The following is a 144,179-nucleotide window of genomic DNA, read 5'->3' on the forward strand; positions in this document are numbered from 1 at the left end:
TCTTCCAGATTGCTCATGAAGATATCCTTTTTTGGTCTTTTATGTCTGTTTTTCTCCTTAAATATGTTTCTGGGACTGTTAGAGTTAGAGACTGCGATTTTGATTGGAGATTGTTTCAGTGATCCAGTACCTTGCTGACTCTGAGAAGATTCTGAGCATGTACTCAGATCACCTCGATGCAATGAAACTTCAAGACAGGGTGCGAGCCGACGATTGACTCCATTTCGCCATTTAAAGCATTCATTAAGCGAGTGAACGTTTTGGCGCCGATGCCTGTCTTTTGATCACTGCTGGAGATGGATTCTGTGAGCGGCCTTTTGCTTTGTGTCTTGCTGTGACAGGCGGGTCGGCCTCTCTGCCTCGTGTGGTGTCCCTCTCCTGTCTTTCAATGAATGTCGGTGATATCGGAGATGGTATTGTGGTTCTGTATTTGTGGATTCGACTGTTGTGTTTATGGACTGTGGACATTTTCAGACTTATATTCTGTGTTTTTTATCGCCCGTTCCTTTTCTGTTTTGTAGTGTGACAGGAGGGTGTTTGGGGGTCGGTGTTCTGTTAGCTTTTTGTGTGGGGGAGGGGTTGTTTTGTGGGGTCGGTGTTACTGTTCTGTTTTGTGAAGGGGGGTATCGGGGGGGGATTGATGATTGGGATGCCATTTTTGTCAGTGGGGGGATGGGGTGAGTTTCATGTTTCTCTCTGAACGACTTTCATGTTCTTTCTTGTTTTCGTGGCTATCTGGAGAACACAAATTTTAAGTTGTATGTGGATACAGGCTTTGATAATAATGAACCTTTGTACAATTCCAATTGAACTTAGTGAAGGAATCAGATACCCTTCAGCTCTGGCAGACTTTTCAGGCCATTACTTCCTACAAGGTGAAACCTAACAACATGAATGGCAGTGATGCTTCATTCCCAGATGAGCTGAACACCATTTAAGCACACTTTGAAAGGGAGAATGAAACTACATGTGGGTGAATCCCTGCAGTGTCTGGTGACCCTGTCATCTCTGTCTCGGATGCCAACGTCAGAGCAGCTTTCAAGAGGGTGAATCCTCACACTGAATCAGGCCCTGATGCTGTGCCTGGTACGGAATTGAAAACCTGTGCAACCAACTGGTGGGAGTGTTCAGGAACATCTTCAATATCTCACTGCTGCAGTCAGAGGTTCCCATCTGTTTCAAAAGAGTGAGAATCATACCAGCGCCCAAGAAGAGCAGGGTGAGCTGTCTCAATGACTATCGCTCAGTTGCACCCACATCTACTGTGAGGAAATGCTTTGAGAGGTTGGTCACGGCCAGAATCAACTCCTGCTTAAGCAAGGACCTGGACCCCTGCAATTTACCTGTTGCCACAATAGGTCTACAGCAGATGGAATCTGACTGGCTCTCCACTCGGCCTTGGATCACCTGGACAATAACAATACCTGCTGAACATCAGGATGTTGTTTACTGATTACAGCTCAGTGTTCAACACAATCATAACCTCAGTTCAAATCAACAAACTCCAAAACCTGGGCCTCCAGACCTCTCTCCACAACTGGATCCTTGACATCCTCACTGGGAGACCACAGTCAGTGTGGATCTGAATGAGCATCTCCTCCTCACTGACAATCAACACTGGAGCACCTCAAGGATGTGTGCTTAGCCCACTGCTCTACTCTCTCTGCACCCACAACTGTGCGACTAGGTAGAACTCAAGTGGCGTTTATAAACTTGCTGATGAACTATTGTGGGCAGAATTTCAGGGTGATGAGGAGGCATACAAGAGCAGGATAGAGCAGCTGGGTAAATGGTATCACAATAGTATCCTTGCATTCAATGTCAGTGAGATGAAGCAATTGATTGCAGACTTCAGGAAGGGTAGGTTGTGGGAACACACGTCAGTCTTCATTGTGGGATCAGCAGTGGAAAGGGTGAGCAGTTTCAAGTTCCTGGGTGTCAATATTTCCGAACATCTATCCTGGGTCCAACTTATTGATGCAATAACAAAGAAGGCATGGCAGTGGCTATATTTTAATTGGAATTTGAGTAGTCTGGGTATGTTGCTAAAGACTATCGCAGATTTCTATAGATGTACCATGGAGAGTATTCTGATTGCATTACCATCAGGAAAAGCTGCAGGAAGTTGTAAACTCAGCCAGCTCCATCATGGACACCAACTTCCCCAGTATCAATGACACCTTCAACAGGCGATGGCTTGAGAAGGCAGCATTCGTCATTAAGGTCTCCCACCACCAAGGACCTGCCCCCTTCTCATTGCCACTTTCAAGCAGGAGGCACAAGAGCCTGAAGACACACTCAACATTTGAGGAACAGCTTTCTCCCCTCCTAAATGGACAATGAAGCCATGAACATTACCTCACCATTTTTTCTTCGTTTTGCACTACTTATTTAATTTATTTTTTATATTTACTTCATATAGGAATTTATTGCTTTTTATTATTAAGTATTTCAATGTACTGCTGCAGCAAAACACCAAATTTAATGACAAATGACAGTGATATTAAAGCTAATTCTGATTCTGGTCGAAGAGGTTGGTCACCATGGACTCAAAATCACCAACCACACCTCACGTCTGTACTTATGAAATACTGTCTCTCTAAACATACCAGCATTGTGGAATACTCACAATGATACCTTTTTGTATTTCCTCTATTCATCTTTGATTGGTAACACTGACACTTACACACACTAATCCTCTCATTGGGATGACCTGGGAGGAACATGTGTTCTCAGTCACCATCGGGAAATAACGTCTAATCTCTGACCCAACAATAAAGCTGCTGTGTTTGACTCAAGTGAGAAATACAAAACACTTTACACTGAATCAGAACTGGTGTCAGGGTTCCAGTCGCTTGAGCACAAACTGTGTGTGAGGAGTACAAGAATACAAGAGCAAGAATGTGATGCTGAGGCTTTATAAGGCACTAGTGAGGCCTCACCTTGAGTATTGTGAACAGTTTTGGGCCCCTCATCTTAGCAAAGATGTGCTGGAATTGGAGAGGGTCTAGTGGAGGTTCACAAGGATGATTCCAAGAATGAAAGGGTTATCATACTAGGAACGTTTGATGGCTCTGGGTCTGTTCTCACTGCATTTCAGAAGGATGAGGGGGGATCTCATTGAAACCTTTCGAATGTTGAAAGGCCTAGACAGAGTAGATGTGGAAAGGATGTTTCCCCATGGTGGGAAAGTCTAGGACAAGAGGGCACCCCAGCCTCAGGATAGAGGGGCGCCCTTTCAAAACAGAGATGTGGAAAAACTTCTTTAGTCGAAGTGTGGTGAATTTGTTGACTTTGTTGCCACATGCAGCTGTGGAGGCCAAATTGTTAGGTGTATTTAAGGCCGAGATTGGAAAGTTCTTAATTGGACATGGCGTCAAAGGTTACGGGGAGAAGGACAAGAGCTAGGGTTGAAGAGGAGAAAAAAAATGATCAGCCATGATTGAATGATGGAGCAGACTTAATGAGCCAGATGGCCTAATTCTGCTGCTATGTCTTATGGTCTTAAGGTCTTTTGGAGTTCCGCAAAATGTTAGGCATGTCGTGGATCACGTAACGTGTTCTGTGTCCTGCATAGAGTAAGGGTGATTTTGTTGAGACACACTGAGGTTGAGGTCCTGTTCAAAGGGCACCGACACCAATGATTCCTTTGAAGACCTCCCTATGTCTCTTTCTAGGTCTGTCTGTCTCTGCTTTAGCCACTCAGATTGTCCTCTGCCTTCTCTCTTCAAACATTCACACAGTTTTTTTATTTGCATAGTTCTGATCTCATCCTTTGTCTCTTCTTGCAATTCTCTCTGTCTGTCTCCACTGAACTCACAAGAAGAAAAGAAAACAGGAGAAAGAGTAGACCACCAGATTCCATGCTCTGGGCTGAGATTTCTGGGGATTCGTTCCCTCTGAGAGAAGAAATTTCTCTGCACCTCAGTTTCAAATGTCTGGCTCCTTATTTCGTAACTATGTCCCCTTGCTTGTGACTCTCTGATGGGTGACAATCTCTCAACATCAACCCTCTTGTGCCCCTTTTGTATCTGAAATGTTTGAGTCCAGAAATCCTGGATTCTTCTCAACTGCAAGCAATGCAGACACTGACAGTCTGGCCTCGGTCACTGTCTGACAGTCACTTCAGTTACAGAGACAGGCCCTTTGGCCCATCTAGTATTTAAACTGCCTAGTCCCATTGAATTTCACCTAGACCATAGTCATTCATACCCCTCCCATTCATGTACCTACACTCCAAATTTAGCCTCAGGAATGTCTTATACAACTTCAACATTACATCCAATCTCCTGTACACAATACCTAGATTTGTGAAGGCCAATTGCAACACATCTCACTTAAATTCCATCTGACATTTTTCTGCCCATTGAGTCATAAAGAAGTACAGCCCAGAGACAGGCCTTTCAGCCCATCTAGTCATTGCTGAGCCATTTAAACTGCCAAGTCCCATTGACTTGCACCCAGACCATCGCCCTCCATACCCCTCCCATCCATGTAACCATCCAAACTTCTCTGAAACATTGAAATCGAGCTTGCAAGCACCACTTGCTCTGGGAGCTCATTCCACACTCTCATAAATCTCTGAGTGAAGAAGTTTACCTCATGTTCCTCTTCAACATTTCACCTTTCACCCTTAACCCATGATCTCTAGTTGGCGTTCCTCCCAACCTCAGTGGAAAAAGCCTGCTTGCATTTACCCTATCTATATCCTTGATAATTTTGTATACCTCCATCAAATCTCCCCTCAATCTTCTACGTTCCAGGAAATAAAGTCCTAACCTATGTAATCTTTCCTTTTGACACAGTTTCTCCAGTCCTGGTAGAATCCTTTTAAACTTTCTCTGTACTCTTTCAATCTTATTTACATCTTTCCTGTAGGTTAGTGACTGCACACTGTACTCCCAAATTAGGCCTCACGAATGTCTGATACAACTTAAAGATAACTTCCCATCTCCTGTACTCAGAACTTTGATTTATGAAGACCAATGTGCCAAAAGTTTTCTTTATGATGCTATCTACCTGTGCCCCCATTTTCAATGAGTTATGAACCTTTGTTGTACTGCAATCCTCAGTGTCCTATCGTTCACTGTGTAAGACCTACCCTGGTTGGTCCTACCAAAGTGCAAAACCTCACGCTTGCCTGCATTAAATTCCATCTGCCATTTTACCATCTGGTCAAGATCCCACTGCAAGCTGTGATAGTCTTCCTTGCTGTCTACTCCACCTCCCAGTCTTGGAGTTAATTACAAATTTGCTGATCCAGTTAACTATATTTTCATCTAGATCATTGATTCAGATGACAAACAACAATGGACCCAGCACCAAGCCCTGCGAAACTCCATTAGTCACAGGCCTCCAGTCAGATAAGCAACTATCTACTACCATCTGTGGCTTCTCCCACAAAGCCAATATCCATTCGAAATTACTACCTTATCTTGACATATCTGTAGAATCCTAAAGGATTCTCCTTCACTTTGCCTGCTAGGGCAACCTCATCCATTCTTTTATCCCTTCTTATTTCTTTCTTAGGTGTTTTCTTGCATTTCCTATACCCCATAAGTACTTCATTTGTTCCTACCTGCCTGACCCTGCTGAGACTTCCTTTTCCTTCTTAATCAGGGCCTCAAGATCTCTTGAAGACCAAGGCTCCCTGAATCTGTCATTGTTGCCTTTTAATCTGACAGGCACATACAGCAATGTGCTCTCAAAATTTCATATTTGAAGGTTTCCCACTTACCAAGTACGCCTTTGCCAGAAAACAGCCTGTCCCAGCTCACACTTGCCAGATCCTTTCTGATACCATCAAAATTGGCCTTTCTCCACTTTAGCATCTGAACCTGTGAACCAGATTCATCTTTTTCCATATTTATTTTGAAACTAATTGCATTTTGATCAGTAGATGCAAAGTGTTCCCTTACACTATCTTCTGTCAGCTGCTCTGTCTCATTCCTTAAAAAGGCATGAAGTATTCCACACCGTCTTGTTGGGACCTCTCCGTAATGATTAAGGAAACTTTCCTGTGTACATTTCACGAGATCCATCCCTTTTATAGAATGGGAGTTCAAGTCAATATGTGGAAAGTTGAAATAACACACAATCACAACCTTATGTTTTTTGCAGCAGTCTGTGATCTCCCTACAAATTTGTAGCTCTAAATCCTGCAGACTGCTGGGTCGTCTACAATATGGCCCCATGAACAAGGTCATACCTTTCTTATTCCTCATTTCCACCCATAAAGCCTAACTAGAGAAGTTCTCCAGTCTCTCCTGACTGATCACTGCTGTGACAATTTCCCTGACTAGTAACGCTATCCCTCCTGCACTGATGTGTCTAAAACAATGGAACCCTGGAATACTGAACTGCCATTCCTGCCTCTCCTGCAGCCAAGTCTCACTAATGTCTACAGTATCAAATTCCATATGTTGATCTATGACATGAGCTCATTTGCCTTTCCTACAATAATACTTGCTTTGAAATATACGCAACTCAGAACATTACTCACACCATGCTCAACTGTTTAATTCCTGACATCTGTCTCCACAACCTCTCCACTATCTGTCCTGACTCTCTGGTTCTCATACCCTGCAACTCAAGTTGCATCCCCCACCCCCGCCATGCAGCACAAGCAAACCTTTCCGTAAGGATATTAGTCCCACTTCACTGCAGATGCAAACCATCTGCCCTGACAGACAGACGTTTAACTGCGAAGTTGCAACAGAACAGTTCCCAACAATGACCAGGTGAGGAGCAGCGAGGTTAGTGGGAACAAGGAACCCTCATACAGTGATCCGACATCTTCAACACTGATATGACATTTGGTCAGTGGTTTCAACTCTGAACTCTTCGTCAGATGGCCGTAGGTTCTAATTTCTCTGACCATTAGTTGACAGCTGATCACTGGGACTCATGATGCAGGAAGGGTTTAGACACCATAGATACAAAGACACCTATTTCTCCCCGAATGTGCGCCACCTACCACACCACATGTTGAAGGTTCCTTGTTTCCCGTCTCCAAAAATCACAGCTAGAACATTTTCAAATCATATTTATTGAACTTGGATCGGTACATTGACACAAACAAAGATTTATTACATTGTGCAGTCCCACACAGGGTTGAAATCCATTCAATCATGGCAGAAGAAGGTCTTAGGATGTACGTACAAACTCAGGGATTTGAGGTGAATCATGTTTGTTCCTTAATTTGGTTCTTGATCATAATTTCATTCTTAATTATTTTAAAAGGTCTAGATTTTAAACATGTTTTAATCAGCTAAATAATCCTCTGTTATAATTAATAATCATAAAACTAACAAAACTGGGGTTTCATGGATTGAATCACACAGTATTACACACAAGATTTAAAACTATCAGTCAGAATGAGTGAGACATTGACCAGGGTGGGTTTGCTGTGAGATTTATTGATGCTTCGGAACAGGTTGGTTGGGAGCGACTCATGACCCACCACACAGGAGAAAGTGGTGCCACTATTCCACTCCTCAGGAGAAACCTTCAGCTGACTGGTCATTGTGTTCCAGCCATTTCTGGGGTCCTTGGTCACTGGCTGATTCACAAACCCTGTCTTCAGAAGGGTGTCATTGACCATCCAGGCCACATAGATCTCAGTGGGAGAGAACTTGGTGACCAGGCACATCAAGGTCACAGTCTGATCGGTGACTACCTCATCCGATGAAGGGGGAAGGAGGTAGACATGAGGACGAGTCACAACACCACCTGGAACAGAGAGAATCTCAGTTAGAATGAATCTTACAATAATTCCCTACGTATCCAACACATTCTGGTCTTGCATCAACATGAACAATTTCTAAATCTGAGAGGTTTCACTTTATCTGAAACTAAAGGCTTTTCCCTTTCAGCTCGTCGTTGGGATTTGTGGAGTGGAAATCTTGAACCTGCTGCATTTTACAGCTTCCAGCGAGGTTAGTTTATTCAATTTAATCAACGGGAGTCACTGAACACAGCAACTCGACAGAAAGTGGAACTCAGCCCCTGGACTTGCATTATCCTGTGCTGTTTGTTCCATCTCCCCTGGAGCAGGGGTGGCAGTCTAAGCTGTGTACCTGTGAGAGGGAGTGAGAACCTGTGGAACTCTTTCCCACAGAAAGCACTTGAAGACATCATCTAATATATTCAAGAATGGGTTGAATATACTTCTTCGGGTGAATGGGTCAAAGGATACCTGGAGAAAACAGGGAAAGGGATTGAATTTGGATGATCAGCTGAGACCAGATTGAATGGTTGAGCAGATTGAGAGACCCAGTTACCTGCTCCTGTTCTCATTTTCTATAGTCTATCACAGTGCTGGATGTTGATAAATCTGTCCAGTTGCTAAGATCAGACTCACACTGAATTCTGTCTGCACGTACCTGAGTTCTTCCTGATGGATTTCTTCACTGGTGTTGGCAAACTCTTGTCCTCTATCACACATGAGTACTCAGCCCCACTGTTCCACTCTGCAGCAGGGACTGTCAGTCTGCTGGTGATCATGTCTTCACCTCCGTTGCTGTCTGGACCCAGAATCCTCACCCCATCTTCCCTCTTCCTTCCGTCCACCTGCCAGATTACACTGAATCCCTGTAAATCACTGTGAACCACCTCACACAGAATAGTCGCTGTCCTCTTTGTCCAGACCTCTTCGAAGGAAGGTTTGCTTAAAGTGACAGAGGGGCGGGTGTCTGGACAGTCATCTGGGAGAAATGTCACAATTATTATTTTACCATTCCCCAATGGACGAATTTCTCACTGACAAGACCAGCATTTCTGTTCATCTCTGGTCAACGATTTGCCAGTCCCATCAAGACGAGATGAGACCAATCTACATTGGTGAAGAAAGGAATCTCCCCTTTTGAGCAGACAGGGTAAACACCATGAGGGAACGTAAATGAACAAGATTGGCCCTTACATTGTTTTTGCAGTTTCATAGTCACTTAAACTGTTCCCAGATACTTATTAAAACAAATACAGAAAATCCCCAGTATTTCAGAGTGTGTCGGTGGCACAGGAAACAGAGCAAAGTTTCACATGAAAATCTTCCAGAAAATACACTTCATATTTCAAAATTTATGAGAAATATTTAGTTTCTGTCACAAATATTAAAATACACTCTTTTTCTCTATAAGGTGTAACGAAAATTTGCTGCTGCTTTGTCAGAACATTGTGTGTTCAAGCTGCCCTCCAGAGGCTTCTACACATTGTCCAGGCTGACTATTCCCACACAGGAGCAGAGGGAGAGCTGCTCTGCTGGAAATTCAGTCACAACTGAGACACTGATTGGAGGCATGGGATAATGTTCAAAGGCAGATGGAGAGAACATTTTGAAGCCGCGTATCAGCGATTTCCAGAGTGCCTGTCCAGTGAAATGGTCGGGATTCTCCTCCAGTTATGAAAGTATTTTCTGGGATACTCTTATTTCTGTGGTGGAAGTGTGGATTATGTTGGTTGAGAGTGGAAAACAAACCCATGATTGGCCGTTTTAAGTGCTAAGAGTGATTAAAAAGATGAAGGCATTGAGGCTGAGTCAATGGACAAACCGGTATTCGGCTCACTTCTCGACGAGGCTTCACTCGCCTCAGCACTGACCTGACTCTGCAGCTGCGGCCTGCAGCCATCGGCACTCACCTCAGCACTGAGCCTGGCTCCACGGCCGTGGCCTGCAGCCATCGGTCTCCTGGACCGGCTGCAGTGCTGAACTGGCAACGTGGCTGTGGATTTACTTCAGGGGGCTCTGCGGTTCAGGTTCTGTAGATTGTTTGTTTGGATTTTTTTTATTGTTTGCACAATTTGTTCTTTCTCTTTCACGCATTGGATGTTTGACCCTGAATTCTATTGTATTTCTTTGTTTTGTGACTGTCTGCAAGAAGAGAATCTCAAAGTTGTATATGGTGCACATACTTTGATAATAAATGTGCTTTGTACTTTCAACTTTATCAGTTCACTCACAAAACTAAACCAGGACTGCACCGTGATTCAGTGCTGACCTTGAATTCATTGCACAATGTAAACAATTTCAATAATGGGTTGAGTCCCAGGACCCTACCTTGGACGTTCTTCACTTGCTTCTTGATACTGCTGTTGGAGGGAGGATGAGTCACTGTACAGCTGAAGACTGATTCTGTCTTCCACTCCTGTAAACTCACGGTCAGGAAGTGTCCGGCACTGAAAGTCCACCCCTGCTCCAGAGCGGTCGGTGTCGCGCTGGTGTTGGAGGTGATCACGGTGCTGCCTTTCTCCCAGGTGACATTTATTTGATCCGGGTAGAATCCAGAGACCACACACTCCAGTGTGGCTGTTTTCCAATTCTTTATCTCTTCCTGAGCTGGAGGCAGCAGTCTGACCTTGGGACTTCTTATCTCAACTGGAATAGAAAAGAAAACAAAGGAAATGTCAAACATTTTGACTCAGGTAACTAATGCTGGCCATTTAATCACTGGTCTCTTGCCCACCTTTGGTGCTATTGGTCCGTGCTGACACTGGGGAAGCTGAAGGAGATTCCTGAGCAGAGCACTCATACTCCACCCCACTGAACCACTCCTCCACACTGATCTGGAGTTCGCTGAGCACTCTGTATCGGGACCCGTCCCTCTCCGCTTGATGGGTGTGAATTCCTTTAGTTTTCTCCTTCCCGCCCACGTGCCAAGAGACGTGGATGTCTTCGGGATCTGTACAGATAACTGTGCACCTCACGGAAGCAGACTTGTCGATCCACATCTCTTCAATGTCGGGATTTTGAATAAATACAGACAATTCTGTGGGTTAGAAATGGAAATGCTCAGAATCTTACTGGAGATATTTCCATTGGTTGTGTTAGGTCCAGGGCTAAATCATGTGTCTCATAATCCTGTTAGCTTTGATTAAGAAGAGAAAATCAGAACAAAAGATGTGCTAACTAAATTTCGAATCCCTTTCTAATAACTGTACCAATCGGTTCACTGTGAGACGGAGCTCTGTGAGACAGAGAAGCATGCAGATTTCTCAGCAGAGACACAGCTCAGTATATTCTTTGCTTGGAGACTCAGTGCCATTGATTAGTAACAATGAACACTGTGAATCAATGAGAATTCCTTTCTCCATCTGAGCTGAGCCTGGGATTCACTCAGTTTAATAACTTCACATCCCGACATTCCAGTCTCACTGTGGCTGTGCCTCTCCTCATCTCTGCAACCTTCACCACCCACACAAGCTTCAGACAACATCGTATTCTTTCAACTCTGCTCACTCATACACCTGCACTACTTCTGCTGGTGCCTGTGGTTTTAGCATTCTTGCTGACAAACACTGAAGTCTCTGTCTCACTTGAAATGAGCAGCTGTGGTCAGAGTGTATCCATAAATTAGGGACTGATGAACTGGCAACAGGGGTTCAAATCCCAACCCGGTGGATGGAAGTTTATATTCATTTCATCAATGCTTCTTGGAATAAAAGAAGACTACAGAGGTATTTGTAGTGTTATTCTCTGTGGTAACTTCCGGAGAGAAGCCTCGTCTGGTCTGGCTGGTTTGTGATTCCAGCAACACGGCTGGAGCTGAATCACCATCAGGAAGGAGGCAGCAAGTCCCTCAGTTCCAGAGAGATCAGTGATCGATGGGAAATGATAAATGAATAAAACAGCTCTTTGATCAAGTGTTGGGTCACCTGTACTCTGGTTAGAGTCAGTTTTGTGTGATTGCACTCAAGTGAAGTTGTTGAGGTCGTCTCCCAATGCACGATCGTCAGTTCACTTACATTGCAGCTCTCTGCACTTTGTGTTCACCATTTACACACTCGGTCACCTTCAGGCCCGTGGGGTGTTTTTGCTCTTTGACATTTAGTGTGGAGGCGGATTGTGTTTGTGTCATGGCTGAGACCTTCAATGAGACTATGAGTCACTGTCTTTGTCTGAAGAAAGAGCAGACGCAACACACACGGTTCCAGTCTGACTGGGTCGGATCATCCGACAAGGTATGATGTGTATTTCTTAACCTTTCTCATTTCAGTAAGATTATGAGCAATTTTCTTTTAAAACAGAAAGTCCGTTGGTGTGGTCCAGATGATCATTGTTGTCGTGTAATATCATAAATATGCAAACCTAGGTGTACACTGAAGAGTCACTGAATTGTGAATCGCAGTTTAATCAGCACTGTGATGTTGTTAAACATGTTTTTTGCAGGTTTCTCAGTTATGTCCCATATCAGCACTGTCTTGATGTTCAGCAGTCACTTGGAAATGTTCCCTTTATTGCTGAATGCTGGTGTTATTCCACAAGAAGTATAGAATTCTGTCAATGCTTGAGTAATTCTAACAAAACATTCTCCTTTCTGATATTCCTTGGGATCACTGAGTTGCCCTCTTGGACTGAATTCAGTGTCCGGCACGTGGACCAATGTAACTTTAGCAATTTGTCTGATCCAGGATTTAAACACAAAGCATAACAGATTGGACAGGAGACTGGTTAGACCCCTGTGTCTTGTCTCACCGATTTGTCTTGTGCCCAACATTATCAAAGGGTCATCCGTCCTTTGACAGAGTCAATTTAGAATTTCAGCCCCGTTCACCTTCATCACCTCATGCCTCACAGCCATTGGGTGAAAAACAGGTTCCAGTTCTTGCTGACTGGAGTTAGACAACAGGGAATCTGGCCAAAGAAACTGGAATTGGGATCTGAGTCACACTGAAGCAACAATGTACACAAATGAATGAGTGTATGGACAACCAGAAACACAGGAGATTCTACAGATGCTGGAAATCTTGAACAACACACACAAAGTGCTGGAGGAACTCGGCAAGTCAGGCAGCATCTATGGATGGAAATAAACAGTCGATATTTTGGGCTGAGAGATTTCACTGGTACAGGAAAGGAAGTGGGCAGAAGCCAGAATAAGAAGGTGGGAGGAGTAGAGAGGAATACATTCTGTCAGATGAGAGGTGAGACCAGGTGAGGGGGAAAGTGTGTGGATGGGGGAGGCAGTATGAAGTAAGAAGCTGGTAGGGCATAAGTGGAAGAGATAAATGGCTGAAACAGAAGGAATCTGAGAGGACAGTGGACCATGGAGGGAAGTGCAGGAGAAGGGGAACCAAATGGAAATGATGGGAAGGTGAGGAGAAACGAAGGGATGAGGGTGTATCTAGTATGAGGAATAGAATAAAAGGGAGAATAAAGGAGTGGGGGATCATTACTGGAAGTTAAAAAATAAGTATTCATGGAATCAGTTTGGCAGGTACCTGGATGGAATATGAGGTGTTGCTACTCCAACCTGACTTTGGCCTCACCATGGCAGTAGAGGAGCCCATGGACAGACATGACAGAATGGGAATGGAAAGTCAAATTGAAATAGGTGGCCACGAGGATAATAGAAATGTGATTGGAGAGGTAGTCAGTTTCAATCGTGTTTTATTCTCTCTCTGTTAAACTTCAATCCCAATGGATACCAGAGGCAGGTCTAGAATCCAGTAAGTGGATAGCAATAAAATTCATTGATGAATTGTATACACAGCCAATCACTTTATTTCACACTTTCCTGCTGAACAATGATACTGTTGGGTAGAACCATCGGAGAATGTTGCATTGAGATTACTCTGGTAAAAGAACTTTGGCACAGGCTCCGAAAAACAGCTGGGACATTTTCCACCTGGAAATGGAAGATTCATAGATTTAAGTGTTAGATATTTTTACCTTTTTTCCCATGCTTGGAAAAAAGGGAGCCCCACATATTCCCACTCTGTATCCTTTGTATGTCACATCCTATCAGGATGAGGTTTTGTCAGCCATGATAAATGAATGTGCTCTCTGAACCTGGTCAAGGATCTGAGGACACAAGGTCACAACATTCACTTGAGGATTGGGCATCAATTCAAAATTAATCCCGCCACCTACATTTCAGTGAGTGGACAATCGACAGAAGAGTCTCTCAGGAAACACTGGAAATAGACTCTGGAGACTGAAACAAATGCAAAATTGCAGAGATATTTTTTTGAGGAACTAACACTGAGAAGACAGTGAAAAGGGAACAGGGAGATTTTCTCTAGAAGGTAAAACATGGGACGTGAGCTTTGCTCACTAAATTATTTTCATTATAACTACAAACATAGACAACTAAAATTATTGAGACGGAATGGACAGGTGACCTGATCTTACACCTTTCCTGCCCAGTAGATGGGGTTAAAGCTGCTGGTGATATGAGTTGATTCAAAGTGCAAGACTCATCTGTACATCACTCAACAAGATCGACAGTAGGGACAGGAATTGGGTGGGAGTATCAGTTAAGTAGTTTAGTATTGTAAGATAATTAATTTTTCTTCAGACATCACTCACCCTCTTGATACGTCATGTTGACCTGACCACTGAAACTGGAAGGTGCGTGATTCACTTCACAAATATATTTCTGTTTCTTGGTCCATTCCTGCACAGGCACTGTCAGGTAAGCGATTGTTTCAAATCCACCATCAGATCTCGGAGTGGAAGGGAGAATGATGCCTTTTTGGGCAGATCCAGCTTTTTTCCAGGATACTTTAACGTTGTCAGGAGCGAATCCAGATATCACACAGCCCAGGACAACATTTGCTTGCCCGTGGATTGCCTCCCGGGATGGAACAAGGGAGCTGAGCTTCGGAGCTGTAACAGGGGAGTTGCGCTTCGGAGTTGTAACAGGGGGGCTGAGCGTCGGAGCTGTAACACATTTAATATCTGTCAGTACATGATTGCTTTGCCCATGTTTTTGACTTCATTCTCCCTCATCCCAGGCAAGTTCCCCAATTCCAGCCCTCTCAAGAATGTTGTTAATTTACAGCTGATCTGATGATCTGATGGCTCACACCAGTGAGTGGGAGGGCTGGGTGTATAACTTGGGCCTCCCAGCAGTGTGTCCCACTGTGCTATGATAATGCGGAGAGGTGGGTCATGGGGTTGAGGTGCAGACCTGCCATATCTAATTGTTTACTGGACAATGACTGATACCAGCTCCTGTGAGCAGGAGTACATGGTGTGGGACTGTTTCCACTGGCAAGTTTGGGAAACACAATTTTACTTTCAATGAGAAAGAAGAACAGATGGACAGGAGGAAATTTTTTTTTTTGTTACTGCAAAGGCTTGTTCAGATCTGTGAGAAGATGGTTTAAGAAGGGCAGTGGAGTGGATTCCTTCATCACATTCACAAGAGATTGCTTTTACCAGAAGAAGGGCAGCTGCAGGGTGGAGGGGGAAAGTGCGGAGGAGTGGGGTAAAGTTTAAATTGTTGTTCTGTGTGCAGGGGCATGATGGGCCAGCGGTCTCTGTATGTGTACAGGAGCTGATCTGTAGGGAGGGTTTAGTGGGAGTGGGTGGTGGAGAGGCTCCTGAAATTAGACAATGGAGCGGATACAATGGAGGCAGATCCTGATACTGAGTTTCACTGCCCATATTGACTGTTATACATTTTCTCACTGCTGTTGTAAGAGCAGAAGAAAGGAGTTAGTTGCCATGCTCCTGCATTATCTGACAAAGCTTCCTACTCCAGATTTATGCTCTGACATCAGTGCAGCTTTCGATATAAATTAGTTCTGATACTAACATTGAGGTTGAGGTTTCTGCCACTGCGATGTCACACTCCCTGCCTTGCAGGAGTAGACTTTATTCTTCTTCTAGTCCGCCGCAGAGACTTCAAGCAAGCTGCTCATTATGTACTTAGAATTTTGCCCCAACACCGCCGGGTATTTCTTATTTTTTTTTTAGCATGTCATACCAGACGTTCAGCCATTCTTGTCTGGCACGTGGTGTCAGGATTAACCGGGTCATGTTATGAACGTTCCTGACTTGACCCTTATATATTTCTTACGAGGCCAAGTGGCTATCTCGACACTCAACCGGGCACGGATGGACAGTGTGCTCGGGAGTGGGGAAAGCGTGCTAGGGAGTGGCCTAACCAGGATTTGAACTCGGGAACATTCGCTCCAGAATCTGGTGCTGATCTCACTGCGCCACCAGCCGGCCTGGAATTTCTTAATTCCAGTGGTGATGTCCCCACTGTTAGTGGACCATGTCTGACTGATGCTCTCAGGCTGATAGTCCTTGACCAGACAGAGGAGGCTGATGCCTTGGTCAGATTCTGTGTTGCAGGAAGGAGTGATGTAGACTGATGGTGCAGACTTGACCTCTGAAATGGAAAGAAATTCACAGGCGGTTCTCTGAATAAATGCATTACTGGCAGAGAAAGGAGACGTTTTATAAAGCAGTAATTTTCAAAATTATTCACCTCATGAAACAAAGCTGATATCACTTTAACACTCAGCTGTGAGTCTGTGTCGCTGAGGTAGGAGGGTGTGGATCAATCCCACAGTGGCAACTTGGACTCACAATCCAGGCCAACACTTCAGTGCAGGACTGAGGCAGTGACCCAATGTCCGATTGGTGGAATTTCAGCCAAAATACCAAAGTGACAATCTGTCTCTCCTCCAAATACAATTCCTGATTCTGAGAAGTCTGTTAGCACTTGATCAATGAAGTTTACAAAAAAAGTAAGATTTAGAAGTATCTTATGGAATAATTCTGATGTGTTCAGTGTTGCTGTTGATGAGAGGAGTGATTGGTGTGGATATAGTGGTACCCAGTCTCCAGCACCATGTGTGCAGTATAGTGGAGGTTGGGAAATGGACTCTGCTTCTGAAATTCAACTCAACAGACTACATGATGCAGCTGACACTGCCTCACATATTTACCGTGTGTGACTGAGCAAGAATTCCAACCCCACTGAGTCTGTGGAAACTACTGGCTAACTGGGAGGGAATGGTAACTTGCATCAGAAAGGACAGAGGAACTGTGGAAATACATTAGCCCAGACTCTGTGGAGAAGTGTCGGCCAACACAACCGACAGTGACGATGAGATTCCTGGGGAGATGGAGAATTCTCAAAGTGTTGTTAGATGTAGGTGATATTCTCACTGAACGACCAGCCCAGAGAGGAAATGCAGGTTGTAGCAATTCCCAACCACTTAAGGTGTGAAATACACTTGAAAGCACTGTTTCTTAATTCATTTCACAGGAAAAGGAGACGTGTTGACTTACTAAGGTAGGTAAAGGTGCGAAGATCAATTAGCTAATTGACCAATTGACAGCTTTGACAGGTGGATATGTGGTTTGACCAGTTGTCAGAATTACCTTGAACAGTGTTGTGGACGGGGTTTGTTCTGACCCACTGACGTGACATCATTCACCTCATGATTGACACTGTCAATGACAGATTGTTGCTGGTGGATGAGGTTAAAATCACCCAAAAAGACTGTGTGGACACAGCAGGAGCTCTGGGAGTAGGAGACTAGCGGGAGGGTATGTGTTAGACAGTGTGAATTGCAGTAGATGAGGGCTTTGTTGCCCAACAGTAAGATGGTCAACAGACACACACAGGCTTCAGATTGATTCTGCTATTGGAAGGGCAGCAAATTCAACATTTGGAGTGGAAGTGCAGTGGTGGGAAGGTCACAATTTCATTCAGGGGCAAAATAATGAAATATTCACTTCACAGTCATCACTCTGGGACAAAAGGCATAAAATATTGAAACCTGGGTTTCAAATAGAATGAATATAAATCAATAACTATCTCAAGTAGATAGGAATCGATATAATGTAACTGGTCAGTAATGACAGCTGCATTGTTTTGAACCATTTCAAGGTGACACTGGGGACTGTGAACTCAGAATATTTGCCTTCCTGAGTAAACACAGGTGATTCAGGTTGACAGGACAGGCAGAGCAGAGAAATGGTCCCTTTCTCATTCCTTTCAGACTGGGCCTGAAACAACCAGTGAAATGCTGACGTCAGACTCCCCATCGGGGACACAACTTCTGTCAAACAGTGGGACAAGCTGACCTGTGCTGTGATTGAAGTGTCACAGGAGAGAAAGCACAGGGCACGGTGCCAGCCGGACCATGTCCACACAGACCGGGCTGAATGGTGCTGGTTCAAACCTACTGGGACTCTCCCCACACTCCTAACACTGGGAAAGGTGGGACCTCACTGGGTTTCTGGATGCTGGCGGCTTGTGTTGAGGTGTATCAGGGCCTCAGCATTAAATAGCCTCAGACAACACCCTGCTGGGACTCTGGGTCCAGAACACCCTGATGGGAGGGCTTTGTCTTGTGTTAATGCTGTCATGTAATTTAACAGGTTCAAAATGACTTGGAAACATTAAAGTTAATGTAAATTCCTGTGGCAACAATTAACTTTGCATATTTTGTTTAAAATAATAAATCTGAAATGCATTAAAACATAATAATCAGACAGAAATCATTCCTGGATAAATCCCTTCCCAAGGCCCAGAATCCCCAGTCAGATGAATGGAAAATGTGATCCTTTGTCAGGTCCGGCCTGTGAGGGAAACGTGGAGGTGGATTTCCCAGTGTTACCCTGGGAATTCCAGCAGGACCTGGTGCCATGTGGTAGTGTGTGGTCACTGCTCTGGAGGCATATGTCACTCAGTAAATCCTGGGTTACAGTGGTCTGTGGAACTGTGAGATTGACTCCAGTGTAAGTGACTGAACACTAGTTGTCTCCTTCAGACTGCCAGGCACAACCAGCACCATTTCACCCACACTATCCTCAGCTTCCCAGGTAGACAGTACCTCAGGAAAGGGCTGGTCAGCTGTAGTCTGAGGAGCCTTACTGCTCTTTATCAGTGTCAACCCCTGACAGCAGGGGAATTGCTGGACCAAAGACTAGGGACCATATGGATGGCCTATAACTAACTAGTGTTTGTCTATTCATCTACTGCATAGTCAGAATTCAGCTGAGGACTTCTCAGTGGTGGGGAGCTTTAGGAATTGTAGGCTGAAAGTGACCATTCCCTTCCAACATCACCCAAACGGACGAGATTGTCATGTCGTAGTTCAGTTTGTGGGAACAAGATGCAGACAAGTTGGAGGTTTAGTCCCCCACATGAAGTGACACACTGCAGAAGTACTTGCTGGGTTGGAAAAGGCTCTGGGATGTTCTGGGGTTGTAGAAGTCAATGAAAAACAGATTGTTTTCTTGAAAATAAATTCTGTAAAATAACACTGGAAACAGCGTAGTTGCCAGAAATCAGACTGACGGAGTCTGGTGAAAGGTCACTGATGTGAAACATTCACTCTGCTTCTCACCCACAGATGGTCCCTGAGCTGCTCAGTGTCGGCAGTGCAGGAGGCACAATAATGTCAGTCGGTGAGATTTGCAGCTGAGGATCTTTTACATCCCGGGACCAGCAGGTGGTAAGTACAGTTCTGTCTGGATCAGTGTTCCTCTGGGTCTTTGTAAAAACACCCAACGAACTGACTGCAGGGTGCTGGGGTGAAGAGAGGAACTGGATCTGGGTGGGTCACAGGGTGCGGGGGTGAAGAGGGGAACTGGATCTGAGTGGGTCACAGGGTGCTGGGGTGAAGAGGGGAACTGGATCTGGGTGTGTCACAGGGTGCTGGGGTGAAGAGGGGAACTGGATCTGGGTGGATCACAGGGTACTGGGGTGAAGAGGGGAACTGGATCTGGATGGGTCACAGGGTGCTGGGGTGAAGAGGAGAACTGGATCTGGGTGGATCACAGGGTGCTGGGGTGAAGAGGGGAACTGGATCTGGGTGGATCAGCTCAGAAGAAATTTGCAATGAAATAACACTTGGGAATTTGTACGAAATGATTGCCCAGAATCAGCAGATTGGGGGAGACTCAGTCTGATTTTAGTCTGTATTGTACTAAGTGGATAGAATATCGGGTAGTATGAACGAAAGGTGGGCAGTTTTATTTATTCATCCTTTGGGATCTGGGCTTTGCCGGTAAAGTCTGAATGAATTACGCATCTGAGCTGCTATTCAGAGGGCATTTGGAGACAAACACATTGATGGATCAGGAGTCATAAATAGGCTCGAAGGGTCAGGATGACAGATCTCCTTCCCTGAGGGACATCAGTAAAACTGAAGGGTCATCATTACCAATGATTGGATTTAAAAACAATACCAATTATTAAAATCTTGGAAATCCGACCACAGATCCAAATCTGTATTATGAACTGAGTATAAATTTGTCAATTTTGTTATGGTGGTATCCGTGGACTGTTCATCCATCCCTCTGCACTACTCATTTGCTTTGATGTACTGTCCTGTTTCCAATCACTCCAAATCCAACCTTGTGCCTGTCCATTGGATCACTGTGTCCACGGTGTCCTGGACAATATTTCTCCTTCAATAACATCACCAGAACAGACTGTCTGATCGTTCTCGCCTTGCAGTTTGTGGATTCTGCTGTATGCAGAGTGGCTCCACATTCCCGACTCTACAACAGGGCTGTACTTTGAAACAACTTCATTGCCTGTGAAGACCTCGGGGGCACCATGAAAGGTGCTCTGTAAATGTCAGCACTTTATCTCACAACCACTTTTACTGAATCACCAGCAACACTGGTTAACGTAGGAAAACACTTGTTAAACAAACCCAGTCGGGGGATGGAGGAGGACAAGAAATTAGATGAGTTGCTCTGTCTGTGAACTAAGAATAAACAGTTCATTTGAACAGTAAAGTTCAACTCGTGTCCCGTGAGTGTGTGATGGGACAGGTTGGGGGAAGCTTCACTCTGTGTCTAATCTCTGCTGCCCCTGTCCTGGGAGGGATGGGACAGTGCAGAAGGATCTTTGTATCTAATCCGTGGCTGCCAGGACAGGACATGGGAGCTGTGATCTGCATTTAACTCATGCTCTGTGCACTCTGGGGTGCTTGTTGGAATCCCTTTGAGGAAGAATTTCCCAGATTTACAAGATAAATACTGATTCCATTGAATGATAGAGCAGAGAGTGAGGCCGTTCATCCTATTGTTTCTGTGCTTCATTTAGCTGAGCAAACCCAATAGACCCATTGGTCTCTCTGCTCTTCCCTGTATCCCTACAAAAGGCGGATCTCATCCTGTTCCCTCTCCACACTCACTATTGGCCATCACCATCATTCAGGCAGTGTGTCCCAGATCACAAACCTTCATCAACAAACCTTCCCTTAAATGCTCCCCTATTACACATTATTGAATTGAACGCTTCCCTCCCCACCCCACCTGCACCACTCCCCACTCCCCCACCCAACAATGCAAGGCTGCCCGGAACGTGTGAAGGAATTGAGATTTCAGTTCCCCGCCTTACCTTTCCTGCACCACTTCCCCACTGCCTTCCCAACTCCAAAAATCTTCCCCACAGTACCCCACCTCCTCGCCCATCAGGGAATAAAACTAAAACCTCAATTCCATCAATTAATCCTGGGATATCGCCGATACTTTTGCTGTATCCCAGGACGGACCTCATGCCGGACATTACATGATGGGACTGACACCCACCTGTACCCTGGGGATATTGAGACATCAACCAGATCATACATGTGTACACCGTTCCCTCAGATTATGTCTGAATCCCATTACCTTCAACATGAAAGCAGCCGACAGTAAAACCCAATCCCAGTAATTTGACACCGAACAGATCCATTGTTGTCACTGACAGGGAACAAGTTCAACTGCACTGAAACGCTCAGCCCCTGAACGTGGCTTCAGTCGGTGCTGAGGATCAGAAGCCAGACTTGAACCAAACACTGAGCTCACTCAGCACAATCGGCCGGTGTCAAGGCACAGTCTGGTGACAAGATCCGACCCCATTCCCCTGAGCCTGTTCCCGGTCTGTGGACAGTGCACTGGTGGGTGGGGTGTGTACCCTTGTACTGTTACTGTGCTCTAGAGAAACCCGCCGGTTCGGGGAGATTCATGTACTTTCTCTAAATATCAACATGATCCCTGTCCGGACCGGGAGCAGCCGCTTCCAGGATTTCCATCCCAAACTCTGTCCTTGTCTCTTGTTGGCGTGTGAGTAAAGGCATTTTCACAATTTCCCTGTCTGCGGACACCGGCTCCCGCCATCCCCCAGAATCAGAGTCAAATCCTTTTGGGCTTTTAATTGTCCAGAAATGGGCATTTGCGCCCAGCAGTCCGAGTAAGGCTTCAGGGATTTGACTCTGGGAAGCAGCAATGCGGAATCCGTGGAGACAGACTGCGCTGCAGACACTCCTTTGTCGGGACCAATTTCTGTTCAGCTCCCCATCACCGTGCTCCCACCCTCTCGCACAGTAATAGGTGGCCGTGTCGTCCAGTCTCAGGTTGTTCATTTGCAGATAGACGGTGCTGCTGTCCTTGGAAACAGTGAACCGGCTCTGGACTCCAGGCGCGTTGTACTTGTTACCACCACTCGATATGTCTGCCAGCCACTCCAGCCCTTTCCCGGAGACCTGTCTCACCCAGTCCATGCTATAGCTGCCGAGGCTGAACCCACTGACCGCACAGTCAGTCTGTGAGAATGTCCGGGCTTTACCACAAGCTGACTCGGGCTGTGTCAGCACGACGGCGGACCGCACGCCTGTCAATAAAAAAGAGCAGAAATTAATAAAATGTTCCACGGTCAGGGGTTCACAAAGCCTCTGAGAAACAGCCGGTCCCGGTTGAGCGACAAGCGGCGGGACACCCACCTGCCAGACAAGACAAGGGAAGACAGAAATAAGGCACGACCCCCATCGCCCTGAACACTGAGCCGGACTTGGACACTTTGAGATCGGCGGCTTCAGCTCAGGCCGGCTTTGTCCGGAGTCGCAGTGAGCGCTGTTTAGATAGGGACGTGGGCTGTGAGTGAGAGAGGGAGCCGCGGTTTGAACAGGCTCTCACACACTGAAACCAGAGGCGCAGCTTCCTGTCCCCACCCACAGCAGCGATTTCAATTCCCCAAAAGATGTTTGTCTCTGCAACAGGCGGCAGGTCAGCGGCAGTGACCAGATCCGGATTAAAGATCGGTCACTCTCTGTTCGATTCATCAATTTCAGCGATGAACAGTTTGTTTAAACTGAAACACACAGAATCCCAGCGAGAGAGAATGAGAGACACCAGTCAGTGGACAGATATCCCCCGGGAGACAGGGACTGAGAGACCAGTCAATGGACAGATATTCTCCTTAGAGACATAGGCTGAGACTGTCTTTGCAGGAAAATGTATGAAGCAACAAAAAGAGTTACCACACAATCTTCTCACTGCTCCCACACCACAAGAATCAATGCTAAACAGCGATTCCTGGTGGAAATGGGTGGAATTTACACTTATAAGGTATTTTCTCTTTCAGGGACTTGGCACCATGAATTTCAGTGCCAAGCCCTCAGCAGTTCTCCCCACAAAATCTTTTTAACCTGTTTCAGTGTGATACTGGTTGAGGGATCAATGTCGGAACAGATAGTGGAGAACTTTCCAAACCTTTTATGTCCACCTGACACAACAACCCCACCATGGCACCAGTCAAAATAGTGAAGCTTCTTTTTACCCCCAAGAGGACCACAATCTTGTCAAAGAGTATCGTGGCTTGTGTGCCTCAGTGAACCAGAGATCTATGTTGGCTTACATCGGGGTCTTGTGCTTTAACTCTAGGTAGGGTCACCCATGCCAAACATGTTAAAGGATAGAGACTGAACAAAGAACGGTTCACCGTTCCTCCAGGTTTGGAGTTTCAGGTCAGGGTTAGTGAACCTGACTTATTATAAAGAAAATTGTAATTGTTACGAGATGCTCCCAACTGTGCCAGCTTCCAGGATTTAGACTCTCCAACTCTCTGGAGCACAGATAGCCGGTAGCAGCCCCTTTAAGGTTCAGGATGATCCCGCTAATTGATAATCATGTTTTGGGCACCAAGAATTGAGTATGAAAGAACACCTGAACTGATGTTCAGTGCTCAATGGTAAACCCTACTAGTGATATTGTCTAGCATTCGTTTTGTGCTCAGACCTGGATCCAGTTTGATACCGTGTCTCGATCTTTGTTTCGGATACTCCAGCATTTGGGTCCAAAGCATCTTCATCAAAGACTCTTGTCGCAATTACGGAAACAGCAATGAAGAATCCTTCTACATCTGAGTGTGATAGTGTTCCCTAGTCACCACCCGGGACTTGCATGGCTGACAGGAGTGAAAACAGAGAGGAAACTATGGGTATGGTGAAGGGAGCCATGAACTTTGCCAAGACCAAGACCAAAAATGTTTTTTGGAATTGTCAAACCATGTACAACACTGTCAAGCTAGCACAAATAACTACGGTAATGTGTCATTACAGCCAACGTACACTGGCATCAGTGAAAGCAGATGGTCAGGGTCTGGCAGACTAAAGGCAGCAGCTGGTGCAGCAGTTTTATATTCAGGAAGGGAAGATGGTCAACGTCATGATGGATTAGCTGTCATTTTGAAGAAAGGCATTGAGAAGTGCCCAGTGGAATGAAAACCAATCAACAGTCGGCTGGTGAGAGTCAGGCTGAGAGTGAAGCAAGTGAACATGACTGTGATCCAGTGTTATGCTCCAAATAACAATAGTGACATTGAAGAATAGGATATCTTCTACAAATGGTGGAGTTAGAGTTAACACCACGCCGTGACATAATCATCATCATTGGAGATCTAAATGGCAAAGTGGGAAATAACAACTCACACTTCATTAGGGCCATGGATACGCAAGGATATAGGATGATCAATAACAATGGTGTTAAGTCTGGTGGAATTCTGTGCCATGAACAATCTGGTCACAGGAGAGACCCTCTTTCCACACCATGAAATAAACAAACTGACATGGAGCTTACCCAATGGATGTGACAAGATCCAGATTGACCATTTGATGATAAATGGTATGTGGAGACGATCCTTGCAGGGTGTAAAGGTGAAGAGAGGAGCAGATACAGGAAGTAATCATCACCTTGCTGTAGCAGTGATGAAACTCATGCTGAGAAGCACTGGGACCACAGCACATGTACAAAGATGTTTTGATGTTGAGAAACTTAAGAACATCAGTGTGAGATCTGCCGTCACCATTCAGCTTAAGGAGGGCTTTCAGACATTGGCGGGGATGTGTCAGTGGACAAGATCAACACGATGTAGAAACAGATTGCATCAGTGTTCAACAAGAGCAGCGAGGCTTGTCTACATTACAGCGCTGGAAAAAATAACAAAGCATGGATACAGCAGGAAACATGGACAGACTTAGAAGAAAGATGGAAAATTAGGAAGAAAATGTTCAATGCAAAGTCAACACGAATTAAGGTGAAACTTTAATTGGCATTCACTGAAGCTAGCAAGAAAGTGAAGAGCTTCTAAGAGTGGATAAGAGAGTCTACATAGAAGACCTTGCACTGGCGGCCACAAGAGCGCCAGTCGATGTGATCAGGAAAATATATACAAGATTTCAAAACTGGTATGTGGAATGTTCCAAGCCAGATCCAGTAGCCCCATGAGAGGCAAGAAGGGTCTGCTTTTGACAAGAGAATGGAGCACGATGGACAGGGTATTTCAGAAATTTACTGAGTAGACGCAGAGGACCTCTGGAAGGCCCCCTGTTCAGATTAAGTCAAGCCACATCTCCGACAGGAAGCTGAGAAGGAAATATCCCAATATCACTGTCCAGTTTCACCCACCTGTCAAGAATGAGAATATGAAATGTGTTTCTAGTAAATCAACAGCTGCACACAGAGATCCTGTTCAAATTTATCCCGTGCACTGAGTGTCAGAAGGAGGTTGTTCAGCCCTTCCGTCTATTCCCTCCAAAGCTGACCTATGTCCGATCTCCATTTACCCTCCTTGGCTCATATTTTAATAATTGAACTCAAACAAAATTCTATTAATTTTGAAATTTCAACTGACACCTCCTCCCACCGCCCCTCACCCCAGTCTTGACCAGTTCCCAGGAAGAGATCCAGATTTCCAGTGCCCTGTATATCCTGAAGTAACAGATTCTTTGTGTTATTCTTCTGCACCATTCTTGAAAGTTTTTAAACTCCCCAATTACACTGGCCTTCAATTTTCCACACTTCGGGGAACAAGAGACCAGACCTAATATTCTATCCTAGTCCCACTAGCACTTCACTGGCCCTGGTCCACACAACCCCTTCTCCAAGGGGTGATGCCAAGAATCACAGCCAGTGCTTCAGATGTGGTCTAATTAGAACATAGAATACAGCACATTACAGGCCCTTCAGCCCACAATGTTGTGCCAACCCTTAAACCCTGCCTCCTATATAGCCCCCCACCTTAAATTCCACCACGCACCTGTCTAGTAGTCTCTTAAACTTCACGAATGTGCCTGCTTCCACCACTGACTCAGGCAGTGCATTCCATGCACCAACCACTCTCTGAGTAAAAAGCCTTCCCCCTTGAACTTCTCACCCCTTACCTTAAAGCCATGTCCTCTTGTATTGAGCAGTGGTGCCCTGGGGAAGAGGCGCTGGCTATCCACTCTATCTATTCCTCTTATTATCTTGTACACCTCTATCATGTCTCCTCTCATCCTCCTTCTCTCCGAAGAGTAAAGCCCTAGCTCCCTTAATCTCTGATCATATTGCATACTCTGTAAACCAGGCAGAATCCTGGTAAATCTCCTCTGTACCCTTTCCAATGCTCCCACATCCTTCCTATAGTGAGGTGACCAGAACTCCAATTGTGGCCTAACCAGAGTTTTATAGAGCTGCATCATTACATCGCGACTCTTAAACTCTATCCCTCGACTTATGAAAGCTAACATCCTATAAGCTTTCTTAACAACCCTATCTACCTGTGAGGCGACTTTCAGGGATCTGTGGACATGTACCCCCAGATCCCTCTGCTCCTCCACACTACCAAGTATCCTGCCATTTACTTTGTACTCTGCCTTGGAGTTCGTCCTTCCAAAGTATACCACCTCACACTTCCCCGGGTTGAACTCCATCTGCCACTTCTCAGCCCACTTCTGCATCCTATCAATGTCTGTCTGCAATCTTTGACAACCCTCTACACTATCTACAACACCACCAACCTTTCTGTCATTTGCAAACTTGCCAACCCACCCCTCCACCCCCACATCCAGGTCGTTAATAAAAACCACGAAAAGTAGAGGTCCCAGAGCAGATCCTTGTCGGACACCACTAGTCACAATCCTCCAATCTGAATGTACTCCCTCCACCACAACCCTCTGCCTTCTGCAGGCAAGCCAATTCTGAATCCACCTGGCCAAACTTCCCTGGATCCCATGCCTTCTGACTTCCTGTACAAGCCTACCATGTGGAACCTTATCAAATGCCTTCCTAAAATCCATATAGATCACATCCCCTGCATTACCCTCATGTATATGCCTGGTCACCTCCCCAAAGAACTCCATCAGGACTGTTGGACATGATCTGCCCTTCACAAAGCCATGAAATCTCTACTCCACAGTAGTGTAATTTCCACCCCTCTGTATCCCTGTTTTCCCCATTAACTGCAGCACATTAAGACCTTTAGCTTAAATTCATCCTTAGGATTAATTAGAACCCAAACCTGCCAGTGGTCTCTCATCTTTCACATTCCCTCTCTGTCCGCTGGGATTGGTCATTCCCTTATGGAATCTGAGTCAGTCAGCTGACACAGCAGAAACAAGACCTGTCCAAACAACAACCTCTGTGACTGTGGGCAGTTTACCTCCTTATGTTTCTCACCACCCCTGAGTATTTTCATACGTACCTGCCTCGACCTAAAGAGAGTGGGAGAAGGACATGGTGAAGGAAAGGAAACTCAATAGATTTTGTTTCTCTCCCGTGACTCTGGTAATACACAGAGTTAAATGAAACGTACAGCACAGCAGCAGATTCAGACCAATTATTTCATGCCATTGTTTATTTTCTGCAGGAACCTCCAGTCACTCCATCTTTGTGCATCTGGGTTAACTTCCTCTTCTGTTCCCTTTCACAACATTCACTTCTGTGGGAGAGATCTATATTCTCCCATCCTCTGGATGAATAATCCAAGTTGGATGATTAGTGATTATTTACAATAGTTTTAATCCCCCTGAAGACTTTCTCCTCCAACCTATCAGGTATTTTTCTCATCTGTGAGGTGGAAATATGCTTTACCCTTCAACCTTCTCATGACCCGCCTTTCCAGGGTGTATATGAGCATCTAAACCTCTCACATATTACTAATGAGTCCAACAATGTCCCCCTTTTTTCACAGGAAAGAGCCCAAAAGTCAAATCCAGTACATTCCAGCATCAAGGAGGCAGTGTCCCTGCTGGGAGAATTCCATGGGACTGGGTAAGAGGAGAGTACAGATTGCTTTTTGTCCAAGTTGAAGCACAGGTTTTCATGCCTGCATTAATCTGGGTGAAAATTCATGAACCCTCAGTTCTGGTTGCTCCATTGTAAGGATGTGGTGGATTTGGAGAGGATGTAAAAGATGTTCACAAGCATGTTGTCTGGATTAGAGAATATTAGCTGTAAGGAGAGGTTGAACAATCTTTGACTGTTTATTCTGGAGCGTAGGCTGAGAGGCAACCTGATAGAGGCTTATAAAAGTATGAGAGTTATTGACAGGGTCGACAGTCAGAGTCATTTTTCCAGGTTAAAATGTCATTTCCAAAAGGACAGAGATTTAAGGTGAGGGGTATAACATTCAAAGGAGATTTGTGGGTTGTATTTTTACACACAGAGTGATAGGTGCCTGGAATGCACTGGCAGGAGTGGGGTGAATCAGCATGATAGGACAGTTGAGATACATTTGAAAAAGCACATGACCATTCAGGATATGGAGGGATATGGATTCTATGCAGATAGTTCGGTTTAGATTAATTTGGCGTTGTGGTTGTCACAGTCATCATGGGCTGAAGGGCCTGTTCCTGTGCTCTGCTGTTCTGTGTTGTAGGTTTACTTGAAGCTCAGTAACATTTGTGATTAATAGCTGACAGATGTCTGAAACCCTGTGATAACATTAACACTCAGTCCTTACACTTCCTCTCAGGTTTCACAGGCAGGTTTAATTTGAGCAGGGGGCCCTCCCAGTGGAGCTGTGTTACTAAAAAGAATAAACACACTGCTTTACATATGGAAATACAATTCTAACGTTGTGCTTTGCACCAGCCTACGTTTATCACACAGAATGAGACAAAATGAATCGAAACCGAAGGGCAAAATATGCAGAGACAGCAAGACCCTCTCTTCATTACAGAGCATTTGTCTCGTGTCAGAAACAGGCTCACTGTAATGATGATTGACTGTTACTGATTGATTTATTGATTATGTTATGGGAATGAGCAGTTCAAATGTAGGTATACCTGCACTTTATGTTCTGAAGCAGTTGGGAAACTCCCACCAACAACTGAAAGTGTGTTTGCTCAGACTGAGCACAGAAGCTCATCCTGATGACTGTAGTTCAGGTGATCAGATGATTGTGAATTGGCAGCAATAAAGTGGAAAATAAGGAGAAACTAAAAGATGCCACGGACTGCCTTGTCAATGTTCCATCGATGGGCAGAATCTCGGTGTGACATGCTGGAGCTCACGTTTGTTGATGAGAATGAAGGCTGCCCGGTGAATCAACTTTAGACTGAAACAGCAACACAGACAACAATCTCCGTGGGAGCTGGGGGGGTGGGGGCGATGTTATCAGTGGCCTGGAAACTCTCAGGCCCTGAAGATCAGGGATAATCAACTTGCGTATTCAGAGAGAATCGATAATCTGTCATTGCAACATTGTCAGATAATGAGGTCTGCAATTATAGGTATCTATTAAACCTTTCTTTCTGTCATCTGGACAATAAAATGTGTAGTTTTATTCCTATAAGAGCCTTGGGCCAGTAGATTGCTATTTGATTTTTGTGATTACCTTGAATAAAATAACATCACCTGAATTGGATTTGTGTCTCTTTAAACTCTGATTGATAGATCTCACAATACCTGCAAATAACTGTCCTGAGGAGGGTAGTGTGATGGTACTACCTTATTATTTGGGGAATTTTGACCTTTCAGGTGTTGGATTGGACTGTATAATTGTTATTTGGCTTGTAGTTTAACTTTCTTATGTTTGTTTGTTTTTAAATAATTACCTACATAGATGTAACAGTGGGTTGCCATTCCATGCATCTCCTGGAAACTCCCAATTTCAGTGGCAGGTATCACATTGCTTGAATAGGGACTATCTCACTGATTAATTTAAGCAGTGGGATTTGAATGGAATGTCCGCTACCAGTTTTCAACAGTTATAAGCAATGGGTTTTAATGCCCCTTCTTGACCTCTGAAGAACTCTTCATCAGGACATCAGGACCCAACACAAGTTTAAGTTTTGATCAACAAATCCATCAGACAGGCTGGGGAATCCAGCATTTGGGGTGGCATGGTAGTGGTGAAGTATGTAAAAGGTTAACACCGTCAGTTAAGCATAGCAGGCTGTTTTCTCTGAAAGAACCGTTGATGATCGACAGATGTGCCATTCAATGCTGATCAATATTTCTTCTCGAAGTTAGCCAGCTGGTGTTTCAGGGTCCTTGTCCTTGTGCAATTATGTGCAGAGATAAGACCAGCCTGTTCTGTGTATGAGACCTTATGCCTATTCTGTAATTTGTCTTTCGGGAATGTCATGTAGTAGATAAGTTTGGCTCCAGCCTGTCTTGTGTGGGGGTATCTGAATGAATATACTCATGTTGTAAGGGGAATTGTGAGTTAGTTGGTGGACTGTTCCTGTTTGGGCGACTAACTGAGTAAGCCCTGGGTGCTTTGAATAAAGAATTTGTACTTATACTGTCTCTGAGTGACTTTATGCAGATTCCACTTCCACAGTAGTGTAGTGGTTAGCAGAATGCTTTCCAGTGCAGGTGACCTGGGGTTCAATTCCTGTCACTGCCTGTAAGGAATTTGTAATTTCTCCCCGAGAATGTGTGGGTTTCCACCGGGTACTCCAGTTTCCTCTCACAGTCCAAAGACAAACCGGTTGGTACTTTAATTAGTCATTGTAAATTGTCCTGTGATTAGACTAGGATTAAATCAGGATTCCTGGGCAGTGTGGCTCGAAGGGCCAGAAGGGCCTATTCCATGCTTTATGTCAGTAAATAAATGAATTAAATAATTTACATGGACTTTACTGACCTTTTGTCAGGAATTCATTCTGAAATGATTCGTGAGTTTCCTCTCACTCTCCTCCATATGGGAGTCCACTCTACTGTCAATTACTCTATCTGAGGAGCTTCCTTAACGAAGTCCACAGATTCATTCTAATGAATTTAAACCTGCAGTACTGTCTTTCTCTTCCTCTTTAATTTAAATCTATCTTATGGATGTCATTTCCATTCCCTTCACTCCTCCATCTCTCTATGTCTGATGTCTCATTGAGCCAGGAAATTGTGGTGCAAACCATTTCAGCACATCATCCCGTTGGACTGAGGCATTGCTTCCAGATTCCTCCTCTGACCAGACATTTCCTTACCTGCCATTCCCTCTCCTTCTATGATCTGACATCTGATTTATGCCCTGATGGGTCATCCCACACAGCAGTATCCAAAGAGGTGTACTTGTTGCTGAGGAGAATGGCTACAGCGGAACCTTGCAATGACTGCTGAATCCCCTTACCTCTTCTGTTGGTCACCCATCTACTGTGTGAAGCCCATACTCTGGGTGTGACCACCTCTTCAATAGTCTCATCTATAATGTCTTCAGCCTCCTGGATGATCCTGAGTACATCCAACTCCAGCTCCAGTGGAGTATTACACTGGGGTAAAGGAAATTACAGAGTCATGAGAGAGGAGTTAGCCAACGTTGAATGGAAGGGGACACTAACAGAGATGATGGCAGAGGAGCAATGACAAGTATTCTGGAGGCAGGATGACATTCCATGGCTGACAAGGGAAGTCAAAGACAAAGTATAAACAAAAGAAAGGGCCTATAATAGAGCAACAACTAGTGGGGAGTTAGAGGATTGGGATGCTTTTCAAAACCAACAGAAGGCAACTAAAAAAGCTGTAGGGAGAGAAGAGATGAAATATGAAGGTCAGCTCGCCAATAATATCAAAGGGGATACCAAAAGGTTTTTCAGATATATGAAGTGCAAAAGTGAGGCGAGAGTAGATATCGGACTGCTGGAAAATAACACTGGAGAGGTAGTAATGGGGGAACAAGGAAATGGTGGATGAATTGAATAGATATTTTCCATCAGTCTTCACTGTGGAACACGCTCACAGTTTGCCGGAGGTTTGAGAGTGTCATGGGGCATAAGGGAGAAGGTGCTTGGGAAGCTGAAAGGTCTGAAGGTAAATCAGCCACCTGGACTAGATGGACTACACCCTAGATTTCTGAAAGAGGCAGCTGAAGAGATTGTGGAGATATTAAGAATAAGTTTTCGAGAATCACTAGATTCTGACATGGTTCTAGAGGACTGGAAAGTTGAAAATGTCATTCCACTCTTCAACAAGGGAAAGAGGCAGAAGAAAGCATATTATAGATCAGTTAGCCTGACCTGAGTGACTGGGAAGCTGTTGGAGATGATTGTTGAGAATGAAGTTTCAGGGTCCTTGGAGTCACATGAGAATTAAACGGGAGGAGCAGATGGCAGCCCAGCGCAGCGCGCGCAGCTGTCTGGTGAAATGATATCGTATTTGTAAGTAGGATGCCGTGCACAATCCTGATTTGATGGAGACAGACGTTGGAAGGCACAGAGGAACATATGGAGAAATTTCTGAAATGCTCGGTTCGCTGCCGCTGCTACTGTGCGATCGAGAATCTCTGGAGGGAAGGCCCCAAAATCCCGGCTTTGCCTGCTGCTGGCGACCGTGGCTGGGGTCGAAGCGTTCGGCAGAGGTGGTGCTCGGTACTCGGTGTTGGAGGGCTGATCGGAGCTCGAAGTTTTCGGATGACTCAGCGTTGGACTGTGGTCAGGCATGGCAGGGAGAGTTTTCTTCCTTTTCCCATCTGTGTGAGATGTGGGACTTTCGAGAGACTTTGAACTTTTTTACTGTGGCATGGCCTGTTCTTCATCAAGTTATGGTCTTGTTGCACTGTTGTAACTATATGTTAAAATTATGTGGTTTTTGTTAGTTTTTCAGTCTTGGTCTGTCCTGTGTTTCTGTGATATCACACCGGAGGAATATTGTATCATTTCTTAATGCATGCATTACTAAATGACAATAAAAGAGGATTGCGTGTCCTCATGATCTAATCTAATCTAAATGGCCAAGTCAACATGGTTTCCTTCAGGGGAAATCTTGTCTGACAAACCCATTGGAATTCTTTGAGGAAATAACAAGCAGGATAGACGAAGGAGAGCTGGTGGATATTATGTGCTTGGATTTTTAAAAAGCCTTTGACAAGATGCCACACATGAGGATGCTTAACAAGATAAGAGCCCATGTTATTACAGGAAAGATACTAGCATGGATAGAGCATTGGCTGAATGGCAGGAGGGAAAGAGCAGGAATAAAGGGAACCTTTTCTGATTGGCTGCCGGTGACTAATGGTGTTCCACAGGGGTCAGTATTGGGACCGCTTCTTTTTACATTTGGATGACAGAATTGATGGCTTTTTGGTCAAGTTTGCGGACAATATGAAGAAAGGTGAAGGGGCAGGTGTTGTTGAGGAAGCAGGTAGGCTGCAGAAGGACTTAGATTAGTGAATGGACAAACAAATGTCAGATGGAATATACTGTTGGGAAGTGTATAGTCATGCACCTTGGTAGAAGGAATAAAAGCGTAAACTATTTTTAAACGGGGAGAATACCCAAAAATCCAAGATGCAAAGGGACTTAGGAGTTCTCGTGCAGAATTCCCTGAAGTTTAAATTGTAGCTCAGTGGTGAGGAAAACAAATGCAATGTTACCATTCATTTCAGAGGACTAGAATATAAAAACAAGGATGTAATTCTGGGTTTTTATAAGGCATTGGTGTAGTCTCACTCGGAGAGTTGAGAGCAGCTTTGGGCCCCTTATCTAAGTAAGGATGTGTTGACATTGGGCAGAGTTCAAAGGAGGTTCATGAAAATGACTCTGGGATTGAAAGGCTAATCATATTTGGAGCATTTGATCGCTCTGGGCCTGTACTTGCTGGAATTTAGAAGAATGAGGGGGATCTCATTGAAACCTATCAAATGTTGAAAGGCCTAGATAAGAATGCATGTGCAGAGAATGTTCCCCACGGTGGGGGAGTCTAGGACCAAAGGGCACAACTTCAGAATAGAGGGACGCCCTTTTAAAACAGAGATGAGGAACAATTTGTTTAGCCTAAGGGTGGTGAATCTGTAGAATTAGTTTTCACATGCAGTTATGGAGGCCAGGTCACTGAGTGTATTTAAAATGGTGGTTGATAAATTCTTGATAAGTCAGGGTGTAAAAGATTATGGGGAGAAGGTAAGAGAATGGGGTTGAGAGGGAAATGGATCAGCCATGATCAAGTAGCGGAACAGACCCAATCAGCTGAATGGCCAAGTTCTGCTCCAATATCTTATGGTCTATATGGTCACTGAAAGTGGAGTCACATGTAGACAGGGTGGTGAAGAAGACTGTTGGTATTGTGTGTAAAAATTGGGAGTACATGGTGGGATTGTACAAGGTGCTGGTGAGATTGCATATGGGGTATTGTGTTCAGTTTTTATTCGTCCTGCTGGTGAAAAGATGTTATTAATCTGGAAAGAGTGCAGAAAAGATTTACAGGGATGTTGCCATGACTGAGTTAAAGGGAGAAGCTGTCTAAACTAAGACTTTCCTTGGGGTGAATATACAGATTGCAGAACATATAATTTATTTACAGTTACTGAGGGGAGTCAAAATAACAGTGAGATGGATGTCTTTCTGCTACTGTACTTGATTATTAAATCTCTAGCAACCTCCAGCTTAGATCTGGTGAAAACTCAGGCTGTCAGGAGACCGAGTGGAGATTTTGTAGAGATGCATGAAATGATGAGGGCAATGGATAGGAAAAGTTCCCACAAAATGCTGTCAATGTGACGAGCTTGGATGGGCATCTTGGTCAGCATGGACGAGTTGGGCCGAAGGGCCTGTTTCCATGCTCCTTGACTCTCTGACTCTCCAAATGCAAGTGCAATTTACCGTGGGCAATTAACCTACCAACAATCCTGTAGGATGTGGAAGAAAGACATATTTCAATGTGACATATTCATCTGAAAAGCTCCGGCAGACTCAGGAACTCCTGATGGTCTGGAATCCTCCTGTGCACTGTTTTACCCACATCCTCCACCCTCTCAGTCTGACGGATACACTGACACCCAGTGGCTGTCGGTTGGTATTACAACAGTCAGTTTGTTGTAATATTTGGAGGTGTTCCTCTGACCCCAGTGGTTACAGTTTATCACTGCAAGGTAACAAATGCTTCGTCAAATTGTCTTCAATCCAGACACAAGAGTCTGTAAATGCTGGGATCTGGAGCTGCACACAATCTACTGGAGGAACTCAGCGGGTTGAGCAGCATCGGTGGACAGAAGCTGTCAAATCCCTGAATGAGGACAGTCCGTGAGCATCTGGTTTACAACAGACAGAATGAAATTACCGGAGTAAAGAAAACCTGCTGATGTTGAAAATCAGAAGGAAAAACTCTTGGAAGCACTGGACAGACAATATAGATTGTACATCAGTGGTAGCGGGAAAGAAACGGAGTGTCGGTGAGTAGACCAGATACATCTCCAAATATGCCAACTTATCTATGTCAACGATCGTCAAAACAACTAAAATAGCAAAAGCAGAGTCCAATGAACAAGAGCTCAAATCAAGCTCTATTGAAGACATCGGATAAATGCAAATTATTGCAAGGTAATGATATATTGACAGAAAAAGCCAACGAGGGAAAGCAGGGATTGTATAAAATGTCCCATCAGTGAGAAACTACTGAATGAAAACCCTGTCCTTTCCCTGTCTGTCACTTTCAATGTGACAAATTCATCTGAAGAGCTCCTGTAGTCTCAGACCCTTCTGGCACAATGGAATCCTCCCGTGCACTGTTTCACCCACACCGTCCAGCAGTGTCTCTGTGCCTGACTGGACGCAGTATATCACCCCAGCCGACTCACAGGTGAAGTGTTGCCTTACCTGGAAGGACTGTCTGGGGCCCTGAATGGTGGTAAGGGAGGAAGTGTAAGGGCACGTGTAGCACTTGTCCCGCTTACAAGGATAAGTGCCGGAGGGAGATCGGTAGGGAGGGAGGGGGGGGTGGCAAATGGACAAGGGAGTCATGTAGGGAGCGATCCCTGTGGAAAGCAGAGCAAGGGGGGTAGGGAAAGATGTGCTTAGTGGTGGGATCCCGTTGGAGGTGGCGGAAGTTACGGAGAATAATGTGTTGGACCCGGAGGCTGGTGGGGTGGTAGGTGAGGACAAGGGGAACCCTATTCCTAGTGGGGTGGCGGGAGGATGGAGTGAGAGCAGATGTGCGTGAAATGGGGGAGATGCGTTTGAGAGAAGAGTTGATGGTGGAGGAAGGGAAGCCCTTTTCTTTAAAAAAGGAGTACATCACCCTCATCCTAGAATGAAAAGTCTCATCCTGAGAGCAGATGCGGCGGAGACAGAGAAATTGTGAGAAGAGGATGGCATTTTTGCAAGAGACAGGGTGAGAAGAGGAATAGTCCAGATAGCTGTGAGAGTCAGTAGGCTTATAGTAGACATCAGTAGATAAGCTGTCTCCAGAGATAGAGATAGAAAGATCTAGAAAGGGGAGGGAGGTGTCCAACATGGACCAGGTAAACTTGAGGGCAGGAGGAAAGTTGGAGGCAAAGTTAATGAAGTCAATGAGCTCAGCATGCCTGCAGGAAACAGTGCCAATGCAGTCGTCGATGTAGCGAAGGAAAAGTGGGAGACAGATACCAGAATAGGTTTGGAACATAGATTGTTCCAAAGCCAACAAAACGGCAGGCATAGCTAGGACCCATACGGGTGCACATAGCTACACTTTAGTTTGGAGGAAGTGGGAGGAGCAAAAGGAGAAATTATTAAGAGTAAGGACTAATTCCGCTAGACGGAGCAGAGTGGTGGTAGAGGGGAACTGGTTCGGTCTGGAATCCAAAAAGAAGCGGAGAGCTTTAAGACCTTCCTGATGGGGGATGGAAGTATATAGGGACTGGACATCCATGGTGAAAATAAAGTGGTGGGGGCCAGGGAACTTAAAGTCATTGAAAAGTTTCAGAGGGTGAGAAGTGTCACGAACATAGGTAGGAAGGGATTGAACTTCTCACCCTCTGAAACTTTTCGATGATTTTAAGTTCCCTGGCCCCCACCGCTTTATTTTCACCATGGATGGAGTTCAAACCAGAGAAGTGTGAGGTGGTACACTTTGGAAGGACAAACTCCAAGGCAGAGTACAAAGTAAATGGCAGGATACTTGGAAGTGTGGAGGAGCAGAGGGATCTGGGGGTACATGTCCAAAGATCCCTGAAAGTTGCCTCACAGGTAGATAGGGTAGTTAAGAAAGCTTATGGAGTGTTAGCTTTCATAAGTTGAGGGATAGAGTTTAAGAGTCGTAGGGTAATGATGCAGATCTATAAAACTCTGGTTAGGCCACACTTGAAGTACTGTGTCTAGTTCTGGTCGCCTCACTATAGGAAGGATGTGGAAGCATTGGAAAGGGTACAGAGGAGATTTACCAGGATTCTGCCTGGTTTACAGAGTATGCATTATGATCAGAGATTAAGGGAGCTAGGGCTTTACTCTCTGGAGAGAAGGAGGATGAGAGGAGACATGATAGAGGTATACAAGATATTAAGAGGAATAGATAGAGTGGACAGCCAGCGCCTCTTCCCCAGGGCACCACTGCTCAATACAAGGGGACATGGCTTTAAGGTAAGGGGTGGAAAGTTCAAGGGGGATATTAGAGGAAGGTTTTTTACTCAGAGTGTGGTCGGTGCGTGGAATGTACTGCCTGAGTCAGTGGTGGAGGCAGATACACTAGTGAAATTTAAGAGACTACTAGACAGGTATATGGAGGAATTTAAGGAGGGGGGTTATATGGAAGGCAGGGTTTAAGGGTCAGCATAACATTGTGGGCCGAAGGGCCTGTACTGTGCTGTGCTGTATTGTTCTATTGTTTGTCCATATATCTGTGATTCCACTTTCAAGGAATTATGGATCTGTATTCCTAGATCCCTTTGTTCTGCACATCTCAGTTCCCTATTGAATTGCATTGACTTTATTCTTTCATCCTTCACATACGTGAGGAGTAAAAATCTTTACATTACATCTCCATCTGAATGTGCAAATTATAGTAATTTGTAAAAAGTAGCATGTTCAGTATGATATACAACAGAGCAGTCAATATAGCTTAGAAATACAATTGTGTCAGTGTGAATTAATCAGTCTGGTGGCCTTGTGGAAGAAGCTGTCCTGGAGCCTGTTGTCCTGGCTTTAATGCTGCGGTACTGTTTCCCGGATGGCAGCAGCTGGAGCAGTTTGTAGTTGGGGTGACTCGGGTCCCCAATGATCCTTTGGGCCCTTTTTGTAAATGTCCTGAATAGTGGGAAGTTCACAACTGCAGATGTGCTGGGCTGTCCGCACCACCTGTGCCCTGTGATTGAGGGAAGTACAGTTCCCATACCAGGTAGTGATACAGCCAGTCAGGATGCTCTCACTTGTACCCCATGGAAAGTCCTTAGGATTTGGGGACTGATGCCAAAGTTCTTCAACCATCTAAGGTGAAAGAGGTGCTGTTGTGCTTTTTTCACCACGCAGCTGGTATGTACAGACCAAGTGAGATCCTCGGTGATGTGTATACTGAGGAACTTGAAGCTGTTCACCCTCTCAATCCTACCATTCACTGTGTTCTTGCCCTGGATTGTCCTGCCAAAGTGCAACACTGTACACCCATTGGCATTATTCCCCTCTGCCGTTATTCAGTCCATCTTCCCACTGGTTCAGACCATGCTGCAATCTTGCTGCATTGGTTTATTTTGATCGTACTGATGCTTACCAGAAGCTCCCAAATAATTCTTATCAGTGCTCTGTTATCCTTCCAGAATTCTGAGATCTATCAGGTCCCCAGTGAATTGTTTTGAGCAACCTGTCATCTTTCTTTCCAGACCAGATGAAGGGTCTCAGCCCAAAATGTTGACTGTTTACTCTTTTCCGTAGATGCTGCCTGACCTGCTGGGTTCCTCCAGCATTTTGTCTGTGTTGCTTTGGATTTCCAGCATCTGCTGTATTTCTCTTGTTTGTGATGCTGCGATCTTTGTTAGCCTCCCCTACTACTTTCCCGTACTTGATCTCTTCTTCAAATTTGCTGATGCAGTTTACCACATCATCTAAACAGATGATGATCAACAACAGATCCAACGCTGACCCCTGCTGCACACCCCTAGTCACAGCCCTCCAGTCAGAGAGACTTGTGTACTTCCACTCTGTCTTCTCCCGCTAAGACAATTTACTACTGCAACTTCAACACCAAGTGACTTAATCTTCAGGACGAGCCCCCTATGTGGTACTCTGTCAAAGGCCTTGCTAGAGTCCATGTAAACAAGGTTTTCCCTTCATCAACTTGCTCGGTTCTACAGACTTACCATGGGGAACATCCTGACAGGCTGCACCACTGTCTGATATGGGTGGCGGCAGGGGCACGACTGCACAGAAGTTACAGTAAGTTGTAAAATTAGTCAGCGCCATCTCGGGTACCACCCTCCATAGTATCCAAGACATCTTCAAGGAATGGTGCCTCAGAAAGGAGCCAACATTAAGGATATCACTCAGGACATGCCCCCTTCTCATTGTTACCGTCAGGAACGAGGTACAGAAACCTGAAGGCACACACACAGTGATTCAGGAACAATTTCTTTCCCTGTCATCTGATTTCTGAATGGACATTGAACCCATGAACATTACTTCACTACTTTTTTATATTATTTCTGTTTTGCACTTTTAAAATCTATTTAATACACATGAAACACTCCGGTTCCGTCGGCTGTGTAAGCCTAGGGAAGACAATCTCCGGCCCCGCTAAACGTGTGAGATTGAAGCGCAAACCCCTCAAATCCCTCTGTTTGTGTGGATGCTGTGTGATTCGTACCCCGTTACAAATAAGTACCAGAAAATAACAGACAGTACACCCCATACAATTAAATGATTTAGCTTTATAATTCTTAATTTGACTAAAGGGTTAGTAAAGAAAAAGCAAAAGAAAAAGAAAAGGGCCCATTTTAATGAAATAGCCCAATGTGCACAAGTTGGAGCTCATGGTTTCCCCTTCGCTGATCCTCTTTTGATCTTCCTGGGCTTTGTCAGATCAGCTCCGGGTCGAGTCCTACGACCTCTTCTCTCCGGCGTCTTCTCCCTTCATCTCCCGCTGAACAAAAGACCCAGCTCACACCGGTGTCAGGCACACAACACGAAAAACACACTCCCTTCATTGGACATCTCACATTCCAAAGCACCCGTTATCTCTAATCATAACCCAAACACTGCTTCTACAGAAAGACCATTATGAAACATTTCCCAGGGTGTTACACATATGTATACTTCAATTGATTTACTTATTTATTTTTTTCTTTCTATATCATCATGTATTGCATTGTACTGCTGCTGCTAAGTTAACAAATTTCACGACACATGCCAATAGACAATAGACAATAGGTGCAGGAGTAGGCCATTCAGCCCTTTGAGCCAGTGCCCCCATTCACTGTGATCATGGCTGATCATCCACAATCAGTACCCTTTTCCTGCCTTCTCCCCATATCCCTTGACTCCCCTATTTTTAAGAGCTCCATCTAACTCTTTCTTGAAAGAATCCAGAGAATTGGCCTCCACTGCCTTCTGAGGCAGAGCAATCCACAGAACCACAACCCTCTGTGTGAAAAAGTTTTTCCTCAAATCCATTCTAAATGGTCTACCCTTTATTCTTAAACTGTGGCCTCTGGTTCTGGACTCCCCCAACATCGGGAACATGTTTCCTGCCTCTAGCGTGTCCAATCCCTTAATATTCTTATATGTTTCAATCAGATACTAAACCAATGATAATAAACCTGATTCTAATTCTGATTCTGGTAATGTCCTCAAAAAACTCTTTTAAGATCGGTTCAACACAATGTACCACACACAATACATGTTGACTGTCTCTAACCAGGCCCTGACTATCCGGATGCTTATACATCCTGTTCAGTAGAATACCTTCCAATAATTTACCCACAATTAATATCAGACTCACTGGCCCCTAGTTGCCTGGCTTGTTCTCAGAGCCTGTCTTGAACAATGGAACAGCATTTGGTATCCTCCAGTCCTCCGGCACATTGCCCGTGGTTAAGAATGTTTTAAGTAACTCTGTCACGGCTGCTGTGGTTTCTGGACTTGTCTCCCGTGAGGACCAAAGGGACACCTTGTCAAGCTCTGGGGATTTTTCCACCCTAACTTCCCTCAAGTAAACACCCCCTCATCTGTTATCTGGATACAGTCCATGGCCCCACTATTGTTTTTCCTCAGTTCTATGGAGTTTGTGTCTGTCTGCTGAGAAAGTACAGATGCAGAGAATTCATTTGAGATCTCATCCATCTTTTCCTGTTCCACACACAGATGACCATGCTGATCTTCAAGAGAAGCAATTCTGCCCATTACTATCCTTTTGCTCTTAACATATTGATGAAATCCCCTGGGATTTTCTTTCACCTTGTCTGTCAGAGCAACATCATGTCTCGTTTTAGTTCTCCTGATTTCTGTCTTACATGTTCTTTTGCATTTCTCATACTGAAGTGCCTCATTTGATCCTAACTCCCCATGTGTAATCTTCACCTCCTCCTTCTTCACAAGTGCCCCAATACCCTGAAAAACTAAGCTTCCCTAAATCTTTTAGCTGTGCCTTTATTCCTAGCAGGAACATACAGATCCTGGACATTCAATCTTTTTCTTTTGAAGACCTTCCACTAACCAAGTATCCCTTTGCAGGAAACCAACCTATCCCAGTCCATGTCTGCCTGATCTCTTCTGATGCCATCAAAATTGGCCTTCCTCCTGTTTTCAATGTCCACCTGAGGACCAATCCTGTCCTTCTCCATAATTATCCTGAAAATGATCAGTAGAGCAAAACAGTTTTCGCCTGCACACACGTCTGTCACCTGCCCTGTCTCGTTCCCTGAGGAGATCCACTATCCTGACCTCTGCATTTTGATTAAAGAATCTTTTAAGAACACATCTGACAAACTCTATCACATGCATCGCATTTAGAGTAGGCACAGTGTCTGTATTCCTTCCACATCCGTCCCCACTCCATGGCAGCATATTACCTTCCTCCTGTACCCCCTTCAGGCCCTGCCCCTCCTCAGAATAACAACAAACCATGCAGATGGTAAAAACTATCATGGGGAATCTGATCAGGTTACACTGTGCTCTTTTGCTAGGGTTGCTTGAGCTGTTGGGGAGCATCTAAAATAACTTGCCAGGGAGATGGGAACTAGAGTGACAGGGCCGAGGATGGAGTAGTTGGTGTCCAACTAGATCCCGTGTGTGATGAGACTGTGAGGAAGGACAGGCAGATAGCAGGGCAAAATTGCATTCAGAATCAGGTTTATTATCACCAGCGGGTGTCGTGACATTGGTTAATTTAACAGCAGCAATTCAATGCAATACATGATAATACAGAAAAAAATAAGCAGATCAATCAAAGTAAATATATATATAAAATAGTGCAAAACAAAAATGCTATTAAAATAGTGAGGTATTGTTCATGGGTTCAATACCAATTTTAAAATCGGTTGTCAGAGGAGAAGAAGCTGATCCTGAATCACTGAGTGTGTGCCTTCTGACTTCTGTACCTCCTTCCCAACGGTAACAGTGAGAAGTGAGATGGGTTAAAGTGAAACAGGGCAAAATCGAAAAGGGTGATGAATACAGGAGTGAAGGTGTTATATTTGAATGCACTCACAGTTTACAGAATAAAGGCTGATGGTCTTGTAGGACAATTAGAGATTGGCAGATACACTGTTGTGGGCATCGCTGAGTCATGGCTGGAAGGTGATAATAGTTGGGAGCTTAGCATCCAAGGATACACATGGTATTGAAAGGACAGGCAGGTAGGCAGAGGGTTGGAGTGGCTCTGTCAGTAAAAAAATGAAATCAAATCCCTAGAAAGAGGTCATGTGGGACTGGAAGATAAGACCATAAGACACAGGAGCATAATTAGGCTATTTAGCCCATTGACACTTCTCTGCCATTTCATCATGGCTGATTTATTTTCCATCTCAGCCCCAATCTCCTGCCTTCTCTTCATATCCCTTCATGCCCTAATGAATCAAGAATTTATCAAACTCTTCCTTAAGTATACCCAAGGACTTACACATACACTCCAGGATATGGGCATGGGGAGCCTCCACAGGACCTGGCCCCAAGTCATCACCTGTTCCTGGATCATTTCCCCAGTATCTGATTCAGTGCCATGCCCCCTCACGACCTGCTCTGCACTCCAGGTTATGGGCACAGGGAATCTCCTCCAATACGTGATCTTGGGTACAGTCTCTAAAATCTGCTCCATATATATTTTCCCAAATGTCTGAACGTGGTGCATTTCTGAGATGTGGGGTTGGGAATCTCATTCTCTGATTCTTCTAAATAACTGATTTTAAATTGTTTCCCTAAGATCAGTCGTACATTCCCAAGCTCTGTCGTATTCCCTTATGAATGAGGTTGAGAATTAACCACAATTTCTGGTTCTGTGGAGGGGTATTTTTCCCATTGTCTGGTCTTTCATAGTTTTCCTCAATGGCTATTCCTAGGGTATATTCTTTCAATATCTGGTCCTGTGTCTACCTCCAATGTCCGTCCCTTGGACTTACTCTGCTCAAATTAGGTGCTGGCTGTTGTATTCTATTCCCTTCTTGGTTTGTATTAATCTAGTACCTGTTTATGTTTTCTACTCCCGGTGTGTTTTCCTCAGTATCTGTTGTATTTTCCTGCATTGGCATATTTTCTCAAAATGTTCTCATGAAAACTGTAATGGTCGATCTCCAGTTCTGAGTCACCTGTACTTGTACCAACAGCTCCACACTCTCTGATGGGGGATGCTGCAGGATGCACAGAGTTTCCTTCAGCTAAACACCGAGCAGGCCAAAAGCTTTGGTCCCTGCAGTGAGTTCTGTTCCAGAGCACTGATGCTGTTGTCCCTTTTCACTGACCTGAGAACAAAAATTCTGGCTGGTGTTGCTGTTCACGGTAGCAGACTCCCCATTAGCACTTATTGTGGGGTCCTTGTGTTTCAATAATGATTCGTCTCGTAGTGTCACTCAGCCAAGACATTGATGTTCTGTTGGAATTCCTATGGATAAACACTTGTTTCTGTCTCTGCATGAGATTCACTCGTTCTTCCGCTCCTGATTCAGTCGTCTGTCAGTGCATACTGTGTCAGTAGGACCCGAACATAAGTGGACCCAGCAGAGGTTCAACAGCAGCTTGGACATCGGTCGGTCAGAGACAAGGGTGCCTGCTATTCTCATTGATTGTCCAGAGGCTATGTTCCAAGTTTCTCACTGCAATGTTCTGAGTTTCTCTAGTGTATGTTCTGAGCTTCTCTGGTCTATGTTCAAGGTCTCCCATGGCCCTTCAGGTTTCCGAGGACTATTCCAGGTTTCTGAGTTTGATTCCATATTCCTGAGTTTACCAGCCCTGTCTCGGGTTCTCCACAGCTCCCTGGCTGCCTTCGGGATGGAGGTACTGTCATGTCCCCTGTGGGCCTGTGCAACATATTTGTTAATTGCGAAGTTCTTGTGCATTCTGTTTAGTCTTGTCAAGTGTATTTTGACTGGCACTGATTTTCCTCATACTGTGATTATTTAAAGCAGACTCCCAATTACTGGTTATCATGGGATCCTTGTGCTTCAAGAATGATTTATCTCACTGTGTTGCTTAGTCAAATCACTGATGTTCTGTTGGGATTCCTAGGAATAAACTCTTATTTCTGTCTTTGCATGGGGTTCAGTCAGTTATCTGCACTGGGTTCAGTCATCTGTCAGCGCACCCTCGTAACTCCTCTGTTAACTTCCTTCCACAGATATTGGGTTTACTGTGTCCATAGTTCCCAACATTTTATTTGTAGCCCTTCTCAAATAAAGGAACAGATCACAAATCTCCCAGAACGTATCTGAAATGTCGACAGAACTGAATTCTTGCTCCTAGTGCAAGGTTTCAGCAATGCATTAATCTACAACGTCCTCCAATTTTTAACCTCACCAGCACATGGCATTGGGAATAATCCAGAGATTACCACTGTTGGGGTCTTACATTTTAACCTCTTTTCTAACTCCCTATATTCACTCCACAGCAGCACATCCATTTTTCTGCCAATCGTCATTTGAGCCAATGTGTGCAACCACTTCTGTCTGCTCACCCTCCCCACTGAGAATGTTCTGCAATCGCTCTGAGACATCCTCATCTGAATAATACTCTATCTGCAATTGCTCAGCCCACCCACCCAGCTGATCAAGATCCCACTGTAATTGTTGCTAACCTTCTTCTCTCCCCACAATACCATCTGTTTTAGTGTCACTTGTCATCTAATACTCAGGAATATGGGAAAAATTCCCATCAATGAGAGGACTCCTTCATCCAGGTATCAGCAGTCATTTGGACCAGAATAACATTCAAAGGAACAATTCTCAGTCCGTCTCCAGGGAAATGCTCCCTAATTCAGTGTTGTGTGAAAACATACTTGGATCAGATTTTGGAGACACATAGTGGGGGAAATAACACAGGGTGCAGAGCAGGAAGTGAAGAGCATGGCCCGGATTTGGATATTGGTCCAGTAACCTGGCCTTAGAGGTGGCAGAGACTCCTTCCTTTCTCCTTCTCTCCCTCTTACTCTACGATCTCCATGTGATGTATTTGCATGGATAAAGAATTGGTTAATTAGTAGAAAACAGAGTCGGGATACGTGGATGTTACTCTGGTTGGCAATCAGTAGTGAGCGATGTGCCACAGGGGTCGGTGCTGGGCCTGCAACTGTTCACGATATACATTAACGATCTGGAAGAGGGGACAGAGTGTAGTGTATCTAAGTTTGCTGATGACACTAAATTGAGTGGAAAAGCAAATTGTGCAGAAGTTACAGAGTCTGCAGAGAGATATAGATAGGTTAAGTGAGTGGGCCAGAGTCTGGCAGATGGAGTACAATGTTGGTAAATGTGAGGTCATCCACTTTGGAAGGAAAAATGAAAGAGCAGATTATTACTTAAGTGGTGAAAATTGCATCATGCTGCTGTGCAGAGGGACTTGGAAGTGCTTGTTTGTGAATCACAAAAGGTTGGTTTGCAGGTGCAGCAGGCTATCAAGAAGGCAAATGGATTGTTGGCCTTCATTGCTAGAGGGATTGAATTTAAGAACAGGGAGGTTATGCTGCAACTATACAGGGCACTGGTGAGGCCGCACCTGGAGTACTGCGTGCAGTTCTTGTCTCCTTACTTGAGGAAGGATATACTGGCTTTGGAGGTGGTGCAGAGGAGGTTCACCTGGTTAATTCCACTGTTGAGGAGAGATTGAGTCGCCTGGGACTGTACTCACTGGAATTCATAAGAATGACAGGAGATGCTATAGAAACATTTAAAATTATGAAAGGGATAGGTAGAGGCAGGAAAGTTGTTTCCACTGGTGGGTGAGACTAGAACGAGGGGACGTAGCCTCTAGATTCAGGGGAGTAGATTTAGGACGGAGATGAGGAGGAACTGTTTTTCCCAGAGAGTGGTGAATCCGTGGAATTCTCTGCCCAATGAAGCAGTGGAGGCTACCTCAGTAAATATACTTAACACAAGGTTGGATAGGTGTTTGCATAGTAGGGGAATTAAGGGTTCTGGGGAAAAGGCAGGTAGGTGGTGGTGAGTCCATGGCCAGATCAGCCATGATCTTATCAAATGGTGGAGCAGGCTCGATGGGCTGGATGGCCGACTCCTGCTCCTATTTCTTGTGTTCTTATCTCTCCCTCTTTGACCTTCCTCGCTTCTCTCTTTCTCTCTATCTGTCCACCCCCCTTTCTTTCCGCCTTCTCTAAGCTCATTTCAGACCTTCAAATCTCCAATTTGCTCCCTTATTTCTCTCACCTACCCCACAGAACATGGGGTCAGAAGCTGGCTCTGACAAGCTGCCTGCACTTTGTACAATCAGACTGTTGGAGCCATTAGCTCTGTGTTTGTGTGTGTGTGTGTGTGTGTGTGTGTGAGAGAGAGAGAGAGAGAGAGAGAGAGAGAGAGAGAGAGAGAGAGAGAGAGAGAGAGAGAGAGAGAGAGAGAGAGAGAGAGAGAGAGGGGGGGAGGGGGGCAAGAGAGAGAGAGAGGGAGGGACAGGAGAGAGAGAGAGAAAATAAAAAGAATATTGTGAGCAGTGAAGAGTATAAAATATACCGGAGGACTGGCAGCAAGTGCTCACTGAGGGAAAGAAGGAGGGAGCAAGCCAGTGTCGAGAGCTGACATTCCCAGAGGGGAGCAGAGGCCAGTGGCAGGGTAAGGTCCTCAGTTGTTGCACATCCTTGATTTGTAGTTGGCTGAAATGCAAGAGTGAGAGTTAGTTTGGCTGCTGAGCAACAGGTATTGTTTATTGGCACAAAGGAAGTTGCCATGGTGGGGTGGAGGGAGGGGGAGTGGGGTGGGGGGGGCGGAGAGGAGAGGGGGAGAAGCTGCATTGACAAACTGGAAAGAAGGAATAAAGCTACTGAAGGAGGAATGGTGTTAAAATGTCAAGGGCAGAGGAATCAAATGAAAGTTGTGTGTACAAGCTGGGGAAAGAGGTTTCACGAGGGGGTAGATTGAATGAATGTTTGGAGAATGGCAGAGTGTGTGAGTGAGATGGGTACTGTGGCTGGAAATAAACACTGGACTGTCATTGTTGATCTCTCTGTAATATGAAGCAGTACGGGCACATACAGACACAGTTTATGTTACTGAGAGTTTAATTGAGAAGCTGGGTTCGTGACATAGATACGTGAGTTCAGATCACATCACGGCAGCAGGGATGTGTAACTGAAGTCCTGTGTCAGTGACCGTGACTTAGAGAAATGGATTGGTGTCTAAATGCATGACTGACGTGTTTCAGGGAAGGGAATCTGCTGACTTTACCTGGTCTGGCCTGTATATGTCTCCAGGCCCTCAGTAAAGTAACTGACCTTTAACTGCACTGTGAAATGGCCCAGTAAACCACCCATTTCAAGAGCAGTTGGGATGGTAAAGAAATGTTGTTCTACTCACATCCTGCGAATGAATAACTAAAAGTTATCCACAATTATGTTGTATCATGACCGATCTATCATTGTTTTGTTTTTAGATCTATCTACATGATTGGGATTGATTTTTAATTACTTCGCAATGTAATTAATTCATTATTAAGAATATTTGCCCTCCCCTTGGACAACATTGGTGTCGTGGAGAGGGGGGACTTGCAGCATGGGCAACTGCTGGTCTTCCATACAACCTTGCCCAGGCCTGCACCCTGGAGAATGAAGACTTTCCAGGCGCAGGTCCATGGTTTCGCAAGACTAACGGATGCCTTTACTTTAATAATATTTAGACGGGGGAGGAGAAGACGGCAGTGCGACGCAGCGCGCGCGGCCGCTACAGAATGATATCTGTATTTGTTAAGTAGGGTACCATGCACAATTCTGATTAGATGGAGACAGACGTGAGCAGCATGGAGGAACATCTGGAGAAACTTCTGAAATGCCTGCTTCGCTGCCGCTGCTACTGTGCGATTGAGAATCTCCGGAGGGGAAGGCCCCAAATCCTCGGCTTTGCCTGTTGCTTGGCGGCCGGGGCCGGGGTCGAAGCACTCGGCAGAGATGGTGCTTGGTGCTCGGTGTTGGAGGCTTGAAGTTTTCGGACGGACCCAAGAGTCGGCTATGGTCAGGTGCTTCCAGGGTGCTGCATCGGCAAGTTTGCGGCGCTGGAGGTTCATGGCAGGGAGAGTTTTTCTTCCTTCTACCGTCTGCGTGAGATGATGGGACTTTTGAGAGACTTTGAGACTTTTTTTGACCATGCCCATAGTCTGTTCTTTATCAAATTGCGGTATTGCCTTGCACTGTTGTAACTATATGTTATAATTATGTGGTTTCTGTCAGTTTTTCAGTCTTGGTCTGTCTTGTGTTTCTGTGATATCATACTGGAGGAACATTGTATCATTTCTTAATGCATGCATTACTAAATGATAATAAAAGAGGACTGCGTGTCCTCATAATCATATTTCATGCCTGATTACTCTTTATTATTTTAGATTGTTATATCATGATAATGTAGTGAATTGTTTCCATGGAAATTCCATGGATAAGTTGTTTCTTTTTATAAAACTGTGTGTGGTAGAATTCCCTCAGAGACGGCACTGGGAATGACTCTGCCAAAATTCTATTGGTCAGACTTGCCATTACATGTGACAGGTAATCTCCATAGAATCTGGTCACAGTTATCACCGGTTCCTGCAATTACATCCCCCAGTACCTGAGTCAGTGCCATGTCCCTCACAACCTGCTCTACATTCCAGATTATGGGTGCAGGAGTTTCTTCCACTACGTGATTTTGGTTCCAGTCTCCAAACACAGTTCCATATATATTTTCCAAATTGACTGAAGGTGGAGCATTCCCTGAGAATCTAATCCTCAAATCCTTACAAATAAGAGAATTTCTTGTATAAATTGTTTCTCATACATGGGAATCACTACCTTCCCGAAGATCAATTGTGCATTCCCAAGCTCTGTTGTATTCCCTCAGGAACAATGTTGAGAATTAACCACAATTTCTGGTCCTGAGAAGGGGTATTGTCTGGTCTTTCATAGTTTTCCCCAATGTCTCTTTCCATATAACCATATAACCATATAACAATTACAGCACGGAAACAGGCTATCTCGGCCCTTCTAGTCCATGCCGAACTCTTACTCTCACCTAGTCCCACTGACCTGCACTCAGTCCATAACCCTCCATTCCTTTCCTGTCCATATAGCTGTCCAATTTAACTTTAAATGACGACTTTGTACCTGCCTCAACCACTTCTGCTGGAAGTTCATTCCACACAGCTACCACTCTCTGAGTAAAGAAGTTCCCCCTCATGTTATCCCTAAACTTTTGTCCTTTAACTCTCAACTCATGTCCTCTTGTTTGAATCTTCCCCTCTCTCAATGGAAAAAGCCTATCCACGTCAACTCTATCAATCCCCCTCATAATTTTAAACACTTCTATCAAGTCCCCCCTCAACTTTCTACGCTCCAAAGAATAAACCTAACTTGTTCAACCTTTCTCTGTAACTTAGGAGATGAAACCCAGGCAACGTTTTAGTAAACCTCCTCTGTACTCTCTCAATTTTATTGACATCTTTCCTATAATTTGGTGACCAGAACTGTACACAATACTCCAAATTTGGCCTTACCAATGCCTTATACAATTTCAACATTACATCCCAACTCCTCTCCTCAATGCTCTGATTAATAAAGGCCAGCAAACCGAAAGCTTTCTTCACCACCCTATCCACATGAGATTCCATTGTAATGGAATTGCACATCAAGCATTTTTATGATTTATAATGGACATAAATAATCATCACAAACATCAGTAACAACTGCTTACAAATGGCTTAAGTTCCAATAGCCAGAACTCAGCTTTCACAGGTGCTGAACTCAATCAAATTAATATATTAAAGGACCACTTTTGATGGCTTCATTCAGTGGCCACTTTATTAGGTACACTTGCTCTTTTCTGTAAATATCAAATCAGCCAATCATGTGGCATCAACTCAATGCATAAAAGCATTCAGACATGTTTGTTGTTCAGACCAAACATCAGAATGATGAAGAAGTGTGATCCAAGTGAGTTTGACTGTAGAAAGGTTATTGAAGCCAGATGGGGTGGTTTGAATATCTCAGAAACTGCTGGCCTACTGGGATTTTCACACACAACAGTCTCTGGAGTTCATGGAGAATGGAGCAAAAAACAAAAAAAAAATCAATGGACGTCAGTTTTGTGGGTGAAAATGCCCTGTTAACGAGAGAGGTCAGAGGCTGATGGCCAATATATACCCATTTCAGGGGTATATTCCTTCAATATCTGGTCCTGTGTGCATTCTTCCAATGTCTGTCCCTTGGAGTTACTCTGCTCAAATCAGGTGCTGTTGTCCATCAATGTATTCTATTCAATTCTTGATTTGCATTAATCTAGTACCTGTTTATGTTTTCTACTCCTGGTGTGTTTTACCCCAGTATCTGGCATGTTTTCCTGCACTGGTATATTTTCTTAAAAATGCTTTCTCTTGCTGACATCACATTAAAACATGTACATGGTCGATAGCCAGTTCTGAGTCACCTGTACTTGTACCAACAGCTCCACACTCTCTGATGGGGGATGCTGCAGGATGCACAAAGTTTCCTTCAGCTAAACACCGAGCAGGCCAAAAGCTTTGGTCCCCACAGTGAGTTCTGTTCCAGGGCACTGATGCTGTTCAGTCGATTTTCAGTGACCTGAGAACAAAAATTCAGACTGACTTGGCTGTTCACTGTAGTACAGAGGGACAGAGGTGCTGCCTTTCAGCTGAGACATTGAAGGGAGGTTGTGTGTGCAATGGTGAAGCTCCTGTACCCACGGTTTTATAGGACATGGAGTGTGGAGATTAGGATAATGTGTTGAAATATGGATTGAGACACTCATTATGAAACATTCCATCAATATCTGGCTCTGGGATGTATAACAAGGTTCTGAGAAACTCCCCCAGTGAGCCTCTGTGCTTTCCTGAATATCTTTCTCGGGGTGCAGCACCCCAGTGTTCCCACTGTGAGAAATCCTTTATGAACATGAGCAGTACGTGTGGGGCTACACTCATATAGTACTGGCTGGGAATCACTCCGATATTTGTCCCGGGATGCATTACCCACTGGTATGTGGAGGCAGATGGAATCTCTGCAGTGATGAGGGAACTAAGATGGGCTGAATGGCTTCCCTCAGTTTTATCAACTCCAGTCACTTCATGTTCTCCTTTTCTTTGTTTTTAATGAATAAAATTTCAAATCATGACATGACATAAACTCCAGCAGAAAACTGGAAGAAAAGTTATAGGCAATGATTTCCACAACATCTGATTTACAAAATTTGACAGAGCAAGATCCCAAACCCACTTTCCACCACATCCCCCTCCCCACGTCACCTTCTTGCTCCATAACAATAATAACCACTTCCTCACCTCCCCACTCTCCATCACAAACTACACCTCCATCCCCTGCTCCCCATTCCCATGCCTTAATCCTGCCTTCCTCTCCCCTCCTGTATACCCCCTCCAGTGTCACATATCCTGCCATTTTCCCAATGTATCATCCACTGCTGTCCCTCTGCCCACTGAACCGGCTCTGTGCCCCCATTTCCCATCTGGCATCCCCGGTACATTTAGAGGTTTATTTCCTGAAATGAGCAGTTGCAGTGCAGTAGCCTCGGATTGCCGAGTGAGTGAGATGGAGACTCCATTTCCAAACATTGCAGCCACAGGGGGATTTCTTCATTGAACGTGGGGCGTGTGTCTGCTGGTCACTGCTGAGCCTGAAATATAGACGGGAGAGTATGATATAGTACGTGACAAGGTGCAGCACAGAGGTTAACCTGTGAGAACAGGTGAACTAAATAACAGACGGTCTGTCCTCATTTGAGGAGATGGAGCCCCATGAAGAGGTGTCTGTCAGTATTCCCCGAGGTCACCCCAAAACACGAATCTGAGTATCAGTTCAGACCTTTAGTGTGATCCATAGTTGGGCTAAAGTTTTATGTCCTGAGTAAGACCATAAGATAAGATATAGGAGCAGAACCCCCCCCATCTTTAACTATCGACTGCAACATCTTCCCAACCACCGAGGTCAGGCTAACTGGGCTAGAATTTCCTTTTGTCTGCCTCTCTCCCTTCTTGAAGAATGGCGTGACAATTACAATTTTCCAGTCCTTCAGAACTGTACCAGAATCTAGTGATTCTTGAAAGATCATTACTAACGCCTTCATAATCTCTTCAGCCACCTCTTTCAGAATCCTGGAGTGTAGACCATCTGATCCAGGTGACTTATCTACCTTCAGACCTTTCAGTTTCCAAAGCACCTTTTCCCTGGTAATAACATCTTCACTCACTTCTTCCCCCTGACACTCTTGAACTTCCGTCATACTGCCAGTGCCTTCCCCAGTGTAGTCTGATGCAAAGTGCTTATTCATTTCCTTGTCCCTTATTACTACCTCTCCAGCATCATTTTCCAGCACTCCAAAATCTCCTCTCACCTCTCTTTTACACTTTATGTATCTGAAGAAACTTTTGGTATCCTCTTTAATATTATTGGCTATCTTACCTTTGTATTCCTTCTTTTTCTTTCTGACTTTATTTAGTTGTCTTCTGTTGTTTTTTAAAAGCTTCCCAATCCTCTAACTTCCCACTAATTTTTGCTCTATTATATGCCCGTTGTTTGGATTTTATGTTGGCTTTGACTTCTCTTGTCAGCCACGGTGTCTCATCCTGCATTTTGAATACTTCTTCTTCTTTGGGATGTGCCTTCTGAATTACTCCCAGAAACTCCAGCCATTGCTGCTCTGCTGTTATCCCTGTCAGTGTCCCCTTCCAATCAATTTTGGGCAGTTCCTCTCTCATGCCTCTGCATTTCCCTTTATTCCACTGTAATACTGATACATCTGACTCTAGCTTCTCCTTCTCCATTTGCAGAGTGAGTTATATCATATTATGATCACTGGACCCTAAGGGTTCCTTTAGCTTAAGCTCCGTAATCAATTCCAGTTCATTGCACAACACCCAATCCAGAATAGCTAATCCCCTGATGTGCTCGACCATGACCTGCTTTAAAAAGCCATCTTGTAGGCATTGTACGAATTTCCACTCTTGAGATCCAGCACCAACTTGATATTCCCAATCTACCTGCATATTGAGATTCTCCCATGACTATTGTAACATTGCCCTTTTGACATGCATTTTCTATCTCCTGTTGTAATTAGTAGACCAAGTATTTGCCACTGTTCATTATAGGGTCTTTTTACCCTTGCAATTCCTTAATTCTACCCACAATGATTCTACACCTTCCGATCCTATGTCATCTCTTTCTATTGATTTGATTTCATTTTTTACCAACAGAGCTAATCCACCCCCTCTACCTACCTGCCTGTCCTTTTGATGCAATGGGCATCCTTGGACATTAAGCTCCCAGCTGTAATCTTCTTTCAGCCGTGATTCAGTGATGCCACAACATCATGCATTCCAATCTGTAGCTGTGCCACAAGTCCATCCACATTATTCCATATACTGTGTGCATTGAAATGTTACACCTTCACTTTTGTATTCATCACCCTCTCCTATTTTGTCCTCCTTTTACATTGCAACTCATCCTGTTGACTGCATTTTAGTCCAATCATCAGTCTCTGCTTGCTAGCAACCTCGCTACATACTGCCTTTGTTAGTAAACCAATGACTAGATCCTCTGCCCTATCACTCCATTTCCTATCCCCCGTCAAATTAGTTTAAATGCACTCGAACGGCTCTAGCAAACCTGCCCACTTGATATTTGTCCCCCTAAGGTTCAGGTGTTATCTGTCCCTTTTATACAGGTCACACCTTCCCCAGAGGTGATCACAGTGATTCAGAAATCTGCCCCCTGCCCCCTACACCAGTTCCTCAGCCACACATTCATCTGCCAAATCATCCTCTTCTGACCCTTACCCTGCTGTTCTCTCAATACAACTCTTGCTTGATTTCCTTGTTTAAGTTCACAATTGTTGCTCTAAATACCCTTTCACATTCTGCCACCTTCTGCTTATCAAGGCCCAGAGGCTCGGAGTAAAGAGGAAAGGTGTAAAGTCCCAGGGGTTGTGAAGGCCTCAGACTGCGTTGTCTGTTGACTGTGCTGTCGTTGGGATTGCAGTGTCAGAGAATGCAATGTGAGATAAGGAAGCTGAAAGTTTGTGTTTCATGGGAGGCCTCTGTTAGTCAATTAGTTACCTTGACAACGGTGACGAAGGTGCTGTAGAGGAAACTGATGATAAACAGAACGGCAAAGGCAGCAACTGTAAGCACATTGTCATTTCCATCCACGTGTCCCTGTTCTTCCTTCCCCTCCTCTCCTGTCAAGTCTGTGCAGGTTTCTGAAAGAATTGAGAAAGTGAGATAGTTGATGTTTCCTGAAGATCAACAACATCTTAATCACATGAAGACAACAGGAAGACAGGAAAACAGGAGGCCTGAGTCAGTTCCACCATTCAATGACATTGTAGTTGATCTTTGACCAACTGCATTGACCTGACTTTTGCCCAGATCCATTAATCCCAGTGATTATCCAAGCCACTAAATCTCATGTTTAAAATGACCTTCAGACCTGACACTGTGGAAGACTGTACTGAACTTCCATGAACCTCTTCAAGTTGAATGTCTGTTTTTCTTTGCATTTCCGGCACTGTTTTTTTCTCTTCCTTGTCTTGCATGATTTATGTAAAATTAGGATGTAGCGCGTTGTCTGAAGCTACATGCCTGTGATGCTGCAAGCAAGTTTCTGATTTTACCTGCCCCTCAAGGTACTTGTGCACATGACAATAAACTCGACTTAACTTGTTTCCTTACAGCATGTCATTTGTAACTTGGGAGCCCCTAGACAGAACTCAATGAACTAGTTTTTCCTCATCGACTATGTTCACTCCGCCGAAAATATTGACCAGATCTTCCATTAGTGTTCTTCATTACAGATGCTACACTCTCATTTAACATTATCCCAACTTGTAATTTGCACTGGGGAGTGCATGTTTGTTCATCACTCTCTTCAAGACAGTTTGTCCTTTCCTGGATGTGGTCCCAAAACCTTGAATTGGTTCTTGCCTATTCATTTCATCGATTATTATCTCTGCAGTTAAAACACTACAGATTGCTGATAGATTTGTCAGCCTTGTGTGAGTGGCAAAGTTGTCACGTGGGTATCTGCCCAATATCAGCGCCGACTGCCTGTCTTTTGATCGCTGCTGGAGATGGATTCTGTGAGCGGCCTATTGCTGTGTGTCTCGCTGTGACAGGCGGGTCGGCCTCTCTGCCTCGTGTGGTGTTCCTCTCCTCTCTTTCAATGGATGTCGGTGATATCAGAGATGGTATTGTGGATCTGTGTTTATGGATTGGGCTGTTGTGTTTATGGACTGTGGACATTTTCAGACTTATCGTTTTATATTCTGTGTTTTTTTTTTCGCCCGTTCCTTTTCGGTTTTGTTGTGTGAGGGGAGGGTGTTTGGGGGTTGGTGTTCTGTTAGTTTTTTGTGTGGACGAGGGGTTGCCTTTTGGGGTTTGCTGTTTCTGTTCCATTTTGTGTGGGGGAGGGTGTTTTTGGGGGGGGTTTGATGATCGGGTGTTGTTCTTATTTATATGGGGGGTGGGTTTGCTGTTTCTCTGTGAACGATTTTCATATACTTTCTTTGTTTTCGTGGCTACCTGGAGAATCAAATTTCAGAGTCGTATATGGATATAGTATATTGATAATAAAAGAACCTTTGAATCTTTGATCTAGTGAATAGTGTCAGCACTGAACACATTGCTGCAGGTCACAGGTCATCACTGTCTACATATTGTCCCTTCTTTCTGTAACTCTCCACTTTCTGAATGAGTTCACCAATTGTCTTCACAAAGTTGATGAAATACCTTTCCCTGTCAATTAACCTTAGAAACTGTGGACCAATCCGGAATGTTCTATCATTTCCACAGTGGAAACTATAGTACACATTGACCAAAATCTACTTGAATGTCTGTCTGTCTGTCTATACAATGAAGCACAGAACCAACCAGGCAACACTTCCAGCCCCTCAGGTTTAAGTCACACAATTGTATCCCAAAACATACCGGCACGGAACACTGGCAGCCGAATGCTTTCCATACCTTCTTTATTGAACTTTGATTACACAAACACAGGCTGACATTCAACCTGTCAAGTAGTCTACACAAGTTTCCAACACCATCAGACCTGACACAAGGAAGTTTTAACAAGAGCTGCAGGATCTCAGAAATGTTAGTAATTTATTTTGATGCATTTAATCATGAAATATATATTTCCATTTTGAGCTAATGAGAAGGACTTGCAGGTAATCTTGCTTGTTTCAGTGAGGTAAACCACACTGTTGTAGGATCAACCATCAATTGAAGGTTTGCAATTGGTGTTGTTGGCCACTCTGTCCATGGGAATCTCTGCTGCAGAGAACCCAGTGACCCAACTTCTTTCCATCTCATCTGGTGGGGAAGGGTAACTTTAGAGGGTTCCTATTGGGAATGGATTTTTTAATCATTTGTTGTTTACCTGGAGTATTCTGCTCTTACTCCATCCAAGCCAATGTTTATACCACTAACGATCTCACCGCATCTAAAATATGAAGGCTTTTTACTTTTGGAAATGAAAGATAAATTGTGGAAAGTGTTCAGTGGGTTAGAAAACACTTGTGAACAGAGAAAGGGATAACATTGAGAGAGCATCACACGTGTACTCTGTACCATTGCTTCAGCACTAGTTCTGTGCCTGGCTGAGTACTGTGCATCTCTCTGGTTTACTGGAACTCAACAACTGTCTGGTGTCCAGTTACATTCCACAATGCCTGCTCCAGTGGAACTCAGTTCCTCCAGTTCTGCTGACAGATAGACTTGCTTCATGTCTCTGAGACGTTGGTGTGTAAACATTGACCCTGCAGTCATTATTTCATCATTCCCTCACTGACAAGGTCGGCATTCCTTACTCTGCTCCAGCAGGTCCGTCACAGAGCAATGAAGAGTTTGATGTGGGACTGATGGATATGGGTAAACAGGGTAGGAAGGCCAGTGTCCTTCACCAAAGAACATCAGAGAAATAGTTTGTAATCTAAAACTAGAATCCGGCACAGTCACCTCCAGTTATGTGTTCACGCCATTGTCCTGAGGCTTGGGAACAGACTGTAGGTCAATGATCCTGGTGCTAGTACTGAGGGAGTGCTGCACTCTTGCACATCTGTCTGAGATGCGAAAGAGGGGCCCAGATGGGTATTTACTGATGGACAGACAGACCTTGTGTTGGTAGTTTAGAAGAGAGTTAAGTTTTGAAAGCATCGGATGAACTCTGCTTCTTTCCCACTCTCTGCCTCTGCATTATTAATCCACTCACACAACTACAACAATGCCAGACTTGCCGTTACCTATTGACCTGGGTTGTCCCTGGGTTGTGACTGTGGCAGAGGATGTCAACAGTGGAGTGAATCTCAGAATCATACCTTGAATGTTTTTCACATCCTGCCTGACACTGGTGTTGGAGGGGGGATGAGACACTGTGCATCTGAAAACTGAGCCTTCCTTCCACTCCTCTGTGCTCACAGTCAGGACGTAGCTGGCAATGAAAGTCCCTGCCTGTTCCAGGGCAGTTGGTCTCACACTGGTGTTGGAAGAGATCAGAGAGTCCCCTTTCTCCCAGGTGATGGTTATTTGGTCCGGGTAGAATCCAGAAGCAACACATTCGAGGGTGACCGTGTTCCCACTCTTGGTCTCTCCCTCTGGCGGTGGCAGCAGTCTGACTTTGGGACTTGTTATCTCCACTGGAACAGATAGGCAAACAATGGAAATATCACACATTTTTACTGAGGTAACCAACGTTGTCCATTTTAATCACTGACATCTTGCCCACCTTTGGTACTTTTTGTCCGTGCTGATACTGGTGAGGTTGCAGAAGGTTGTTGGGCAGAGCAAGTGTACTCCACCCCACTGGTCCACTCCTCCACACTGGTCTGGAGTTGGCTGATCACTGTGTCTTGGGTTCCTTCCTCTCTTGCTTTTTTGGTCGCATTTGCTTTGACTTTCTCCCTCTCGTTCACCTGCCAGTGGATTTGGACCTGGCTCAGATCAGCACCCACAATCATACACACCAGAGTAGCGGTCTGGTTGATCCACATCTCTTCAATGGAGGGATTTTGGATAAAGACAGACAACTCTGTAGATTAGAAATAGAAAATTTACAAACTGGACAATATCTGCTGTTAGCTGGCTTGACAACTTCAGCTCAGATTTATCCCAAAGCTCAATTTGTACATAATTGTACAACGGAATGAAATCAGGTTTGCTTACAGAGTGGGTTGCTCATCTCTGCTTCCAACCTTTGACTGAGAAAACAAAATTAAACATCAAGGAGCTTATTTCCTTGGGACCCTTTCGGGTCACAGCATGAACTGTGGGACAGTTGCCTAGCTACGTGACATTTAGCTGCTGGAATGCCAATAAAATGTGCTATCAGAGCTGTGAATTGGAATGAGAAATTCAGTTTCTGACCAAAGACAACATTTCCTGTCTCAGGAAGGAAATTTGTGGGAAGACACACCAGTCTTCATTGAGGGATCAGCAGTGGAAAGGCTGAGCAGTTTCCAGTTCCTGGGTGTTAATATCTCTGAAGATCTATCCTGAGTCAACATATTGATGCAATAACAAAGAAGGCATGACAGTGGCTGCATTTCATTTGGAGTTTGAGTACGTTGGTATGTCGGTAAAGACTCTCTCAGATCTCTACAGGTGTACCGTGGAGAATATTCTAACTGTTTCACAATCGGAAAAAGCTGCAGGAGGTTGTAAACTCAGCCAGCTCCATCATGGGCACCAACCACCCTAGGGTTGATGACACCTTCAACAGGCGATGCCCCAAGAAGGCGGTGTGGTTTATTTGCAACCTATCTTAGTATTAATTAGACAGTGCATATATCACGACTCGATGCTTTATGCTCTGAGTGTGTCTTTATTTCTCATTCTCGCTTCCATGTTCCCTCAATCATGTGATGTTCTGTCCCAGAGTGATGACATCACTGAACTTGACAAGTGTCAAAACTACATTAACTGACCTTACCATTTCAATACATGACATTGCTGCTTTCCTGAGAAATGAACTGCAGTGTTTCAGAACACATTCAACTCACAGATTTAATTATTTCAATTCAACGGTACTCTCTGAAATGCATGACTATAACCAACACATTTTCTGTTTCAACTTAATAACTCTGGAACTGAAAACTTCATTTTCAACTTACAACAGTCTACATTGTTTCAAACCCACAACTTAAGCTCTACTTCAATACAATAATGTGAAACTCCAGAGGTTGTTTCCTAACCCTTTGAGGTCTCTCTTTGAGTTTCTCTTTGCTTTCAATGTCTGGTAATGGCTTTTGCTCACAGTGAAGCTGATCTTATCCATAACTGTCCATCATATTGTTCTTCTGTCCCAGTATCTCATTGTGAAATCCTTGAATTTCCTCCTGTTTGCCAAAAGTCCTTCTTGTGTTGAACTTTTTCCATGTGTGGTGTTCCTTGCATACTGCACTCCAGTTGGAGATTCAACTATCACTTGATTTCTTGTTTTCCTTACCACCCTGTGTGTTGTGTTGAAAGGTGTGGCGAACTTGTCCATTTTTTCTTGCTGGATAAGCGCAGTGTCTCCAACTTTCACAGTAGACTTTTCAGCTCCCTGTGGCCGTCTGCAAACAGCTTGCAATTTCCTTTTCGTTCTGCATCCTGATCCCGTACTTCCAGTTCTGTTGTGTGTACCTCCTTGATGTCTGGTAACTTCCCCCTCATTTTGTGGTTGTAGAGAAGTTCAGCAGGACTTTTCCCTGTGGTAGCATGTTCCACACATCTGTACACAGTCACATACTTTCTCAGTTCACGTTTCCAATCAAGTCCTTCTGCTCAAGCAGTCCTCATCCTTTCCATCAGTGATGCATTTTGGTATTCCACTTCACCATTTGCCTGAGCCCACTTTGGGCATTGTTCTCAGTCGTTTTCCCTGTAATGTTCAGATCTGAATTGAGGTCCATTGCCTGATTTGATGGATATGGGCAGGCCATGTCAACTGAAAATATTCTCCAGACTGTCAATAACTCCAAGTAATGTAGACACAGTCTGTCTGGTCTTGGTCACTGTCAGACAGTCATTGAGTCATAGAAAGCAGGCACATCTAGTCACTGCCAAGCCATTTAAACTGCCAGGTCCCATTGACTTGCACCTGGACCATAGCCCTCCATATCCCTCCCATCCATGTACCTATCCAAACTTCTCTTAAAAGTTGAAATTGAGCTTGCATGCACCACTTGCTCTGGCAGCTCATTCCACACTCTCACAAACCTCTGTGAAGAAGTTTCCCCTCATGTTCCTTTTAAACATTTCATCTTTCATCCTTAACGCATGATCTCTAGTTGTGGACTCAGCCAACCTCAGCGGAAAAAGCCTACTTGCATTTATCCTGTCTATACCCCTGATAATTTTGTATATCGCTATCAAATCTTCCCCCCAATCTTCTATGCTCCAAGGAATAAAGTCTTTACCTATGCAATCTTTCCTTATAACTCAAGTTCTCCAGTCCTGGTAGCATACTTTTAAACTTTCTCTGTACTCTTTCAACCTTATTTACATCTTTCCAGTAGGTAAATGACCAAAACTGCACATAATACTCCAAATTATGCCTCACCAATGTCTTGTACAACTTAAACATAACATCCATCTCCCAAGTAAATGCAGATGCAAAGAAATCCATTTAAGATTTCCCCATCCCTTTTGTCTCCATGCATAGATTACCATTCTGATCTTCGAAGGAACCAATTTTGTCCTTTGCAACTGCAGCCCCCCTGGCCACCCTCAGGGTCGCTCAGCTCGCTGTCGTCTAGGGAAACAGCCTCGGCCCCGCCAAACTGGGTAATTCGTTTGTGTGGATGCTGTGTGAGGTACCCCACCCCGCCCAAATAACAGACATTACACCAGATGCAATTAAATGATTTACAGTTTATAGATATTACTGGAACTATATAATTAAAAGAGAATAAAATATAAAAGGAAAATAAAAGGCGCCACACTAATCAAAGTTCAATCTTTTCGTGCACAAAAACCGTTGGAGCTCAAGGACCTTCTTCTTCACCCTGTGACCCCTCGGACCACCTCGACCGGCCGCCTGGGACCAACAACGGTGGTGGACCAGACGCTCCACACGAGTCCGTCTCCGTCTCCTCGCCGAACGTCCCGCTCGGGGTCCGACCCCGTTAGCGGACTCACAGCACCTGGTCCATCCTCTGTCTCGCTCTCCGGCCTTCTGCCCCCAAACCTCCTCGCACACAGTATCCTCAAATACACCAAAACCATAACAACTATCCCAATTGGTTAATAGCACCCTCTTATCACCCTCTAAACCACAATAAGCTGCTAGCGCAAACCTTCTCAGCGTTAAAGCACAACAAAGCCGCATTCCCCAGATTAACATAACAAAAACGCCATTTTAATTAGCCTCCGCAGTAACATAAAAATCGAAACCCCCTTACATAACCATTATGCTCTTAACGTATCTGTAGAATCCCTTAGGATTCTCCTTCATTTTGTCTGCTCGGGCAACCTCGTCCATTCTTTTAGCCCTTCTTATTTCTTTTTAGGTATTTTCTTGCATTTTTTACACTCCATAAGTACCTCATTTGTTCATACCTGCCTATACCTGCTGTGCACTTCCTTCTTCTTCTTAATCAGGGCTTCACTATCTCTTGAAGACCAAGACTCCCTAAATCTGTCATCATTGCTTTTTATTCTGACAGGCACATACAAGCAATGTGCTCTCAAAATTTCACTTTTGAAGGCTTCTCACTTACCAAGTACACCTTTGCCAGAAAACAGCCTGTCCCAATTCATGCTTACCAGATCCTTTCTGATACCATCAAAATTGGCCTTTCTCCAATTTAGAATCTGAACCTGGGAACCAGATCTATCTTTTTCCCTATTTATTTTGGAACTAATGGCATTATGATCAGTAGATGCAAAGTGTTCCTGTATACAATTTTCTGTCACCTGCCCTGTCTCATTCCTGAATAAGAAATCAAGTATTGCACATACTCTGTTGGAATTTCTATGTACTGATTAATGAAACTTTCTTGAATACGTTTGATAGACTCCATCCCTTTTGTAGTCTGGATGTCCAAGTCAATATGTGGAAAGTTGAAATCACCTACTATCACCACCTTATGTTTCTTGCAAAAGTCTGTGATCTCCCGACAAATTTATACCTCTGAATCCTGCAGACTGTTGGGTGGTCTATAATATAGCCCCATTAATGTGGTCATACCTTTCTTATTCCTCATTTCCACCAATAAAGCCTCACTAGGGGAGTTTTCCAGTCTCTCCTGACTGAACACTGCCGTGACAATTTCTCTGACTGGTTACACCATCCCTCCCCTCTTTAATCCCTCCTGCACTGACGTGTCTAAAACAATGGAACCCTGAAACATTGAGATGCCAGTCCTGCCTCTCCTGCAACCAAGTCTCACTAATGACTACAATATCATAATTCCATGCGTTGATCCATGACATGAGCTCATTTGGCTTTCCTAAAATACTTCTTGCATTGAAATATACGCAGCTCAAAACATTACTCACACCATGCGCAACTTTTTAATTCCTACCATCTGATTCCACAACCTCTCCACTATCTGTCCTGACACTCTGGTTCTCATCCCCTGTAACTCTAGTTTAACCGGCCCCCACCCCCGCCATGCAGCATTAGCAAACCTGTCCGTGAGGATATTAGTCCCCTTCTGTACAGATGCAAACAGTCTGCCCTGACAAACAGATGTTTAACTGCGCCATTGCAACAGAACAGTTCCCAACAATGATATGTTTTGTTTAGTTAGCGACACACAGGCACCAGATGAGGAGCAGCAGTGTTAGTGGGGACAAGGAGCCCTCAAACAGTGATCCGACATCTTTGACACAAAGATATTGTCTGGTCAGTGATTTCAACTCTCAACTCCTTGTCAGATAGCCGTAGGTTCTAATTTCTCTGACTATTAGTTGACAGCTGATCATTGGAACACCCGAAGTGGGAAGGGTTCAGATACCAGAGATACAAAGATTACTATTTCTCCCTGAGTGTGCGTCATATGCCACGCTTCATGTTGAAAGTTCCTTATTTCCCGTCACCAAACGTCACAACGAAGACATATTCATGTCATATTTATTGAACTTGGATCGGTACATTGACACATACAAAGATTTAATACATTGTGCAGTCCCACACAGGGTTGAAATCCATTCAAATGTGGCACAGGAAGGTTTGAGAATGTACACACAAACTCAGAGATTTGTGCTGAATCATGTTTGTTGTTTAATTTGGTTCTTGACCTTATTTTCATTTTTAATTATTTTAAAAGGCCTAGGCTTTTATCATGTTTTAATCAGTTAAATAATCCTCTCTGATAATTAACAATCATAAGACTAACAAAACTAGGGTTTCATGGATTGAATCACACAGTATTACACACAAGATTTAAAACTATCAGTCAGAACAAGTGAGACATTGACCAGGGTGGGTTTGCTGTGAGATTTATTGATGCTTCGGAACAGGTTGGTTGGGAGCGACTCATGACCCACCACACAGGAGAAAGTGGTGCCGCTATTCCACTCCTCAGGAGAAACCTTCAGCTGACTGGTCATTGTGTTCCAGCCTTTTCTGGGGTCCTTGGCCACTGGCTGGTTCACAAACCCCGTCTTCAGAAGGGTGTCATTGGCCATCCAGGCCACATAGATCTCTGCGGGAGAGAACTTGGTGACCAGACACATCAAGGTCACAGTCTGATCGATGTCTACCTCATCCGATGAAGGAGGGAGGAGGTAGACCTGAGGACGAGTCACAACACCACCTGGAACAGAGAGAATCTCATTTAGAATGAATCTTCCAATAATTCCCTACTTACCCGGCACATTGTGGTCTTGTACCAATATGAACAATTTCTAAATCTGAGAGGCTTCACTTGATCTGAAACTAAAGGCTTTTCCCTTTCTGCTCATTGTTGGGAGTTGTGGAGTGGAAATCTTGGACCTGCTGCATTTTACAACTCCCAGTGAGGCTGGTCTATTCAGTTTAATCAGTGGGAGTCACTGAACACAGCAACTCAACAGAAAGTGGAACTCAGCCCCTGGACTTGCATCATCCTGTGCTGTTTGTTCCATCTCACCTGGAGCAGGGGTGGCAGTCTAAGCTGTGTACGTGTGAGAGGGAGTGAGAACCTGTGGAACTGTCTCCCACAGAAAACACTTGAAGAATTATCATCTAACATATTCAAGAATGGGTTGTATATACTTCTTCAGGTGAAAGTGTCAAAGGATATCTGGGGATAACAGGAACAAGGATTGAATTTCGATGATCAGCCGAGACCAGATTGAATGGTTGAGCAGATCGAGAGACCCAATGGCCTGCTCCTGTTCTCATTTTCTATAGTCTATCACAGTGCTGGATTATGATAAATCTGTCAAATTGCTATCAGACTCACACTGAAGTCTGTCCACACGTACCTGTGTCCTTCCTGATTGATTTCTTCACCGGTGTTGGCAAACCCTTGTCCTCTATCACACACGAGTACTCAGCCCCACTGTTCCACTCTGCAGCAGGGACTGTCAGTCTGCTGGTGATCACGTCTTCACCTCCGTTGCTGTCTGGACCCAGAGTCCTCACCCCATCTTCCCTCTTCCTTCCGTCCACTTGCCAGGTTACACTGAATCCCTGTAAATCACTGTGAACCACCTCACACACAATGGTCGCTGTCCTCTTCGTCCAGATCTCTTCGAAGGGAGGTTTACTTAAAGTGACTGAGGGGCGGGTATCTGAACAGTCATCTGGGAGAAACATCACAATTATTATTTCACCATTCCCCAATGGATGAGTTTGTCACCGACAAGACCAGCATTTCCTGTTCATCTCTGGTCAATGATTTGCCAGTCCCATCAAGATGAGATGAGACCAATCTACATTGGTGAAGAAAGGAATCTCCCTTATTGAGCAGACAGGGTAAACACCCTGAGGGAACGTGAATGAACAAGATCGACCCTTAGATCGTTTTTGTACTTCCATGGTCACTTAAACTGTTACCAGCAACTTATTAAAACAAATACAGAAAATACGCAGTATTTCAGAGAGTGTCTGTGGAACAGGAAACAGAGCAAAGTTTTCCATAAAAATATTGCAGAAAATACACTTCATATTTCAAAATTTAAGTATGAGAAATATTTAGTTTCAGTCACAAATATTGAAAAGCACTCTTTTTCTCTATTAGGTGTACTAAAAATTTGCTGCTGCATTGTCAGAATGTTGTGTATTTAAGCCGCCCTCCAGAGGCTTCTACACATTGTCCAGGCTAACAATTCCCACACAGGAGCAGAGGGAGAGCTGCTCTGCTGGAAATTCAGTCACAGCAAAGGCACGAGTCAGAGGCTGGGATTATGTTCAAAGGCAGAGGGAGAGAACATTTTGAAGACAAGTATCAGGGATCTCTAGAGTACCTGCGCAATGAAATGATCTGGATTCCCCTCAAGTTATTAAAACATTTTCTTAATACAATTATTTCTGTGGTGAAGTTCTGAACGATGTTGGTTGAGAGCAGAAAACAACCAATAATTGTCCGATTTAAGTGGGAAGCAAGATTAAAAAGATGAAGACGTTGAGGCTCAGGCAATGGAAGTTCCGGTATCCTGCTCACTACTCTATGTGGCTTCACTCGCCTCGGCGCTGAACTGACTCTGCAGCTGCGGCCTGCAGCCATCGGCACTCACCTCAGCACCGAGCCTGGCTCCATGGCCGTGGCCTGCAGCCATCGGTCTCCTGGACCAGTTGTAGTGCTGAACTGGCAACGTGGCTGTGGATTTGTTTGAATTTTTTTTATCGTTTACACAATTTGTTCTTTCCTTTTCACACATTGGATGTTTGACTCTGTATTCTATTGTGTTTCTTTGTTTTGTGGCTGCCTGCAAGAGGAGAATCTCAAGGTTGTATATGGTGCACAGACTTTGATAATAAATGTACTCTGTACTTTGAACTTTATCAGTTCACTGACATAACTAAACCAGGGCTGCACCACGATTCAGTGCTGACCTTGAATTAATAGCACAATGTAAACAATTTCAATAATGGGGTGGGTCCCAGGAACCTACCTTGGACACTTTTCACTTGCTTCTTGATACTGCTGTTGGAGGGGGGATGAATGACTGTACAGCTGAAGACTGATTCTGTCTTCCACTCCTGTAAACTCACGGTCAGGAAGTGTCTGGCACTGAAAGTCCACCCCTGCTCCAGAGCGGTCGGTGTCGCGCTGGTGTTGGAGGTGATCACGGTGCTGTCTTTCTCCCAAGTGACAGTTATTTCATCCGGGTAGAATCCAGAGACCACACACTCCAGTGTGGCTGTTTTCCAATTCTTTGTCTCTTCCTGAGGTGGAGGCAGCAGTCTGACTTTGGGACTTTTTATCTCAACTGGAATAGACAAGTAAACAAAGGAAATGTGAAACATTTTGACTCAGGTAACTAATGCTGGCCATTTAATCGCTGGTCTCTTGCCCACCTTTAGTACTATTGGTGCGTGCTGACACTGGGGAAGATGAAGGAGATTCCTGAGCGGAGCACTCATACTCCACCCCACTGAACCACTCCTCCACACTGATCTGGAATTCACTGAGCACTCTGTATCGGGACCCGTCCATCTCCACTGGGTGGGTGTGAATTCCTTTAGTTTTCTCCTTCCCGCCCACGTGCCAAGAGATGTGGATATCTTCGGGATCTGTACAGATAACTGTGCACTTCAGGGTAGCAGTCTCGTCGATCCACATCTCTTCAATGTCGGGATTTTGAATAAATACAGACAGTTCTGTGGGTTAGAAATGGAAATGCTCAGAATCGTACTGGAGATATTTCCATTGGTTGTGTTAGGTCCAGGCAGATCATCAGTACTTGACAGCTGCATTTAATGCAAACAGAATAACAGAAACACCCGGGGCTGAGTCACGTGTCTCATATTCCTATAAGTTTGATTGAGAAAAGAAATTCAGAACAAAGGATATGCTAACGAGGTTTCGAATCCCTTTCTAATAACTGTACCAATCGGTTCACTGTGAGATGGAGCTCTGTGAGACAGAGAAGCATGCAGATTTCTCAGCAGAGACACAGCTCAGTATATTCTTTGCTTGGAGACTCAGTGCCATTGATTAGTAACAATGAACACTGTGAATCAATGAGAATCCCTTTCTCCATCTGGGCTGAGCCTGGGATTCACTCAGTTTAATAACTTCACATCCCGACATTCCAGTCTCACTGTGACTGCACCTCTCCTCATCTCTGCAACCTTCACAGCTCATACAAACTTCAGACAGCATTGTATTCTTTCAACTCTGCTCACTCATACACCTGCACTACTCCTGCTGGTGCCTGTGGTTTTAGCATTCTTGCTGACAAACACTGAAGCCTCTGTCTCTCTTGAAATGAGCAGCCATGGTCAGAATGTATCCATAAGTTAGGGACTGATGAACTGGCAACATGGGTTCAAATCCCAACCCGGTGGATGGGAGTTTAAATTCAATTCAGAAATGCCTTCTGGAGTAAAATGAAGACTCTGGAAGAATTTGTAGTGTTATTTGCTGTGGTAACTTCTGAAAAGAAATCTCATCTGGGCTGGCTGCTATGTGATTCCAGACCTGCAGCAATACAGCTGAACCTGAATCACCATCAGGAATGAGCCAGCAAGTCCCACTGTTCAAGAGCAATCAGTGATTGATAGGAAATGGTAAATTAAATAAATAGCCCTTTGTTCAGGTTACTGTCACTCTTGTGTGATTACACTCAAGTGAAGTTGTTGAGGTCGTCTCCCAATGCACTGTTGGCCAGAAAGAACTACCATCTATAGATCAGTGAATTTGGACCAGGGATCATTTCCAAATAAGAAGACACATGCGAGATGTTCTTTGGTTGGATATAACATGCAGGTCTGTGACTGTTGGGGTCTGTCTCTGCCTTGTGTGATCAAGCTGATTGCCGATTGAGAACAAAGAGCCATAGATTACTAGATGTCATTCCTCGATCAGAGCCAATAAGAAGGTGTTAGAGGTCAATCAGGTGACTATAGCCAATATCACTGGAATGTAACATTTGAATTAGTAAGGAATGAACTTAAAAGCAGGTGCTTCAAGTGTGCTGGCAGCAGTGGCTCTGTAGGAGATTCACTTTCGTGGATATGAGGTGCCTCACGGATGTGGAGATTCAAAATGGGGCACCAAGGAACACGTGGCTAGCAGTAAAATCTCCTTTTTGACTGGTATAATCTTTTTAATATTTGACTGTTCATGGAAGGTCAGGGAAACTCAGCAGGTGTGCACACAGGTATTGGTTGTGTAAGTTCACATGTTCTTGCATTGAGACAATAAAGGTATTTGTCGGTAAATCCAATTCTCTCTGTGCCTCCCTGATCATTATTACAAGAGATGATATTTGTAACATCACTATTGTCTGTTGACTTACATTGCAGCTCTCTGCACCTTGTGTACACCATTTACACACTCGGTCACCTTCAGGCAGGTGGGGTGTTTTTGCTCTTTGACATTTAGTGTGGAGGCTGATTGTGTTTGTGTCACAGTTGAGACCTTCAATGAGACTGTGAGTCAGTGTCTTTGTCTGAAGAAAGAGCAGATGTAACACACACGGTTCCAGTCTGACTGGGACGGATCATCTGACAAAGTATGATATGTATTTCTCAACATTCCTCATTTCAGAAAGATTATGAGCGATTTTCTTTTAAAACAGAAAATCTGTGGGTGTAGTCTAGATGATCATTGTTGTCGTGTAATATCATAAATATGCAAACCTAGGTGTACACTGAAGGGTCACTGAATTATGAACCTCAGTTTAATCAGCACTGTGATGTTGTTAAGCGTGTTTTCTGCAGTTTTCTCAGTTGTGTCCGATATCAGCACAGTCTTGAGGTTCAGCAGTCCCTGGGAAATGTGATCCCCACATAAAACCTGACAGAGTCAGGATCGCTCCCCTTATTGCTGAATGCTGGCATTATTCCACAAGAAGCATATAATTCTATCAATGCTTGGGTAGTTCTAACAAAACATTCTCCTTTCTGACATTCCTTGGGATCACTGAGTTTTCCTCTTGGACTGAATTCGGTGCCTGGCACGTGGATCAATGTAACTTCAGCAATTTGTCTGGTCCAGGATTTACACACAGAGCATGCCAGATTGGACAGGAGGCTGGTTGGACCCCAGTGTCTTGTCTCACCAATTTATCTTGTGCACAACATTTTCAAAGGGTCATGGTCCTTTGACTGAGCAAATTTGGAATTTCAGCCCTGTTCACCTTCATCACCTCGTGCCTCACAGCCATCGGGTGAAAAACAGGTTCCAGTTCTTGCTGACTGGAGTCAGACAGGAGGGAATCTGGCCAAGGAAACTGGAATTGGGATCTGAGTCACACTGAAGCAACAATGTATACAAATGAATGAGTGTATGGACAACCAGAAACACAAGAGATTCTACAGATGCTGGAAATCTTGAACAACACACACAAAATGCTGGAGGAACTCGGTAAGTCAGGCAGCATCTGTGGATGGAAATAAACAGTCAATATTTTGGGCCGAGAGATTCCACTGGTACTGGAAAGGAAGTGGGCAGAAGCCAGAGTAAGAAGGTGGGTGGAGCAGAGAGGAATACATTCTGTCAGGTGAGAGGTGAGACCAGGTGAGGGGGAAAGTGTGTGGACGGGGGAGGCAGTATGAAGTAAGAAGCTGGTAGGGATAAGTGGAAGAGATAAATGACTGAAACAGAAGGAGTCTGACAGGATAGTGGACCATGGAGGAAAGTGCAGGAGGAAGGGAACCAAATGGAGATGATGGGCAGGTGAGAAGTGTAGGGATGAGGGTGTATCTAGTATGGGGAATAGAACAAAAGGGAGAATAAAAGAGTTGGGGGGGGGGGTTACTGGAAGTTGCAGAAATCTGTATTCGTGCCATCAGGTAGGCAGGTATCTGGATGGAATATGAGGTCCTGACTTTGGCCTCCCCCTGGCAGTAGAGAAGGAAATGGACAGACATGTCAGAATGGGAATGGGAAGTCAAATTGAAATAGCAGGACACAAGGATATTGAAAAGTCAAATTGAAATGTGGAGGGGAGAGGTAGTCATTTTAAATAACGTATTTTCATCACTGTCTGTGAAACTTCCATCCCAATGGATACCAGAGACAGGTCTGGAATCCAGTAAGTGGATTGTAAAAGAATTCATTGATGAATTGTACACAGCCAATCACCTTATTTCACACTTTCCTGCTGAACAATGATACTGTTGGGTAGAACCATCGGAGAATGTTGCATTGAGATTACTCTGGTAAAAGAACATTGGCACAGGCTCCGAAAAACAGCTGGGACATTTTCTCACCATGTCAGCAGAGGAGGCCATGGACAGACATGTCAGAATGGGACTGGGAAGCCAAATTGAAATAGATGGCCATGAGGATATTGGAAAGTCAAATTGAATTTTGGAGGGGAGAGACAGTTTAAATCACGCGTTTTCTTCTCTAGCAAACGTCCATTCCAAAGGATTCCAGCGGCAGGTCTGGAACCCTGTAAATGGATTGTAAGGAAATTCATTGATGAATTTTATAGAGAACCAATCACTTTATTTCACACTTTCCCGCCGAACAATGGTACTGTCGGGTAGAACCATCTGAGAATGTGGCATTGAGATTACTCTGGTAAAAGAACATTGGCGCACTCTCTGAAAAACAGCGGGGACAGTTTCCACCTGGAAATAGAAAATTCATTAATGTCAGCATTAAATATTTTCACCTCTTTTCCTGTGCTTGGAAAAAAGAGAGCCCCACATATTCCCACTCTCTATTCTCTGTATTGCATCCTATTGGGATGAGGTTATGTCAGCCATGATAAATGAATATGCTCTCTGAACCTGGCTGAGGATCTGAGGACACAAGATCACAATATTTACTTGAGGATTGGGCATCAATTCAAAAATAATCCAGGCACCTACATTACAGTGAGTGGACAATCGACAGAAGAGTCTCTCAGGAAACACTGGAAACAAGACTCTGGAGAGTGAAACAAATACAAAATTGCAATGATATGTTTTTGAGGAACTGACACTGAAGAGACAGTGAAAAGGGAAAGTGGAGATTTTCTCCAGATGGTAAAGCATGGGCGTGAGCTTTGCGCACTAACTTATTTTCATTATAACTGGAGAGACAACTAAAATTATTGAGACAGAATGGGCAGGTGACCTAATCTTACAACTTTTCTGCCCAGTAGATGGGGTTAAAACTTCTCGATGAGGCTTCACTCACCTCAGCACTGAACTGACTCTGCAGCTGCGGCCTGCAGCCATCGGCACTCACCTCAGCACTGAGCCTGGCTCCACGGCCGTGGCCTGCAGCCATCGGACTCCTGGACCGGTTGCAGTGCTGAACTGGCAACGTGGCTGTGGATTTACTTCAGGGGACTCTGCGGTTCAGGTTCTGTGGATTGTTTTTTTGAATATTTTTATTGTTTGCACAATTTGTTCTCTTTTTTCACACATTGGATGTTTGACCCTGAATTCTAGTGTATTTCGTTGTTTTGTGGCTGCCTGCAAGAAGAGAATCTCAAGGTTGTGTATAGTGCACATACTTTGATAATAAATGTACTTTGTACTTTGAACTTTATCAGTTCACTCACATAACTAAACCAGAACTGCACCGTGATTTAGTGCTGACCTTAAATTAATTGCACAATGTAAACAATTTCAATAATGGGGTGAGTCCCAGGACCCTACCTTGGACGTTCTCCACTTGCTTCTTGATACTGCTGTTGGAGGGGGGATGAGTCACTGTACAGCTGAAGACTGATTCTGACTTCCACTCCTGTAAACTCACGGTCAGGAAGTGTCTGGCACTGAAAGTCCACCCCTGCTCCAGAGCGGTTGGTGTCGCGCTGGTGTTGGAGGTGATCACGGTGCTGCCTTTCTCCCAAATGACATTTATTTGATCCGGGTAGAATCCAGAGACCACACACTCCAGTGTGGCCGTTTTCCAATTTTTCATCTCTTCCTGAGCTGGAGGCAGCAGAGTGACCTTGGGACTTCTTATCATGACTGGAATAGAAAAGAAAACAAAGGAAATGTCAAACATTTTGACTCAGGTAACTAATGCTGGCCATTTAATCGCTGGTCTTTTACCCACCTTTGGTACTATTGGTCCGTGCTGACACTCGGGAAGATGAAGGAGATTCCTGAGCAGAGCACTCGTACTCCACCCCACTGAACCACTCCTCCACACTGATCTGGAGCTCACTGAGGACTCTGTATCGAGCTCCGTCCATCTGCGGTGGTTGTTCGACAATTCCTTTAGTTTTCTCCTTCCTGCCAACATGCCAAGAGATGTGGATATATTCTGGATCTGTACAGATAACTGTGCACTTCACGGTAGCGGTCTTGTGGATCCACATCTCTTCAATGTTGGGATTTTGAATAAAGACAGACAATTCTGTGGATTAGAAATTGAAATGCTCAGAATCTTACTGGAGATATTTCCATTGGTTGTGTTAGGTCCAGGCAGATCATCAGTACGTGACAGATGCATTTAATGCAAACAGGATAACATAAAAACCCAGGGCTGAATCACTTGGCAGTCTGCTGGTGATCATGTCTTCACCTCTGTTGCTGACTGGACCCAGAGTCCTCACCCCATCTTCTCTCTTCCTCTGTCCAGCTGCCAGGTGACACTGAATCCCTGTAAATCACTGTGAACCACCTCATACAGAATGGCTGTTGTCCTCTTCGTCCAGATCTCTTCAAATGAAGGTTTACTTAAAGTGACTGAGGGGTGGGTATGTGAACAGCCATCTGGGAGAAATTATTATTTCACCATTCCCCAATGGCTGAGTTTGTCACTGACAAGACCAGTATTTCCTGTTCATCTCTGTTCAACGATATGCCAGTCCCAAGAAGATGAGATGAGAATAATGTACATTGGTGAAGAAATGAATCTCCCCTGTTGAGCAGACAGGGTAAACACCCTGAGGGAAAGTAAATGAACAAGATTGACCATCACATTGTTTTTGCAGTTTCATGGTCGCTTAACTGTTACCGGACGCTTTTTAAAACAAATACAGAAAATACCCAGAATTTCAGTGTGTGTCTGTGGAATTGGAAATGGAGTAAATTTCATGTAAAAAATTCCACAAAATTCACTTCTTATTTCAAGTTTTAAGTATGAGAAATATTTAGTTTTTGTTACAAATATTAAAATGCACTTTTTTTCTCCATTAGGTGTATCTAAAATTTGCTGCTGCTTTGTCATCGGGCCAACTCAGAGCAAGACAGCACCATTGAAAACTATAACAGGCGAGACCATCAATGACAAAGGCAAGTAGATGGAGAGATGGGTGGAGCATTACTTTGAACTCTTCTCCAGAGAAAACAGCATTTCAGACAGCACGCTAGATGCTGTGGAATGCCTGCCTGTCATGGAGGAACTTGATGCATTGCCGACTGCCGAAGAGTTGAGTAAAGCCATCGACAGCCTGCCCACTGGGAAGGCACCAGGATTGGGTGGCATTTCACCAGAGGCCATCAAATGTGCAAAGGGTGTCCTGCTAAACCACCTGCATAAACTACTGTGCCAGTGCTGGATAGAGGGAGCAGTGCCACAAGACATGGGAGACTGCAACGTTGTCACCATATATGGGAACAAAGGGGACAGAAGAGACTATAACAACTTCAGGGGAATCTCCTTGCTGAGCACCGTTGGGAAGGTCTTCGCCCGTGTGGTCCTGAACAGACTGCAGAAAATAGCCAAAAGGGTATATCTCGAGTCTCAGTGCAGTTTCAAGTCAGAACGCTCCACAATCGACAGGATCTTCTCCCTTTGACAATAACAAGAGAAATTGCAGAGAGCAAAGACAAACACTCTACGTCTCTTTCATTGACCTTACGAAGGCCTTCGACCTTGTGAGCAGAGACGGCCTGTTCAAAATCCTTGCCAGGATTGGTTGTACCCCGAGGCTCCTCAGGATAGTTCAGTCATTCCACACAGACATGAAGAGCATTATTCAGTTTGACGGCTCTTCTTCGGAGGCCTTCAACATCCACAGCGGTGCGAAACAAGGCTGTGTGCTTGCCCCCACCCTGTTTGGCATCTTCTTCGTAGTCATGCTGAAGCACGCCTTTGGAACATCAACTGATGGTATCTACCTCCACACCAGATCGGACTGGAGGCTGTTCAGTCTGTCCCGGCTGAGGGCGAAAGCCAAGGTTCGTTAAGTACTCATCAGGGACATGTTGTTTGCAGACGACGTGGCACTGACAACACGCTCTGAAGAGCAATTGCAACGCCTCATGGACAGCTTCTCAAGAGCTGCCAGGATTTCAGCTTGACCATCAGCCTGAAGAAGACCAACATGTTGGGCCAAGGCGTTGAGCACCCCTTGCCATTACCATCAACAACTACGAGCTGGAGGTAGTTCACAAGTTTACATTTCTAGGCTCCACCATCACGGACAGTCTCTCCCTAGACCCCGAGATCAACAGATGGATTGGACGAGCAGCCTCAACATTCACCAGGCTGACAAAGGGAGCCTGAAAGAACAGAAAGCTGATGACGCACACCAAGGTTGCAGTCTACAGGGCCTACATCCTCAGCACACTGCTTTACGGCAGTGAGACCTGGAGCCTCTACTACAGACAAAAGAGGCGTCTCAATGCTTTCCACCTTCGCAGCCTGAGATCCATCCTGGACATCAAGTGGACTGACCTAGTCACCAACAATTAGGTCCTGGCCCACGCCCAGATACCCAGCCTCTTCACCCTGCTACAACAACGCTGTCTCCGCTGGCTGGGCCACGTACACCGCATGTCAGACGGGAGGATCCCGAAAGACCTGCTGTATGGGGAACTGGCCTCCGGCAAGAGAGCACAAGGGTGACCCCATCTTCGTTTCAAAGATGTCTGCAAGAGAGACATGAAGTCACTGAACATGAACGTCGAGAGGTGGGAAATCTACGCAGAGGTCTAAAAAGAGGAGAGAGAAGCTGAGGCTTGCTGCTGAAGAAAAGTGCACTCGTCGGAAAAACAGCACCAAGACAATACTAGAGGACAGTGCCTTCAAGTGCAGTCGCTGCCGCTGAGACTGTCACTCCCGTGTGGGCCTCTACAGCCACAACAGACACTGCTCTACCAACACAGACTAAAGCAATACATTCCGGGCGCAGATCCAAGGTCTCGCGAGACTAACGGATGCCACCAATCGTCAGGATGTTGTGTGTTCAAGCCGCCCTCCAGAGACGCATTGACCAGGCTGACTATTCCCACACAGGAGCAGAGGGAGAGCTACTCTGCTGGAAATTCAGTCACAACTGAGGCACTAATTGGAGGCTGGGATTATGTTCAAAGGTAGAGGGAGGGAGAATTTTGAAGACAAGTATCAGGAATCTCCAGAGTGCCTGTCAGTGAAATGATCCGGATTCCCCTCAAGTTATGAAAGTATTTTCCGGGATACAATTATTTCTTTGGTGAAAGTCTGGATTATGTTGGCTGAAAGTGGAAAACAAACCTAAGAGGGGATAATTTTATCACCTAAGCAGATTAAAAAGATGAAGACTTGACACCAAAAGTGAAGGCCGAACTGCCGTTCATCTTACTACTCTATGAGGCTTGACTCGCCTCAGCACTGAACTGACTCTGCGGCTGTGGCCTGCAGCCATCGGTCTCCTGGACCGGTTGCAGTGCTGAACTGGCAACCTGGCTGTGGATTTACTTCAGGGGGCTCTGCGGTTCAGGTTCTGTCAATTGCTTTTTTGAATATTTTTATTGTTTGCACAATTTGTTCTTTTTTTTTCACACATTGGATGTTTGACCCTGAATTCTATTGTATTTCGTTGTTTTGTGGCTGCCTGCAAGAAGAGAATCTCAAGGTTGTATATGGTGCACAGACTTTGATAATAAATGTACTTTGTACTTTGAACTTTATCAGTTCACTCACATAACTAAACCAGAACTACACTGTGAATTTAGTGTTGACCTTGACTTCATAGCACAATGTAAACAATTTCAATAATGTGCTGAGTCCCAGGACCCTACCTTGGATGTTTTTCACTTGCTTCTTGATACGAGTGTTGGAGGGGGGATGAGTCACTGTACAGCTGAAGACTGATTCTGTCTTCCATTCCTGTAAACTCACGGTCAGGAAGTGTCTGGCACTGAAAGTCCACCCCTGCTCCAGAGCGGTCGGTGTCGCGCTGGTATTGGAGGTGATCACGGTGCTGCCCTTCTCCCAGGTGACACTTATTTGGTCCGGGTAGAATGCAGAGACCACACACTCCAGTGTGACCGTTTTCCTATTCTTGGTCTCTTCCTGAGGTGGAGGCAGCAGACTGACCTTGGGACCTTTTTTCTCGACTGGAATAGGCAAGAAAAGAAAGGAAATGTCAACATTTTTGCCCAGGTAACTAATGCTGGCCATTTAATCACTGGTCTCTTGCCCACCTTTGGTAGTATTGGTCCGTGCTGACACTCGGGAAGATGAAGGAGATTCCTGAGCAGAGCACTCGTACTCCACCCCACTGAACCACTCCTCCACACTGATCTGGAGTTCACTGAGGACTCTGTATCGAATCCCGTCCGTCTGCGGTGGTTGTTCGAAAACACCTTTAGTTTTCTCCTTCCCGTCCACATGCCAAAAGATGTGGATATATTCTGGATCTGTACAGATAACTGTGCACTTCACGGTAGCAGACTTGTCGATCCACATCTCTTCAATGTCGGGATTTTGAATAAAGACAGACAATTCTGTGGGTTAGAAATGGAAATGCTCAGAATCTTACTGGAGATATTTCTATTGGTTGTGTTAGGTCCAGGCAGATCATCAGTACGTGACAGATGCATTTAATGCAAACAGAATAACAGAAACACCCAGGGCTGAATCACTTGGCAGTCTGCTGGTGCTCATGTCTTCACCTCTGTTGCTGACTGGACCCAGAATCCTCACCCCATCCTCCCTCTTCCTCTGTCCAGCTGCCAGGTGACACTGAATCCCTGTAAATCACTGTGAACCACCTCATACAGAATGGCTGTTGTCCTCTTCGTCCAGATCTCTTCAAATGAAGGTTTACTTAAAGTGACTGAGGGGCAGGTATCTGAACAGCCATCTGGGAGAAATTATTATTTCACCATTCCCCAATGGCTGAGTTTGTCACTGACAAGACCAGCATTTCCTGTTCATCTCTGGTCAACGATATGCCAGTCCCAAGAAGATGAGATGAGAATAATGTACATTGGTGAAGAAATGAATCTCCCCTATTGAGCAGACAGGGTAAACACCCTGAGGGAAAGTAAATGAACAAGATTGACCATCACATTGTTTTTTCAGTTTCATGGTGACTTAACTGTTACCAGACACTTTTTAAAACGAATACAGAAAATAGCATTTCAGAGTGTGTCTGTGGAATTGGAAATGGAGCAAATTTTCACGGAAAAAAATTCCACAAAATACACTTCATATTTCAAATTTTAAGTATGAGAAATATTTAGTTTTTGTCCTAAATAATAAAATGCACTCTTTTTGTCTATCAGGTGTAACTAACATTTGCTGCTGCTTTGTCAGAATGTAGTGTGTTCAATCCACCCTCCAGGGGCTTCTACACATTGTCCAGGCTGACTATTCCCACACAGGAGCAGAGGGAGAGCTGCTCTGCTGGAAATTCAGTCACAACTGAGGCACTGATTGGAGGCTGGGATTATGTTCAATGTCAGAGGGAGAGAACGTTTTGAAGACAAATATCAGGGATCTCCAGAGTGCCTGTCCAGTGAAATGATCCGGATTCCCCTTAAGTTAGGATAGTATTTTCTGGGATACAATTATTTCTATGGTGAAAGTCTGGATTATGTTGGCTGAAAGTAGAGAACAAACCCAAGACTGGCTGATTCTATCACCCAGCCAGATTAAAAAAGATGAAGACATTGACAAAAAAACATGAAGGCCGAACTGCTGCTCATCTCACTACTCTCTGAGACTTCACTTGCCCCAGCACTGAACTGACTATGCAGCTGCGGACGCAGCCATCGGCACTCACCTCAGCACTGAGCCTGGCTCCACGGCCGTGGCCTGCAGCCATCGGTCTCCTGGACCGGTTGCAGTGCTGAGCTGGCAACGTGGCTGTGGATTTACTTCAGGGGGCTCTGCGGTTCAGTTTCTGTGGATTGTTTGTTTGAATTTTTTTATTGTTTGCACAATTTGTTTTTTTCACACATTGGATGTTTGACTCTGAATTCTATTGTGTTTCTTTGTTTTGTGACTGCCTGCAAGAAGAGAATCTCAAGGTTGTATATGGTGCACATTCTTTGATAATAAATGTACTTTGTACCTTGAACTTTATCAGTTCACTCACAAAACTAAACCAGGGCTGTACCGTGATTTATATTGACCTTGAATTCATATCACAATGTAAACAATTTCATGAATGGGCTGAGTTCCAGGACCCTACCTTGGACATTCTTCACCTGCTTCTTGATACGAGTGTTGGAGGGGGGATGAATCACTGTACAGCTGAAGACTGATTCTGACTTCCACTCCTGTAAACTCACGGTCAGGAAGTGTCTGGACCTGAAAGTCCACCCCTGCTCCAGAGCGGTCGGTGTAGCCCTGGTGTTGGAGGTGATCACGGTGCTGCCTTTCTCCCAGATGACATTTATTTGGTCCGGGTAGAATCCGGAGACCACACACTCCAGTGTGGCCGTTTTCCTATTCTTGGTCTCTTCCTGTGATGGAGGCAGCAGAGTGACCTTGGGACTTTTTATCTCGACTGGCATAGACAAGAAAAGAAAGGAAATGTCAACATTTTTACCCAGGTCACGAATGCTGGCCACTTAACCGCTGGTCTCTTACCCACCTTTGGTACTATTGGTGCGTGCTGACACTGGGGAAGATGAAGGAGATTCCTGAGCAGAGCACTCGTACTCCACCCCACTGAACCACTCCTCCACACTGATCTGGAGTTCGCTGAGCACTCTATATCGGGACCCGTCCCTCTCCGCTTGATGGGTGTGAATTCCTTTAGTTTTCTCCTTCCCGCCCACGTGCCATGAGATGCGGATATTTTCGGGATCTGTACAGATAACCGTGCACTTCAAGGTAGTGGTCTTGTGGATCCACATCTCTTCAATGTTGGGATTTTGAATAAAGACAGCCAATTCTGTTGATTAGAAATTGAAATGCTCAGAATCTTACTGGAGATATTTCCATTGGGTGTGTTAGGTCCAGGCAGATCATCAGTACATGACAGCTGCATTTAATGCAAACAGAATAACAGAAACACCCAGGGCTGAATCGTTAGTCAGTCTGCTGGTGATCATGTCTTCACCTCTGTTGCTGACTGGATGAGCGTCCTCACCCCATCTTCCCTCTTCTTTCCGTCCATCTGCCCAGGTGACACTGAATCCCTGTAATTAATTCACTGTGAACCACTTCACACAGAATGGTCACTGTCCTCTTTGTCCAGATCTCTTCGAAGGGAGGTTTGCTTAAAATAACTGAGGGGTTTGGTATCTGAACAGTCATCTGGGAGAAATGGCTCAATTATTATTTCACCATTTCCCAATGGACAAGTTTGTCACTGACAAGATCAGCATTTGCTGTTCATTTCTGGCCAATGATCTGCCAGTCCCATCAAGACGAGATGAGACCAATCTACATTGGTGAAGAAAGGAATCTCCCCTATTGAGCAGACAGGGTAAACACCCTGAGCAAATGTAAATGAACAAGGTTGGCCCTTACATTGTTTTTGCAGTTACATGGTCACTTAAACTATTACCAGCCACTTATTAAAACAAATACAGGAAATACCCAGCATTTCAAAGTGTGTCTGTGGAACGGGAAATGGAGCCAAGTTTCACATGAATATCTTCCAGAAAATACACTTCATATTTCAAAAATAAGTATTAGAAATATTTAATTTTTGTCACAAATATTTAAATGCACCTTTTTCTCTTTTAGGTGTAACTAAAATTTGGTGCTGCTTTGTCAGAATGTTGTGTGTTCAGGCCGCCCTCCAGAGGCTTCTACACATTGTCCAGGCTGACTATTCCCACACAGGAGCAGAGGGAGAGCTGCTCTGCTGGAAATTCCGTCATGACTGAGGCACTGATCGGAGGCTGGAATATTGTTCAAAGACAGACTGTCCAGTAAAATGGTCTGGATTCTCTTCAAGTGATGAGCCATTTTCAGAGATGCAATTGTTTCTATGGTGAAGCTTCTGGATTATGTTGGTTGAGAGCAGAAAACAAACCAAAGATTGGCTGATTTTATTACTGAGCCAGATTAAAAAGATTAATGCGTTGAGGGTGAAGGTGAAGTAGGAACCAATATTCAGCTCACTTCTCGATGAGGCTTCACTCGCCTCAGCACGGAACTGACTCTGCGGCTGTGGTCTGCAGCCATCGGCACTCACCTCAGCACTGAGCCTGGCTCCACGGCCGTGGCCTGCAGCCATCGGTCTCCTGGACCCGTTGCAGTGCTGAACTGGCAACGTGGCTGTGGATTTACTTCAGGGGGCTCTGCGGTTCAGGTTCTGTAGATTGTTTGTTTGCATTTTTTTTATTGTTTGCACAATTTGTTTTTTTCACACATTGGATGGTTGACTCTGAATTCTATTGTATTTCTTTGTTTTGTGACTGTCTGCAAGAAGAGAATCTCAAGGTTGTATATGGTGCACATACTTCGATAACAAATGTACTTTGTACTCTGAACTTTAATAGTTCACTCACAAAACTAAACCAGAACTACACCATGATTTAGTGTTTACTTTGAATTCATAGCACAATGTAAACAATTTGAATAATGGGATGCGTCCCAGGACCCTACCTTGGACATTCTTCACTTGCTTCTTGATACGGGTGTTGGAGGGGGGATGAATCACTGTACAGCTGAAGACTGATTCTGTCTTCCATTCCTGTAAACTCACGGTCAGGAAGTGTCTGGCATTGAAAGTCCACCCCTGCTCCAGAGCGGTCGGTGTAGCCCTGGTGTTGGAGGTGATCACAGTGTTGCCTTTCTCCCAGATGACATTTATTTGGTCCGGGTAGAATCCAAAGATCACACACTCCAGCGTGGCCGTTTTCCTATTCTTGGTCTCTTCCTGTGATGGAGGCAGCAGAGTGACCTTGGGACTTTTTATCTCGACTGGAATAGACAAGAAAAGAAAGGAAATGTCAACATTTTTGCCCAGGTCACGAATGCTGGCCACTTAACCGCTGGTCTCTTACCCACCTTTGGTACTATTGGTGCGTGCTGACACTCGGGAAGATGAAGGAGATTCCTGAGCAGAGCACTCGTATTCCACCCCACTGAACCACTCCTCCACACTGATCTGGAGTTCACTGAGCACTCTGCATCGGGACCCGTCCCGCTCCGCTTGATGGGTGTGAACCCCTTTAGTTTTCTCCTTCCCGTCCACATGCCACGAGATGTGGATATTTTCAGGATCTGTACAGATAACTGTGCACTTCACGGTAGCAGTCTTGTCGATCCACATCTCTTCAATATCGGGATTTTGAATAAAGACAGCCAATTCTGTGGATTAGAAATTGAAATGCTCAGAATCTTACTGGAGATATTTCCATTGGTTGTGTCAAGTCCAGGCAGATCATCAGTACAGGACAGCTGCATTTAATGCAAACAGGATAACAGAAACACCCGGGGCTGAGTCACGTGCCTCATATTCCTATAAGTTTGATTGAGACAAGAAATTCAGAACAAAGGATGTGCTAACGAGGTTTCGAATCCCTTTCTAATAACCGTACAAATCAGTTTACTGTGAGACAGAGCTGGGTGAGACAGAGAAGCATGCAGATTTCTCAGCAGAGACACAGCACAGTATATTCTTTGCTTGGAGACTCAGTGCCATTGATTAGTAACAGTGAACACTGTGAATCAATGAGAATCCCTTTCTCCATCTGGGCTGAGCCTGGGATTCACTCAGTTTAATAACTTCACATCCCGACATTCCAGTCTCACTGTGGCTGTGCCTCTCCTCATCTCTGCAACCTTCACCACCCACACAAACTTCAGACAACATCGTATCCTTTCAACTCTGCTCACTCATACACCTGCACTACTTCTGCTGGTGCCTGTGGTTTTAGCATTCTTGCTGACAAACACTGAAGCCTCTGTCTCACTTGAAATGAGCAGCCATGGTCAGAGTGTATCCATAAGTTAGGCACTGATGAACTGGCAAAGTGGGTTCAAATCCCAACCCGGTGGAAGGGAGTTTAAATTCAATTCAGAAACGTTTTTTGGAATAAAAAGAAGACTACGGAGGTATTTGTAGTGTTATTCTCTGTGGTAATTTCTGGAGAGAAGTCTCATCTGGTCTGGCTGGTTTGTGACTCCAGACCTGCAGCAACACGGCTGGAGCTGAATCACCATCAGGAATGAGGCAGCAAGTCCCTCAGTTCCAGAGAGATCAGTGATTGATGGGAAATGATAAATGAATAAAACAGCTCTTTGATCAACTGTTGGGTCACCTGTCCTTTGGGTTAGAGTCAGTTTTGTGTGATTACACTCAAGTGAAGTTGTTGAGGTCATCTCCCAATGCACTATCGTCAGTTCACTTACATTGCAGCTCCCTGCACTTTGTGTTCACCATTTACACACTCGGTCACCTTCAGGCCCGTGGGGTGTTTTTGCTCTTTGATATTTAGTGTGGAGGCTGATTGTGTTTGTGTCATGGCTGAGAACTTCAAGGAGATTCTTTGTCTGAAGAAAGAGCAGATGGTTCCACATGGTTCCAGTCTAACTGGGCCGGATCATCCAACAAGGTATGATGTGTATTTCTTAACCTTTCTGATTTCAGTAATATTATGAGCAAGTTTCTTTTAAAACAGAAAGTCCGTGGGTGTAGTCTAGATGATCATTGTTGTCATGTAATATCACAAATATGCAAATCTAGGTGTACACTGAAGGGTCACTGAATTGTGAATCTCAGTTTAATCAGCACTGTGATGTTGTTAAACATGTTTTCTGCAGGTTTCCCAGTATGTCCGATATCAGCACGGTCTTGATGTTCATCAGTCTCTGGGAAATGCGATCCCCTCATAAAACCTGACAGAGTCAGGATTGCTCTGCTTATTGCTGAATGCTGGTGTAATTCCACAAGAAGCATATAATTCCCTCAATGCTTGGGCAATTTGAACAAAACATTCTCCTTTCTAACATTCCTTGCAGTCACTGAGTTTCCCTTTTGGACTGAATTCAGTGTCCGGCACATGGATCAATGTAACTTTAGCAACTTGTCTGGTCCAGGATTTACACACAAAGCATGTCAGATTGGACAGGAGATTGGTTAGACCCCTGTGTCTTGTCTCACCAACTTGTCTTGTGCCCAATGTTATCAAAAGGTCATCCATCCTTTGGCTGAGTCAATTTGGAATTTCAAACCTGTTCACCTTCATCACCTCGTGCCTCACAGCCATTGGGTGAAAAACAGGTTCCAGTTCTTGCTGACTGGAGTCAGACAGGAGGGAATCTGGCCAAGGAAACTGGAATTGGGATCTGAGTCACAGTGGAGCAACAATGTACACAAATGAATGAGTGTATGGACAACCAGAAACACAAGAGATTCTACGGATGCTGGAAATCTTGAACAACACACACAAAGTGCTGGAGGAACCTGGCAAGTCAGGCAGCATCTGTGGGGGGAAAAAACAGCCAATCTTTTGTGGCAAGTGGTTTCACCGGTACTGAAAGGAAGTGGGCAGAAGCCAGAATAAGAAGGTGGGTGGAGTAGAGAGGAATACATTCTGTCAGATGAGAGGTGAGACCAGGTGAGGGGGAAAGTGTGTGGATGGTGGAGGGGTATGAATTAAGAAGCTGGTCGGGGATAAGTGAAAGAGATAAATGGCTGAAGCAGAAGGAATCTGACAGGACAGTGGACCATGGAGGAAAGTGCAGGAGCAGGGGAACCAAATGGAGATGATGGGCAGGTGAGGAGAAGTGAAGGAATGAGGGTGTATCTAGTATGGGAATTAGAAAAAATGGGAGAATAAAGGAGCGGGGTGGAAACTGCTGGAAGTTGCAGAAATAAGTATTCATGCCATCAGGTTGGCAGGTATCTGGATGGAATATGAGGTCCTGACTTTGGCCTCACCCTGGCAGTAGAGAAGGAAATGGACAGACATATCAGAATGGGAATGGGAAGTCAAATTGAAATGTGGAGAGGAGAGATAGTCATTTTAAATAACATATTTTCATCACTGTCTGTTAAACCTGTATCCCAATGGATACCAGAGACAGGTCAAGAATCCAGTAAATGGGTTGTAAAAGAATTCATTGATGAATTGTATTCTTTATTTCACACTTTCCTGCTGAACAATGATACTGTTGGGTAGAACCATCGGAAAATGTTGCATTGAGATTACTCTGGTAAAAGAACATTGGCACAGGCTCCAAAAAACAGCTGAGACAGCTTCCACCTGGAAATGGAAGATTCATAGATCTGTACATAACATCCTATTGGGATGGGGTTGTGTCAGCCATGATAAATGCATGTTGTCCCTGAACCTGGCTGAGGATCTGAGGACACAAGGTCACAACATTCACTCGAGGATTGGGCATTAATTCAAAAATAATCAAGGTACCTACATTTCAGTGAGTGGACAATCGACAAGAGAGTCTGTCAGGAAACACTGGAAACAGACTCTGGAGACTGAAGCAAATACAAAATATGCAGAGATATTTTTTGAGGAACTAACACTAGGCAGACAGTGAAAAGGGAACAGGGAGATTTTCTCCAGATGGTAAAGCATGGGATGTGAGCTTTGCACAGTAACTTATTTTCATTATAACTACAAACAAAGACAACTAAAATTATTGAGACAGAATGGTCAGGTGACCTGATCTTACACCTTTCCTGCTCAGTAGATGGGGTTAAAGCTGCTGGTGATATGAGTTGATTCAAAGTGCAAAGATCAGCTGTACGTCACTCAACAAGATTGACAGTAGGGACAGGAATTTGTGGGAGATTCAGTTAATTAGTTTAGTACTGTAAGATAATAAATTTTTCTTCAGCCATCACTCACCCTCTTGATACATCATGTTGACCTGACCACTGAAACCGGAAGGTGTGTGATTCACTTCACAAGTATATTTCAGTTTCTTGGTCCATTCCTGCACAGGCACTGTCAGGTAAGCGATTGTTTCAAATGTACCACCAGATCTCGGAGTGGAAGGGAGAATGATGCCTTTTTGGGCAGATCCAGCTTTTTTCCAGGATACTTTAATGTTGTCAGGAGAGAATCCAGATATCACACAGCCCAGGACAGCATTTGCTTGACTGTGGATTGCCTCCCGGGATGGAACAATGGAGCTGAGCTTCGGAGCTGTAACACATTTAATATCTGTCAGTACATGATTGTTTTGCCCAAGTTTTGGACTTCATTCCCCCTCATCCCGGGCAAGTTCCCCAATTCCAGCCCTCTCAAGAATGTTGTTAATTTACAGCTGATCTGATGATCTGACAGCTCACACCAGTGAGTGGGGGGGCTGGGTGTATAACTTGGGCCTCCCAGCATTGTGTCCCACTGTGCTATGATAATGCGGAGAGGTGGGTCATGGGGTTGAGGTGCAGACCTGCCATGATCTAATTGTTTAATGGAGAATGACTGATACCAGCTCCTGTGAGCAGGAGTACATGGTGTGGGACTGTTTCCACTGACAAGTTTGGGAAACACAATTTTACTTTCAATGAGAAAGAAGAACAGATGGACAGGAAGAAATTATTTTGTTGTAACGGCAAAGGCTTGTTCAGATCTGTGAGAAAGTTGTTAAACAAGGGCAGTAGAGTGGATTCCTTCATCACATTCACAAGGGATTGTTTTTACCAGAAGAGGGGGAAGCTGCAGGAGGAGTGGGGTAGTAAAGTTTAAATTGTTGTTCTGTGTGCAGGGGCATGATGGGCCAGCGGTCTCTGTATGTGTACAGGAGCTGATCTATAGGGAGGGTTTAGTGGGAGGGGGTGGTGGAGAGGCTCCTGAAATTAGACAGTGGAGCGGATACAATGGAGGCAGATCCTGATACTGAGTTTCACTGCCCATATTGACTTTTATACATTTTCTCACTGCTGTTGTAAGAGCAGAATAAAGGAGTTAGTTGCCATGCTCCTGCATTATCTGACAAAGCTTCCTACTCCAGATTTATGCTCTGACATCAGTGCAGCTTTCGATATAAATTAGTTCTGATACTAACGTTGAGGTTGAGGTTTCTGCCACTGCGATGTCACACTCCCTGCCTTGCAGGAGTAGACTTTATTCTTCTTCCAGTCTGCCGCAGAGATTTCGAGCAAGCTGCTCATCGTGTACTTTGAATTTTTCCCCAACACTGCTGGGTATTTCTTGATTCCAGTGGTGATGACCCCACTGTTAGTGGACCATGTCTGACTGATGCTCTCAGGCTGATAGTCCTTGACCAGACAGAGGAGGCTGATCTTTTGGTCAGATTCTGTGTTGCAGGAAGGAGTGATGTAGACTGATGGTGCGGACTTGACCTCTGAAATGGAAAGAAATTCACAGATGGTTCTCTGAATAAATGCATTACTGGTAGAGAAAGGAGATGTTATATAAAGCAGTAATTTTCAAAATTATTCACCCGATTGTACAAAGCCGATATCACTTTTAACACTCAGCTGTGAGTCTGTGTCGCTGAGGTAGGAGGGTGTGGATCAATCCCACAGTGGCAACTTGGACTCACAATCCAGGCCAACACTTCAGTGCAGGACTGAGGCAGTGACCCAATGTCCAATTGGTCGGATTTCAGTCAAAATACCAAAGTGACAATCTGTCTCTCATCCAAATACAATTCCTGATTCTGAGAAGTCTGTTAGCACTTGATCAATGAAGTTTACAAAAAAAGTAAGATTTAGAAGTATCTTATGGAATAATTCTGATGTGCTCAGTGTTGCTGTTGATGAGAGGAGTGATTGGTGTGGATATAGTGGTACCCAGTCTCCAGCACCATGTGTGCAATATAGTGGAGGTTGGGAAATGGACTCTGCTTCCGAAATTCAACTCAACAGACTACATGATGCAGCTGACGCTGCCTCACATATTTACCGTGTGTGACTGAGCAAGAATTACAACCCCACTGAGTCTGTGGAAACTTCTGGCTAACCGGGAGACAATGGTAACTTGCATCAGAAAGGACAGAGGAACTGTGGAAATACATTAGCCCAGACTCTGTGGAGAAGTGTTGGCCAACACAACCGACAGTGACTATGAGATTCCTGGGCAGATGCAGAAATCTCAAAATGTCATTAGATGTAGGTGATATTCTCAGTGAAAAACCAGCCCAGAGAGTCCAGTGAGGAAATGCAGGTTGTGGCAATTCCCAAACACTTAACATGCAAAATACACTTGAAAGCACTGGTTCCTAATTCATTTCACTAGAAAAGGAGAAGTGTTGACTTACCACGGTAAGTAAAAGTGTGAAGATCAATTAACTAATTGACTAATTGACAGCTTTGAGAGGTGGATATGTTGAGGGGATGTGGTTTGACCAGTTGTCAGAATTACCTTGAACAGTGTTGTGTCATGATTGACACTGTCAATGACAGATTGTTACTGGTGGATGAGGTTAAAATCACCCAAAAAGACTGTGTGGACACAGCAGAACATGCAGGAACTCTGGGAGTAGGAGACTAGTGGGAGAGTATGTGTCAGACAGTGTGAATTGCAGTAGATGAGGGCTTTGTTATCCAACAGTAAGATGGTCAACAGACACACACACAGGTTTCAGATTGATTCTGGTATCCGCAGGGCAGCAAACTCAACATTTGGAGTGGAAGTGGAGTGGTGGGAAGGTCACAATTTCAATCAGGAGCAAAATAATGAAATTTTCACCTCACAGTCATCACTCTGGGATGAAGGGCATAAAATATTGAAATCTGGGTTTCAAACAGAATAAATATAAATCAATAAATATAACAAGTAAATAGGAATCGATATAATGTAACTGGTCAGTAATAACAGCTGCATTGTTTCGAACCATTTCCAGGTGACACTGGGGACTGTGAACTCAGAACATTTGCCTTCCTGAGCAAACACAGGTGATTCAGGTTGACAGGACAGGCAGAGCAGAGAAATGGTCCCTTTCTCATTCCTTTCAGACTGAGCCTGAAACAACCAGTGAAATGCTGACAACAGAATCCCCATCGGGGACACAACTTCTGTCAAACAGTGGGGCAAGCTGACCTGAACTGTGGGTGAAGTGTCACAGGAGAGAAAGCACAGGGCACGGTGCCAACTGGCCCATGTCCACACAGACCGGGCTGAATGGTGCTGGTTCAAACCCGCTGGGACTCTCCCCACACTCCTACACAGGGAAAGCTGCAACCTTACTGGGCCTCTGGATTCTGAAGACTTGGGGTGAGATGTATCGAGGCCTCAGCATCAAGTAGCCTCAGACACAAAGTAAACCTGGGGTGGAGGCTGTCTTGTGTCAAAGCTGTCATGTAATTAACAGGTTTTAAACGTCTTGGAGACATTGAGGTAAATTTCTGTAGAACAGATAATTTCTTTTGTTTAAAATAATAAATCTATATGACATTTAAAGCACAGAAATAACTCGTAACTAATTACTTTCCCGACACACCCAGCTGAGAATCCTCAGTTATTTGAATGGGAGCTGTGATCTTTGCCAGGTCCGGCCTGTGAGGGAATTGTTGAGGTGGATTTCCCAGTGTTACCCTGGGGAGTCCAACAGGGTCTAGTACCATGTGTTAGAGTGTGGTAACAGCTCTGGAGGTATCCATCACTCAGTAAATCCTGGGGTACAGTGGTCTGTGGAACTGTGAGACTGACTCCAGGGTACGTGGCTGAACACTGGTGTTTCCCTTTGGAATTGCCAGCCACAGCCAGCACCATTTCACCCACACTATCCTCAGCCTCCCAGGTACACAGCAGCTCAGGAACGGGCTGGTCAGCTGAGGTCTGAGGACCCTCATTGCTCTTTATCGACGTTAATCCCTGAAAACAACGGAATTGCTAGATCAAAGACCTGGGACCATTTGGACGACCTACAACCAAATAGTGTCTGTCTATTCATCAACTGCACAATCAGGATTCAGATGAGGAGTTCCCAGTGGTGGGGAGCTTTAGGAATTGTAGGCTAAAAGTGACCATTCCCTTCCAACATCAACCAGACTAGATTGTCATGTTGTAGTTCAGTTTGTGGGAACAAGATGCAGACAAGTTGGATGTTTAGTCCCGCATATGAAGTGACACACTGCAGAAGTACTTGCTGGGTTCAGAAAGGCTCTGGGATGTTCTGGGGTTACAGAAGTCAAAGAAAAACACTTGTTTTCATCAAATTAAATTCAGTAAAATAAAACCTGAAACAGCGTAGTTGCCAGAAATCAGACTGACAGGGTCTGGTGAAAGGTCACTGATGTGAAACATTAACTCTGTTTCTCACCCACAGATGTTCCCTGAGCTGCTCAGTGTCGGCAGTGCAGGAGGCACAATAATGTCAGTCGGTGAGATTTGCAGCTGAGGATCTTTTACATCCCAGGACCAGCAGGTGTTAAGTACAGTTCTGTCTGGATCAGTGTACCTCTGGGTCTTCATAAAAACACCCATCAAACTGACAGCAGGGTGCTGGGGTGAAGAGGGTAACTGGATCTGGGCGGGTCACAGGGTGCTGGGGTGAAGAGGGGAACTGGATCTGGGTGGGTCACAGGGTGCTGGGGTGAAAAGGGGAACTGGATCTGGGTGGGTCACAGGGTGCTGGGGTGAAGAGGGGAACTGGATCTGTGTGGGTCACAGGGTGCTGGGGTGAAGAGAGGAACTGGATCTGGCTGGATCAGCTCTGAAGAAATTTGCAATGAAATGACACGGGTATTTGTATAAAATGATTGATGTTGAATCAGTAGATTGGGGGATACTCGGTCTGATTTTAGTCTGTATTGTAGTAAGTGGATACAACATCGGGTAGTATGAACAACAGATGGGCAATTTTATTCATTCTTCTTTTGGGTCTGGGCTTTGCTGGTAAAGTCTGAATGAATTACACGTCTGAGCTCCTATCCAGAGGCATTTGGAGACAAACACATTGATGGGTCAGGAGTCAAATAGGCTCAAAGTGTAAGGATGAGAGATCTCCTTCCCTGAGGGACATCAGTAAAACTGAAGGGTCATCATTACTAATGACTGGATTTAAAAACAATACCAATTATTAAAATGTTGGAAATCTCACCACAGATCCAAATCTGTTGCAGATTATTATGAATTGAGTTTAAATTTTTCGGTTTTGTTGTGGTGGTATCCGTGGACTGTTCATCCATCCCTCTGCACTACTCATCTGCTTTGATGTACTGCCCTGTTTCCCATCACTCCGAATCCAACCTTGTGCCTGTCCATTGGATCACTGTGTCCACAGTGTCCTGGACAATATTTCTCCTTCAATGACATCACCAGAACAGACTGTCTGATGGTTCTCACCTTGCAGTTTGTGGATTCTGCTGTGTGCAGAGTGGCTCCACATTCCTGACTCTACAACAGGACTGTATTTTGAAACTACTTCATTGCCTGTGAAGAGCTCGGGGACACCATGAAAGCTGCTCTGTAAATGTCAGCACTTTATCTCACAACCACTTTTACTGAATCACCAGCAACACTGGTTAATGTAGGAAAGCACTTGTTAAACAAACCCAGTCGGAGGATGGAGGAGGACAAGAAATTAGATGAGTTGCTCTGTCTGTGAACTGAGAATAAGCAGTTCATTTGAACAGTAAAGTTCAACTCGTGTCCCGTGAGTGTGTGATGGGACAGGTTGGGGGAAGCTTCACTCTGTGTCTAACCTCCGCTGCCCCTGCCCTGGGAGGGATGGAACAGTGCAGAAGGATATTTGTGTCTAATCCATGGCTGCCAGCACACGACATGGGATCTGTAATCTGCATCTAACTCATGCTCTGTGTACTCTGGGGTGCTTGATGGAATCCCTTTGAGGAAAAAATTCCCAGATTTACAAGATAAATACTGAATCCATTGAATGACAGAGCAGAGAGTGAGGCCATTCATCCGATAGTGTCTGTGCTTCCCTTTAGCTGAGCAAACCCAATAAACCCATTGGTCTCTCTGCTCTTCCCTGTATCCTGACAAAAGGCGGATCTCCTCCTGTTCCCTCTCTACACTCACTATTGGCCACCACCATCATTCAGGCAGTGTGTTCCAGATCACAAACGTTCATCAACAAACCTTCCCTTAAATGCTCCCCTATTACACATTATTGACTTGAACGCTTCCCTCCCCACCCCACCTGCACCACTCCCCACTCCCCCACCCACCAATGCAAGGCTGCCCGGAATGTGTGAAGGAATTGTGATTTCAATTCCCTGCCTTACCTTTCCTGCACCAATTCCTCACTGCCTTCCCAACTCCAAAATTCTTCCCCTCCTCATCCATCAGGGAATAAAACTGAAACATTAATCCCATCAATTAATCCTGGGTTATCGCCGATACTTTTGCTGTATCCCAGGACGGACCTCACGCCGGACCTCACGCCGGACATTACATGATGGGACTGACACCCACCTGTACCCTGGGGATATTGAGCCATCAACCAGATCATACATGTGTACACCATTCCCTCAGATTATGTCTGAATCCCATTACCTTCAACATGAAAGCAGCCGACAGTAAAACCCAATCCCAATAACTTGACACTGAACAGATCCATTGTTGTCACTGACAGGGAACAAGTTCAACTGCACTGAAACGCTCAGCCCCTGAACGTGGCTTCAGTCGGTGCTGAGGATCAGAAGCCAGACTTGAACCAAACACTGAGCTCACTCAGCACAATCGGCCGGTGTCAAGGCACAGTCTGGTGACAAGATCCGACCCCATTCCCCTGAGCCTGTTCCCGGTCTGTGGACAGTTCACTGGTGGGTGGGGTATGTACCCTTGTACTGTTACTGGGCTCTAGAGAAACCCGCCGGTTCGGGGAGATTCATGTACTTGCTCTAAATATCTCACTGATTTCAGATGAATCATCGAATTCGCCAAAACCGTAAATAAATAAAATACTAGCGCGTGAAGATACGATTGAGAAGTTGGTCTTACCTGAAGTCACTGTCAGCGAGGTTCCTCCGCCCCAGTAGGCAAGATAGTCACAGTGCTCCGTCTCCCCATTCACCCAGTGCAGTAATTTCACTTGCCCGTCACATCCAATAATCTCAGCAAAATGTCAACATGATCCCTGTCCGGACCGGGAGCAGCCGCTTCCTGGATTTCCATCCCAAACTCCGTCCTTGCCTCTTGTTGGTGTGTGAATAAAGGCATTTTTTACAATTTTCCCGTCAGTGGACGACGGCTCCCGCCATCTCCCGGAATCAGAGTCGAATCCTTTTGGGCTTTTAATTGTCCAGAAATGGGCATTTGCGCCCAGCAGTCCGAGTGAGGCTTCAGGGATTTGACTCTGGGAAGCAGCAATGCGGAATCCGTGGAGACAGACTGCGCGCCAGACGCTCCTTTGTCGGGACCAGTTTCTGTTCAGCTCCCCATCAGCGTGGTCCCATGTCCCGCACAGTAATAGGTGGCCGTGTCGTCCAGTCTCAGGTTGTTCATTTGCAGATAGACGGTGCTGCTGCCCTTGAAAACTTCGAATCGGCTCTGGACTCCAGTCGCGTAGTTTTTGCTACCACCACCCCATACAACGGCCAGCCACTCCAGCCCTTTCCCGGAGACCTGTTTCACCCAGTGGATGCCATAGCTGCTCATATCGAACCCACTGACCGCACAGGTCAGTCTGTGGGACTGTCCGGGCTTTACCACCGCTGACTCGGGCTGTGTCAGCACGACGGCGGACCGCACGCCTGTCAATAAAAAAGAGCAGAAATTAATAAAATGTTCCACCGTCAGGGGTTCACAAAGCCTCCGAGAACAGCCGGTCCAGGTTGGGCGACAAACCGCGGGACACCCACCTGCCAGACAAGACAGGAGGAGACAGAGATAAGGAACGACCCCCATCGCCCTGAACACTGAGCCGGACTTGGACACTTTTGAGATCGGCAGCTTCAGCTCAGGCCGGCTTTGTCCGGAGCCGCAGTGAGCGCTGTTTGATAGGGACGTGGGCTGTGAGTGAGAGAGGGAGACGCGGTTTGAACAGGCTCTCACACACTGAAAGCAGAGGCGCAGCTTCCTGTCCCCACCCACAGCAGCGATTTCAATTCCCCTAAAAATGTTTGTCCCTGCAATAGGCGGCAGGTCAGCGGCGGTGACCAGATCCGGATTAAAGATCTGTCACACTCTGCTCGATTCATCAATTTCAGCGATGAACAGTTTGTGTAAACTGAAACACACAGAATCCCAGCGAGAGAGAGAGAGATTGAGACACAAGCTCCCGGTCTGGACATAAAGAGGGGGGAAGAGGGGAGAAATGTGGTAATTAGGGATAGTATAATCAGGGAAATAGACAGTTCCCTGTCGTGAGCGTCCCTTAGGCTGTGCTGCCCGCCTGATGCCCGAGTTTGGGACATCTTTATCTGACCTACAGAGGAATTTGCAGTGGAGAGAAAAGATCCAGTTGTTGTGGTCCATGTGGGTACCAAATACATAGATAGAACGAGGAAAGAGGTTCTGCGGAAGAATTTGAACAGTTTGGGACTAAATTAAAGGACAGAACTAAAAAGGTGGTAATCTCCGGATTACTACCTGAGCCATGTGCAAATTGGCATAGGGTCAAGAAGAATGGAGAGTTAATGTGTAGCTCAAGGATTGGTGTGGAAGAAGTAGGTTTGAATTAATGGGAAATTGACAGCAGAATTGGGAAAGGAGGGAACTGTACCAATGGGATGGGCTCGACCTGAACCATGGTGCGACCTGGATCCCAGCAAGTCACATAATCAGGGCTGTGGATTGGGCTTTAACCTAAATAGTAGGGAGAGGGTGGGTTCAACAGATTGGAGAAGTATGGATAAAGTAAAAGAAAAAAAGTGTCGATAAAGATAAAGTAAAAGCAAAAGATAAAAAAGAGGAAAGTAAGAGTGGAGTGAAGAGAAGTCAGGTGCAAAAGAGAAAAAGATTACAAGATTTTAAAAACACAATGAGTGTAAGGTCACTTTATTTGAATGCCTGTAGTATTCGAAACAAGGTCGGTGAACTTGTGGCACAAATCACTACAAAAGGGTATGATTTAGTGGCCATTACAGAGGTTGCAGGGTGGAGAGGATTGGGAATTAAATATCCAAGTATATCAAGTAATACGGAAAGATAGGCAGGAAGGTAAGGGAAGTGGAATATCCAAGTATATCAAGTAATACGGAAAGATAGGCAGGAAGGTAAGGGAAGTGGGATAGCACTCTTAATTAAAGATGAGATCGGGGCATTAGTGAGAGTTGATATAAGATCTAAGGAGCTGAATGTTGAACCCATCTGGGAGAGATTAGGAATAGTAAAGGGAAAAAATTACTGGAGTTGTCTATCGGCCAGTGAATAATAACATTACAGTGGCTTAGGCAATCTTATGTATCTGAGGTACATAAGAATGGAACAGCAGTTGTCATGGGGGACTTTAACTTGCACATCGATTGGGTAAATCAAGGTGGTCGAGGCAGTCTTGAGGAGGACTTCAGAGAATACATCCATGATTGCTTTCTTGAACAGCATGTTACTGAACCTACAAGGGAACATGCTATCTTAGATACGGCCCTGTGCAATGAGACAGGTAAAATTAGTGATCTTGTTGTTAAGGATCCTCTTGGAAAAAGTGATCACAGTATGATTGAATTTTTCATACAAATGGAGGGTTCAGTAGTTCATCTGAAAACAGTGTATTATGCCTGAACAATGGAGACTACAATGGGATGAAAGGAGATTTGGCTAGTGTAGATTGGGAACACAGGCTATATGATGGGATGGTTTAAGAACAGTGGGAGACTTTCCAAGATATTTTTCACTTGCTCAACAGAAGTATATTCCAGTTAAAAGCAAGGACAGTAAGGGTCGGAAGAGCCAGGCTTGGATACTAAGGAAATAAAAGAAGGTATCAAACTAAAAGCTTGTTTGTACAGTCACCAAGAGTAGTGGGAACATGGAAGATTGGGAAAACTTAAAAAAGCAACAAACAACCACTAGGCAAGCAATAAAGAGAGGGAAGCTGGATTATGAAAATAAAATAGCACAAAATATAAAAAAAGGATAGTAAAAATGTTTTATAATTATATAAAGTGGAAAGGGGTGGCTAAAGTGAATGTAGATCCCTTGGAGGATGAGAAGGGGGAATTGATATTGGTTAATGAGGAAATGGCCGAGGCTTTAAATGACTATTCTGTGTTGGTCATCATGGTGGAGGACACGTTTAACCTGCCAAAGAGAGATGTTATGGATGCTATGGGAGGTGAAGACCTCGATACAATAACTATCACTGAAGAGGTAGTGCTGAGCAAACTTGTGGGCCTGAAGATAGATAAGTCCCCTGGTCCTGATGGAATGCATCCCAGGATACTGAAAGAAATGGCAGAAGCTACAGTAGAGGCTTTGGTGATAATTTGCCAAAATTCTGTGGACTCTAGGCAGGTCCCGGTGGAATGAAAGATGGCAAAAATCACATCACTGTTCAAAAAAGGATGTAGGCAAAAGGCAAGTAACTATAGGCCAGTTAGTTTAACATCTGTAGTTAGGAAAACGCTTGAAGCTATCATTAAAGAAGAATTGGCAAGGCACCTGGAAAGAAATGGATCCATCAGGCAGATGCAATATGGATTCAGCAAAGACGAGTCCTGTTTAACAAACTTACTGGAGTTCTTTTACGATATAGCCAGCAATATAGTAATAGAGGGGAGCAGATGGATGTTATTTACTTGGATTTACAGAAGGTGTTCGATAAGGTGCTGCATGAAAGAATAATTCATAAGATAGGGATGCATAGAGTGGGGGAGGGAGCGGTGATGTATTAGCATTGATAGAGGATTGGTTAAATAATAGAAAGCAGACAGTTGGGATACATGGGTGTTATTCTGGTTGGCAATCAGTGGTGAGCGTTGTGATGCAGGGGTCGGTCCACGATATACATTAACGATTTGGAAGAGGGGACCGAGTGTAGAGTACCTAAGTTTGCTGGTGGTACTAAATTGAGTGGAATAGCAAATTGTGCAGAAGATACGAAGAGTCTGCAGAGAGATATAGATAGTTTAAATGAATGGGCAAGGGTCTGGCAGATGGAGTACAATGTTGGTAGATGCGAGGTAATCCACTGTGGAAGAAAACATGGAAGATCAGATTTCTACTTAAATGGTAAAAAATTGCAGCACGCTGCTGTGCAGAGTGACTTGGGAGAGCTTGTACATGAATCGCAGAAGGTTGGTTTGCAGGTGCAGCAGGCTATTGAGAAGTTAAATGGAATGTTGGCCTTCATTGCTGGAGGGATTGAATTTAAGAGCAGGGAGGTTATGCTGTAACTGTACAGGGTACTGGTGAGGCTGCATCTGGAGGACTGTGAGCACTCTGGTCTCCTTACTTGAGGAAGCATATACTGGCTTTGGAGGTGGTGCAGAGGAGATTCACTAGGTTGATTCCAGAGGTGAGGGGATTAGACTATGAGGAGAGATTGAGTCACCTGGGATTTTACTTTCTGGAATTCTAAGAATGAGAGGAGGTCTTAGAGAAACATATAACGTTATGAAAGGGATAGGTAAGAAAGAGACAGGAAAGTTGTTTCGACTGGTAGGTGAGACTAGAACTAGGGGACATAACCTCAGGATATGGGGGAAGTAGATTTAGGATGGAGATGAGGAGCAACTGCTTTTCCCAGACAGTAGTGAATCTGTGGAATTCTCTGCCCAATGAAGCAGTGGAGGCTACCTCAGTAAATATATTTAAGACAAAGTTGGATAGATTTTTGCATAGTAGGGGAATTAAGGGTTATGAGGAAAAAGCACGTAGGTGGAGATGAGTTCATGGTCAGATCAGCCATGATCTTATTGAATGGTGGAGTATGCTCAATGGGCCAGATGGCCTATTCCTGCTCCTTATGTTTTTATGTTCTTACGTCAGTGGACAAATATCCCACCGAGAGGCAGGGACTGAGATACACCAGTCAGTGGTCAGATATCCCCCAGAGAGACAGGGACTGAGAGACACCAGTCAGTCCATAAACCATAAGACCATAAGATATAGGAGCAGAACTGGGCCATTTGGTCCATCAAGTCTGTTCCAACATTTCATCACGGCTGATCCAATTTTCCTCTCAGCCCCAATCATCTGCTCCTCCCCTTATCCCTTCATTCCCCGACCAGTCAAGAAACTATCAACCTCTACCTTAAATATACAAAAAGAATTGGCTTTCACAGCTGCCTATGACAAAGAATTCCCCAGAATCTTCATTTTCTGGCTCAAGAAATTCCCCTCCATCTCCATTCTAAAAGGACAGCTCTCTATATCCTCTCTACATCCACTCTATCAAGGCCTTTCACCATTTGATTGGGATCGATGAGGTCACATCTCATTCTTCTGAATTCTAGTGAATATAGGCCTAGATCCATCAAATGTTCTTCATATGACAAGCCAGTCAATCCTGGAATCATTTTCATGAACCTCCTTTGAACTCTCTCCAGTTTCAGCACATCTTTTCTAAGAAAAGGGACACAAAACTGCTCACAATACTCCAAATGATGCCCCACGAGTGCTTTATAGAGTTTCAATGTTACATCCTTGATTTTAGATTCCAGTCCTCTTGAAATGAATGCTAACATTGTATTTGCCTTCTTTGCCACAGACTCAACCTGCAAACTAACCTTTAGGGAATCGTGCACAAGAACACCCCAATTCCCTTGCATTTCAGTTTTTTGTATTTCCTCTCTATTTAGAAAATTGTCAACCCTTTCATTTCTTCTAGCAAAGTGCATGACCATACACTTCCCCACTTTGTATTCTATCTGCCATTTCTTTGCCCATTCTCCTAATCTAAATCCTTCTGTAACCTCTCTACTTCCTCAAAATTGCCTGTCACTCCACCTATCTTCACATTGTCCACAAACATTGCAGCAAAACTATCAATTCCATTATCCAAATCATTGACATATTATCGGTCCCAACACAGACCCCTGTGAAACACTGCTAGTCACCAGCAGCCAACCAGAAAAGGTTTCCTTTATTCCCACTCTGTGCCTCCTGCCAATTAGTCATTGCTTTAGCCATGCTAGAATCTTTCCTCTAATAACATGGGCTGACAACTTGTTAAGCAGCTTCATGTGTGACACCTCGTCGAAGACCTTCTGAAAGTCGAAGTACACAACATCAACAGATTCTCCTTTTCCTATCCTGCTTGTTATTTCTTCAAAGAATTCCAAAAGATTTGTCAGGCAAGATTTTCCCTTGAGGAAACTATGCTGACTATGTCTTATTTTATCATGTGCTTCCAAAGACCTCATCCTTAATAATCGACTCCAACATCTTCCCAACCACTGAGATCAGACTAACTGGCATGTAGTTTCATTTCTTCTGCCTCTCTCCCTTCTTGAAGAGTGGAATGACATTCACAATTTTCCATTCTTCCAGATCCAGTCCAGAATCTAGTGATTCTTGAAAGATCATTACTAATGTCTCCGCAATCTTTTCAGCCACCTCATTCAGAAAGCCTGCTTGTGTACATCATCCAGTCCAGGTGACTTATCTACCTTCAGACCTTTCAGTTTCCCAAAAACCTTCTCTCTAATTGTGGTAACTTTACACACTTCATGACCCCTGACACCTAGAACTTCCACCATACTGCTAGAATCTTCCACAGTGAAGACTGATGCAAAATACTTATTCAGTTCATCTGCCATTTCCTTGGCCCCAATTACTACCTCATCGTTTTCCAGTGGTCCAATATCCACTCTCGCCTTCTTTTACACTTTATGTATCTGAAGAAATTTTGATATCCTCTTTAAAAATGTTGGTTGGCTTACTTTTGTATTCCATCTTTACCTCCTTAATGACTTTTTTAGTTTCCTTCTGTTGCTTTTTAAAAGCTTCCAAATCCTTTAACTTCCCACTAATTTTTGCTCTATTATATGCCCTCTCATTGGATTTTATGTTGGCTTTGACTTCTCTTGTTAGCCATGGTCATGTCATCTTTCCTTTGGCAGACTTCTTCCTCTTTGGGATGAATATCTCCTGTGCCTTTCGAATTGCTTCCAGAAATCCCAGCCATCGCTGCTCTGCCGTCATCCCTGCCAATGTTCTTTTCCAATCAGTTCTGCCCAGCTCCCCTCTCATGCCTCTTTAATTCCCTTTGCTCCACTGTAATACTGATACATCAGACCTTAGCTTCTCCTTCTCAAATTTCATGTTGAATTTGATCATATTACGATCACTAAACAATTCTGGTTTATTGCATAAAACCCAATCCAAAATATCCGATCCCTTCATGGGCTCAACTACGAGCTGCTTTAAAAAGCCATCTCATAGGCACTCTTGAAATCCCTTCTCCTGGAATCCAGCACCAACTTGATTTTCCCAGTCCACCTACATATTGATATGCCCCATGACTATTGTAACATTGCTCTTCTGGCATGCATTTTTTATCTCCCTTTGTAATTTGTAGGCGACATCCTTACTGCTGTTTGGGGGCCTGTACACAACTCCCATCAAGGTCTTTTTATCCTTACAGTTCCTTAGTTCTATCCACAACGATTCAACACCTTCCAACCCTTCATCATCTCTCGCTAATGATTTGATTTCATTTTTTACCAACAGAGCAAAGTCCCTCCATCTGCCTTCCTGTCTGTCCTTACGATACAATGTGTATCCTTGGATATTACGTGTCCAGCTAGAATCCTCTTTCAGCCACGATTCAATGACGTCTATAACATTATTCCTACCAATCTGCAAATGTGCTGCAAGTTCATCTACCTTATTCCATAAACTGCACATATTCGAATATAACACCTTCAGTCCTGTATTCACCCTTTTTGATTTTGTCTGCATTTATGTTGCAACTCATCCTTTTGACTGAAAGTTTGCCCTATCAAGAGCCTCTCCTCACTACACATTGTCTCTGTTTGTAAACCAACTACCTCATCTGCAGCACTATTATCCACCTTTTGTATGATACTTCTTGCATTTAAATATAGGCAGCCCAGGACACTAGTTGCACCATGCTCAACCTTTTGATTCCTAACTACGTCTGAGGTCTTACCAACATCTGCCTTCACAACCTTTCCATTAACTGTTTTGGCACTCTGGTTCCCATCATCTGCAGCTCGGGTTGAAACCCCACACTGCAGCATTAACAGACCTTCACACTAGGATATTAGTCCCCCTCCAGTTCAGGTGCAAACCATCCCTTCTATTCAGGTCCCACCTTCCCTGGAAGAGTGCCGAATGATCCAAAACTCCTACCTCTCTCCTACACCAACTCCTTAATCTTCCTAGCTCTGGCCTCACTTGCATGTGGCATGGGTAGCAATCCTGAGATCACAACCCTGAAGGTCCTGCTATTTAACTTAGCACCTAACTCCCTGAACTCCCTATGCAGAACTTTGCCATTTGTCCTACCCATGTCATTGGACCACGACTTCTGGCTGTTCACCCTCTCACTTAAGAATGCTGAGGACTCGGTCCAAGATATCTCAGACCCTGGCACCCAGGAGGCAACATACCATCCCTCGAATCTCGTTCTCGCTCACAGAACCTACTCTCCATTCCCCTGGCTAATGAATCCCCTATCACCACAGCGTGCCTCTTCTGCCCCCTTCGCTTCTCAGTCACAGAGACAGGCACAATACCAGAGAACTGATCACCATAATTTTCCTCTGTTAAGTCTCCCCCCCCACCCCCACCCAACAGGATCTAAAGTGATATACCTGTTGATGAGGAGAATGGCCACTGGGGTACTCCATACTGGTTCCTTAGCTCCTTTCCCCTTCCTGACTGTCACCCAGTTTCCTATGTCATGCACCTTGACTGTAACTACCTCTCTGTATGTCTTATCTTTCAGCTCCTCAGCCTCCTGAAGGATTCAGAGTTCATCCAGTTCCAGCTCAAACTCTTTAACGTGAATTGTTAGAAGCTGCAGCTGGATTGACTTTTCACAATTGTAGTCATCAGGAACATCCCTGCCTTTCCACATCCCACATGAGGAGCATTCAGCTTCAGCCTGGCTTCTCTACTGTCCTAGCTGAACAGATGTAAAGAAGGGAAGGAAAAAAACCTATATTTTTTCTTTTCTTTGCCTTCTTTGTCTGAAGCCTCCCTTCGTAGAAGCCTCAAAGAGTTAAAGCCTCCAGATCACCACTTTGACTCTGTCCACTCCAATGATGGCCATTGATCTTCCACCTGCCTTCCTTTAATTTGGTTTCGCTAATCAAACCCAAATGCTGACTGGTCACTGGTCAAAGCTCTTTTCCACTGTAGTAACCTGCTGCTGCTTTTTTACCCAGGCAGTGGACCTGATTGAAGTTCCCTCCTCTCAAAAGTTTCAATGTCCCGATTGGCCGATGGTCAAAGTTGTCAGATATCCTGAGACACAGGGGCAGAGGGACACCAGTGAGTGGACAGATATCACCCTGTGAAACAGGGACTGAGAGACAGCAGTCAGTGGACAGATATCCACCCCGAGAGACAGGGACTGAGAGATACCAGTCAGTGGACAGATCCCCCTGAGAGACAGGGACTGAGAGGCACCAGTCATTGGACAGATATTATCCTGAGAGACAGGGACAGAGAGACACCAGACAGTGGACAGATATACCCCATAGATACAGCGATGGCAAGATACTGGTCAGTGGAAAGACATCTCATGAGACACAGGGACTGAGAGATACCACTCAATCGATAGATGTCCCATAGAGTCACTGTGGCAGAGAGACACCAGTCAATGGACGGATATTCTCCTGAGAGACACGGGTCTTTGCAGGAAAATGTATTAAGCAACAGAAGGAGTGACCACACAATCTTCTGACTGCACCCATACCACAAGAATCAATGTTAAACAGGGATCCCTGGTGGAAATGTACACCAATAAGTACATTTCAGCACCAAGTCCTGGTGTCTCTTAGTCCCTGTCTAGAAGGGGGACATCCGTCCACACACTGGTGTTTCTGAGTCCCTGCCTCTAAGGGGGATATCTGTTAGTAGACAAGATTACCAAAGTGCGGAAACAGATTGCCTTAGTGTTAAGGAGAGCAGTGAGGCTTGTCCAGGATACAGAGCTGGAGAGAAGATCACAGAATGGATACAGCAGGAAACATGGACATTCTTCGAAGAAAGACTGAAAATTAAGAAGGAAGTGTTAGATGCAAAGTCAACACAAATTAAGGTGAAATTTCAACTAGCATACACTGAAAATAATAAGAAAGTGAAGAGACTTGTGAGAAAGGATAAGAGAGTCAACATGGAAGACCTTGCAGTGCAGGTGGAAGTAGCAGCCAATCAAGGTTACCACAGAAATATATAGAATATTTCAATATTGGTATGTAGAAAGTTCCAGACCAGACCCAGTGGTCCCATATCAGATAAGAGAATAATCTTTTGACAACTGAGAAAGAGCATGAAGCACAATGGATAGAATATTTCAGAGAATTACTGAATGGACCACCACCAGAGGAAAAACCTGACAATAATCTGGGAATGGAGACAAGTATCTAAGGACTGATAAATGGATTTATTGTTAGGATCTCCAAGAAAGGAGCACTAAGTGACTGAAACAACTGACATAGCCTCACACATTTTTCAGGGCCCAGCAAGTTTCTCGTGAAAGTTATTGTTCAATAGATTACAAATGCTTGAGGAAGCAGCAAGTTGGCTTCAGGGAGAACAGGGGTTGTGTCAACTAGAACTTTACGCTGCATAACAACGTGGAGGAGTGCACAGAGCAGCAGAGACAATTGTATGTAAATTTCATGGACTTTGAAAAGGCTTTTGATCGCATCCACAGGGAGAACATCTGGCAAATTCTCAGATCATAAAGGATTCCTTCCAAAATTATCCAGCTTATCCATAGTTTTCGTGTTAATTTTACCTGCACTGTTGGGGACTGCAATTTGAGCTTTGAAGTCAAGACAGCAGTCAGGCAAGGCTCTGTGATGTTGGCGCTATTATTTAACCTGGTGATGGCTGGGTTATGAGGCAAATAATGAAAGATAATCAGAGAGGCATTAGGTCGACTCTATTCTCTACTTTAGGTGACCTTGACTTTGCAGATGACCTTCCATTACTATCACATACACACCAGCACAAGCAAGAGAAAACTCAGCACCTGTGGTCCCTTTGTGGACAAGTTGAACTCAGAGTCAGTCAGAGAAAGACTCAATATTACTCTCAATATAGTCTCCTCCTCCTGTCAAGGAAATTTTCCCTTTGGTCATCTCTTCGACCACTGTGACTGAGTTCATGAAAAGAAAACCGATTGCAGGAAAGATCTTGTCTCCCAAACACGACTGAGTGTTTTGAGGTGGTAGTCAAGATGATTAATAAGGGTAGGGGAGAGCATGTTGTCCACGTGACAAGTTCCCTCATGATAGCTGATCCAGAATGTCCCGGATTCACAGTGACTTGTTAGGCTTGGTTGTAGAAGATAGAGGGTAATGGTGGAGGGGTTTTATTTGTATTGGAGATCTGTCACCAGAACTCAGCAAAGGTCAGTGCTGGGTCCCCTCCTGTTTGTAATATGTGTTCATGAGATGGTCAAAAATGTCAGTGGTCTGATTACTAAGTTTGCAGAGGGTAGAAAGGTTGGTGGTATCATGAGGCATGTTGCAAAAACACAGCAAGACAGACATCAGGTGGAAATTTGGACAGAGAAATAGCAGATGGAATTTATCCTGGGCAAATGTAAGATTGCACATTTTGGGAGATCAGCTGCAAGAGGAAGGTATATGATAAATGTCAGATCCCACTTTGAGCATTGATAAACCGCAGGATCCTGGGGTGCAAGTTTATTGCTCATGGAGAGTGGCAAATCAAGTCGATGGAATGGTGGTGAAGGCAAACAGCAGTCGGGACAATGAGTATAAAAGTTGGGAGTAACGTTGCAGTAGTATAAAGCTTTGATTCAGCCACATTTGGAGCAGGTAAAGTTTGAGTCATTGCATTACAGGAATGATGTGGATACTTTGGAGAGGCTGAAGAACAGATTCAGTCAAGTGTTGTTTGGATTAGAGCGTATTAGCTGTAAAGAGAGGTTGGATAAACTTGGACTGTTTTTGCTGGAGCATTGGAGACTGTGGGATGGACTGACAGAAATATATAAATTTTAGAGGAGCATAGATGGTCACAGACTTTTTATCTAGAGAAGAAATATCAAATGTCAGAGGACAGAGGTTTCTGGTGAGAGGAGAGTAGTATCAATGAGACTTATGAGGCAAAATTGTGGTCGATACCTGGAATGTGTTGTCAGAGGAATTGAGAGCAGGATTGAAACAAGATTGAAAAATAATTTTGGTTGACAATGAATTGGTAAGCTGAATTCAAAAGAAGGCTTTGTCGCAGATAATGGTGGAGGGATTGTATTCTCTTGGAAGGTCTGTGAACAGGCAGGGAATATGGGGATAGGACCCTGTGCAGAGCAATGATATTGGTTTAAACTAAGATCATGGCTGGTGCAAATATAGTAGGCCAGGTGCTCGTGCCTGTGCTGTATTGTTGTATGTTCTATGTAAGGTCAAGCAGCCAACATGGAAGAATAGATTACAGAATAATGGAGAGTTCACATGGGATATGGAAGGAAATTAAATGGCTGGGTTGAAACTGGTAAAGTGTAGGAAGCACATGGGTCATAGAAGGAGATTTTCCAGGGCCTTGCTGTGGAGGCAGTAATAAATATGAACCTGGAAAATGTGGGCCATTCTCCATAACTCAGGAGCCAACTCTCAGCAGAGCCAGTCAATGGTGAAATACCCCATAGTCTTCATATCCCAGAGCAGCAATAGATTGATAAATGAAAAGTCTCTCCACCCCACATTGATGACCACTTCTCCCGTCTTCAACTGTCCTCCTCTTCCTGGACACCCTGCACTGGTCTTCTGCCTGCTCTGGACCTTTTCATTGCCATTGCCAATGGGACATTAGCCATCTAGACTTCAACATTCCTCTTTCCAATTCCAACCTCACTCCTTCTGAATACTTGGCTCTCCACTCCCTCCACACCAATCCTAACCTCACCATCAAACTTGCAAATAAGGGAGGTGCTGTAGTAGTCTGGTGTACTGGCTTCTTCCTTGCTGAGGCCCAATGCCAACTCTCAGACATCTCCTCTCACTTTCCCCTCGAACAGCACCCCACTAAGAAACACCAGGCCATTGTCTCCCACACCATCATCAACCTTATTGACTCTGGGAATCTCCCATCCACTGCCACCAACCTCATAGTTCCTGCACCCCGCACCTCCCATTTCTACTTCCTACCCAAGTTCCACAAACCCACTTGTACAGGTAGACCCAATGTTTCTGCTTGTTCCTGCCCCACTGAACTCATATTGACATATCTCGACTCTGTTCTATCTCCCCTATTTCAGTCTATTCCTACCTACATCCATGACACTTCACACACTCTGGATCTTCTTGGTTGCAAGGGAGTGATGGAAGAGGATCCAATTGCAAGACACAGACACTGAAATACTAGGAACTGGACTATGTTCATTAGGAATGCTAGGGAAACCAAGGAGCGAGGACAAAATGATAACACGAAGGTAGACAAAGAGTGACAAACCTAAAAACCTGGACCTGGATTTGGGACTCGAAGTTGCCAACTTGCCAGGAAACTCAGGTCATGACTTGGGACTCGGGTCTTGGCATGGACTCGATACCTGGGTCTAGACTTGGCTCTTGACTGGAACTAGGACTTGGCTTGTTCTGAACTCGGACTTGGCTTGGACTTGACTCTCGACTTGGCTTGGACTTGACTCTCGACTCGGACTTGGAACTTGACTCTCAACTTGGACTTGGAACTTGACTCTCGACTTGGACTTGGAACTTGACTCTTGACTTGGACTTGGAACTTGACTCCTGACTTGGTCTAGGCTCAGGCCTGACTTAGACACAGGATACAGAACACTGAGCCGGGGCTCCTCCTTGGACACAGGACATAGGGCCGGGTCTTTTCTTAGACACAGGGCACAAAACACTGAGACCGTTGACCTTCAGGGTAGCGGCAAATGGCCGGAGATACCCAGTGGAGCCGAGGACACAAAGAGACAGTTCCCAACTCAAGGTAGCGGCAAACGGCCAGACCTACCCAGCGGAGATGAGGACACGAAGAGACAAAACCACACAACAATACACAGTTCTTTTATCTTGGCATGAAGTGGCTCCAAGTAGCGGCAAGCTCTCAACTAAGCTCCGGAACTGCAGACAGCAGTTCTTGACTCACTCCGGTCGGTTAACTTGATGGACTCGTTCCAGTGAGGATTCTGACGAGGTTACTGGTGAGGGCGGTCCAGCAAGGAATCACTGGACCCCAGAGCTATTTATGTTGCCAGCATGAAATGAGAATCAGGTGCCTCAATTAAGGCATCAAACGGAACAAGGGAAAAACAGAATAACTGGAGTACGGAATCCATGGACCAGACCGTGACACTGTTTTAATGATTTCAAGTTCCCTGGCCCCCATCATCTTATCACCAGGAAGGCCTCAAAGCTCTCTGTATCTTTCTGGACACCAATCCCTCCCCCACCACCACTCTTCTCCGCCTAGAGGAACTTGTTCTCACTCTAAATAATTTCTCCTTCAGCTCCTTCCACTTCCTTCAAACAAAAGGGGTAGCCATGGGCATACACATGGGTCCCAGCTATGCCTGCCTTTTTGTCGGCTAAGTGGAACAGTCTATGTTCCAGGCCTACACTCGTGACCAAACAGCACTTTTCCTATGCTACATCAATGACTGCATTGGTGCTGCTTCCTGCACCCAAGCTGAACTTGACAACTTCATCCACCTTGCCTCCAACTTCCTCCCTGCCCTCAAATTTACCTGCTTCATTTCCAACACCTCCTTCCCCTTTCTTGATCTCTGTCTCTATCTCCAGAGGGAGCTTATCCACTGATGTCTATTATAACCCCATGGACTTCTCCGCCACATCAGCCCTCAGGATGAGGCTTTTCATTCCAGAATGAAGGAGATGTCCTCCTTTTTCAAAGAAAGAGGCTTCTCTTCCTCCACTATCAATGCTGCCCTCAACCGCATCTCTTCCATTTAACGCACATCTGTTCTTAACCCATCCTCCTGCCACCCCACTAGGCATAGGATTCGTCTTGCCCTTACCTACCACCCCACCAGCCTCCATGTCCAGCACATAATTCTCTGAAACTTCTGCCACCTCCAATGCAATCCCAGCATCAAGCACATCTTTCCCTCCCTCCAACATTCTGATTTCCATAGGGATCACCCTATGCAACTCTCTTATCCATTCATCCCTCCCCACTGATCTCCCTCCTGGCACTTACCCTTGGAAGCAGAACAAATGCCACATCTGCCCATAGACCTCGTCTGTCAGTACCATTCAGGACCCTAAACAGTCCTTCCTGGTGAGGAGACACTTCACCTGTGGGTCTGTTAGGGTCATATACTGTGTTTGGTGCTCCCGGTTTGGTCTCCTGTACACCAGTAAGACTCTACGTAGATTGGGAGAGCACTTGGCTGAGCACCTATGCTTCATCCAGCAGAAAAAGTGGGATCTCCCAGTGGCCACCCATTTTAATACCACTTCCCATTCCCATCTGTCCATCCATGGCATCCTCCACCATCATGATGAGGCCACACTTAGGCTGGAGGAACAACACCTTATATTCTGTTTGGGTAGCCTCCATCCTGATGGCATGAACATCAATTTCTCAGACTTCTGGTAATGCCCCACACCCCCTTCACCATCTCATACCCCCTTTTCCATCTATCACCTCCCTCTGCTATCCTCCCCACTTTTCTTTCTTCTATGTCCTTCTGTCTCTTTCACCAATCAGCTTCCCAGCTCTTTACTTCATCCTTCCCATTCCAGGTTTCACCAATCACCTTGTGTTTCTTTCTTGCCTCCCCCACCTTTTATATCTGCTCCTCAGCTTTTTTTTCTCTAGTCCTGCTGACTGAATCGTCGACTGAATTCTTTCCCATAGATGCTGCCTGGCCTGCTGAGTTCCTCCAGCATTTTGAGTGTGTTGCTCGGATTTCCGGCATCTGAAGATCTTCTCTTGTTTGTGATCAAATAAGATAATGATTTTAAAATCTAACACAAAACTACTGGTCTATCAGCTACAGTGATCTCTGTCCTCCTGTTTGCTTCTGAGACTTGGACTACCTGTACTCAGTGGTCACTTTATTCGGTACACCTGTACACCTGCTCATTAATCGAGGGAGTTAGATATGGCCCTTGTGGCTAAACGAATCGGGGGTATGGAGGGAAGGCTGGTACAGGGTTCTGAGTTGGATGATCAGCCATGATCATACTGAATGGTGGTGCAGGCTCGAAGGGCCGAATGGCCTACTCCTGCACCTATTTTCTATGTTTCTATGTTAATGCAAATATATAATCAGCCAATCATGTGGTAGCAACTTAATGCATAAAAGCATGCAGGCATGGTCAAGAGGTTCAGTTGTAGTTCTGACCAAACATCAGAATGGCGAAGAAATGTGATCTAAGTTGTAACGAGAGAACTATGGATGGTGGTGAATCCAAGTGCAGAGTAATGTCTAGAATTAACTCAGACTAGAAATAAACAAGACAAAGCAAATGAAATCCAAAGGCGAATTCACAAACAGTGGAACTAGAAATGGTACTCTTATGATTGAGCACTGAGTGCTCAGCATGAGGCCTTTAAGTACAGACTTTCCATGATGGAATGTGGTAGGCAATAATTGGCAGTCTGACTCTAAAAGGGACAGCGGCAGCTACCCATGTTCCGGGGAACTGGAGTGCCAAAACTTGGATGCCTGCTGCTGCTCATCTGGATCATGACACAAAGTGATTTTGTCGATGGACTGATTGTTGGTGCCAGACAGGGTGGTTTAAGCATCTCAGAAACTGCTGATCTCCTGGGATATTCGTGCAGAACAGTCTCTAGAGTTTATAAGAAATGGTGTGAAAAGCAAGAAACATCCAGTGAGTGGAAGTTCTGTGGGTGACAACACCTTGAGAGAGGTCAGAGGAAAATGGCCAGAGTGGTTCGAACTGACAGGAAGACTCAAATAACCATGTGTTTCAACAGTGGTGCGCAGAAGAGCATCTTTGAATGCACAACATGTTGAATCTTGAAGTGGATGGGCTACAGCAGCAGAAAACCACACCAGGTTTCACTCCTGTACTTAACAAAGTGGCCACTGAATGTACATCACACACTGTTTGTTTATTCAGTTTTGGGATCTGGGGATTGTCGGGAAGGCCAGTGTTAATTGTCCATTCAGGGATGTTCTGGAGGTGGTGGCAAGTGGTGTTACTGAACTACGGTAGTCCTTCAGGAGAAAGTGCTCCCACACTGCTGTTGAACAGGGAATTTCTGATTTAGACCCAGTCATTACAAAGTATTGATAGAGTATTTCCAACTCTGGATAATGAATGATTTGCTGTTGATGATGTTCTTATGTACTTTGCCTTTGCTAGTTCAGCTGTCCCTTGGTGGAGAGGCCCATTGCCATGACTTGTCAAAGGCAGTCAGTCTGATCTCATCTCTGGAATTCAGCTCTTTGGCCTGTGCTTGTACCAAGGCTGTGATCAACAAAGAACCAAATGGTCCTGGCAAAACCTGAACTGGTCACTGGTGATAAGGTTATTTTGTGAGTAAGTGCCACTTGCCAACACTGTCAGCTATGGTTCCCACCACATTACCGAAGATTGTGTAGACTTGTTTTGCAATTATTGGCTGATTAGATTTGTCCCTTATATTGAGAGTGGACATACAGTGCAATTTTTCCGATTCTTGTGTAGATGTCAGTCTTGTATCTGTACTGGAGAAGTTCATCTGGAGCAACCCATCTAATGAGATTGGGCCAGAGCACAAATGTTCTGCTTTCAGCAGAAATAAGCACTAACTTGAATCTGAGCCCAATTCTACTTTATTCCCAAGAAATACCAATATTAAATTTTGGTTCACGACAGCTTTGTGCTGTTTCTCTCCAGAGGACATTTGTCTCCATGATTGCATGGACCCGTTCGCTCTTCAGACTTTCAGCCCCATTAGTCAATCCTCTTTTACAAGGATGTTGCCTGAGCTTGAGGATCTGAGTTATAGGGAAAGGCTGAATAGGTCAGGACTTTATTCACTGGAGGGGAGGAGAATGAGGGGAGATTTGACAGAAGTATACAAAATTATGAGTATAGATTATGAAGACATGCAGTCCTCCTTTATTGTCATTTAGTAATGCATGCATTAAGAAATGATACAATATTTCCTCCGGTGTGATATCACAAAACACAGGACAGACCAAGACTGAAAAAACTAACAAAACCACATAATTATAACATATAGTTACAACAGTGCAATGATACCATAACTTGATGAAGAAGTCCATGAGCACAGCAAAAAGTTCAAAGTCTCTCAAATGTCCCACACCTCACTCAGACAGGAGAAGGAAGAAAAACTCTCCCTGCCATACCCGACCACAGTCCGACTCTGAATCATCCGAAAACTTCGAGCCTCCGATCAGCTCTCCGACACCGAGTACTGAGCGCCATCTCTATCTGAACGATTCGACCTCAATCTCGGGTAAATATAAGCAGACTTTTTCCACTGAAGTTTGGTGAGACTAGAACTAGAGGTCATGGGTTAAGAATGAAAGTTGAAATGTTTAAGGGAAACAATAGGGGGAACTTCTCCACTCAGACGGTGGCAATAGTGCGGAATGTGCTGTCAGTGGAACTGGTGGATGTGGGTTCAATTTCAACATTTAAGAGAAATTTGGATCGGTACATGGAGAGCTGTGGTCTGGGTACGGGTCGATGCGACTAGGCAGATTAATAGTTTGGCATAGACTAGATGGGCTGAAGCATCTGTTTCTGTGTTGTAGTGTTCTAGTTTCTATGACTCTACAAGAATTGCTTATTGGTATTGGCCCTAAATAAATAAAATGTATCTTCAGTAGCATGCTTTTTCTTTTTAAAAAGTCCTTTTCCTCTAGAATATCCCTTGTTCAGATTAAGTCAAACTGGTATCTCCTACAGGAAGCCTGAGAAGGATATAGCCTCTATATCACTGCCCAGTTTCGTCTACCTGTCAAGAATGAAAATATGAAATGTGTTTCTGGTAAATCAACAGCTGCACACAGAGATTCTGTTCAAATTTATCCCGTGCACTGAGTGTCAAAAGGAGCTTGTTCAGCCCTCCAGTCTTGAGCATTTCCATGGAGAATTCCAAATATCCAATGCCCTGAATATCCTGGCACTGGAATAAACAGAAGAAGCAACAGATTCTCTGTTATTCTTCTGCACCGTTCTTCAAGGATTTTAAACTTCCCAATTACACTAGCCTTCAATTTTCCACACTTCAGGGACCAAAGACCAGACCTAATATTCCATCCCAGTCCCAATTGCACTTCACTGTGCCTCATCTACCAAACCTCTTCTCCAAGGAAGACATATTCTTCCTGAGGGTTGATGCCAAGAATCACAGCCAGTGCTCCACATATGGTCTAATTCGATCTCTACTCCATAGCAGTGTAATATCCACCCCCTCCGTATCCCTGTTTTCCCCATTAACTGCAGCACATTGAGACCTTTAGCTTAAATTCATCCTTAGGATTAATTGGAACCCAAACCTGCCAGTGGTCTCTCAGCAAAAGTAAACCTTCCACATTCCCTCTCTGTCCACTGGGATTGGTTATTCCCTTATGGAATCTGTGTCAGTCAGCTGACACAGCAGAAACAAGACCTGTCCAAACAACAACCTCTGTGACTGTGGGTCATTTACTTCCTTATGTTTCTCACCACACATTAGTATTTTCGTATGTCCCTGACTCAGTCTACCTTTGGCTTGTATTCATTACAGGTTGTTTAAACTTAGAGTCATAGAAACTGACCCTTTGGCCCATTTAGTCTATGCTGAACCATTTAAATTGACTCCCGTTGATTTGTGCTGGGACTATAGCTTTCCATACCCCCACCAGCCATGTACCTATCCAAACTTCTCTTAAATGTAGAAATTGAGCTTTAAATGCACCACTTGTGCTTGCAACTCATTCAACACTCTCTCAACCCTCTGAGTGAAGAAGTTTCCCATCATGTTCTCTTTAAACTTTTCACCTTTCACCTTTAACCCATGACTTCTTGCATTTACCCTATCTATAGCCCTCAAAATATTGTTTATCTTTCTAGGCTTATGGCTGTAGGATAAAAATCTCACAGCTTTGTCTGAATAGGGACATGGGCCATGCTCTGCTCTACTTTACACCATTGACTATGTGGCAAGGCACAGCTCAAATTCCATTTACAGATTTGTCAATGACTCAACTGTTGTTGGCAGAAGCTCAGATTGTGAAGAGGAGGCGTACAGGAGTGAGATAAATCAACTAGTTGAGTGATGTCACAATAACAACCTTGCACTCAACGTCAGTAAGACCAAGGAATTGAATGTAGACTAGGAAGAGGACGTCGAGGGAGTACACACCACTCACAGTCAGGGGAGCAGCAGTGGAAAGGCTTAGTAGTTTCAAGTTCCCATATGTCATCATCTCTAAGGGTCTCCCCCGGCCCAACATATTGATGCAGTTACAAAGAAGTCACGTCAGTGGCTATATTTCATTTGGAGTTTGAGATAATTTGTGATATCACCAAAGAGTCTGGTAAATTTGAAAAGATGTAATGTTGAGGGCATTCTAACTGGTTGCATCAATGTCTGGTCCCAGGAAGAGATAAAGAGAGTGGGAGAGGAAGATGGTGAAGGAAAGGAAACTCAATAGATTTTGTTAATCTCTCGTGACTCTGGTACTGCACAGAGTTAAACGAAACGTACAACACAGAAGCAGATTTTGACCAATTATTTCATGTCATTGTTTATTTTCCACACGAACCTCCAGTCATTCCATCTTTGTGCAACTGGGTTAACTTCTCCTTCTGTTCCCTTTCCCTACATTCACTTCTGTTGGAGAGATCTATATTCTCCCCATCCTCTGGATGAAAAATCCAAATTGGATGATAAGTGATTATTTACAATAGTTTTATTCCCCACCACCCCCACCCCTGCAGATGGAAGCATTTTTGTCCTCCACCCAATCAAGTGTTTTTATTTGAGCATCTAAACCTTTCATATATTACTAATAAAATCAAAATTTCCCTGTTTGTACAAGAAAAAGCCCAGAAGTTGAATCCTGTACATTCCAGCATCAAGAAGACAGTGTCCCTGCTGGGAGAATTTCATGGGACCGGGTAAGGGGAGAGTACAGATTGCTTTTTGTCCAAGTTAAAGCATAGATTTTCATGTCTGTATTAACCTGGGTGAAACTTCATGAACCCTCAGTTCTGGTTGCTCCATTGTAAGGATGTGGAGGCTTTGCAGAGGGTGTAAAAGACGTTCATGAGCATGTTGCTTAGATCAAAGAATATTGCCTGTAAGGAGAGTTTGAACAATATTTGACTGTTTACTCTGGAGTGTCGGCTGAGGAGCAACCTGATAGAGGCTGATAAAAGTAGGAGAGTCATGCATAAGGTTGGCAGTCAGAGTCATTTTCCCAGAGTAAAATGTTATATCCAAAAGGACAGAGATTTAAAGTGAGGGTGTAACATTTAAAGGAGATGTGCGGTGTAAGCTTTTTCTTTAAACATGGAGAGTTGTAGGTGTCTGTAACACACTGCTGGGGTAATGGTGGAAGCAGCACGACAGGATCTTTAAGATACATTTGAAAAAGCACATTACCATTCAGGATATGGAGGGATATGGATTCTGTGCAGATAGTTTGGTTTAGATTAATTTGGTGTTATGGTTGTCACAGTCATCATGGGCTGAAGGGCCTGTTCCTGTGCTGTACTGTTCTGTGTTGTAGGTTTACTTGAAGCTCAGTAACTATTTGTTATTAATAGCTGACAGATGTCTGAAACTCTGCGATAACATTAACACTTCCTCTCAGGTTTCACAAGCAGGTTTAATTTGAGCAGGGGGCCCTCCCAGTGGAGCTGTTTTACTAAAAAGAATAAACACACTGCTCTACACATGGAAATGCAATTCTAACATTGTGCTTTGCACCAACAAACAGGTTGACGTTTACCACACAGAATGAGACAAAATGAATCAAAACCAAAGGGCAAAAGATGCAGAGACGACAAGACCCTCTGCTTGGTACAGAGCATTTGCCACGTGTCAGAAACGGGCTCACTGTAATGATGATTGACTGTTACTGATTGATTTATTGATTATGTAATGGAATGAAAGCAGTTCAAATGTATGTACACCTGCATTTTACGTTCTGAAGCAGTTGAGAGAATCCCACCAACAACTTAAAGTGTGTTTGCTCAAACTGAGCACGGAAGTCCACCCTGATGTCTAATCCAGGTGATCAGATAATTGTGAATTGGTAGCAATAAAATGGAACATAAGGACAAATCAAAAGGTGCCATGGACTGCCTTATGAACAATCCATTGATGGGCAGAATCCCGGTGTGACATGCTGGAGCAGATGTTTCCTGATGAGAATGAAGGCTGCCTGGTGAATCAAGTTTAGACTGAAACAGCAACACAGACCACAATCACTATGGATCACTGTGGGAGCTGGGGGTTATCATTGGCCTGGAAGCCCTCAGGCATGAAGATCAAGGATAACAAACGGGTATTCAGAGAGAACCAATAATCTGTTATCCAGTTGTCATTGAAATGTTGTCAGCTGATGAGGTGTGCAAGTATAGATATCAACTAAACTTTTCTTTCTGACATCTGGACAGTAAACTGTGTAGATTTACTCCTGTAAGGGCCTTGGACCAGTACCTTGCTATTTGATTTTTGTGTTCACCTTGAATAAAATAAAATCACCTGAACTGATCCGCCTTAACAAGAATCAGCACAGGTTTAAGTTTTGAACAATGAATCCATCAGACAGGCTGGGCAACCCTAGATAAACTCAGTTAAAGTCTGCATGAACCATTAACCACTGAGTCTGTACTAACCATTACCTACCTATTTACATTAATCCCACTGTTTTAATTCCCTCCCATGTTATCATCAATTCCCACATCCAACCTCCACCCACAGAAGATTCTACTCCTCACTTACTCTGATATTTGCTTCATCATTAGTTATGAATGAGATGCTGGAAGGCTGGATGGTAGCGAACGTCATGCCTTTATTTAATGGCTGCAGGGAAAAAGATTGTGAACCATCCAGCAGTAAGTCTAACCTGTCTGTGGTAGGTAAGTTACTGGACAGGATTCTGATGGATAAAATATACATGCATCTGGAAAGACGGGTTGACTAGGAGTAGACAGCACAGCTTCGTGCATGGGAGATCATGTCTTATGAATTTGATTGAGTTCCACAAGTTCAATGAGAGCAGGGCAGTGGACAAGGTCCATACAGATGTTGGTAAAGCCTCGGATAAAGATCCCATATTGTTGGTTGCTCAGAAAGATTCCATCATGTGGAATCCATGGAAAGCTGGCTTGTGCAATTGGATCCTGGAATTCCTTACCTGTAGACCCCAGTCTGTTCTGATTGGCGACTACGTCCCCTCCACGGTCTCCACCACACAGGTGCACCATAGGGCAGTGTGCTTAGCCCCTTTTCACTCACTTTACTCCTCTGTGTGGCGAAACACAGCTCCAATTCCATTTTGAAGTTTGCTGATGACACTTGCGGGCTGAATCAAATGTGGCAATGATTAGGCATACAGGAGGGAGATTGAAAACTTGGGTGAGTGGTGCCAGAAAGGCAAACTCTCACTTAATGTCAGCACAACCAAGGAACTGATTGTAGACTTCAGGGAAGGGAAACAAGAGGTCCATGAGCCAGTTCTTATTGGAGGATCAGAGGTGGAGAAGGTTAGCAACTTTAAATTCTTGGGTGCTATTATTTCAGAAACCCAGTCCTGGACCCAGCACGCAAGTGCAATTGTAAACAAAGCACGACAGTGCCTCTACTTCCTTTGGAGTCTGTGGAGATCTGACATGAGATCTAAAACTATGACAAACTTCTATGGGTGTGTGGTGGAGACTGTATTGACTGGTTGCATCGAGGCCTGCTATGGAATGACCATTGTCTTTGAATAGAAAATCATTCTAAAGGTAGTGGATTGGGCCCAGTACGTCACAGGTAAAGCTCTTCCAACCATTGAGCACATCTACATGAAACACTGTTGTAGGAAAGCAACATCTGTCATCAAAGATCCTCACCACCCAGGCCATGCTCTTATCATGCTGTTGCTATCAGGCAGAAAGTACACATGCCTCAGGACTCACACCACCAGGTTCAAGAACAGTTACTACCCTTCAACCATCAGGCTCTTGGACAAAGGGGATAGCTACATTCACTTGCCCATCCACTGAGATGTTCCAATAATCAATGATTCCCACCCTAAGGCCTTTATCTTTTATCTCATGTTCTCATCATTTATTGCTATCTATTTATATTTGTATTTGCAGTTTGCTTGTTTTCTGCATTCTCGTTGATCTTCCACTGACCCTGTTATAGTTACTATTCTATTGATTTGCTGAGTATGCCCTCAGGAAAATGAGTATCAGGATTGTATATGTTGACATATCTGTACTTTGATAATAAAATTTTCTTTGACTTTACTTTGATTGGATACAGAATTGGCTCCATGGTAGGAAACAGAGTGATGGTGTCAGGTTGTTTCTCGGACTGGAGGCCTGTGACAAATCGTGCACCTCAGGGGTCAGTGATATGCCCTTTGCTGGTTGTCGTCTACATCAATCACCTTGAAAAGAATATACAAGGCTTGGTTACTAAGCTGGCAGATGACTTTTAAATAAGACCATCAGACAAATGAGCAGAATTAGTCTATTTGGCCCATTCATTCTCCTCCATTATCCCGATCAAACCCATTCTCCTGCCATCTCCCCATAACCATTGACACCCAGATTATTCAACCTCCAGTTTAAATATACCAAATGACTTGGCCTACATAGCCATTTGTGGGAATGATTGCCACAGATTCATTGTCTTCTGGCTAAAAAAAAAATTCCTTGTCTCTGTTCTAAATGGATGTCGCTCTATTTTGAGGCTATACCCTCTGGTCCTAGACTCTCGAACTGTTGGAAACATTCTCTCCACATCCACTCTGTCTAGGCTGTTGGGTATTGGATAGATTTCATTGAGATTCCCCCTCATTCTTCTAAACATGTAAGTACAGGCTCAGTGCCATAAAATACTCCTCATATTAAAACCCTTTCATCCCTGGGATTATTCTTGTGAACCTCCTCTGAACTCGCTCCAATGCCAGCACATTTTTTCTTAAATAAGGAGCCCAATACTCTAGCTGCTGTCTGACCAATTGCTTATAAAGCCTCAGCATTACATCATTGTCTTTGCGTTCTAGTCCTCTCAAAATGAGTGCTAACATTGCATTTGCGTTCTTTACCACCGACTCAACCTGCTTGATAACCTTAGTAAATCCTGCACAAAGACTCTCAAGCCCCTTTGTACCTGTGATTTTGGAATTTTCTCCCGCATGGAAAATAGTCCATGTTTTTATTCCTTCCACTCTGCATGCACTAAGGTTATTGCATGAACTTGAAGTAGGAGACAAAAAGCTGCTTGTAAAGTAGTTACAAAGACCAAAGCTCAACTAGATGAATGGAAGGACAAAAATAAAGGAGTCAATGGAGAAATGAAAACAGAGGATTTGTCAGATATTGTGGATGAGGAAACTAAGACAGATCAGATTGTGAAGGGAGCAATAGAAGGATTAATAAAAGATTACTCCAGTGAACTAAATGTACCTTCCCAAGATCAAAATGCACAAACTAGAAAGAAGAAAGAGATTACAAAAGTGCTATAGAAATGGAAGAGGATAAACATGACTGAATTTCTTGAGAAATTAGCAAATTCAGAGATACTCACAAACTAGAGGAAGAAATAGGAAGGTGAGTAAAAGAAAGTCTGAAGTTGAAAAGGAGAGAAGCAAGAATTGAAGTAGATCCAGAGGAAAGGCGAGAAAAGAAGAAGAAAGGTGTCCAGAGACAACAGAACAGTTTCCTGCAGTCTCAGAGTCAGCTCCTAAAACCACCATGGTGGAGGCCCCTGAACCTGAGATTGTTTCATAGCCTGCCAAGCAGAGTGATCCCCCAACATCCCCATCCCATGTCAGGAAAGCCATTATCTCACAAGTGTAAGAAATCCTCCACAATGATTAAATCTGGGACAATTTAAAATTGTCTATGTTGTGGATGTCTGTATATAGTAGTTGTATTATACGGTATACTCTGGATATAGTTGAGATGCATCCTCTGTTGAGTTGGAATTTATAGCTATGCAGGGAGGAGTGCGGCATGTTTAATATTTCAGTAATATTTGAATAATCTTATATACATATCACTTGCTTAAGCATTCTTGTTTGTTTAAATAAGTCATTATGGATTATATGTATAAATATGTGAACTTCAAACGTCATCATGCTACCAGGCGATATGTGTACAACTCACTTAAAGTAAAGAACAAACTAAGACTCTGAGATATTTCAAACTCCAGTATCTTCCTTTGAATTAGTTTAATGTTTTCAAGTTACGAAACATAACAGCAGCACAGAGTTACTGACAGCCAACCGAAAAGGCACCTTTATTCTCACTCTTTGCTTCTGGCCAGTCAGCCAATCATCTATCCATGCTAGTATCTTTCCTGTAAAACCGTGGGCTCTTATCTGTTAAGCAGCTTCATGTTCTGCAACTTGTCAAAAGTCATCTGAAAATCCATGTACACTACATCCACCAATTCACCTTTGTCTATCCTGCCCATTATTTCCTCAAAAAATTCCAACAGATTTGTCAGGCAAGATGTCATGGCTGTGCTCCATCAGAACAGACTGGAGAACTCGTCTTGTGAGATGTTATGAGTGGAACTGAGAAATGCGAAAGGTATGACCATATTAATTGGCACTAATACAGACCACACAACAATCCCAGAGATTTAAAGGAACAAATTTGTAAAAAGATCGCAGACTGTTGCAAGAAACAGAAGGTTGTTATAGTAGGTGATTTTAACTTTCTACATATTGGCTGTGAATCCCATACTGTAAAAGGACTAGATGGGATCAAATTTGTCAAATGTGCTCGGGAAAGTTTCCTTCATCAGTATGTAGAACTCTCAACGAGGGAGTGTGCAATACTGGATCTGCTACTAAGGAATGAGATGGGGCAGGTGACATAAGTTTGTGTATGGGAATTCTTTGCATCTAGTGACCACAATGCCATTAGTTTCAATGTAAATATGTGAAAAGACAGATCTGGTCCATGGGTTGAGATTCTAAATTGGAGAAAGGCCAATCTTGATGGTATCAGCAATGTGGACTGGGACCAGCTGTTTTCTGGCAAAGGTGTACTTGGTAAGTGGGAGGCATAGAAAGCGAAATTTTGAGAGTACAAAGCTTGTATGTGCCTGTCAGAATAATAGGTAAAGATAACAAGTGTAGGGGACCTTGGTTTTCAAGTGATTAAGAGAAAAAAGGAGGTGCATCAGCAGGTATAGGCAGGTAGGAAAAAATGAGATGCTATGGAGTATAAGAAATGCAAGAGAACACTTCAGAAAGAAATCAAGAGAGCTAAAAGAAGGCATGAAGTTGATCGAGCAGACAAGCTGAAGGAAAATCCTAAAGCATTCTACTGATATGTTAAGAGCAAAAGAATTGCAAAGGACAAAATTGATTCCTCTGGAAGACCAGAATGGTAATTCATGTGTGGAGCCAAAACAGATGGAGGAGATCTTAAATACTTTATTTGCATCTGTATTCACACGGAGTCTATAGAAATGAAACTAAGGGGCATTAGCTTCATGGACCCTGTACAGATTACAGAGGTGGAAGTGTTTGTTTTGAGGTAAATCAAGGTTGATAAATCCTCAGGGCCAGATAAGGTGTTTCCTTGGACCCTATGGGAGGCAAGTGCAGAAATTGCCTGGGCCCTAGCAGAGATATTTAAGTCATCCTTAGCATCAGGAGAAGTACCAGAGGATTGGAAGTATGCCGTAGGGCTTGAAGCATAAACCAGGAAGTTATAGCCTGGTGAGTCTGACATCATTGTGGGAAAATCATTGGAAGGTATTCTGATGGACTCCGTATATACGTATTTGGATAGACACAGACTGATTAAAGATAGTTGGTATGGCTTCATGTGTGGTAGGTCATCTCTAACCAATCTTTTGAGGAAGTTATCAGAAAAATGGATGAAGTCAAGGAAGTGGATGCTGTCTATATGGACTTTAGCAAGGTATTTGACAAAGTCCCACATCAGAGATTGTTCAAGAAGGTTCAGTCACTTGATGTTCAAGATGAGGTAGTAAATTGGATTAGACATTGGCTTTGTGGAAGAATCTAGAGAGTGGTAGTAGATGGTTGCCTCTCTGACTGGAGGCCTGTGACTAGAGGTGTACCACAGAGATCAGTGCTAGGTCCTTTATTGTTTGTTATCTACATCAGTGATCTGGATGATAATACGGTTAACTGGATCAGCAAATTTGCAGATGACACTGATTGGGGATGTAGTAGACAGTGAGGACCCCTCTCATGCCTTGCAGAAGGATCTGCATCAGCTGGAGAAATGTGCTGAAAAATAGCAGATGAAATTTAATTCAGACAAGTGTGAGGTTGGTCCAACCAGTGGAGGTCTTGCAGAGTGAACAGTAGAGCACTAAGGAGTGCGATAGAACAGAGGGATCTGGGAATAAAGTTCCATAATTCATTGAAAGTGGAGCCAGATGTACTGTAGATAGGGTTGTAAAGAAAGCTTTTGTCACATTGGCCTTCATAAATCAAAATTTTGAGGACAGGAGATGAGATGTTATGTTGAAGTTGTATAAGATGTTGGTGAGGCCTGACGTGGAGTATTGTGTGTTGTTTTGGCCACCTGCCTACAGGAAAGATGTAAACAAGGTTGAAAGAGTACAGAGAAATTTTACAATGATGTTTCCAGTTCTGGAGGACCTGAGGTACAAGGAAAGATTGAATTGGTTCAGTCTGTATTCATTAGAACAGAAAAAATTGAAAGGAGATTTGATAAAGGTATACAAAATTATGAGGGGTATTGATAGGGTAAATGCAAGCAGGCTTTTTGCACTCAAGTTGGTTGGGACTACACCTAGAGGTCATGGGTTGAGGGTGAAAGATGTAAAGTTTAAGAGGAACATGAGGGGAAACTTCTTCCTTCAGAGTGTGGAATTAGCTGCCAGCATACATGGTGCCTCTGAGCTCGATTTCAACATTTAAGAGTAGTTTGGATATATATATATATATATATATATATATATATATATAGATGATAGGGGGTATGGAGGGCTATGGTCTATAGTCCAGGTGCAGGTTAATGGGTATAGGGAGTTTAAATGGTTTCAGCATGGACTAGGTGGGCTGAAGGTCCTGTTTCTGTGCTGTACATCTCTCGTCTCTATGACTTAAGAAAACCATGCTGACTTTACCCTATATTTTCTTGTGTCTCCAGGTACACTGAAGCCTCATCTTTAATAATATATTCCATCATTTTTCTAACTACTGATATCAAGGTAACTGGCTTATAATTTCCTTTCTTTGCCTCTGTCCCTTCTTAAAGAATGGGGTGACATTTGTAATGTTCCAGTCCTCTGGAATTATTTCAGATTCCAGTGTTTACTTAAAAATCTTTTCTAATGCTTCCACAATCTCTTCAGCTACTTCTTTCAGAACTCTGGACTGTAGCCCACCTGATCAAGATGCCTTAATTACCTTCATACCTTTCAACTTCCCAAAACACCTTCTGCTTAATAAGAGCAACTAAACTCACTTCGCCCTGACACTCTCACATTTCTGGCATTCTGCTGTTGTCTTCCACATTCAAAACTGACACAAAATACTTATTATGTTTGGCTGTCATTTTTTGTCCCCCATTACCACCTCTCCAGCATCATTTCCCAGTGGTCCAATATCCACTTACCCCACATTTACTCTTTCTATATCTGAAAAGACTTTTTGCATCCTCATGTTTTTGGCTAGCTTACCTTCATATGTCTCTCTCTAGATTTTTTACTTGCCATCTGTTATCTTTTAAAAGATTCCCAGTCCTCTAAATTCCCAGTAATTCTTGTTCTATTGTATGCTCTCTCTTTTCCTTTCAGGTTGTCTTTGACTTCCCTTGTCAGCCACGGTTGCCTCATCATCTCTTGAGAATACTTCATCTTTGGGATGTATATTTCCTGTGCCTTCCAAATTGCTACTAGAAACTCCAGCCAATGCTGTTCTGATGTCATCTCTGCTCATGTTCCCTTCAAATCAGCTTTGCCCAGCTCCTCTCTCTTGCCTCTGTGTTCCCTTTACTCCACTGTAATACTGATACATCCAATTTTAGTTTCGCTTTCTCAAACTAAAGAGTGAATTCTATCATATTATTAACACTACCTCCTACGGGTTCCTTTACATCATGCTCCCTAATCAAATCTGGGTCATTCGATAACACCCAATCTAGAATTGAATCCCCACCCCCCCCCCCCATAGGGCTCAACCACAAGCTGATCTAAAAAACAATTTGAGGCATTTGGCAAATTCCCTCACTTGGGATACTGCACCAGTCTGATTTTCCCAATCTACCTGGATATTAAAATCCCTCATGACTATCACAACATTAGTTGCCATTTTTGCATGCCATTTCTATTTCCCATTGTAATTTGTAGGACATATCCTGGTTAATGTTTGGAGGCCTGTATAAAACTCCCATGAGGGTTGTTTTACACTTGTGATTACTTAACTTTACCCACAATAATTCTACATTTCTGATACTTTGTAACATCTTTCTAAGGATTTGATTTCATCTTTTTTTTTACCAACAGAGCCTCCACATCCCCTCTGCCTACCTACCTATCCTTTCAATACTTTGTGCACCTTTGGATGTTAAGCTCCCAACTATGATCTTCTTTCAGCAATGACTCTGCGAGGCCCACACCATCATACCTGCCCATCTCTAACTGCGCTACAAGATCAGCAACCTGATTCTGTATGCTGCGTGTATTCAAATATAACGCCTTCAGTCCTGCGTTCATCACCCCCGTTGCAATTTAACTCATCCCACTGACTGCTATTCTGCCCTATTAACTGCCTGCCATTCCTCACAGTCTCACTACATACTGCATCTAGTTGTATACCAACTGCCCTACCCTCAGCCCTATCACTCTAGTTCCCACCTCCTTGCCAAATTTGTTTAAATCTCCCCAACTTCTCTAGCAAACCTTTCTGCAAGGACACTGGTCCCCCTTAGGTTCAGGTGCAAAACGGTCTTCTTTGACAGATCATACCTTCCCAAGAAGAATATGGGCATAGACCAGTACAGCACAGGAACAAGCCCTTCAGCCCAAAATGCTGTGCTGATCCAACTAAAATGTAAATGAAAAAATACCCCCAAAACTAACCCCTCATACCTATATAATGCCCATATCCCTTCATCTTCCTCAAACTCATGTGCCCATCTAAACATCTCTTAGACATCTCTAATGTATTTGCCTCTTCCACCATACCTGGCGGCACATTCCAGGCATCCACCACTCTGAGTAAACAACTTACCCCTCAATTCTCCTTTGAACCTACCCTCTCTCACCTTCAATGTATGTCCATGTCCTCTTGTATGAGACATTTCTACCCTGGGGAAAAGATGTTCCCTGTCTACTTTATCTATGCCTGTCATTATCATATAAACCTCCATCAGATTTTCCCCCAGTCTCTGCCATTCTAAAGCAACCCTGTTTGTCCAGCCTCTGATGATAGTACATGTCCTCTACACCAGGCAACATCTTGGTAAACCTCTTCTGCACCCTCTCCAAAGCCTCAAATTCCTTCCTATAGTGGGACAACTAGAAATGTATGCAATATTCCAGATGTGGCCTAACCAGAGTTTTATAAAGTTGCAACATAACTGCTTGACTTTTGAGCTCAATGCCTCAACTAATAAAAGCAAGCATTTCATGAGCCTTCTTAACTACCCGAATGACCCGTGCAGCCTTCTTAAATAGTGGTACAACATTAGCTAATCGCCAGTCCTCCAGGACCTCACCTGTGCCTAGAGATGACATAGAGATACTGGTCAAGACTCCAGCAATCTCACTTTTTACCTCCTTCAATAACCTGGGGTAAATTCCATCAGGCTGTGGGAACCTACCTATCCACCTTAATACTCATTGGGAGGTCCAACATTTCCTCCTGCTTGACTGCTCTAAATGCCCTCATGTATTTATACACTGAACACTGATCTCCTGGTCCTCCATATCCTTTTCCTTGGTAAACACTGAAGCAAAGTACTCACTAAGTAACTCACTCACACTCTCTGCATCCAAGCAAATGTTCCCCCTTTATTACTGAGTGATCCCATCTCTCCCTAGTTATGTTTTCACTCTTGATGTATGTATAGAATGCCTTTGGATTCACCTTAATTCTAGTTACCAAGGATGTTTCATGACCCTTCCTGGCTTTCCTAATTCCCTGCTGAAGGCCGGGCTTTTCAACTTTCTACCAAACTCCCTATATTCTGTCTTCAGGACTCCCTCCCTTTTCCTACCTATCCCATTGATACCAATAACTATCAAGTGTTCCAGTTGTTCATCGTTCCCCTTTCGAATGCTGTGGACTCATTCTGAAACATCCCTGACCCTGGCACCTGTGAGGCAACATACCATCCTGGCAACACACACAAATTGCTGGAGGAACCGAACAGGCCAGGAAGCATCTATGGAAAAAGTACAGTCAACACTTCAGGCCGAGACCCTTCAGCAGTCTCTTTCATGTTCACAAAATCTGCTGTCTGCTTCTCTAATTATGGTACCTGCTTCCTGCTACTTCAGAGTGACTACCTCCCTGTAGCTCCTATTGATCATCTCTTCATTTTCCCGAATGAGCCATAGGTCTGCCAGCTACAGCTGCAGTTCCTCAACACAATCTCTAAGGAGCTGCAGCTCAGTGCGCTTCATGCAAATGTAATTATCAGGGAGACTGAAGGTCTCCAAAAGTTCCCAAATCTCACACATAGTGAAATTAGCTATGTACTAACAGAAAAAATAACTTACAAGAAACTTACTGAGAACAGCCGCCTGTGCTTCCTCAGCCTGTTTTTGAGGAAGCCTGTTGATCTAAACCCTGAGCACTCAGACAGTGCCCACTCACACAATGGTCGCTTTGCTTACACCTGTTTTCTTATGTAGCCAAACCAGCAGAAATGGACCACTCAGTTGGGGTCTGGATTACTGGAACTAAGAAAGTTTTATTAAAGAAATAAGCAACACAGTACACTAATAGTAAGGATATAAATGCAACAGGTTAGCAATGAATAAACACACATGTACACAGAACTAGGATAATAGGGTCAATCAAGCTCTATCGCAGTCTATGGGTAAGATGATCAATCACAAGTGACAGAGTTCAGTTTAGTTCAGTTCGCAGTAACCGCCGTCGTGCCATTGGAGAGAGAGAGAGAATGAATGAATATGCAAATCGGATTCCAAACATACCTTCCATATTCCTCGCAGTTAGCTTTCGGGCGAGCCCTTTGTAATGTCTTCTGAGGTCACCGACTGTGACCCCTCCATTCCAGACAGGATCGTTCTTCAGCGGTGAACCCGGCACCCAGGCAAGGGCGGACACACACCAGGTTCCCGCCGACCGTATCTTTCCACCCTGTGCGTCTATGGCTGGTCCCACGACTAGACCTCCAAAACTCCCACCGACTTGTGGGGGCGCACCGCTTCCAGGGTCTCGTTACCTCATTGCGTCGTGTGTGTTGTCTTAGCGAACCTGCCTCTTTTTATCCCCCTGCTGGGGTATCGCCTGTCCATCACACTTCAAACAGTTCAGGGTTCAAAAGGAGCCGGTCTTGACAATACTCAGACCGGTGTCTCCTTCCGTTAAATTCTCTCGTCTCTTCATTAACATTTCCAAATGCTGCTTCATTGTCTTACTTATCTCTCTGTCCTGAAGATAGGTGGCAGATCAACTGTTGATCCCACTGGTGCTAGCACAGGACAGTTAACATCTTAGTCTATGTGTACTTTTGTAACCCTCTTTCGTCACACTTGTCATTGGTCCCTGATGAGTGTCTAATCAATCATTATGATTGCAGTCCACCGACAATTCCCAAAAACACGCAAGTTCTTTTTTAACCTCATGCTGCGTCACCAGTGAATGACCTCTCACTCTGATTGCAGGCTGCACAAAGGTAAGTGGTAAAGTGAAGGGTGAATGTGAGCAAAATTACAGTGGAATTTGTTTAGTTGAATAAGTTGGCTGAAGAGTGTCAACTGCTGTTCTTTTTAAGGAAGTGTAAGGTGTAATGCTTTAGAAAGTTAAACCAAGGTAGGACTTTCAAAGAGAACAAATGGGTCCTGGAGAGTATTGTGGAACAGAGGGATCTTGGAGTTCCAGTACATGGTTCACTGAATGTGAAGTGGTGAAAGGTCTTTTATTATGTTGGCCTTTATCAGTCAGGACATAACGATGAAAATCTGAGACCACATGGTGAGAATGTACAAGGCGCTGGTGAGGTTGCATTTGGAATGTTGTGCTCAGTTTTTATTCATCCTGCTGCTGAAAAGATGCTATTAATCTGCCAAGAGTGCAGAAAAGATTCACTAGAATGTTGCCATGACTGAGTTAAAGGGAGAGGTTGTTTTGGCTAGGGCCTTCCTTGGAGTGAATATACAAATTAATTAACATATAATTTGCAGCTTAATCACAGTCACTGTGGAAAGTCAACATAGGAATGAGAAGGGATGTTTTCTTGATACTGCGCTTGTTTATTAAATCTCTTAAAAATTAACTTCCTCAACTCCGGTGAAACACTCTGGCTTGCAGGAGATTGGTGATTTTATAGAGATGCATAAAATCAAGAGGGCCATGGGTAGGAAAAGTTCCCTCAAAATGCTGTCAATGTGACTAGCTTGGATGAGCATCTTGGTCAACATGGAAGAGTTGGACTGAAAGGCCAGTTTCCATGCACTTTGACCCTCTGACTCTACAAATGCCAGTGCAATTTAAAGTGGCAATTAACCTCTCAACAAGCGTGCATTTAGGATACAGAAGGACACCCACATTCTCCACCCTCTCAGTCTGACTGATACACTGACACCCAGTGGCTGTCGGTTAGTATTACAACAGTCAGTTTGACTGAAGCCTGAATATTGGGAGGTGTTCCTCTGAACCCAGTGGCTGCAGTTTATAACTGCAAAGTTACAAATGCTTCCAGTCAAATTGACTTCAATCCAGACACAAGAGTCTGCAGACCCTGGGATCTGGAGCTACACACAATCTACTGGAGGAACTCAGCGGGTTGAGCAACATCGATGGAAAGAAACTGTCGAATCCCTGAATGAGGACAGTCCACATGAGCATCTGGGTTATAACAGACAGATTGAAATTACCAAAGTAAAGAAAACCTGCTCATGTTGCATATCAGAAGTAAAACCTCTTGCCAGCACTGGATAGACAATATACATTGTACATCAGTGGTGGAGGGAATGAAATTGAGTGTCAGTGAGTAGACTATATACATCACCAAATGTGCCATGGATTTCAACGATCAAGTTAACACAACTGTAATATTGCAAAAACAGAGTCCAATGAACGAGAGCTCATGTCAAAGGTCTAATGAAGACACCCTATAAATGCAAATTACACTGGACAACCAATTTTTTCAGAAGTATTGCTTCCTCAGAATTTTTTTTTTGTTTATGATAGGCTGCTTGAAGATGAACACAAATATAATTTCAGACTACTTGTATCACGTAGGAATTTGGAAATACAACAAATTAACTTTTATAGAATATAATGTGTTTAATTGCATAATGGTGCTGATGCTTTGCAATAGTTCAACCAAGCTGAAAATACTTTGTTATTGATTTTCATTTGTACTCAGTGTCTGAGGCTTCTTACTTAAGTGTCCAACGATAATTCACTAGCATTGATGGATTACAGTTGCCCTGGTATCTTTTCTCCATACCGCAACGTCCTGATGAAACCTTTCACCATGCTCGTCACTAACAGCACCAAGATTTGCAGGGAAGAAGTCTAAATGGGAGTGGAGAAAATGAATCTTTAGTGATATGTTGCATTTCATGGTTTTATGAGGCGGGAGGGGAAGATGGCGGCGCGACGCAGCTCACAGTGGCCATTCCGGTGGTGATATCTGTTATCTGTCAAGTAGGGTGCCGTGCACAGTCCTGATTTGATGGAGACAGACGTGAGAGCATGGAGGAACATCTGGTGAAACTTCTGAAATGCCTGCTACTGTGTGATCCAGAACCTCCGGAAGGGAAGGCCCTGAGTCCTCGGCTCTGCTTGTTGCTTGGCGGCCACGGCGGGGTTGAAGTGCTCGGCAGAGGATGGTGCTCAGTGCTCGGTGTCAGAGGGCTGGTCAGAGGCTCGAAGTTTTCGGACAGACTCAGAATCCACTGTGGTCGGGTGCTTCCAATGGTGCTGCATCGGCAAGTTTTCAGCGCTTGGAGGTTCATGGCAGGGAGAGTTTCTCCCTTCTACCGTCTGCGTGAGATGATGGAGCTATCGGGACTTGAGACTTTTTTTTTTACCGTGCCCGTGGTCTGCTCTTTATCAAATTACTGTATTGCTTTGCACTGTTGTAACTATATGTTATAATTATGTGGTTTTGTCAGTTTTAGTCTTGGTTTGTCCTGTGTTTCTGTGATATCACTCTGGAGGAACATTGTATTAGTTTTTAATGAATGCATTTCTAAATGACAATAAATGAGGACTGAGTGTCCTCATAATCTAATCTAATCTATATGCTTGAAGCATGCTTTCCACCAGCTGCATGTAGTTTGGTGCTATGTAGATGCCGAGAAAAAATTCAACAACTTCCATGTGATTTTCTCTGGTCCCACTAGAAATTCTTCAAACTGCCTGTCATTAATGACCTGTTTGATTTGTGGACCAACAAAAATGCTTTCCTTAATCTTGGCATCATTTATTCTGGGAAGCATCTGTCTCAAATATCAAAATCATTCATAGAAATTTTTGTGCCTGGTGATAGCAAATTCCATCCTTACAGTCCTGAACCCAATAATTATTACAACCTGTCCTGCCATGCAGCAGCCTTGCCACCTAAGCATGCCCAAGCATGCCTGGACAAGATAGGAATCTTTCCAGCTTACATTGTAGGCAACATTTTAATTGACTTGAATTATGAATTGAAATAATAAACATAAGTTTATTTTAAAAATGGTGCGTGATAGGGAAATTTCATGGTGATTTTCATGATCAGTAGCCCAAAATTCATAAGATACACCTAAAGGTAGTCAGGAAGCAAAATCTTTGTTGTCCAGTGTTATTGCAAGGTAATAATACATTGCCAGAAAAAGACAGCAAGAGATAGCAGGGATTGTATAAACTGTCTTATCAGTGAGATACTAACTGATGAGTGAAAACCCTGCCCTTCCCCTATCTGTCATTTTCAATGTAGTCTCAGGACCCCTTGGTACAATGAAATCCTCCCGTGCACTGTTTCACCCACACCATCCAGCAGTGTCTTTGTGCCTGACTGTTACCCTGACACCCAAAGACTGTCAGTTACGATTACAGCAGCCAGTTTAACTGATGGGTCAGTATTTGGAGGTGCTGGTGTTATTATTGCAGGGTAACAAATTGTTTGAATCAAAATGGCTTCGGACAAAATTGACATCTGAACTCCAACAAGAAGAATGAAAGCATCACTGAGGGACAAATAACTACACATATTGCAAATATGAGATAAAAACTCCAGAAATTACAGGACAGGCAGTATCTGTGGAGAGAGGAACAAACTATTATTGCAAGTCTTTCACACGAATGCTCCGGATGGCTCTTGACATGAGTTGGCATCAGCACATGATGAACGTCAAGCTCTCTGACAATCTACTGATGCTCACCACTAAAATCGAGGTGAGAAGACTGAAACTAGTGGGGCACTGTCGACGCCACCCCGAGCTACGTGTTAGCCTAGTCATCATATGGGAGCCCAAGCATGGGAGGATGAAACCTGGGCGCCCTCCCAAGACTATGGTCAACACGCTCCTAGAAGACAGTGGTGCAGCTAATGTAGATGAACTGAATACACTGATGAGGGAGAGGGAGAAGTGGAGAGTCCATCATTGTGGCTGACGCCGGTCCCCTAGGCCTGAGTCAATGTAGTAGTAGTAGTATTGCAGATAACTCAGTTAGAAAATGAGATTCTATTCCTCCAGCTTGCTTTTGTCCTCACCATGGTACTAAATGATGCCAAGACCAGACAGTTTGCTGTGGAAATGGGGAGGGGAATTAAAAGGACTTGCATGTGGAAGCTATCGATGGCCATTGTGTCTGGAGTGCAGATGTTTGTTAATGTGGTTCCCTAGTCGACACTTGGGTCACCTTGACAGCACTGAATGCAATAGCCAACAGCGGATGAGGTGCATGGAAATCTGAGCCTCACTGGAAAGACTGTTTCGGTGATTGAATGGTGGTGAGGAGGTGTAGGGACAGGTGTTACACCATCACCAATTGCAGAGGAAATTCCTGGGGAGAGTGAGTTATCGACAAACCAGTGAATCACGGAGAGGGTGGTCCCCGTGGAAAGCAAACAGGTCGGGGGGGTGGGGGGTGGTTAGAAGATGCGGGATCGCGAAGAATGAATGCTGAATGTGAAGGCTGGTGGGATGAAATGTGAGAAAATTCTCTCCCTGTTCTGTCTGAGGGAGATGGATTCAGTGCAGAATTGTTGGAAATGGAGGAGATGTGGGTCAGGTCTCTATCAACCACAGCATAAGAGCATTGAAACTTGCTGCTCTTTCTGAAAAGACGATGTTTCAGATGTCCCTTATGGAAGGCCATTTCTCAATTACAGATGCCGCAGGGATGGAGAAACTGAGAGAAAGGAACGGCATCCCTACATAAAAGAATTTGATAGGAAGTGTTGTCCTGGTATTATGGGAATTAGTGGGTTTGTAGCAATTGTTAGTGGACCAAGAAAGGGGAAGTAGGTGTTGAAAATGGTCCAAATGAATCTGAGATTTTTGAGGGAAATGAGTAATCAACATTTAGGTGAAGTCTCTTCACCTTAACTGAAAGTGTAGAACAGAGATCACCGGTATAAAGAGGTGAGAGTGGGCTGGGACAAGAGCTAGTTATCTTTGTATCTTTTTTAGTGAAGTGAGGTCCCAGATGTCTGCAAAATTGCTAATGATTTTCTTTGTATAAGGGCACTTGGGATTATTCAGCAAGGTAAAGATCAGTGAGACTCACATCAAATGGAGCGAAATGATGGGAGAAGATTCTTAGAGATTCGATTCACTCACTTTTGGTGAGGTATGGACATATGAGGGACCGTCAGCTTGGCTTTGTGCATCAGAATTCCTGCCTTATGAACAACTGAGATTTTTTTGGGAAGTGATGAAGCTGATTGATGATGACAGGGAAATGGATGTTGTCTACATGGACCTTAGTAAAGGATTCAACATGGTCACTCATGCTTGACTTATCCAGAAGATTCAGACATTTGGGACACATGGAAACATGGGAATTTGGATTTAAAATTGACTTAAAACAAACGGCTAGAGAAACTGAGCAGGTTTGACAGCACCGCTGGGGGTGGGGGGATAAGGACAGTTGATGTTTCAGGTAAAAACCCTGTATCTGGGATACAAGAGTAGAGGGCAGATAGAGCAAGAGCTGGTTAGTGATAGGTGAATCCAACTGAGGACTGGTGCAAGGCTGGTACAGCCAACAGCAGCTGTTTGTGATGAAATCTGCTAGGAGTAGAAGGTAGAGTCATGTTAGGGAGGTGCGTGGGCAGATGAGAACAACGGGGGTAGGAAACTCAGTAGCAGAAGTGTGTGAGTGATGGGCAGGTGGAGAAAGAAACAGCACAGTCAAGAGTTAGTGGTGGAGTCGCTGGTTGGATGAGTGTAGGAGGAACTGGGTTACAGCAGTTTGACAGGCTGAATCACTGTTTGATATGGGAGGGCTACTGCACAGGACCGAAAGAAGCTGCAGAGGGTTGTCAATCTAGTCAGCTCCATCTTGGGCACTAGCCTACAAAGTACCCAGAACATCTTCAGGGAGCGGTGTCTCAGAAAGGCAGCATCCATTACTAAGGACATCCAGCACCCAGGGCATGCCTTTTTCTCAGTGTTACCATCAGGTAGGAGGTACAGAAGCCTGAAGGCACACACTCAGCAATTCAGGAACAGCTTATTCCCCTCTGCCATCCGATTCCTAAATGGGCATTGAACCCTTGGACACTACCTCACTTTTTTTTTAATATACAGTATTTCTGATTTTTGCACATCTTTTAATCTATTCAATGTACATATACTGCTATTTATTTATTTATTATTATTTTATTTTGTTTACTTTTCTTCTATATTATGTATTGCATTGAACTGCTGCTGCTAAATTAACAAATTTCATGTCACATGCCAGTAATAATAAACCTGATTCTCAATAGGAGGACATGGATAAAGATGAAAAGGCTGTATTAACTGAAATTTGAGAATTCAATATTTCTGCTGTTGTTTTGTAGACCACCCAGGCAGAATATGAGCATATTATGCCTCTACTTTGCATTTGGTCTTACTTTGAGAGTGGTGGAAGCCAAGGACAGACACATTAGAATGTGGAGGGGAATTAAAAAGGCAAGAGGGAGGTCTCTGATACACAGATGCTCAGCAAAGCAGTCAGTGAGTTTGAGCCTGGTCTCATGGACTTGAAGACTATGTTTGGTCTCATCTTGTCTCTACAATTCAGCTTCTTTTTTCTGTCCATGCTTGGAACAGAGCCCTCAAGGGAACAGGCGCAGAGTGGTCCAGAGAAAACTGAAGCTGAATATCAGTCAGCAGGTTATTTATGAGCAAGTCCTATTTTAGAGCACCACAGGTGACAGCTTCCATTGCCTTTCCGATGATCGACAGTCAGATGATCATGCCACAGTGGGAAGAACAAGGATGCGGCAAATTTTCTAGCTATTCTGCATATCTTTTATCTCCCTCACTCTCTCTCTTCGCATATATGATTAATCTTCCTCTATAAGCTACCTCTAAAATCTTTGCACTAACATGCCAATTGGTGTCTAATATTGCTGACTAAATGAAGTGACATGAAACAGTTTTCAATAATGGGAGTGCAAATTCAAGTCACCTGTCTCTATTTTATGGAACAGCTTTTCAGAGGTGGGAGAAACAGAGACATGGAATAATTCTGGGAGAAGACTCCAGTGCTGACAGCATAAAAGGTTGAAACTATGCCTGCAGTGGAGGGTGCAGGAGATGCAGGAATGGGCAAAGGATCTGAGTTGAGGAGAACAGTTGCAGTAAAAAGACAACTTGCACTTTTGTAGCATCTTTGTCAATCTCAGGACTCTGACAGTCAAACATAGTCTTCTTCCTGAAATCTCTTGCAGGATCAGAGCAAGAAGTATTAACACTTTCCCCTCCATGAATGGCAGAGTGGACTTGGTAAATTATAACAATTCAGCGGTTTCACACAATCCTTCCCTCAATTTATGGTATTTGAATTCTGGGTTATTTTAATGTTCTGAAGCAAATTATCTTTGGTCAGGGTGAGTTTTTAATCTGTTTCTCTGGATCACTTACCCACCTTCTGTATTACTGGTGTCAGGTCAGATCTATAGTGCCACAAAAAATTTCATTCACAGCAATTTCAAATTAACTGGAAAAACATCCAACAGTGAACTGTTATTTTCAGTCTAATGAACTCAGAGGCACCATGTACAAAGCTACCTACTGATGAGGGGTTAACGTACGCACATTGAAGGATCGGTCCAGGTACACTGTGAAAGTAGACAGCCCCCTAACAAGTTTCACAGAATACCCTCACTTGACCTGATGGAGAGTGTCCTGAAGAGGAAGTCCAAGAACACCAAAGCTCTCAGGGAATGGAGGAATATAACCTGCTTGCAATCCCGACAAATCAATAAGCAACACATACAAAATGCTGGAGGAACTCAGCAGGTCAGGTCCATTGATGCTGCCAGGTACTCACTACTCTTGTTGTAAAGTTAACTCTCAGATCTCTTTTTAATCTCTGCCCTCTTATCTTCTATTAGTACCCTCTGTGTTGGACTCCCAACCCTGAGGAAGCGCCTATGACCATCCACCATTCCGTACCCCTCATGATTTTAGAAACTTCTGAGGTCACCCCACACTCCCCTCTGCTCCAGATAATAAAGAACCAGCATGGCTTACTTCGTCCTATAACTCAGACCCTCTAGTCCAGGCAGCATCCTTGTACATCTCCTCTGTACCATTTCCAACTTGACAATGTCTTTCCTATATCAGAATGATCAAAACCGTATACAATACTCCAAGTGTGACCACATCAACGATCTACATAACCACCACATAATCTCCCCACTCCTGAACGATGAACGCCAGCATGATAAATGCCTTTGGCACCACCCTGTCATCTCCTCACAAACTCCATCAGCACAGTTGCACCACAAAGCTGTGTTCTTAGCCCCCTGCTCTACTCGCTTTAAATACTCATGACTGTGAAGATTAGCACAGCTCCAATATCATATTGAAGTCTGCTGAATCTAACGTGGTCACAAATCAGCATACAGGAGGGAGATTGAAAATCTGTCTGAGTGAATCCACAACAACAACGTCTCATTCAATGTCAGCAAGACCAAGGAGATGATTATTGCCTTCAAGAGGACAAAACTGAAGGTCCATGAGGCAGTCCTCATTGGGGTGATCAGACTTGGAGAGTGTCAGCAACTTTAAATTCCTGATTGTCTTTTCAGAGGATCTGCTCTGGCCCCAGCATGCAAGCACCATAATGAAGAAGTCTGCAAAGATTCTGCATGTCATCTAAAGCTTTGACAAACTTTTTTAGAAGTGTGGTAAAGAGTATACTGACTGGTTGCATCATGGCCCAGTAGGGGACCACCAATGCCCTTGAATGGAAAAGCTCACGAAACGTAGTGGGCATGGCTCACGCCATTATGGCTAAAACCCTCCCTAGCATTGAGCACAATTACAAGGAATGCTGTCGCATGAAAGAAGATCCATTATCGAGGACCCAGGCCATACTCTTTTGTCGGGGGTACAGGAGCCTCAGGATCCACACCACTAGATTCAAGAAAAGTTATTACTCCCCTACTATCAGGCTGCAGTTCAGACGGGATAAAAACTTTCAACTTCACTTGCCCCATCTCTGAACTGGTCCCACAAGCTGTGTCACTTTCAAGGACTATCTCATGTTCTCAATATTTTTTGTTTATTTATTGATATTGTCACTTCTTTTCTTTCTCTTCCTGTATTTGCACAGTTTCTTCTCTTTCGCACATTGGTTGTTGTCTGTCCTTTCGGGAGCAGTCTTTCCCGCAAGAAAATGAACCTCAGGCTTGTATATTGTGACATGCACTGTATGTACTTTGACAATAAAGTTACTTTGAACTTTGAACTTGTGCAGCTGATTTCAGTCCAAACTGCATCACCTCACTTTGATCTAATTTACTATTCCTTAGCCCTTCTCTCTAATGGACCAAGATCATTTTGCAAATCAATGTAACCTACTTCACTGTCAACAAGATCCCTCATTTAGTATCATTAGCAACTTGCTAATTGTACATTGTACACTCACGTTCCAAATAATTAACACAAATGAATAACAGAGGTACCAACACTAACTACTGGTGACCACTAGTCACAGTCCTCTGGACAGAGGTTCAACCTTCAACCATTACCCTCTGCTTCCTCTCATCATTAAACACACAGGTGATCATGATGGTCATTCAAAGGACACAGTCAACCTTACACTGTTAAAGTAGCTGAAGAACTTGGTATGAACCTTGCCTCCCAAATCTATCTCATACCTTCCTTTTGCCCTCCTGATTTCCCTCTTAAGCCTGGTCTTAAACCTTTTACTATTTGTCAAGGGATCCATTCACAGCCAGCTGCCTAAGTGCTTTGTATAATTCTTTCTTTTTCTTTACCAGAGCCTTGATATCCTTTATCAGCCAAGGTTTCCTGAACTGGGTGTGTCTACCATTCACCCGAACAGTAACATGCTGCCCCCTGGACTCCTGATATCACCCTTTTAAATATCTCCCACTTGCCAACTATTTCTTTAAATAGAGTCACTCAGTCAAGTCCAGCTAGATTCTGCCTAATCCCTTCAGTTGGTCCTGGTCCAGTAAAGGACATTACTATGTGGGATGATTCTATAGAAAAAATCATAGATCCTGTGGTTCACTCTGTTTTTCCATTACTAATTTAAAACTAATAGAATTGTGCTCACCAGACTCCCAACTTACACTTCAGCTACTTGGCCCATTTTTGCCTAAAAAGTGGTTCAGTATTACTCCTTCCCAAATAGTTTCTTTTATACAACGTGTGAGGGAACTGTCTTGGACACCCCACAGAAATTCTTCCCCAACCAGGCCCTTTGCACTCTGGGTGGCCCAGGTGACACCAGGAAATTTGATATTTCCTTTGAGCACTTCTCTACTACTCTCACAACTATGTGCAATTTCTCTACACGTCTGCTCCTCAAGTTCCCGCTGACTACTGGGGGTTCTGTAATAAAGCCCAACAAAAGTAACCATTCCTTTCTACCCAAATCCCCTATGTCCTCTCTAGCACTGCTGTTATGTCCTCCCTTATCACATTCTCTGGCCTTATCTGTTCCTCTGTCATGCCTAAAGCATCAGTAGCCTTGAACAGTGTGCTGCCCTTCTCTCAGCCATGTTTCTGTTACAGCCACAGTATCCCAGTTACTAAAAGCAATCCATGCTCCCATTTGATCCGTCTTACCTGTTAAGTGTATGGAAATAGATACAATTTAAAACAGTGATCTTATCAGCCACTTCTCTGTAAAATGGATATCCTGATGGCGGGGTGAACTCTCTTTCATCGCTGAATATAGCCCTGTATTCTCACTGACTCCACTCTCTTGTGTCCCATACCCCTGCCAATCTAGTTTAAACCCTACCTTGTAGGAAGAAACAGAGTTTTTGCTATGATATTGTTAACTCTCTGGTTCTCCTGCAAACCTGTCTATCTTGTACAGGTTATCTCTACACCAAAAGAGATTGCAATTATCCAAAATCCTGAATCCCTACTCCCTGCACCAGTTCTTTAGCCATACATTAATCTGGCCCATCTTCCTATCACTAGACTAACCAGTACACAACGCCCTCAAGGTCTTGCGATTTAATTTATTATGTAACTCCCTATTCTCAATTTGCAGGAACTCATCTATTTTCCTATCAACGTCTTTCCCCACAAAGTGCACAATGATCTTTAGCTGTTCACCCAACCCCTCAGGATGTTTCTACAGCCGCTCAGGAACATACTTCACCCTGGCATACAGAAAACAACACACCATCCTGGCATCTTTTCTGCAGACAGAGTATCTCCTGTCTTCAAAAGTTCAAAGTAAATTCATTATCAAAGTACATATATGTCACCATATATGACCCTGAGATTCATTTTCTTGAGCAATTCACAGTAATAACAAAACACAACTCTATTAATTGTTACTTACCTCATGGAGATCTTGTGACTTTCTTGTGAGAATGATGTAATGGTCTTTTGGAGGTCACCTGATGTAATTTTCCCACTGATGTGAGGTCACGTGATGACATGTTCACCACGGGTATAAAAGGAAAGACCCCTGGTGATGCAGTTAGTTTTTCCAGTTAGAATGTCAATGAGATACTCAGCTCCGCTGTGTATTTGCATTATGACGCAGTTTTGATTTTAAACGGAGTTTTATGTTCTATTGTAAGGTATAGAAGTCTGGACCGGTAGTTTGATCAAGCGCTGCCAGGTTTGTTAATGTATCTTTTCAGTAACATTGGACAGTGAAGACGGGACCCTGAAGGAGACGTTCGACGGGTTTGGAAAGGATCAACCATTATTGAATTCATTCAAGAAAGAGTGATCTGCATGAGATAGCCTCTGCTAAAAAGGAAGCGGAAAAGGCTGAGCAGGATCTATTCTATGGAGGAATGTCAGTACCTTTAAAACCATTTTATTTCCGTCATCGTGAATCCTGTAGACAAGGCAGGATCCGACTGGGAATGGCAGTGACGTCGTGTCTTCGAGGAATTCGTTACTTCATGAAAGTCTCTCCTAGTTGACTATATAAATCTCTTGGACTTTAAAATTTACCATTTGAAGAACTGTGTTTGAATTTACCGCTTTAAGAACTGGTTTCGCATTTATCGCTTTAAGAACTGGTACTGAGTAGCGGTTTACTGAATGGCTGCATAGCTGTTTACTTCCGGTTAAGGTTTTCGGTTTTTTTTTCATTGCTTATCAGGGTTTAATAAATGCTTGTTGGTTTATAAATCTTGACTCGATATAGTCATTGTAGCCGATCACGTGACATTAATTGGGGGCTTGTCCAGGATATGTTCCGATTTTGAGTTTAAGTGCTTGTTTAATTATCAAACCTGTTTTGGAAAAGGGAATATACTTGCTACTTTTGTTTGATTGGGGTGTGAGTGGTATTTGGCAGCAATGGATGTTGACGAGGTTATGGAAAAGCCAAACCTGGAGGTTTTAGTGAATGCGAGAAAACCTGAGGTGTCGGAGATTTCTAAGAGGTTGAACCTTAAAGGTATTACGAAGGGTACAACTAAGCCCATAATTCAGAGAAAAATCGCTGAGCATTATGTAAGTTTGGGAAAGTTTGATGAGGAGGTGTTAGGGAGGTTTCCAATGAGTACACTGGAAATGCAGTTACATCTTGAACAGATAAAGTTTGAGAAATTTAAAGCGGAAATGGCTGCAAGAGAGGCTGAAAACCCGAGGAAATTTGAGCTAGAGATGGAGAAATTAAAGATGGAAAATCGATCCTCTGGTTCTAGGAAACAGTTTGTAGCAAGTCGTGAGTTTGTTTTGGCTCCTCCATTTAATGAGACAGAAGTGGACAAATATTTCCAGCATTTCGAAATTGTTGCTCTGAGTTTAGAGTGGCCGAAAGAGAAATGGCCAGTAATGTTACAAAGTGCAATTAGAGGAAAGGCACAAGTTTATACTGCTCTAAATGCTGAGCAAGCACTTAATTATGATACTGTGAAGCAGCACATATTAAAGGCGTATGAGTTAGTTCCAGAAGAGTATAGAGAAAGATTCAGAAATTTGAAGAAACCAGTGGAAAAAACATATGTGGAATTTGCCTACGAGAAATGTGTGTATTTTGAGAGATGGGTTTCCTCTAAATATGTGAATGGGGAGTATAATAAATTAAAAGAGTTGATTTTGCAGGAGGAATTTAAAAGAAGCATTCCTGTTGAAGTGAGGACATACTTAAATGAAAGGGACACTGCTACATTGCAGGAGATTGATAAATTGGCTGATGAGTATACTTTAATTCATAAGAGTAAATTTTCACCAGGTAGAACATTTAAAAGGAAAAATAGGACAGAGAGTTGAGTAATCCAGAAATTAAATCTGAAATTAGTGAGAAAGGTAAGGATGAAGGGAGACATGTGAAGGAAAGACATTTTCGTATTATTTGTAATTATTGTAGGAAACCTGGTCATGTAATAGCTAACTGTTTTCAATTGAAAAAGAAAGAGAAGGAAACAGTCTCAGACGCTTGTGTGCAACGTATTGAAAAACCTGTAAAGCCACAGGGTTTGGAAAATACAAATGAGGTTTTGTTAGAGTCTGACCGAGTTAAAAGGGGATATGAACATTTTATAATTGAAGGATTTGTATCCTTGAAAGAGGGATCCACTCTTGTACCAATAAAAATACTTAGAGATACTGGAGCTTCTCGATCACTAATATTAGACAGTGATCTAAAGTTTAGTGATGTGTCTGATATTCGTGAGGTAAATTATATAAGAGGAGTTGGGAGTGCCCTTATGCTGGTACATTTACATAGAGTTAACTTAAGGTCAGGGTTAGTTACAGGGCCTGTTAAAGTAGGACTACAACCCAGTTTGCCTGTGAGTGATGTTGCTCTGTTGTTAGGGAATGACTTAGCTAATAGACAAGTTTTTCCTGATGTACATTTGACAAGAAAGCTTATTTCTGAGGAACCACAGAGGGATTCTAACACGGATACATCCTGTGTTGTAACCCGAGCTATGGCTAAGAAGACTGAGGTACAGGATGAGGTTGTTACCCATGACAGTTCAACTTGGGAGGAAAATGTTGAGGATGTGTCAGAAACTTTCTTACCTTCATTATTTGATCAAGGTTCTTATGATAAGTCTGACCATGAAGATTTGTCTTTATCTCGGAAGAAGATGATAGTGGAGCAGGGTAGAGATCCTGAGATAGTTAAATTAAAGGAATAAGCTCTTCCAGATAGTGAAATTGAGAAGGTGCCAGTAGGATATTATTTTGAAAAGGGAGTACTAATGAGGAAGTGGAGATCACCTTCAATTCCTGCAAGTGAAGAATGGGAAGTTAATCACCAGGTAATAGTTCCTAAAGTTTATCAAAATGAGATTTTAACTATGGCTCATAGTATTCCTTTGGGTGGCCATCTAAGGGTAAAGAAAACTATGAACAAGGTTTCTAAACATTTTTACTGGCCTAGTTTAAGAAAAGATGTAGTGACATTTTGTAGAACGTGTCATATGTGTCAAGTTACTCCAGTGGCCCCAGTGCAACCAATTCCAGCATTTGGTGAGCCATTCTCAAAAATTATTGTACACTGGGTAGGTCCTTTGCAAAAACTAAAACTGAACATCAATATTTGTTAACTATTATGTGCACAGCGTCTAGGTTTCCAGAGGCAATACCTCTAAGGAATATAAGAGCCAAAACTTTGACAAAGGCTCTTATAAAATTCTTTACTTGTTTTGGGTTGCCTAAGGAAATACAATCAGATCAAGGTAGTAATTTTATGTCTGGATTGTTTCAGCAGATAGTTTATAAACTGGGAGCAAAACAGATTACCTCATCTGCACATCATCCAGAATCACAAGGAGCCTTGGAGGGATTTCATTCTAGCCTTAAAAATATGATTAGGATGTATTGTGTGGAAAATGAAAAGGTATGGGATGAAGGCATACATTTACTACTTTTTGCAGTACGAGAGGCAGTGCAGGAATCATTAGGTTTTAGTCCTTTTGAACTCGTGTTTGGGCATAGAGTTCAAGTACCTTTGGCCTTGTTGAAAGAACAGTGGATTAATAAAGAGGTACACACTAATTTGCTGGATTATGTTTTAAAATTTAAAGAAAGATTACATAAAGCTTGTAGCTTGGCCAAAGAAAATTTAAAAGCAGCTCAAGAAAAGATGAAGACTTGATATGATAAGGAAGCTACAATGAGGTAATTTAAGCCTGGAGATATAGTGTAGGTTCTTTTCCCGGTGCAAACAAACCCATTACAAGCTAAATTTCATGGATCTTATGAGATTAAATCAAAAGTAAATTATGTGGATTACGTGATAAAAACTCCAGATCTAAGAAAGCCAACATAGCTGTCTCATATAAATAAGATAAAACCGTATTATGAGAAACAAAATGTTACTACAACTGTTAAGGAAAATGGTTAAGGAAATAAATCAAACTCCAATTTAGCCACAAAAGTTTAATGTTACAGGAGTACAATATCTTGATCACTCATATTAAAGGTAAAGATAATGTGATTGCTGATTGTCCATCTAGATGTTAAATGTACAATGAATTTGTTTTGGAGTGGTATTTTAACATTTGTAACACTCCTACTGTATATTAGTTTGTTAAGTGCTGAAAGATAATACTGTGTATATTGTGTATGTTGTAAATTTTATACCTTTGTTTGTTTTTGTAAATTGTTAATTGTTAAAATTTTGTTCCTTAAGAGACAATTTTTTTTGGAGGGAGGTGTTACATACCTCATGGAGATCTTGTGACTTTCTTATGAGAATAATGTAATGGTCTTTTGGAGGGCACCTGATGTAATTTCCCTGCCGATGTGAGGTCATGTGATGTTTCACCACGGGTATAAAAGGGAAGGCCCCTAGTGACGCAGTTAGTTTTTCCAGTTAGAACGTCAATGAGATACTCCGCTCCGCTGTGTATTTGCATTATGATGCAGTTTTGATTTTAAACAGAGTTTTATGTTCTGTTGTAAGGTACAGAAGTCTGGACTGGCAGTTTGATCAATCACTGCCAGGTTTGTTAATGTATCTTTTCAGTAACATTGGACAGTGAAGACGGGACCCTGAAGGAGATGTTCGACGGGTTTGGAAAGGATCGACCATTATTGAATTCGTTCAAGAAAGAATGATCCGCATGAGATAGACTCTGCTAAAAAGGAAGCAAAAAAGGTTGTGCAGGATCTATTCTACGGAGGAAGGTCTGTGCCTTTAAAACCATTTTATTTCCGTCGTCGTGATTCCTGTGGACCAGGCAGGATCCGACTGGGAGTGGCAGTGACATCGTGTCTTCGTGGAATTCGTTACTTCATGAAAGTCTCTCCTAACTGACTAAATAAATCTCTTGGACTTTAAAATTTACCATTCGAAGAACTGTGTTTGAATTTATCGCTTTAAGAACTGGTACTGAGTAGCGGTTTACTGAATGGCAGCATAGCCATTTACTTCCAGTTAGGGTTTTCGTTTTTTTTCATTGTTTATCAGGGTTTAATAAATGCTTGTCAGTTTATAAATCTTGACTCGATATAGTCATTGTTGCCGATCACGTGACACAATGGAAAAAAACGCACACAAGACAGACAAACAACTAACATACAAAAGACAACAAACCGTGCAAGCACAAAAAAAACCAAACAAAATAAATAATAATATAAAGAACATGTGTCTCTCAGAGTGAGGCCATAGGATGCAGGAACAGTTCAGTGTCCTACTCCTAATCCATATATCAAGCAATCAGAACCTCCACCAATACCACTCTCCTGAGTCCTTCCTGCACTACATCCACTCTCCAGTGCCCCACCCACACTTCACCCACCATCCAGTCCTAAAGTGCACACCACACAGACATTGACACAATCACAATCACCATTAAGATGGTCATCCCATCAATATCCCACCTTTTATTCCAGCCGAGCATGACCCTCTCTACCCATTTGAGTGTCAGAAAGCAGTCTTTCAGAGCCCAAAGCCTGTCCCAGTGACACACACAGAATACAGTCATAACCAATCTAGTGTCAATTTCACCATTAAACCAGATTCACATCCTTCTCCACATGCTGAAAGGATTCCATTACATTCTGTTTTTCTGGGTCCTCTGTATTTGATCCGATGGTTCCTTCATATCATTGTTTACAAGGTGACCTTCTTTTCTCTAAAACATGGCTTCTCCTCCACCATAGTTGGCCAAACTCTCAACCATGTCTTTTCCACTTACAGCACTCCAGCTCTCACTCCATTATCACCTTCCACTCATCAGCAAGTCCACAAATGCCCACAATTCATCAATCATTCTCTGTCATTTCCACCACTTCCCAGGTCATATCATAGACAAATCTTCCCTCCCCTTCCATGAAACAATCGACCAAGATTATTTCCTCCACAGCTGCTCAATTCACTCTTCTGCATAACACTTGCTGTCCTCACAACCTTTGGAGATCAAACAACTGCATTTTTAACTTGTTCCATCCCAGCTCCCAGAGATATAAATGCTCCTTTTAGCTGAGACAGTGCTCCATTTGCACATTTGTGAAGTATTGTAGTTGATCCCCT

The 144,179-nt window shown here is 43.9% G+C and overlaps 2 protein-coding genes, 1 long non-coding RNA gene and 1 gene segment (V, D, J or C); 1 reads left to right on the top strand and 3 right to left on the bottom strand.

Moving 5' to 3' along the window:
* Window positions 1–7,030: 7,030 nt before the first annotated feature.
* On the bottom strand, window positions 7,031–93,676 carry LOC140203541 (Ig heavy chain C region-like). The segment is given in 7 exon segments: window positions 7,031–7,731; window positions 8,385–8,705; window positions 10,055–10,372; window positions 10,461–10,763; window positions 14,306–14,500; window positions 93,037–93,354; window positions 93,463–93,676. Coding segments are annotated over 7 exon segments (1,887 nt in total).
* Window positions 19,059–75,072, top strand: LOC140203887 (uncharacterized). The gene is made up of 3 exons (XR_011887412.1): window positions 19,059–19,206; window positions 27,978–28,057; window positions 73,772–75,072. It is a non-coding gene; the product is annotated as an uncharacterized lncRNA (long non-coding RNA).
* Window positions 21,451–22,857, bottom strand: LOC140203886 (uncharacterized). The gene is made up of 2 exons (XM_072270036.1): window positions 22,471–22,857; window positions 21,451–22,361 (listed from the first exon to the last, which is right to left on the bottom strand). Exons 1-2 carry the CDS (start codon window positions 22,514–22,516, stop codon window positions 21,727–21,729), a joined length of 681 nt encoding a protein of 226 aa, XP_072126137.1. The 5' UTR covers window positions 22,517–22,857; the 3' UTR covers window positions 21,451–21,726.
* LOC140203885 (uncharacterized) lies at window positions 51,566–93,018 on the bottom strand. Of its 5 annotated transcripts, XM_072270030.1 has the most exons (17): window positions 92,603–93,018; window positions 86,736–87,035; window positions 85,571–85,870; window positions 81,762–82,064; window positions 81,357–81,674; window positions 79,387–79,689; window positions 78,982–79,299; window positions 76,985–77,287; window positions 76,580–76,897; window positions 72,684–72,986; window positions 72,278–72,595; window positions 67,028–67,330; window positions 66,622–66,939; window positions 58,319–58,621; window positions 57,912–58,229; window positions 54,655–54,797; window positions 51,572–52,217 (listed from the first exon to the last, which is right to left on the bottom strand). In XM_072270030.1, the coding sequence occupies exons 2-17, from the start codon at window positions 86,839–86,841 to the stop codon at window positions 52,206–52,208; spliced, it is 4,287 nt and encodes a 1,428-aa protein (XP_072126131.1). In that variant the 5' UTR covers window positions 86,842–87,035; window positions 92,603–93,018; the 3' UTR covers window positions 51,572–52,205. The 5 variants fall into 5 exon arrangements, with proteins under 5 accessions (XP_072126135.1, XP_072126134.1, XP_072126133.1 ...); XM_072270034.1 differs by lacking the exons at window positions 66,622–66,939; window positions 67,028–67,330 and having other exon boundaries at window positions 51,566–52,217; XM_072270033.1 differs by lacking the exons at window positions 81,357–81,674; window positions 81,762–82,064 and having other exon boundaries at window positions 51,570–52,217.
* Window positions 93,677–144,179: the final 50,503 nt, after the last annotated feature.

Source organism: Mobula birostris, chromosome 10, assembly GCF_030028105.1.
Source record: "Mobula birostris isolate sMobBir1 chromosome 10, sMobBir1.hap1, whole genome shotgun sequence".
Taxonomy (NCBI): domain Eukaryota; kingdom Metazoa; phylum Chordata; class Chondrichthyes; order Myliobatiformes; family Myliobatidae; genus Mobula; species Mobula birostris.

Excerpts from the sequence above, each read along its gene's own strand:
- LOC140203885 (XM_072270030.1), bottom strand. The coding sequence starts at position 86,841 with ATGAGCAGCTTGCTCGAAATCTCTGCGGCAGACTGGAAGAAGAATAAA. Across the intron at positions 85,871-86,735 it reads GCAGAAACCTCAACCTCAAC|CTCCGAAGCTCAGCTCCATT; the intron begins GTTAGTATCAGA and ends AATGTGTTACAG. Across the intron at positions 72,596-72,683 it reads ACGGACCAATAGTACCAAAG|TCATGATAAGAAGTCCCAAG; the intron begins GTGGGTAAAAGA and ends TTTCTATTCCAG.
- LOC140203886 (XM_072270036.1), bottom strand. The coding sequence starts at position 22,516 with ATGGGGGTCGTGCCTTATTTCTGTCTTCCCTTGTCTTGTCTGGCAG. Across the intron at positions 22,362-22,470 it reads TCCCTTGTCTTGTCTGGCAG|GCGTGCGGTCCGCCGTCGTG; the intron begins GTGGGTGTCCCG and ends TTTTATTGACAG.